Source organism: Rhinopithecus roxellana, chromosome 22 (genome assembly GCF_007565055.1).
Source record: "Rhinopithecus roxellana isolate Shanxi Qingling chromosome 22, ASM756505v1, whole genome shotgun sequence".
NCBI lineage: Eukaryota > Metazoa > Chordata > Mammalia > Primates > Cercopithecidae > Rhinopithecus > Rhinopithecus roxellana.
In genome coordinates, this window is record NC_044570.1 from 12,284,139 (window position 1) to 12,415,968 (window position 131,830).

A 131,830-nucleotide genomic window follows, 5' to 3' on the forward strand; every position below is an offset into this window, starting at 1 on the left:
CTGCAGGTCCTCAGCCCACATGGATTTTCTATCACTTCCTGCTTCAATCAGTCATTAGCTAAGAATAGGCCTCTCTACCTGCTAGCAGCCCAGCACTTAACCAGCTGTGGGAGGCTGGCTGCAGGTTCCTGCATTGGGCTTAGGCCTCACTGCCCAACCGGAGAGGAGGAGTCTTTGACTTTGCCTTTGGGTACATTGTGTAATTAAACTATGTTCAGGACAAGTTGCACCAAATGTACCCATGCTGAGAGGATAAAGAGGACACTACGGAAAAGTCGGTCATTACTTAGGCAGAGAAAGTGAACCTTCTGAAACAGAGGAGTAAGTGATGTGCGATCTGTGATGGCACTTTCTGTTTCCCTCAGCAGAGATTTTGAGTGCATGTTAACACTCTTGCTGAAATGAAGGAGACAAGGATATCAATGGGAAAAATCCATAGCTCATACATATTTAAGCAGGACCTGTATCATCACTAGGCAAGAGATAAGTCAGTTTACATTAGATCTAAACAACAGTGCTGGCAGCAGATAAATAACTCAGGCATCCTTGAGGTAGTGAAACTATTATTGCTTTTGTGCCATGATTCCATAGCATATAGGAACAGGGGAAGAATGACTATTGGGACAAAAGGAATCCAACTTTAGTATCACGAAGCTAAATAGAACTAAGAGGAACCGGACAGAATCCTCAGCTTTTACCTCTGCCTATGAGCAGAAGGGTAGACAAGTAACCTCAGTAAGACGTAGACCCAGGAAGGAGCATAATGGCTTCACCAGGGAATAATTTTTCCAGCCAGTGAGAGGAGTACACAGTAGTTCATTGGACACAGGTTTAGTCACATCCATATTTCATCTATCTGAGTGAAGTGTTTTAGAGTGGTAGAAACACTAGTTCAGGGTCACAGAACAAACCAGGCAAGAACCTAGATCTCACTACTTCAGGAAACAGAGTCAGAAAACAAAAGCAATTTCCAGTTAGGGAGAGATCCAAGATACTCATGATTACCCAAGAGACTTGACATTTCAGTCACTTGGCAAGGATCTACTAAGTATTTACTGTGTACAAAGCAACATGCTGGGAATATGGGGGCCACAGTGGTGTAAACCCTCAAAACATCAAGCAGAGAAACAGTCTTTTTTGTGCCTAGCAAGGAAAGCTATGAAATACAGTGAGCCTATAGAAAGAGAAAACAAAATCAATGATTTCTAAGGTCCCACTTTTAAATGCACCCTACAGTGGAGTTTACAGAAGGTCACCAAATCACTCTCCTGTATCCAACCTGAAATAAACATATCAGATTGTTCTCCTGTCAATAGGAGTGGAGGTGGGAGAGGCATCCTTTCACCATCCTTGAAGGGTTAGACCTCATTTTCTAACATAGGCTGGGAAAATTATTTTAATACAAATTAAGGAATAACATAATATCTTAAGTCTGAGAAAAAAACCTGGACAAAGTTGTCTTAGATGTTTTGTATATACAAAGTGCTTATTGGTGGATATCTTAAAAACTTGCAGGAAACAGAGTACTGGGAAATAAAGAAGTCTGTTTAAAGATGTACTTTTCTCTATGCTACAAAATATTGCATCTAATTTTAGGCTTTAGTGACCATAATGTCTGACCTTGACATTGCAGTGTTTCTACTATATAATTTAACTGATACATACTGTTGGAACAATACCAAAGTCAAAGATTCTGACAGCTCTCTGAAGACATATAAGTCCCCTTAAAATTTCCGTCCATGCAGTGACTCGCAGATAAGGTTAACAGAAACCCTTATTATAACGTACAGAAACTTAGAGGCATGGAGGTGACATTAGATGACACTGTACAAGCTACTTGCTGGCATTTTTGTTATCACAGTTTTGATATTTTCCAACCATAGGGATGCAGTCTTGGAGAAGAATAACTCATATCTCCTCAGGGACAATATTTGGACATTTCCTGTTCTTGTATTTTTCTCCACAAGTCTTCTCTATTATCTTTGCTGTGCTGCTTCCGAACTTATTGAATTGTACACAGAAACAAAATTAGATAACAGATGTTGAAATAATGAGAAAAAAGGACTATGTAATGTATTTATCCCATGCATAATTATTTAACAACCACTATGTGCCTACCAAGATGTTGAGCATTTATAGCAGGAAATAAACATTATTTCAGGCACAGTGAAACTCTTGGGAAGAGAACAAGTATACATATATTAAAATATATGATATTCTAGTTCATGATGAATACTCTAAAAAATTAAGATGATAAAGGGGACAGAGTGAGAGGATGTTAGTTTAAATGATAAATTATTCATTACAAATCTTGCATTGACAGAATAATATGCTTAAGTCGTGAATCAGTTAGCTCTTTCACAATACTGCTATTTTAAAAACTACCTTAAAACTTAGTACTATGTATCAGTAAACATTTATTTCTCAATTGTCTATGACTCACATAACTTTGGGTGAGCTATAGTGCACTAATCTACACTATGCTCAAAACTCAACTGCAACTGAACTCAACTGCAAATGTAGGCTGGAGCCCAGGTCTGCTTCACATGTCTGCTACCTTTGCCGAATGAGTTGAATATGTAGGACATATTATTCTCATGGCAATAGTAAACATTCAAGAGGATATAATGAAAATGCAATGATTCTTAAGAGGTAAACTCAGAAGTGACACATTGCTACTTCTGATGGCATTTTATTTTCCAAGGCAATCCTGTAGCCTGATCTCAAGAGTAGGATGGTATGCTTATAAGATGAACTGCAAATTCTCATGTCAAAGGATGTGGAGACAAGATAGGATGAGCCTAGGGAGATGAGCCATATGCCATACCAATGCTAATACTGAAAAAATTTGTTTGAAAAATGTTTTTCCTACCTGGGCTTGCCAGGAAGTGAAAGACACAGATAGGGAATGTGAGAAAAATCACCAGACACATCGTTTGCTTTGAGTGGCACAAACCTGGAGTATGGTCCATAGCGTATAGCCCAAAGAGTCATCACTTGGTCTCACTGTGCTAACAACTACACCTTTAGTGAATCTGATGAGCTATCTGTCATCTGGTGTGTAAAGACATTGGACTCTGATAAGCAGGTGAGATTTCCAGCTTTTCTTTTGAAATTCATGTTTCTCTACTCCCAGTCCTGTCCCACATTTTTCAGGCCATTTTGTTGTACAAGATGGGAAATACCCCTAAGAATCCTTTCAGAAAATGACGATTTCTGAAATCTGGCTGCCCTTCAGTAAATTCTCCAGAGCTCTTCAGTCAGCCAAGTACCACAACCTGGCTCATACCTGTAGTTAGGAAAGCTGATTTTATATATACATATTTTAAGTTTTAGGGTACAAGTGTATAGCGTGCAGGTTTGTTACATATGTGTATATGTGCCATGTTGGTGTGCTGTACCCATTAACTTGTCATTCACATTAGATATACCTCCTAATCTATCCCTTCCCCCTCCCCCTACCCCACAACAGGAGGTGGTGGTGGTTGTTGTTGCTATTTGTTTGTTTTTGAGATGGAGTCTCGCTTTGTCACCAGGCTGGAGTGCAGTGGTACTATCTCGGCTCACTGCAATCTCCACTTCCTGGGTTCAAGCAATTCTCCTGCCTCAGCCTCCCAAGTAGCTGGGATTACAGGCACATGCCACCATGCCCAGCTAATTTTTGTATTTTTAGTAGAGACAAGGTTTTGCCATGTTGGTAAGGCTGGCCTCAATCTTGTGACCTCGTCATCCACCTGCCTCGGCCTCCCAAAGTGCTGGGATTACAGGCATGAGCCACTGCACCCAGCTGGGAGTGGTATGTTAAACAGTGAGGGTCAATAGGAATTTAAGCCATCTTTACGTAGGAGAATTCTGGTTTATGTCCAAAAAGTATGTGAGGTATCCCAAATTCTGTAAATAACACTAGGGTAGAATTGGAAGTAGGACAAGCTAGATGTAACAATTGTTCTTTTTCTTTTCTTCTTCTTTTTTAATTTACTTTAAGTTCTGGAATGAATATGCAGGTTTATTACATAGGTATACATGTGCCATGGTTGTTTACTGCACTGATTAATCCATCTCCTAGGTTTTAATCACCTCAAACGTTGGGCATTTGTCCCAGTGCTCTCCCTTCCTTTTCCCCGGTCCTCTGACAGGCCCCAGTGTATGATGTTTCCCTCCCTGCATTCATGTGTTCTCAGTGTTCAACTACCACTTATGAGTGAGAACATGTGGTTTTGGTTTTCTGTTCCTGTGTTAGTTTGCTAAGAATGATGGCTTCCAGCTTCATCCATGTCCCTGCAAAGGAGTTTAACTCATTCTTTTTCATAGCTGCATAGTATTCCATGGTGAAAATGTGCCACATTTTCTATATCCAGTCTATTACAGATGGGCATTTGGATTGGTTCCAAGGCTTTGCTATTGTAAATGGTGCTGCAATAAACAAAAGTGTGCATATTTCTTTACAGTAGGATCATTTATGATCCTTTGGGTATGCACCCAGTAATGGGATTGCTAGGTCAAATGGTATTTCCGCTTCTAGATCCTTGAGAAATTGCAATACTCTCTTCCACAATGGTTGAACTAATTTATACTTCCACCAACAGTGTAAAAGCATTTCTTTTTCCCCACAACCTCACCAGCATCTGTTGTTTCCTCTCTTTTTAATAATCGCCATTCTAACTGGTGTGAGATGGTATCTCATTGTGGTTTTCATTTTCCTTTCTCTAATAACCAGTGATGATGAGCTTTTTTCCATGTATTTTTGGCTGCATAAATGTCTTCTTTTGAGAAATGGCTGTTCATATCACTTGCCCACTTTTTGATGGGGTTGTCTGCATTTTTACTTGTAAATTTGTTTAAGTTTCTTGTGGCTTCTAGATATTAGACCTTTGTCAGATGGGTAGCTTGTAAAAATTTTCTCCCACTCTGTAGGTTGCCTGTTCACTCTAATGATAGTTTCTTTCACTGTGCAGAAGGCCTTTAGTTCAATTAGATTCCATTTGACAATTTTGGCTTTTGTTGCCGTTGCTTTTGGTGTTTTAGTCATGAAGTCTTTGCCCATGCCTGTGTCCTGAATGATATTGCCTGGGTTTTCTCCTAGAGTTTTTATGGTTTTGGGTTTTACATTAAATCTTTAATTAAATCTTTAATCCATCTTGAGTTAATTTTTGCATAAAGTGTAAGGAAAAAGTTCAGTTTCTGTTTTCTGCATATGGTTAGCCAGTTCTTCCATCACCATTTATTAAATACGGAATCCTTTCTCCCTTGCTTCTATTTGTCAGATTTGTCAAAGATCAGATGGTTGTAGATGTGTGGTGTTATTTCTGAGGTTTCTGTTCTGTTCCATTGGTCTATACATCTGTTTTGGTACCAGTACAATGCTGCTTCAGTTACCATAGCCTTGTAGTGTATTTTGAAGTCAGGTAGCATGATCCCTCCAGCTTTGTTCTTCTTTTTGCTTAGTTGTCTTGGCTATAAGGGCTCTTTTTTGGTTCCATATGAAATTAAAATAGTTTTTTTTTTTTTCCAATTCTTCAAAGAAAGTCCATAGTGGCTTCATGGTAATAACATTGAATCTATTAATTACTTTGGACAGTATGGCCATTTTCACGATATTGATTCTTTCTATCCATGAGCATGGAATGTTTTTCCATTTGTTTGTGTACTCTCTAACTTCCTTCAGCTGTGGCTTGTAGTTTTCCTTGAAGAGGTCCTTCATGTCTCTTGTAAATTGTATTTCTGGTTATTTTATTCTCTTTGTAGTAATTGTGAATGGGAGTTCACTCATCATTTGGCTCTCGGATTGCCTATTTTTTGGTGTATAGGAATGCTCATGATGTTTTCACATTGGTTTGTATCCTGAGCCTTTGTTGAAGTCACCTATCAGCTTAAGGAGTTTTGGGACTAAGACAATGTGTTTGCTAAATATACAATCATGTCATCTGCAAAGAGAGACAATTTGACTTCCTCTCTTCATATTTGAATACCTTTATTTCTTCATCTTGCCTGATTGCCCTGGCCAGAACTTCCAATATTATGTTGAATAGGAGTGGTGAGAGAGTGCATTCTTGTTTTGTGCCAGTTTTCAAGGGAATCCCTCCAGCTTTTGCCCATTCAGTGTGATATTGGCTATGGGTGTGTCACAAATAGCCTTTATCATTTTGAGATATGTTCCATCAATATTTAATTTATTGAGAGGTTTTAGCATGAAGAAATATTAAATTTTATAGAAGCCCTTTTCTGTTTCTATGAGATAATCATGTGCTTTTTGTCATTGGTTCTGTTTGTGTGATGGATTATGTTTATTAATTTGCATATGTTGAACCAGCATTCCATCCCAGGTATGAAACAAACTTGATTGTGGTGGATAAGCATTTTGATATGTTGCTGGATTCAGTTTACCAGTATTTTATTGAGGATTTTTGCATCGATGTTCATCAGGGATATTGGGCTGAAATTTTCTTTTTTTGTATGTGTCTCTGCCAGGTTTTGGTATCAGGATGAGGCTACCTCATAAGATGAGTTAGAGAGGAATCTCACTCTTTTTCTATTGCTTGGAATAGTTTCAGAAAGAGTCATACCAGCTTCTCTTTGTGCCTCTGGTAGAATTTGGCTATGAATCTATCTGATCTTGGATGTTTTTGGTTGGTAGGCTATTAATTACTGCCTCAATTTCAGAACTTGTTATGGGTCTATTCAGGGATTTGTCTTCCTTATGGTTTAGTCTTTGGAGGGTGTATGTGTCTAGGAATTTATCAATTTCTTCCACATTTTCTAGTTTATTTGCATAGAGGTGTTTGTAGTATTCTCTGATGGTAGTTTGTATTTCTCTGGGATCAGTTGGGATATCCCCTTCCCATTTTCATTGTGTCTATTTAATTCTTCTCTCTTCTTCATTTATCTAGTTACTGATTCATCAGTTTTGTTAAACATTTCCACAAACTAGCTCCTGGATTCACTGATTTTTTGGAGGGCTTTTGTGTCTCTATCTACTTCAGTTCTGTTCTGATCTTAGTTATTTATTGTATTCCAGTAGCTTTTGAATTTGTTTGTGTTTGCTTCTCTAGTTGTTTTAATTGTGATGTTAAGGAGTCAGTTTTAGATCTTTCCAGTTTTCTATTATAGGCATTTAGTGGTATAAATTTCCTACTTAACACTGCTTTAGCTGTATTCCAGTGATCTTGATATGATGACTCTTCATTCTCATTGGTTTCAAAGAAATTCTTTATTTCTGCCTTAATTTTGTTATTTATCCAATCAGGAGCAGCAGGTTCTTCAATTTCCATGTACTTATTCAGTTTTGAATGAGTTTCTTAATCTTGAGTTCTAATTTCAATTCACTGACTCTGATTGATTTTATTTCTTTTGTATTTGCTGAGGGAGTGTTTTACTTCTAATTATGTGGTCAATTTTAGAAGACATGTCATGTGGCACTGAGAAAAATGTATATTCTCTTGATGTCAGATGGTGAGTTCTGTAGATGTCTATTAGGTCTTCTCGGTCTAGAGCTAAGTTCAAGTCCTGAATATCCTTGTTAATTTTCTGTCTTGTTGATCTAATATTGACAGTGGGATGTTAAAGTCTCTCACTATTATTGTGTGGGAGTCTAAGCCTCAGTAGTTCATTAAGAACTTGTTTATGAATCTAGGTGTTCCTGTATTGGGTGCATATATATTTAGGATAGTTAACTCTTCTTGTTGCACTGACATCTTTAACATTATGTAATGCCCTTCTTTGTCTTTTTGATCTTTGTTTAACATCTGTTTTATCAGAGACTAGGACTGGAAAGCTTGGTTTTTTGTTTGTTTTTTGCTTTCCATTTGCGTGGTAAATATTCTTCCATGCCTTAATTTTGGCCTATGTGTGTCTTTGCATGTGAGATGGGTCTCCTGAATACAACACACTGATGGGTCTTGATTCTTTATCCAATTTTCCAGTCTGTGTGTTTTAACTGGAGCATTTAACCCATTTACATTTACCATTAGTATTGTTATGTGTGCATTTGATCCTGTCATCATAATGCTAGGTGGTAATTTTGCACATTAGTTGATGCAGTTTCTTCAGGGTCATTAGTTTTTATATTTTGCTGTGTTTTTTTCAGTGGCTGGTACCAGGTTTTCCTTTCCTTATTTAGTGCTTCCTTCAGGAGCTCTTGTAAGGCAGGCCTGGTGGTGACAAAATAATTCAGCATTTGCTTGTCTGGAAAGGATTTTATTTGTCTTTTCCTTATGAAGCTTAGTTTGGCTGGATATGAAATTCTGGGTTGAAAATTCTTCTCTTTAAGAATGTTGAATATTGGCCCCCACTCTCTCCTGGCTTGTAGGTTTCTGCAGAGAGATACAGTTATTCTGATGGGCAGTTATCTTTGTAGGTAAGGTGACCTTTCTCTCTGGATGCCCTTAAAATTTTTTTCTTCTTTTTAACCTTGAAGAATCTGATGATTTTGTTTCTTGAGGTTGCTCTTCTTGAAGAGTATTTTAGACACGTTCTCTGTATTTCCTGAATTTGCATGTTGGCCTATCTTGCTAGGTTGGGGAATTTTTTCTGGGTAATATCTTGAAATGTGTTTTCCAACTTGGTTTCATTCTCCCTGTCACTTTCAGTTACACCAATCAGTCTTAGGTTTGGTGTTTGCACATTGTCCCATATTAATGGGAGGCTTTGTTCATTACTTTTCTCTTTTTTTTTTTCCCCTCTAATCTTATTTTCACATCTTATTTCAGTAAGTTAATCTTCAATCTTTGATATTCTTTATTCTGCTTGATCAGTTTGACTATTGCTACTTGCATATGCTTCACAAAGTTCTTGGGTTTTTCAGGTCCATCAAGTCATCTATGTTCCTCTCTAAATGGATTATTCTGGCTAGCAGTTCCTGTAACCATTTATCAACACTCTTAGCTTGCTTGCATTGGGTTAGAACATGCTCCTTTGGCTCAGAGGTCTTTGTTATATCCCACCTTCTGAAGCCTACTTCTGTCAATTTGTCAATCTCATTCTCCATCCTGTTTTGTGCCCTTGCTGGAGAGAAGTTGTGAGCATGTGGAGGAGAAGAGGCATTCTGGTTTTTATGTTGATTTTTATGTTGTAGATTTCTGTTTGGTAGTTTTTCTTCTAACAGTCAGGGCCCTCTTATGCAAGTCCGCTGCAGTTTGCTGGAGGTCTACTTCAGACACTTTTCACCTGGGTATTACCAGTGCAGGCTACAGAACAGCAAAGATTGCTGCCTGTTCCTTCCTCTGGAAGCTGTGCCCCAATGGGGCACCAGCCTGATACCAGCCAGAGCTCTCCTGTATGACGTGCCTGTCAACTTCTGTTGGGAGGTTTCTCCCAGTCAGGAGGCACGGGGGTCTGGGACCTCCTTGAGGTGGCAGTCTGTCCCTTTGCAGAGCTGGTGTACTGTGCTGGGAGAAATCCCTCTGTCAGGATCAGCTGCTCTCTTCAGAGCAGGCAGACAGTAATGATTAAATCCACGGAAGCTGCACCAATAGCCACCCTTCCCCCAGGTGCTCTGTCTGAAGGAGATGTGGGTTTTGACTGTAATGCCATGACTGAGGCTGTTTCCTTTCCTTCAGAGATGACCTGCCCAGTGAGGAGGAATCTAGAGAAGCAGTCTGGCCACAGCTGCTTTGCTTTGCCCAGCCGAGACGTCCCAGCCTCCTTAGCATTGTCAGGGGAAAACCACCTACTCAGTAATGGCAGATACCCCTCCCTGAACCAAGCTGGATTGTCCCAGATAGACTTCAGACTGCTGTGCTGGCAGTGAGAATTTCAAGCCAGTAATTCATAGTTTGCTGGATTCTGTAGGAATGGAACCCACTGAGTGAGACCACTTGACTCCACGACTTCAACCCCCTTTCCAGGGGAGTGAATGGTTTTGTCTCACTGGGGTTCCAGGCACAACTGGGGTATTAAAAACAAAAACAAAAACCAAAAAGCTCCTACAGCTAGCTCAGTGTCTGCCCAAACAGTGCCCAGTTTTGTCCTTGTAACCCAGGGCCCTGGTGGTGTAGGCATACAAGGGAATCTCCTGATCTGCAGATTGAAAAATTTGTGGGAAAAGCATAGTAACTCAGATGGGTAGCACAGTCCCTCATGGATTCCCTTGGCTCGAGAGAGAGGTCCTCAGCTGCTTCCACTTCCCAGATGAAGTGAAGCCCCACCCTGCTTCTGCTTGCCCTCCATTGGCTGTGCCCCACTGCTTAAATAGTCCCAATAAGATGAACTGGTTACCTCAGTTGAAATCACCCACCTTCTGCGTTGACTTTGCTTGGAGCTGCAGACCAGAGCTGTTCTTATTTTATCATCTTGGTCCCTCCTGGTATGCTCTTCTAATAGTTATTCTTTAGGCCACCACAATATGGAGGGTGTAGAGCATTCCAGAAACTGCAGCATGGCCTCAGCTTTTATTAGCAACTTTGCCAAAATTCCCATGATTCCTACTCTGGTCTCAGAGACCCTTCCTGAGGCATTCTCTTGTATTGTATTGTATTGTATTGTATTGTATTGTATTGTATTGTATTGTATTGTATTGTATTGTATTGTATTGTATCGTATTGTGCTTTCTCCCCAACTACATTAACTTTTAACACTCTATTGAAGTGAAACATACAGACACACAAGTATACACATAATTAGTTCACAGCTTGCTGAGAAACAACATCCATGTAACCAGAACCCAGTTTAAGGAATAGAAAATCACCACTTCCCTAGAAATTCCTGATTCCCTTGCTGTCACTATCAGAGTGATGATGTTCTATCCCCTAAACTGGATTCTGATTATATGGATGTTGTTTCTTAGCAAGGTATGCACTAATTACGTGTATACTTATATGTCTGTTAACTCTTAACTTTCAACAACATTGATTGGCTTTATATGTTTTGTATTTTACAAAAATGAAGGTTGTTTTGGTTGGCTTGTCTTGCCTAACATTGTATTTGTAGAATTCATTTGTTTTTGTACAGGATTGTAGTTCATTAATGCTCATTGCTGAATATTCTCTTGTGTGACTATACCACAATTAAATGATCTGTTCTACAGTTGATGTACATTTGGTTACTGTTGGTTTTGTCATTAAGAATCATGTTTTCATCTATATTTATGCACATGTGTATATATTTGGAGGCTATACATATTATTTATGTAGACACATAAAACATGTGTGCAAAAATACAGCCTCATGAGTAGCTGGTGCAACAGGTCTGACAAATTTTATCAATTTTTTCACTTCCACTAGGCATGTATGAGAGTTTCCCCTGCCAGCCCTCAGAATTTTCTCACTTTTATGTTTTAGCCATTTTAGTAGATTCTTAAAGTTCCAAAATGACAGAAATAAGTTATTTTTTCCTTTAAAAATTCTTCACAGTATCTCCTATATAAATATCTCAGGGGAAAATGTTAAATAATCTGCTAAGAAAATTCTATTATTTTCTTTTTATTTTCAGTAAAATATAGAGTTCAGTACTTGAACTTTAATAAGAGTAGAATTCAGAAAGGGAAAAAATAAAAATCTGAATTCAGTTTCAAGCCTTTCCCGTTACCCAAGTCTGCTCTATCTCTTTCCTCTACTTCTAAAGCTACATTAAATTATACCCTCTAAACTGTTCCCTTCCCACTGAATACATTTCTTCTTCTATCTGCCCTTGAAGCTTAAGCTCCTGGGCTCTAACTACCTGGTGTAATCCTTTTACTTTGCAGATCTCATTAGACATCCAGCCCCAGGTACAATCTCCTCCACTGAGCCTCATTTAAACTGCTACTTCTTAGCATATTTGGGTATTATTCTTTCCATTCCATTGTGCTTATGGTCACAGCCACTTGTCTTTTGATTGTTCTGAAGTGAATTTACATTTAGTTCCTCATTCTAATGGTTTATTCTTAGAAGGCAGTGACCCCAGAATCTAGGAAGGTATGGCCACACTTGCATTGCTCAAAAAACACTTTTTGGCCTGTTACAATATCATTAGCTTTTGTCTTCTAGTTTTAGGGGTCAAGAAAATAGTGTAGAAGTTAGGGTTCATAAAGTCTAAATATAACCTGATAAACACATACCTGAGTAATTTTCCAATGCTGAAAATATTTCAAAGGAAATCTTGCTGGTCACTTCTAATTAAACCAGAATATACTGACTGAGCAGTGGGATCTACTGGTGGCCTCACAGACTGCCTCTGTGTCACTTGGGGTGCCACTTTAGGGTACAGATTCCTGGTCTCATGCCTTTAAAATCTGACTCTATAGAATTGGAATGGCAATCTCTATCATAACTTTTATACAGTTAACTCTGATGCATAGACTGGCTTGGAAATCAACTGAGTCTGAAAATAAGGTTCTCCGTGGAAATAAATTATCAAGAGAGATGTTGAGAAGGTACTGTGATAAAATGATTTGGATTTAGCATTGAAGTTTAAGTCTTAGCACTAACACTTAGGTATGAAACAATGGGCAAATTATCAACCCTTTTGCACTCTGGATACCTTTCTGTCAAGTAAAAATGACATCAGGGGCCGGGCGCGGTGGCTCAAGCCTGTAATCCCAGCACTTTGGGAGGCCGAGACGGGCGGATCACAAGGTCAGGAGATCGAGACCATCCTGGCGAACACAGTGAAACCCCGTCTCTACTAAAAATACAAAAATCTAGCGGGGCGAGGTGGCGGGCGCCTGTAGTCCCAGCTACTTGGGAGGCTGAGGCAGGAGAATGGCGGGAACCCAGGAGGCGGAGCTTGCAGTGAGCTGAGATCCGGCCACTACACTCCAGCCTGGGAGACAGAGCAAGACTCCGCCTCAAAAAAAAAAAAAAAAAAAAAAAAAAAAATGACATCAGGGATCTGTTTTAGTTACTATATACTGAGTAACATATTACGTAAAACTTCACATACTAAAACACAGTTTATTTTTCTCACAATTCATTGGGTGAGGAATTGTTAGAAGGGCCAAGGTTAGTGATTCTCTTTCACGATAGTAAAGGCAACCTGCATGGGTTGCTGTCAGATATCATCTAGGGTTGTAGTTATCCAGAGGATATCCAAAATGGCACATTCACATGACCACAAGTTGATGCCAGCTGTTGCTAGAGGATTAGGTGAGTTGTCTACGGGGTCACCTACAATGACTTTCATATGGAAATTAGACTTATTTTTTCAATTTTTATTTTTTTTTTAATTTTACATGGTGCATAGTAGAGATAGATGTTTATGGAATATATAGTCTATTTTGATGCAGGCATACAAAGTATAATAATCACACCTGGGCAAATGAGGTATCAATTGGCTCAAGCATTTATCCCTTATGTTACAAAGAATCCATTTGTACACTTATAGTTATTTTTACATGTATAATTAAATTATTATTAATTACAGTCATCCCATTGTGCTATCAAATAGTAGGTCTTCACTCTTTTTTATTCCATTAACTAGCTCCACTTCTTCCTCCAATGCACTACTACACTTCCCAGGTTCTCATACCCATCCTTCTACTCTCTATCTTTGTAGGTTTAATTGTTTTTATTTTTAGCTCCCACAAGTAAGTGAGAACATGCTAAGTTTGTCTTTCTGTTCCTGGATTATTGTATTTGACTTAAAGACCTACGGTTCACTCTGATATTGCAAATAACAGGATGTCATTCTTTTTCATGGCTGCATTATACTCCATTGAGTATATTTACATTTTCTTCATGCAGTCCTCTATTGGTTGATACTTAGATTGCTTCCAAATATTGGCTATTGTGTACAGTGTTGCAACAAACATGGGAATGCAGATATCTCTTCCATATACTGATTTGGTTTTTGTTGCGTATATACGTAGCAGCAGGATTGCTGGATCTATTTTCAGCTTTTTATACAAATCTCCAAAATGGCCTCTATAATGATCATCCTATTTTACATTTCCACCAACATTGTTTGAGAGTTCCCTTTTCTCCACATTCTTGCCAGCATTTGTAACTGCCTATTTGGATAAAAGTTATTTTAATGGGGGTGAGATAATATCTCATTGTAGTTTTGATTTTCATTTCTCTAATGATCAATGATGTTGATCACCTTTTCATAAGCCTATAGGTCTTCTTTTGAAAAATGTCTATTCAGATTTTTTTGGCTAATTTATAAGTTGAATTATTAGATTTTAAAAAAATACGGTTGTTGGCTTCCTTGTATATTGTGGTGATTAATTCCTTGTCAGATGGATATTTGGCAAAGTTTTCTCCTGTTCTGCATGTTGTTTCTTCACTCTGTTAATTGCTTTCCTCTATTGTGCAAAAGCTTTTCAGCTTCCTGTGACCTTATTTGTCTAATTTTGCTTTGTTTGCCTGTGCTTGTGGGGTAGTACTCAAGAAATCTTTGCCCAGTCCACTGTCCTGGAGAGTTTCCCCAATAGTTTCTTGCAGTAGTTTCATAGTTTGAAGGCTTAAAATTAAGTGATTGAGCCATTTTGATTTGATTTGTGTATATGCTGGTAAATAGTGTCCAGTTTTATTTTTCTGCATATGTATATCCAGTTTTTGCAACACCGGTTATTGAAAAGACTGTCTTTTTCACCAACTTACGTTCTTGCCACCTTTGTAAAAAATCATTTTACTATATATAGGTCTGCAGATTTGTTCCTGGGATCTATATTCTCTTCCACCGGTCTATATGTGTGTTTTTGTGCCACTACATCCTGCTTTGATTACTATACTTCTTAAGTATAGTTTGAAGACATGTAATGTAATTTGTCCTGTTTTGTTCTGTTTGTTCAGGATAGTTTTAGCTATTCTGGGTCTTTTGTAGTTCCACATAAACTTTAAGATGTTTTTTCCTTTTTCTGCAAAGAATATAATTGATATTTTGACAGATATTGCATTGAATCTGTAGATTACTTTGGACAGTATGGACATTTCACAATAATGATTCTTCCAAACTCTAAACATAGACTACCTTTCCATTTTTTTGTGTCCTCTTCAATTACTTGCACCAATGTTTTACAGCTTTCATTGTAGAAACATTTCAGTTTTTTTACTTAGGAATAAGTTAACCAATAAGTTAATTCGTAGGTGTTCTATTTTATTTGTAGCTATTATAAATAAAATTAATATCTTTATTTTTTCAGATTATTCACTGTTGACATATACAAATGCTACTAATTTTTGTATCTTAATTTTGCATCCTGCAACTTTACTGAATTTGTTTATCAGTTCTAATATTTTTTAGGTCAATGGGTCTTAGGTTTTCCCAAATGTAAGATTATAGCTTCAAAAGAGAATAATTTGACGTTTTCTGTTAATTATGGATGTCCTTCACTTCTTTCTCTTGTCTAATAGCTCTAACTAGGACTTCAACTACTATGTCAAATAACAGTAGTGAAACTGGGCATCCTTGTCATATTCCAAATCTTAAAGGAGAGGCTTTCATTTTCCCCCATTCAGTATAGTATTAGCTAGGGCCTATCATATATGGCTTTTATTATGATTAAATATGTTCCCAGTTGTTTGACAGGGTTTTTATTATGAAAGGATGTTGAATTTTATCAAATGCTGTTATAGTACTAACTTAAATTGTCATGTAGTGTTGACCTTCATTTCGTTGATACGATGTATCACATTGATTGATCTGCATATGATATACTATCCCTGTATTTTTGGAGCATCTCAATTGATCATGGTTGTATTAGTCAGGGATCTTTAGAGGGACAGAACTAATAGGCTATATACATAAAATATCCTATTAGTATATATAGTATGTAATATTATATATATTTTAATAATTTATATATATTCAATAATAGTATTTTGTGGTGGATTTTTGCATTAATGTTCATCAGAGATATTGGCCTGTAGTTTTTGTTATTTGATGTGTCTTTGGCTGGTTTTGGTGTTGGCCTTTTATAATAAATATGGAAGTATTTCCTCTGTCTGTGTTTTTCGGAAAACTTTGAGTAGCACTGACATTAGTTCTTTTTGACATGTTTGGTGAACATCAACTATGAAGCCATCAGGTTCTGGGATTTCCTTTGCTAGAGGACTTTTTGTTACAGCTTTGATTTTATTACTTGTTACTGATGTGTTCAGGTTTTAGATTTCTTCATGGTTCAATATTGATAGGTTGTACATATCTAGTAGTTTTTCTATTGTTTTCAGGTTTTCCAATTTGTTATCATATAGTTGTCATAATAGCTTAATGACCCATTTAATTTCTGCAGAATCAGTTGTTATGACTTCTCTTTGTCTATTATTTTATTCATGTAGTCCTTCTCCCTTTTTTTTCTGGTATAGGTAAAGATTTGTCAGTTTTGTTTATTTTTTCAATCATGAATCCATTCACAATAGATACAAAGATAATAAAATACCTAGGAACAGCCAACAAGGACATGAAGGAACTCTTCAAGGAAAACTACAAACCACTGCTCAAGGAAATCAGAGAGGACACAAACAAGGTGAAAAACATTCTATCCTCACAGACAGGTAGATTCAATATGATTAAAATGGCCATACTGCCCAAAGTAATTTACAAATTTAGTGCTATCCCCATCAAACTACCACTGAAATTCTTCACAGAATTAGAGAAAGCTATTTTAAATTCATATGAAACCAAAAAAGAGCTTGTATACAGAAGATAATCCTAAGCAACAAGAACAAAATTGGAGACCTCACAATAACAAACTTCAAATTTTACTATAAGGCTACAGTCCACAAAACAGCATGGTGTGGTACAAGAAAAGACACATAGACCAATGGAACAAAGTAGAGGACCCAGAAATCAGACTTCATACCTGCAACTATCTGATCTTCAACAAACCTGACAAAAAATAAGCAATGGGGAAAGGATTCCCTATTCATTAAATGGTGCTAAAATAACTGGTTAGTCAGATGCAGAAGATTGACACTGGACCCCTTTCTTTCACCATACACAAAGATTAATGCAAAATGGATTAAAGGCTTAAATATAAACCCAAAATGATAAAAATCTTGATAACAGCCTAGGCAGTATCACTCTGTCATAGGAATAGGCAAAGATTTAAAGATGAAGATGCCAAAAGCAAATGCAACAAAAGTGAAAAAGGACAAATTGCATCTGATTAAACTAAAGATCTCTGCAAAGCAAAAGAAACTACCAAATGGACAACCCACAGAATGGGAGAAAATTTCTGCAAACTTATGTATCTGACAAAGGTCTAATATCCAGCATATATAAGGAACTTAAATTAACAAGCAAAAATAAACAACTCATTAATAAATGGGCAAAGAACATAGACAGGTTCTTTTCAAAAGAAAACATACATGTGGCCAAGAAGCATATGGAAAAAAAAAGATCAACTTTGGAAACAAATGCATATCAAAACCACAGTGGATACCATTTAACATCTGTCAGAATGGTTATTATTAAAAAGTAAAAAAATAACGTGCTGGTGAGGTTCTGGAGAAAAAGGAATGCTTATATATACAGTTGGTAGGAGTGTAAATTATTTTAGCCATTATGAAGACAGTGTGGTGATTCCTCAAAAACCTAAAGATAAAAATACAATTTTACCCAGCAATCTCATGACTAGGTATGCACCCAGTATTAATCATTTCATCATAAACATGCATGCATATGTATATTCATTGCAGAAATGCCCATGAATGATAGATTGGATTTTTAAAAATATGATACATATACACCATGGAATACAGCCACAAAAAATAGAGATAATATCCTTTGTGGGAACATGGTTGGAGCTGGAGGTAATTATTGTCAGCAAACTAATACAGGAACAGAAAACCAAGTACTGCATATTCTCACTTGTAAGTGGGAGTTAAATGATGAGAACAGAGAGACACATTGAAAGGAACAATACTCACGGGCTTTTCTGAGGGTGGAGGTTAGAAGGAGGGAGAGGATCAGGAAAAATAACCAATGAGTGTTAGATTTAATATCTGGGGGATGAAATAATCTGTGCAATATATCTCCATGACAAAAGTTTACCTATGTAACAAAGCTGCATGTGTACACCTGAACTTAAAAGTTTTTAAGAAGTAAGTGAATAATAGATATTGGCAAGGTTGCAGAGAAAAAGAAACATTCTTACTCACTAATGAGAGTGTAAATTAGTTTAACCAATTGGAAAAAGGTGTGAAAATCCCTCAAAGACCTAAAAGTACAACTACTGTTTTACCCAGCAATCAATTCACTGGGAATATACTTCAAGGACCATAAATTATTCTATTCTAAAAATACAAACACTCATATGTTCTATGCTACACTATTCACAATAGCAAAAACCTTCAATCAACCTAAATGCTCATCATTGTTAGAATGGATAAGGAAAGAGTGGTATATATACACTATGGAATACTGTGCACTCATAAAAAAGAATCAGATCTTTTTTTGCAGGAACATTTTGCTGGAAGTCATTATTCTTAGCACACTGACACAGGAACAGAGAACCAAACACTGTATATGCTCACTTATAAGCAGGAACTAACTGATGAAACAAATGTACACATAGAGTGTAAAAACAGATACAGAGACCTCCTGGAGGGAGGGTATGTGATAGTAGTTTTAAAATTTTTATTCTCTTCCACTTGTATCTTAATACTGGGTGTCTATCATTCCTTTCTTTGTGTACATAGGTACTCAATATTTAACTCCCACTTAAAAGTGAGAACATGTGGTATTTGGTCTGTCCCTGTTTTAATTCATTTAAGATATTGGCCTTCAGCTCCATCCATGTTGTTGCAGAATTCTTTTTTATGACTGTAGGATTCCATGGTGTAAATATATACCATGTTTTCTTTATCCAATCCACTGTTGATGGATATCTAGGTTGATTCTGTGTGTTTGCTATTGTGAACAGTGATGCATAAACATACATGTACATGTGTCTTTATGGCATATGCATAATATATATGCATATATATTCTTTTGGATATATAACCAATAATGGGATTGGTGAGTCTACCAGTAGATTTTAACTTTTTTTGAGAAATTATGAAACTGTTTTCCACAATGACTGAATGAATTTGTCTTCCCACTGGCATTGTATAAACTCTTTATTTCTTCCCCAATGTTGTCAGCTTCTGTTACTTTTGACTTTATAAAAATAGTCACTTTGACTGGTGTAAGATAATATTTCATGATAGTTTTGACTGACATTCTGCTAATGATTACTGATCGCGAGTTTCTTTTCAAATATGCTGTTGGCTTCATGTATTTCTTCTTTTGAGAAGTTTCTGTTCATAGTCTTTGTCCACTTTTTAATAGAGTTGCTCGGCTTTTTCTTATTTAAGTTCTTAGAGATTCTTGATTTACCTTTCAAATGCAGAGTTTGCAAGTATTTTCTCCCATTCTGTGGGTTATTTACTCTATTGATACTTTCTTTTGGTATGCAGAAGCCCTTCAATTAGATCTCACTTGTTAATTTTTGTTTTTGTTACTATTGCTTTTTGTGTCTTCATCATGAAATTTGTGTCGGGAACTACAGGTAAAATGGTATTTCCTGTTTTCTTTCAGTGTTCTCACAATTTTAGATTTCACAACTAAATCTTTAATTCACTGTGAGCTGAATTTTGTTTAATGCTTAAAGAAAGGCATCCAGTTCAATCTTCTGCATATGGCTAGCTAGTAATTCCAGCACCATTTATTAAATAGGGAATTATTTCCCCATTGTTTATTCAGGTTTGTTGAAGATCAGACAGTTGTAAGTGTGTGGTCTCGTTTCTGGGTTTTGTATTCTGTTCCATTGGTCTCTGTGTCTTTTCTTATACCGGTACCATGCTGTTTTGGTTACTGCAGTCTTGTAGCACATTTTGAAGTCCAGATAATGCAATACTTCCAGCTTTTTTTTTTTTTTTTTTTTTTTTTTCCTGCTGAATTGTGGTGATAATTTACCCAGTCTAAGGTATTTCTTTTTTGGCAATGTGAGAATGGACCAGTACAGTTAGGGAGGAATCCCTTCTCCTCAATTTTTTGGAATAGTTTCAGTAGGAATTGTATGATTTGGATATTCAGTTTCTTTTTTTTTTTTTAGTTTTACATAAATTTTAGAATATTTTTCTTGATAATTCTGTGTAGAAGGTCATTGGAAGTTTGATTGGAATCTCTCTGAATCTATGTTTTAGCAGTACGGCTAAATCTTATTAATTTTATCTATGCCTGAGCATGGAATGTTTTTACATTTGTTTGTGTCATCTCTGATTTATTTCAGCAGTGTTTCGTAATTCTTATTGTAGGGATCTTTCACCTCCCTGGTTAGTTGTATTCCTAGGTATTGTTTGTGTGTGTCTGTGTGTGGCTATTATGAACAGGATTGCATTCTTGATTTAGGAATTAGCTTAGAATTTTTTTTTTTTTTTTTTGGTGTATGGAAATGTTAATAAATTTTGTAAATTAATTTTATATCCTGAAATTTTGCTGGTTATTTCTCAGATCTAGGAGCTTTTGGATAGAGATTGGGATCTTCTAGGCATAAAATTACATATGTGCAAAAATAATAAAGAGATTGTTTGACTTCTTCTCTTCCTATTGTGATGTCTGTTATTATTTTCTCTTGCCTGATTGCTTTGGCTTCTACTGTTATGGACTTCCACTATTAACGCTGAATAGTGGTATTGAGAGTGGGCAACCTTTTCTTCCACTTCTCAAGGGTAATGCTCCTAGCTTTTGCCTGTTCGGTATGATGTTGCCTGACAATTTGTCATAGATGGCTCTTATTTTCGGGTATGTTCCTTCACTTCCTAGTTTGTTAAGGGTTTTGAATGAGGGAGAGTGAATTTTGTTAAACGGCTCTGTCTTCATCTGTTGAGATGATTATGTAATTTTTAAAAATTCTGTTTATATGATGAATCACATTCATTGATTTGTGTATGTTGAACTTAGCTTGCAGCACAGGAATAAAGCCTACTTAATCATGGTGGATATGAGGATTTTCCCACCCATGTTCATCCAGGTTATTGTCCTGAAGTTTTTTTTTTTTTTCAATCTTTAATTATTTTTGTCAAGTTTTGGTATTAGAAAAATACTGGCCATATAGAATGAGTTAGTGATATGCTTTGGATCTATGCTGCACTCAAATCTCATGTTGAATTGTAATCTCCAGTGCTGGAGGGGGCCCTGGTGGGAGGTGATTTGATCATGGAGGTGGTTTCTCAATAATGGTTTAGCACCATCCCTCTAATGCTGTTCTCACGAAAAACTCTCAAGAGATCTGGTTGTTTAAAAATGTGGAGAACCTTTCCACTCCCTCTCTTCCCCTGCTCTGGACCTCTAAGATGTATCTGCCTTTCATTTACCTTCCATCATGATCATAAGTTATCTGAGGCCTTGCCAGAAGTAGAGGCTACTATGTTTCCTCCACAGGCTATATAACCATGAGACAATTAAACCTCTTTTCTTTATAAATTCCCCAGTATCAGGTATTTCTTTTTTAGCAATGTGAGAATAAACTAGTATGGTTAGGGAAGAATCCCTTCTCCTCAATTTCTTTTGGAATAGATTCAGAAGGAATTCTATCAGTTCTTCTGTATACATCTGGTAGAATTTGCCTTGAATCTGTTAGGTTTTGGGCTTTTTCTGATTGGAAACCTTTTTATAATTGATTTAATTTTGGAACTCATTATTTTTCTACAGAGGGTTTCGATTTCCTCCTGGTTCTGACTTACGAGGGCTGAATGACCCCAAGAATTTATCCATTCCTTCTAGGCCTTCTAGATTGTATGCGTAGCTGTGTTTGTAATAGTCTCTGCTGTTTTATATTCCTTTCTAATTTTTATTTTTGTATTTCAGTGGGATCAATTTACATGTTTTCTTGTCATTTCAAATGTGTTTATTTGGATCTGTGCTCTCTTTTTTAGTTTGTTAATCCAGCTAGCTGTCTATCCATCTTATTTCTTTCAAAGAACTGACTTCGGTTTTATTAATCTTTTATATGGTTTTCCCATCCTTCATTCAGTTCAGCAGATTTTCATTGAATTTTAAAAAATCTTTTGGTGTTGGGTTGCTTCTATTTTTCTAGTTCCTCTAGGTGTGATATGAGGTTGTTAGTTTTAGGTCTTCTTTTTTATGTGGATTTTCAGCACTATAAACTTTCTTCTTCAAAGCTCCTTTAGCTGTGTCCCAAAGACTGGTATGTTGTATCTTTGTTTTCATTAGTTTTAAAGAATGTCTTAATTTTTCCTAAATTTCATTTATTTGCCCAAAAGTTATTCAGGAGCAAGTTGTTTAATTTCTGTGTCATTATATGATTTTTGACAGGTATTGTTAGTATTGATTTCTTTTGTGCTGAGGTCTGAGACTGTGGTTGGTATTATTTTGCTTTTTTAAAATTTGTTAAGAATTACTTTATGGCCAAGCATATGGTTGATTTTAGAGTATGTGTTATGTGCAGATATATATTCTGTTGTTCTTGGGTGGAGTGTTCTGCAGATAAATGTTAATTCCATTTGCTCATGTGTTGAGTTTATGCAGTGAATATCTTTGTTAGTTTTCTGCCTTGATGATCTGTCTGTGGGATATTTATGTATCCCACTATTATTGTGTGATTATCTAAGTGTTCTCTTTGTATATCTCTAGGAAATTGCTTTATATATCTTGGTGCTCCAGTATTGAGTGCATTTATATTTAGGATAGTGAAGTCTTCTTGCTAAACTTTATTATTATGTAATTCCCTTGTGTCTTTTTTTAAAAAATATTGTTACTTAAAGACCTGTTTTGTCTGCAATGAGAATTCAAGCCCTACTTTTCTTTTTTTTTCTTTTTTGTTGTAATTATTTGCAAAATTTTCTACATCCTTTACTCTAGGCCTATGGTTAACATTGCATGTAAGATAGATCTCTTGAAGACAGCATATAGTTTGGTCTTGCTCTTTATCAAACTTGCCACTCTATGTCTTTTAAATGGGGGCAATTAGCCTTTTTACATTCAAAGTTTACCTAGATATGTGCAGACTTGATCCTGACCTCTCATTGTTTGCTAGTAGTTATGTAGACCTGATTGTGGAGTTGCTTTATAGTGTCAATGATATATGTACTTAAGTCTGTGTTTTTGTGGTGGTTTGTAACAACACTCTCATTTTTATGTTTAGAATTCCCTTAAAGATCTCTTGCAAAGCAGGTATATTTGTTGGTAAGGAATTCTCTTAAAATTTCCTTTTTTTTCTTTTTCATCAGTGAACCTTTACTGTCCTAAAGATGTGTGGATGGAAAACAGAGGATATGATAGGGTCTCAGCCCCTACTCCAGAAATGAAGAGAGATGAAGACAAACTAGATATTTCCAACTGACTACACATTCTGTGAGGGCAGAGGGAAACCTAGATGTGAACATTTATTTCAAAAAAAAAATCTACAACCAAGCAGTCAATTTTATCCCCATTGAAGGGTTTAATATAGGGAACTTAGTCACCACTCCCTTCCCTCCCTCCCCAGCCAGCATCAAAAATCAAGCTTGGCACACATTAAGGGATTACAGAGGGACATTCTCCTGCCTCTGCGTCAGCCCCAATAATGGTCTTAAAAATAAAAGAATAAGCTGACCCAACATACAGTATACATGAGAGGTTTGGAGGCAACTCATGAGAATCAGTAGCTCAAACAACAAGGCCTACCCCATCCTAAACCCCACCCCACTCCTATTTCATTAGCACATAAGGTTCTCCCACATTCATCTCTTGGTATCCGGCTTCATCACTACACTACTGACCTTCTCCAAAGTTCCTCTCAGCTCTTTATCATTTCTACACTACCTCCCACCAGACTCCACTCACGTACAATCATTGTCTATCTGCATTGAGACCCATCTCCAGAGCAGATTGCAGCATGGCCAGCCTGTCCTGGATGGTTTTCATTAAGATTTCCCAGACAGCAGACAGAAATAGAGCAAGCAGTGTCTGGGACAGATGACTTGGGGTGAAAGGGACAACTATCTTCACCTCCATAACAGGCACTCCCAGAGGCTTATAATATGAAGAGTCAGTTAGAAGTAACTCTGAGCTCTACCTTACCCATGCACAGTAAAGATTCCACACTGTCCTTCCCAGTCTCTCTTCTCTAATCCACCACTCCTCCACCCCTGCCCTCAGATACATCTATACCTTCCTCTCTCTCCTTGCCCTCACATACACAGGAGAATTGAGGGAGACATTGATTTGGTTTGACTTCTAAGACCTGACGAAGGAACTATAGTCACCAGATATTCCCTTGTCAGCCAACTACTAATAACAACAAGGTCTGCTCTAAGAAAACTGCAGAGGGATGTGAAAACCAGGGGCTAAGCCAGGAGAAGAAAGAATGTAAAGAAATCAATCAAGCTAATCTTACTCTCAACAACCTGCTATCATGATCTCTGGAAGGAAGAAGAAAAGAAGATAATCTACAAACACATAGCCCTTACTTAGATATTCTAAGAAATGTCTTAGAAACAAAATCTGCTCCCCACTCCCAAAAACAAATCTGCTCCCCACTCCTAAAAACCATAGACAAACACATCTCAGGGCCCCCTAAGGAATTCATCCCCACCCTACCTTCTGCCCCAAGCTGTAGAATCATATTTCAGGGGAATATTATCCGTGATACTAGATCAATCCCTCCACCTTCCTTCCTATCTGTTTCTCCTCAACAATCCCAAACTGTCCTCCTGTAGCCTACTTGGCCCTCTCAAAGCACCACCATGAAGAGGAAGCTGCACAGTTTTACCTTCTGGGACATATTTCCATTTTTTTTGTTTAGCCCTCCTAGTCTTTCGGGATTTGAGGGGATTTTATTTTGTACAGGGAAAGAAAGACAAAAAGGAGAGGTGGGAGACATTTCCTAGTTCAATACAATAAAAAATATATATATATATGTATATATATATTTGAGATGGAGTCTCACTCTGTCACCAGGCTGGAGTGCAGTGGCCCTATGTCAACTCACTGCAACCTCTGCCTCCCAAGTTTGAGCAATTCTCCTGCCTCACCCTCCCACGTAGCTGGTAGTACAGACACACACCACCACGCATGGCTAATTGTTGTATTTGTAGTAGAGACAGGTTTTCACCATATTTGCCAGGATAGTCTCAATCTCTTGACCTTTTGATCCACCCACGATGGCATCCCAAAGAGCTGGGATTACAGGTGTGAACCACTGAGCCTGGCCATATAGTTTTAAAGTCTTGAAATATAAACATAAAGCCACCTTCTTTTAGAGGCAACCAAACAGAAAAAGGTCTTGTTTTTGTTTACTGCAATATATACATATACATATACATATACACAGTCCATGTACTAGCCATTGGAGAGGACATCCTGATGCTGGCACCAGCGCAAAACAGTCCCAGAAACACCACCTGCTTGCCATCACTGCTACCTCCACTGACATCTTTACCATGGCCACCTAGCCTGACTGAAAGAGGAGGATTGCAACTTGACCCAAGTGAAAATAAAGTGCTTTGTCTCCTGTGTGAGGTACCTGTCAAAATTTTGGTCCACGATACAGTGTCAGTTAGGGTTATATTTCTTGCTATATTCCTTCTCTACATAGTCAGCAATGTCCTTCTGTATGTTATTCTGCTTGCTCCCTGGCCTGGGTGGCACAGTCAGTGGCATCCTGTTGTTTGTCCTCATACATGACTGCATTCTTGATCATGTGTCAGACATCCTGGCACTTCATGGAGGCAAGTTCTTATGGGCCCTGAGGAGTAGGGATGGCCTGAGGCAGACATCACAGGGGCTATGTCTCCTGGGTTCCTTTTGCAGCCTGCTGTCTTTCTCTGGCTTCTGCAACTCATCCTTGGAGTTACCTAGCCTCCCTGGCTTCTCCTGGCCTACTCCAGCTCTGTGCTAGCCCTCATAGCTACATTCCACTCTATGGCTGCATTTGCTTGTCTTAAAACGATCTTATTTCTTCTTCACTTATGAAGCTTACTTTGGTCAGATATAAATGTTTTTTTGAATTTCTTTTCTTTAAGAATGCTGAATATAGGAACCCAATTTCTTCTGTCTTGTAGGATTTCTGCTGAAAGGTGTGCTGTTAGTCTAATGGAGTTTTCTTTGTGGCTTTCTTGTTTATTCCACCTAGCTGCCTTTATTTTGGAATTGGGTGAATGCCGAGGGGTTTCACCTTAGAGAACCTGATGACTGTGTATTTTGGGGTGATCATATTCTGTAGTATCTTGCAGGAATTATCTGAATTTCCTGAATTTGAATCTCAACCTCTCTAGTGAAACTGGGGAAATTTTTATGGATAATAGCCTGAAATACGTTTTCTAAGTTGCTTGTCCTCCCTGCCTCTCTTTCAGGCACTCCAATGAGTTATAGGTTAGGCTTCTTTATGTAATTACACATTTCTTGAATATTTGTGAATTTTTTAAAATGCTTTTTTTCTTTGTAGTTGTCTGAGTTGATTTGAAAAACTGGTCTCTGAGCTTTGAGATTCTTTCCTCAGCTTGGTCTATTCTGTTCTTAATACTTTTGATTGCATTACAAACTTATTATATGATTATTTAAGCTCTATGAAATTTGTTTGGTTCTTTCTTAAATAGCTATTTTACCTTTCAACTTATCTTTCATGTTAGTAGATTCCTTACATTGCTTATATTTGTTCTCAGCTTTTCCTGAAAGTCAATGATCTTCATTGTCATTCAAATTCTGAATTCTATGTTTATAATTTTATCTTTATTAAGAACCATTGCTGGAGAGGTAATGTGGAAGTAAAGGGACATTCTGGCTTTCTAAATGGTGAGAGTTCTTGCACCAGTGATTCTTAATCCATGTAGACTGAGGTTTGTTTAATCTCTGAAGATGTTGTATGTTGAACAGGGCTCGTAGTGTTATATTTTTTTATTTACTTGAGGATTTGAGAGTGTTACCAATTGGGTTCAGATGACTGACTTCATTTCTGTATGATTTCAGGGGCAAGACAGTTCATCATTCCTGGGTTGTGTGTTCTCACCCTGGGGCGCTGGGTCTAGGTCTCAACTTTTTTTCTGGGCCCTTGAAGTTAAGCACCTACTGGGTTGGAGAGACTGAGGTATTTCCAGTTTTCTTGGCAACACTTTAATGAGGGTTCCCACAAGAGCACTTCATGTTGGCAGCACAGTGTAATCTTTGATTTTTAAAAATACAAATGCTCTGTTTTACATGTGCATATGCTTTTCACAAACTAAAATTATTACATCCTAAAAACAGCAAATATTGTGTTGACAACAGGCTGTGTGTGAACTCTGTGACTCAGCTGGAAAATAAAAGGAAATGAAAAGCTACCTGTCTAAAAGAAATTTTTAATGTAAAATCTTATGGTAAATGGCTATGATTATGATTTTACGTTAATTTTTCAACCATTTTTAATGTTCCTCTAATACACTGAATATCCTTTTTTAAAAAAATTTTCTAAATTATCTCTCTGTTTGCTTTAAGATTTAAATTTACTATCTTACTCGCTCTGCAACTCTGAGGGTTTCTCCAGATCAACTTTATCCTTTTCCACTTATGAAGAGATAGTTTGAAGTCAACTGTGTTTTGTTTTTGTTTTTGTTTTTTTGTAGAGATGAAGTCTCATTCTGTTTCCTAGGCTGGAGTGCAGTGGCAAGATCTTGACTCACTGTAACCTCCACTTCATGGGTTCAAGCAATTCTCCTGCTCAGCCTTCTGAGTAGATGGTACTACAGGTGCATACCACCATGCCTGGCTAATTTCTTTTGTGTTTTAGTAGAGACGGGGTTTCATGGTGTTGTTCAGGCTGGTCTCAAATTCCTGAGATCAGGCAATCCAGTTACCTCAGACTCCCAAAGTGCTAGGATTACAGGGCCAACTTTTCTTTTAAGCCAGGGTGTTTTACTAGTGTCATGGCTAAAATTTAAACATTAAAGTTATAAAGTCCTTGTTTGTGTCCATCTATATCTTTATGTGTATATGCATATAGATTTGTTAGTATGCTGTCTATATAGTATCAAATTGACTTATAAACAAATGAGTACTCATAAATTAAGTAAATAGGCCAGATTATTTTCAAGTTAATGTGACTTGTTGTCTTTAGTAAAGAAAAACAGTTTTTAAGTTGTTTTTTATGTGAAATGTAAACTTGTAGGGGTTTACTTAGACATTGTTTCCTTGGTCTATTTAGACCAGTTTATAGTGTCTCTTCTACATGATTTAAGATCATAAAATTTTGCTTCTAATATATTTCTGATACTTTTTAAATTTGTCTTTAAGCTTATGCCTTTATATCTGACTATTTGGATTGCATACAATAGATCATCACCTGAGGCCTGGGCAAAGCCATGCCTCCTGGTCATGCATCAAAGGGTTGGGTACTTTAGGAAGTCTTTGAAGCTCTGTCCATTGTCCCAGGTTTTGCCTCTGGTACCTGTATAGTTACTTACTTTCTAGGTTTTTCACTGAAAATTAAGTTACTATGAGTTGATAGTTTTATACATATACACACACACACATACACACATATATAAACACATATGCACACACACACATATATATATACACATATATAATTGAACTACTAAATATGGAACAACTAATCTTATATACAGAGCATGTGAGAAAAATAGGATTTTTTTCTTTTAAAAAATGAGTTAGAAAGTCATAAAATGTAATATGTTTAAAGTAATTCTGTCTAGTTTAGTGGTTTTTAAAAATTGTTTTAACATTGAAAAGAGAAATGGTAGATAAAACTAATAAATATAAAAATTGGGCAAAAGATAAAAATGAGAAAAATTATAAACTTTTCAGAAATATTTTGTGTAGTCAGAGGTCACTGAGATTGGATGGATTTCTTTTTCTTTTCTTTTTTTTTCGAAATGGAGTTTCACTCTTATTGCCCAGGCTGGAATGCAATGGTGTGATCTAGGCTCATTGCAATCTCTGCCTCCCAGGTTCAAGCAATTCTTCTGTCTCAGCCTCCTGAGTGGCTAGTGCCCACCACCATGCCCAGCTAATTTTTTGTATTTTTTAGGAGAGACGGGGTTTCACTATGTTGGCCAGACTGGTAATAAACTCCTGACCTCAGGTGATCTACACCTCCTCCCCACTGGCCTACCAAAAATCTGGGATTACAGGCATGAGCCGACACACCTGACCTGGATGGATTTCCTTATAAGATTTTGTTCACATTAGCTTTAGAATTAATAATATACTTATAATAGGATACAGTTTTCTCTTTTGAACAAAGTTAGGTGTAGTATTAATAATAGTAAAATTATTCTTCATCACTTAAGAAAACTACAGAAAAAATTAAGAAGGAAGAAAGAGAGACAGATTTAGGCTACGCCATGCTGTCTTTATTAGGTCTTTCTTTACAAAACTGAGTCTTCTCTTTATCAAAAAGTAAATATTTTTTCTTTTTGCAATCTTTGAATAATCACTTTGGCTAAGTGAATGACTTATTTTACAGTGATCTTTCGTCCTGTTTTGAGCAATTGTTTTAAATATTTGATATTTTGCAAGCTTTCCAAAATCAAATAAAACATTCTAAATTTAGTCTTTTATCTCTAACTAATTTTTTGGATATTAGGATCCCTAGAAGTCCAAGAGAGACATAATGAGCTTATTTGGTATGTTAAAATCATATAAACATCATTTTCAAATAATAAAAGATATTTAAATTTGAGTTATGCTTGTACAAATATGTAATTAACATGTGTTCCAAAATTGCATGAGGTTCCTAAAATTGTGATATGTGTTTGTGTATGTTACCAGTAATATTTATGGTTATGTTACGTATTTGCATGGCATACAAACAACCAAATTTCCTTTTCAATTCTGTCTTTATGGCTTTCAGTTTTTTTTTTTTTTTTTTTTTTTTTTTTTTTTTTTTTTTTTTTTTTTTTTTTTTTTTTTTTTTGAGATGGAGTCTTGCTCTGTCGCCAGGCTGGAGTGTAGTGGCTCCATCTTTGCTCACTGTAGACTCTGCCTTCTGGGTTCAAGTGATTCTCCTGCCTCGGCCTCTCAAGTATGTGGGACTACAGGCACATGGCACCACACCCCACTAATTTTTGTTTTTTTCGTAGAGACGGGGTTTTACCATGTTGGCCAGGATGGTCTCAATCTCTTGATCTCATAATCTGCTCACATTGTCCTCCCAAAGTGCCGCTTGTGAAACCTTTGTCATCTACGTACAGTTCTTATTTTACTTTGAATCTCCTCAAAAAGCAGTTTATATCAGCTACAATCTAGAATTTATTTATCATTCAATGAAAATGTATTGAAAGGACTCTGATAAGTACTTTTAAAAGTAGGTTTCTTATTTCTCTAGAGATGATAGTGTTTGACTCGGTAAAAAATAAATAAAAAGTAAGAAAAATACCAGGACTGTAAAGCTGATATATGCATCATTCATGAGAAGTATGACTTTTTTAAAAAGCATTGCTAATTTTTATGTTTTGTTTTCCAGAGTCAGGAAACTGCTTTTTCTTTCTTTCTTTCTTTCTTTTTTTTTTTTTGTATTCTGTCACCCAGGCTAGACTGAAGTGCAGTGGCAAAATCATGGTTCACTGCAGCATAAACCTCCTGAGCTCAAGTGACCCTCCCATCTCAGCCTCCAAAACAGCTGGGACTACAGGCACATCCTACCATGCCCATATAATTTTTTAAAGGATTTATAGAAATAGGATTTTTCTATGTTGCCTAGGCTGGCCTTGAACTCCTCGGTTCAAGCAATCCTCCTGCCTCAGCCTCCCTAAGTGCTGGGATTACAGGAGTGAGCCACCACATTTGGTATTTTCTTTTTTCTTCTGAGCCATTTACAATTTACAACAAATTGGGTGTGAGCAAAATGTTAAGCACTTATCTTTCTACCTGATTTCTTCAAAATTTGAAAACTATTTGTGAGTATTCTTAATTGATGGAAAAATAGCTATTTGCATAAGTTTATTAGGAATCTATTATATTTTATGACAGGACACAATTGGCAACGCTGTTCATTTTACCAAGGCTTTAACTGGAAGGCTATATTTTGGGGTGTAGTCAGACTGCCTTAAGAAATTGAAATTGACATTATAGAGCTGAGGAAAAATCTCATTGAAGAAACTAGACTGGTACCTTGTCTATGTATTTTTTGTTTTGGTTTTTTAAAATAAGTTTCCTGACCTATGATAAGTGAAGAATATCTCTTTCTGACACACCCAGAAACATTATATTATTTGGGGACCTTGAGAAGAGATAAATATATGCAATTTGTACAGGTATTTATTGCAGGCACAGTCTGATGGCAAATCCTTGGCTTGCTTTCTTAGCCTGAGAACTTCTAAAAGTCTAGTCTTAGATTCACTATGAAAGACTTCCAGGAAAGCCAATTTAGAAAGATCTGATATGGCCAATCACTATTCTTGCTGCACTTTAGGCAAACAATTAAATTAAGCATAATGAAAGTTGTTTTACAAATAAATTGACCCCTCTATACTTTATCCTTGGTAAAAATGAGAAAGTAGAGTAAGAAAGATTATGTTTCAGAAGAAAACTATAGTATATCCATTATTCTAGCCTTGTCTGTCTCTATTATTTGTAAGTTTTTATTATTCGCCTATAATTTGGACTGAATCCTAAATTATTTTCATGCTACAAGTCTCTAAACTACATTTGCAATTATTTCTTCTGTTTTTCTGACTTTGACTCAGTGTTTTTGTTTCTGAGGACCTGGTAGTTAAAACTCATCATTGGTGATATACAATCTTCGGATGAGAAAAATGTGTTGCCACTACCTGCTTCAACTTTAACGGATGCTGACATGGCAGCCTAGTCTTACGCTCTATTTCCTTGACTGGCTGTATTCCCTAAACACAGATCCCCTGCCACTAGGATACTAGATGGACCTAGAAACAGAAGTCACACTACTTGGCTGCAACACTGTAGGGCCTACAAGTTCAAGGAAACACAAGCTATAGTTAGTCAGGAGTGCTATTCCTAGGATAGACTCTCATCAAAAGGGGGAAAGGTAAACTGAGAGAGCAAAACAGACGCTTCTTTCTCAACTAAGATGGACCCAAAAGTGAAACTAAAGTTACTTATGGACTGAACAGGGTTCAGGGATCAGCTGACATGGCAGCTGTCAAAATTCCTATGGCTACAAGAAAAAACACACTATTGTTAAACTTCCTAACCTAAGGAGCTATTCGACAAATTATCCAATTAACAAGCAAATTATCATCAACTCTTTACAATCCAGACAGCCTCAATTTGGATTACACAGAAGACTGGCCTTACATTTTTTCCTGAGAACTAACTGCATACCTTAAGCCAACTTCATCCAGCTGCTAGAGGCTGAGCACAAACTATGTTCATTTCCTATAGTTAATTTGTTGACATAAGAAGCCAAATTCCACCTCACTTTAATGCTAAAATCCCATCCCAAAGTGAACATGAGATGTATGTTATGTATATCTTTACCCATTGGGCAGGGCCTTGACACTTCACCACCCCACCACACTAATAAATATGTATAGCTTTTGTCCCAGATTGCTGAACATGTATCATGCTCTTGTGTGTTACAGGCCCCTTGAAGCACAAAACTCAACCTATCTTTCCCCTCTTCAAAGAGACAGCACTTTCAGTCCATGAAGATAAACTCTCTATAGTTTGCAAATGGATATTATGAATAAAGCTCTCCTTTCTACTACTAAGCCACCATGGTGGTCTTTTTCTCCAGAAACCCTTTAAAAGTCACCTGGTGCTCTTTTGGATGACAAGGAAGAGTAAGGAAGAAATGATGTCCCTAGAGGACAACATCCACAGGCAATCATAAATGCATATTGAAAACCTTGTTTTTCCCTCTTATTTTATTTTTTTAATTTTAGAAACACAGTGTAACACAGAAAAGTGCACAAATCATGAATATCTTGTTTAAGGAATGATCCCAAATTGAATATACTTATGTAACCAGTGCCCAAATCAAGAAACAGACTACAACCCTTTCCAAGACATCTCTTTGTGTTCCTTTCCAGGCAATCTCTATCCCTAAGATTAACTTGACATTTAACATCATAGATTAATTTTACCTCTTTTGTGTCTGGTGAATTTTACCCAAGTTTTGAGAGATTTATTCATGTTAGCACAGGTACATGCCATTTTTAAAATAAGAGCTTTCAAACAAACCTCTGGCTTAAAAAATAATTAGGACCAAGTCACAAGGACCCTTCCCACCCTTTTTCCTGCTTTTGACCAACAGGGCACCTTGCAGACAACTTTAAGCAACTCCAATTTTGGCAATAAAATGTCACTGGAAGGCCGGGCGCGGTGGCTCAAGCCTGTAATCCCAGCACTTTGGGAGGCCGAGACGGGCGGATCACGAGGTCAGGAGATCGAGACCATCCTGGCTAACACGGTGAAACCCCGTCTCTACTAAAAATACAAAAACTAGCTGGGCGAAATGGCGGGCGCCTGTAGTCCCAGCTACTCGGGAGGCTGAGGCAGGAGAATGGCGTAAACCCGGGAGGCGGAGCTTGCAGTGAGCTGAGATCCAGCCACTGCACTCCAGTCCCGGTGACAGAGTGAGACTCTGCCTCAAAATAAATAAATAAATAAATAAATAAATAAATAAATAAATAAATAAATAAAATAAAATAAAATAAAATAAAATAAAATAAAATAAAATGTCACTGGAAAATCCTCAGTAGGAGAAGGGGAAAAACAATGTCAAAGGCAAATGATATAGTAAGCTTGTGTTGAGTGCTGTGAGAATATAAAAGTACAGTATATAGTTATAGGAGGAGTGAATGGGCATAAGACTAGACTGAGAGAATGATACCAAGTGATAAAAGTGTTTTGAGCTCTAGGAAAAATAAAATAGTTTACATCTTAGAGAAGATAGAAGCCTCATGCCCAATGGCAGTACTGATTCCTACCCATGTGACACAATCCTGTCTATGTCAGAGATAACTGAGGGAGAGGCTTACCAGAAACATGTGAGAATTCTGAAATAAAGGATTAGGTAGGGTAAATGACTTGCCCAAGGTCACACACTGCGGAATCCAGCATTAGAAAGTAGATCCTTTGTCCTTTGTTAAATTTAATATTTTTATTTTTATTTTTTGAGATAGGGTCTTACTCTGTTGCTCAGCCTAGAGTCCAGTGGTGCAATTACAACTCTCTACTTAAGAAACCCTCCCAACTCAGCCTTGTAAGTAGCTGGGACTACAGGCATGTATGACCACATGCAGCTAATTTAAAAAAAAATTTTATAGAGAGTAGGTTTCACTATGTTACCCAGGATGGCCTGGAACTCCTGAACTCAAGTAATTCTACCACCTCAGCCCTTGAAAGTGTTGTGATTACATGCATGAGCCACCATACTTGGCCATGTCCTCTTCTTGATTCCTTTCTATTGCTGTGCTTTACAAAGAGTTTAGTGTTGTAACCAAGAGAGGTGAAATGACTCATTTTTGAAAGGCATTTATAATGCCTTTATAGTACCTTTCAAAAGGTCAGTTTTATTATGTGGAATGAAGCAAAGGTGTAAACAGGTAGGACATTAGAATGCATATTGTACTTATTACTTAATTTTATTGGGTTTTGTATATCTTTGGAAGCGTACTTAAGTCATTGTTGGGATAAAGTAAGGAGAAAAATACAGTTATTGGCCTTATGCTGAATGAACAGCATGCTTTGTCAGAAAGCAGAGCAGAGATGATCACCTTCTGTCTTGAATCATCCCATAGCTTCTACCTGTTCTGAATGAACCACACTTTACAGCTAAAAAGGGAAAAGGGCTCTCACAGGGACATGCAAGATGAATTCATGGTGTCATGTTTTAAAAATATATCATTTGCACGCCAGGATACAGTGAAAGTCATTCACTTCAGATCCAAATAAGGCACCCAATTATGCATGGAATTGTCATAGTAATGAAGCTGACGATGGATCCCTGGAAAGTCAAAATTGAGTTCCCAGTGTTGTACTAAGATGGCAGGGACAGTGTGACTGCATGGATAAAAGCTTGGAGTTTGGGAGTTAGGTCTAAATTCAAATCCTGGCTTCTCCCCCTAGTTGCTATGAATATCTAAAGAAGTAAATTATCCTCTATGCCTTAGTATACTCATTTACAAACTGGGGATAATAATAGTACCTTTATTGTAAAATTGGTTTCCATATTAGATTATTAATATATTTAAGATGTTCAGAACTGTTCTAGGCAGATATAAAGCCCTTAATAATTTATAGCTATTGTTTTTCTAAGAGCTAGAAAAAAAAAACTAATGACCCTCCTCATTGAAATTTCAAGAACTTTACAGCTTCAGAAGGGCCGTATGGTGGGTTCTTCCTATATATTCTCTCTCTTTTTTTTTTTTTTTTTTATTATACTTTAAGTTCTAGGGTACATGTGCATAACGTGCAGGTTGGTTACATATGTATACTTATGCCATGTTGGTGTGCTGCACCCATCAACTCGTCAGCACCCATCAATTCATCATTTATATCATGTATAACTCCCCAATGCAATCCCTCCCTCCTCCCCCCTCCCCCCTCCCCATGATAGGCCCCAGTGCGTGATGTTCCCCTTCCCGAGTCCAAGTGATCTCATTGTTCAGTTCCCACCTATGAGTGAGAACATGCGGTGTTTGGTTTTCTCTTCTTGTGATAGTTTGCTAAGAATGATGGTTTCCAGCTGCATCCATGTCCCTACAAAGGACGCAAACTCATCCTTTTTGATGGCTGCATAGTATTCCATGGTGTATATGTGCCACGTTTTCTTAATCCAGTCTGTCACAGATGGACATTTGGGTTGATTCCAAGTCTTTGCTATTGTGAATAGTGCCGCAATAAACATACGTGTACATGTGTCTTTGTAGTAGACTAATTTATAATCCTTCGGGTATATACCCAGTAGTGGGATGGCTGGGTCATATGGTACATCTAGTTCTAGATCCTTGAGGAATTGCCATACTGTTTTCCATAATGATTGAACTAGTTTACAATCCCACCAACAGTGTAAAAGTGTTCCTATTTATCCACATCCTCTCCAACACCTGTTGCTTCCTGACTTCTTAATGATTGCCATTCCAACTGGTGTGAGATGGTATCTCATGGTGGTTTTGATTTGCATTTCTCTGATGGCGAGTGATGATGAGCATTTTTTCATGTGTCTGTTGGCTGTATGAATATCTTCTTTTGAGAAATGTCTGTTCATATCCTTTCCCCACTTTTTGATGGGGTTGTTTGTTTTTTTCTTGTATATTTGTTTGAGTTCTTTGTAGATTCTGGATATTAGCCCTTTGTCAGATGAGTAGGTTGCAAAAATTTTCTCCCATTCTGTAGGTTGCCTGTTCACTCTGATGGTAGTTTCTTTTGCTGTGCAAAAGCTCTTTAGTTTAATTAGATCCCATTTGTCAATTTTTGCTTTTGCTGCCGTTGCTTTTGGTGTTTTAGACATGAAGTCCTTGCCCATGCCTATGTCCTGAATGTTACTACCTAGATTTTCTTCTAGGGTTTTTATGGTATTAAGTCTAACATTTAAGTCTCTAATCCATCTTGAATTAATCTTCGTATAAGGGGTAAGGAAAGGATCCAGTTTCAGCTTTCTACTTATGGCTAGCCAATTTTCCCAGCACCATTTATTAAATAGGGAATCCTTTCCCCATTTCTTGTTTCTCTCAGTTTTGTCAAAGATCAGATGGCTGTAGATGTGCGGTATTATTTCTGAGGACTCTGTTCTGTTCCATTGGTCTATATCTCTGTTTTGGTACCAGTACCATGCTGTTTTGGTGACTGTAGCCTTGTAGTATAGTTTGAAGTCAGGTAGCGTGACGCCTCCAGCTTTGTCCTTTTGACTTAGGATTGTCTTGGCAATGCGGGCCCTTTTTTGGTTCCATATGAACTTTAAAGCAGTTTTTTCCAATTCTGTGAAGAAAGTCATTGGTAGCTTGATGGGGATGGCATTGAATCTATAAATAACCTTGGGGAGTATGGCCATTTTCACGATATTGATTCTTCCTATCCATGAGCATGGTATGTTCTTCCATTTGTTTGTGTCCTCTTTGATTTCACTGAGCAGTGGTTTGTAGTTCTCCTTGAAGAGGTCCTTTACATCCCTTGTAAGTTGGATTCCTAGGTATTTTATTCTCTTTGAAGCAATTGTGAATGGAAGTTCATTCCTGATTTGGCTCTCTGCTTGTCTGTTACTGGTGTATAAGAATGCTTGTGATTTTTGCACATTAATTTTGTATCCTGAGACTTTGCTGAAGTTGCTTATCAGCTTAAGGAGATTTTGGGCTGAGACGATGGGGTTTTCTAAATATACAATCATGTCATCTGCAAACAGGGACAATTTGACTTCTTCTTTTCCTAACTGGATACCCTTGATTTCTTTCTCTTGCCTGACTGCCCTAGCCAGAACTTCCAACACTATGTTGAATAGGAGTGGTGAGAGAGGGCATCCCTGTCTTGTGCCAGTTTTCAAAGGGAATTTTTCCAGTTTTTGCCCATTCAGTATGATATTAGCTGTGGGTTTGTCATAAATAGCTCTTATTATTTTGAGGTACGTTCCATCAATACCAAATTTATTGAGCGTTTTTAGCATGAAGGGCTGTTGAATTTTGTCAAAAGCCTTTTCTGCATCTATTGAGACAATCATGTGGTTCTTGTCTTTGGTTCTGTTTATATGCTGGATTACGTTTATTGATTTGCGAATGTTGAACCAGCCTTGCATCCGGGGGATGAAGCCCACTTGATCATGGTGGATAAGCTTTTTGATGTGCTGCTGAATCCGGTTGGCCAGTATTTTATTGAGAATTTTTGCATCAATGTTCATCAGGGATATTGGTCTAAAATTCTCTTTTTTTGTTGTGTCTCTGCCAGGCTTTGGTATCAGGATGATGTTGGCCTCATAAAATGAGTTAGGGAGGATTCCCTCTTTTTCTATTGATTGGAATAGTTTCAGAAGGAATGGTACCAGCTCCTCCTTGTACCTCTGGTAGAATTCAGCTGTGAATCCATCTGGTCCTGGACTTTTTTTGGTGGGTAGGCTATTAATTGTTGCCTCAATTTCAGAGCCTGCTATTGGTCTATTCAGGGATTCAACTTCTTCCTGGTTTAGCCTTGGGAGAGTGTAAGTGTCCAGGAATTTATCCATTTCTTCTAGATTTTCTAGTTGATATGCGTAGAGGCGTTTATAGTATTCTCTGATGATAGTTTGTATTTCTGTGGGGTCAGTGGTGATATCCCCTTTATCATTTTTTATTTCATCTATTTGATTCCTCTCTCTTTTCTTCTTTATTAGCCTTGCTAGCGGTTTGTCAATTTTGTTGATCTTTTCAAAAAACCAACTCCTGGATTCATTGATTTTGTGGAGGGTTTTATGTGTCTCTATCTCCTTCAGTTCGGCTCTGATCTTAGTTATTTCTTGCCTTCTGCTAGCTTTTGAATGTGTTTGCTCTTGCCTCTCTAGTTCTTTTAATTGTGATGTTAGAGTGTCAATTTTAGATCTTTCCTGCTTTCTCTTGTGGGCATTTAGTGCTATAAATTTCCCTCTACACACTGCTTTAAATGTGTCCCAGAGATTCTGGTATGTTGTATCTTTGTTCTCATTGGTTTCAAAGAACATCTTTATTTCCGCTTTCATTTCGTTATGTACCCAGTAGTCATTCAGGAGCAGGTTGTTCAGTTTCCATGTAGTTGAGTGGTTTTGATTGAGTTTCTTAGTCCTGAGTTCTAGTTTGATTGCGCTGTGGTCTGAGAGACAGGTTGTTATAATTTCTGTTCTTTTACATTTGCTGAGGAGTGCTTTACTTCCAATTATGTGGTCAATTTTGGAATAAGTGGGATGTGGTGCTGAGAAGAATGTATATTTTGTTGATTTGGGGTGGAGAGTTCTATAGATGTCTATCAGGTCCGCTTGGTGCAGAGATGAGTTCAATTCCTGGATATCCTTGTTAACTTTCTGTCTCGTTGATCTGTCTAATGTTGACAGCAGAGTGTTGAAGTCTCCCATTATTATTGTATGGGAGTCTAAGTCTCTTTGTAAGTCTCTAAGGACTTGCTTTATGAATCTGGGTGCTCCTGTATTGGGTGCATATATATTTAGGAGAGTTAGCTCTTCCTGTTGAATTGATCCCTTTACCATTATGTAATGGCCTTCTTTGTCTCTTTTGATCTTTGATGGTTTAAAGTCTGTTTTATCAGAGACAAGGATTGCAACCCCTGCTTTTTTTTGTTCTCCATTTGCTTGGTAGATCCTCCTCCATCCCTTTATTTTGAGCCTATGTATGTCTCTGCATGTGAGATGGGTCTCCTGAATACAGCAGACTGATGGGTCTTGACTCTTTATCCAGTTTGCCAGTCTGTGTCTTTTAATTGGAGCATTTAGTCCGTTAACATTTAAGGTTAATATTGTTATGTGTGAACTTGATGCTGCCATTATGATATTAACTGGTTATTTTGCTCGTTAGTTGATGCAGTTTCTTCCTAGCCTCGATGGTCTTTACATTTTGGCATGTTTTTGCGATGGCTGGTACCGGTTGTTCCTTTCCATGTTTAGGGCTTCCTTCAGGGTCTCTTGTAAGGCAGGCCTGGTGGTGACAAAATCTCTAAGCATTTCCTTATCTGTAAAGGATTTTATTTCTCCTTCACTTATGAAACTTAGTTTGGCTGGATATGAAATTCTGGGTTTAAAAATCTTTTCTTTAAGAACGTTGAACATTGGCGCCCACTCTCTTCTGGCTTGTAGAGTTTCTGCTGAGAGATCTGCTGTTAGTCTGATGGGCTTCCCTTTGTGGGTAACCCAACCTTTCTCTCTGGCTGCCCTTAAGATTTTTTCCTTCATTTCAACTTTGGTGAATCTGGCAATTATGTGTCTTGGAGTTGCTCTTCTGGAGGAGTATCTTTGTGGCGTTCTCTGTATTTCCTGAATTTGAATGTTGGCCTGCCCTACTAGGTTGGGGAAGTTCTCCTGGATGATTTCCTGAAGAGTGTTTTCCAACTTGGTTCCATTTTCCCCCTCACTTTCAGGCACCCCAATCAGACGTAGATTTGGTCTTTTTACGTAATCCCATACTTCTTGCAGGCTTTGCTCATTTCTTTTTCTTCTTTTTTCTTTTGGTTTCTCTTCTCGCTTCATTTCATTCATTTGATCCTCAATCGCTGATACTCTTTCTTCCAGTTGATCGAGTCGGTTACTGAAGCTTGTGCATTTGTCACGTATTTCTCGTGTCATGGTTTTCATCTCTGTCATTTCGTTTATGATCTTCTCTGCATTAATTAGTCTAGCTGTCAATTCTTCCACTCTTTTTTCAAGATTTTTAGTTTCTTTGCGCTGGGTACGTAATTCCTCCTGTAGCTCTGATAAGTTTGATGGACTGAAGCCTTCTTCTCTCCTCTCATCCAAGTCATTCTCTGACCAGCTTTGATCCGTTGCTGGCGATGGGCTGCGCTCCTTTGCAGGGGGAGATGCGCTCTTATTTTTTGAATTTCCAGCTTTTCTGCCCTGCTTCTTCCCCATCTTTGTGGTTTTATCTGTCTCTGGTCTTTGATGGTGGTGACATACTGATGGGGTTTTGGTATAGGTGTCCTTCCTGTTTGATAGTTTTCCTTCTGACAGTCAGAAGGACTGTCTGTTGGTCTGTTGGAGATTGCTTGAGGTCCACTCCAGACCCTGTTTGCCTGGGTATCAACAGCAGAGGTTGCCGAAGATAGAATATTGCTGAACAGCGAGTGTACCTGTCTGATTCTTCCTTTGGAAGTTTCCTCTCAGGGGTGTACTCCACCCTGTGAGGTGTGGGGTGTCAGACTGCCCCTAGTGGGGGATTTCTCCCAGCTAGGCTACTCAGGGGTCAGGGACACACCTGAGCAGACAGGCTGTCCATTCTCAGATCTCAACCTCCACGTTGGGAGATCCACGGCTCTCCCCAAAGCTGTCAGACAGAGTCGTTTGCGTCTGCACCGGCTCCCGCTACTTCCCCTGTTGGTCTTCAGCTGTACGCTGTCCCCAGAGGTGGAGACTACAGAGACAGGCAGGCTTCCTTGAGCTGCTGTGAGCTCCACCCAGTTCGAGCTTCCCAGTGGCTTTGTTTACCTACTTAAGCCTCAGCAATGGCGGGCGCCCCTCCCCCAGCCTCGCTGCTGCCTTGCGGATAGATCGCGGCAGACTGCTGTGTTAGCAGTGAGGGAGGCTTCGTGGGCGTGGGACCCTCCCGGCCAGGTGTGGGATATGTTTTCCTGGTGTGCCTGTATGCTTACAGCGCAGTATTGGGGTGGGAGTTACCCGATTTTCCAGGTGTTGTGTGTCTCAGTTCCCCTGACTAGGAAAACGGATCCCCTTCCCCCTTGCGCTTCGAGGTGAGGCGATGCCTCGCCCTCCTTCAGCTCTCGCTGGTCAGGCTGCAGCAGCTGACCAGCACCGATTGTCCGGCACTCCCTAGTGAGATGACCCCAGTACCTCAGTTGAAAATGCAGAAATCACCTGTCTTCTGTGTCGCTCGCGCTGGGAGTTGGAGACTGGAGCTGTTCCTATTCGGCCATCTTGCTCCGCCGCCTGCTGTTGTACTCCCTTCCTATATATTCTCTACTCAGCACTAGTTCTTCCCATAAAAAGAGCATGAGAAATCTTCATCAAAGTTGAAAACCGAGAAAAAGTATTGCCTAGAATTATATTAAAAAATGTGTTTTATAATCTTCTTGACACTGAGCCATAATGTAGTATTAGTAGAGGGACACACAGAAACCTTCTAAACAGGGACAGACAATTTACTTGTTCTGAAAAGAAAGCCCTTGCCTTGAACTTTTTGGCTCCATACTTCTCAAGGCTTACCTGAGAGGAAGACAACTCTTTATATGAATAATACTTTCTTGTGTTCCCATCACGAACATAACGGACCATCTGAGAACTACTAATATGAGATCAAAATAAACTCCCTCTATAATATTTACTGAAGTAGCAATTTTCCAGGATGACTCAGAAGGACACAATTGGAGAACCTACATAGGATCTGATCCCAGATATAGTTTAAAGTTTGGAGGAACTGTGCATATGCATGGGGTGAAAACAATACATACTATTGAAAAAGTCTTTATTTGGAGTTAGGTAGAATCTCTGCTACATTAGCTATATGTGTTTTGCGTAACTGTAAGAGCTCATTTTTCTCTAATACAAAATGTGAATACTAAGACTTATTCTATAGGATTATGCAGTATAACTGAGTGACTTAAAACAACAAAGACTCTCAATAAACAATAGGTATTTTTATTATATGAGAATTATGCAAAATTAAGAAGACTTTTCTTGTTTCTTTTTTTTTTGATACCAAAAGCACTATAGATGTAGAGTTGTTGTTAGTGGTCAAAAGGTATGATGTCTTAGTTAAGAGGACTCCAGTTGTCCAAAGGTCATCTGTGGCCAGAACCCTCTCTTTTGGTCTCTGAGAGTCTCAACGAAAAAGATAGTCTCAGTCTTTTTGCCAGCAAATAACAAACAAGTGGTTGGCCATGAGCAAGCATTATTGGCTTTTTTCCTCTCTCTCTTGTCTGAGGTATCTCTCTCACATCTGTTGGGGATGATATTCTCTGACAGTTTGCAAAAATAGAACTTCCAAGTCCTCCTGAACAGCGTGCACACACACCAGTGTCACATGGTAACTCTGGCAATAGAAAGATCCATATACATACACACTGTGCTCTTATGCATCTCTTTTGGGCTTTCCCAGCAGATAATGGGAACTTTGACTGTATACTTTGCTTTCTTCTTTCTTTCATTTCATTAGAACTACAGATGCTCTGCCTGGAAGTCCAAGAACTCTCATTTTCCTTTAATACATACCACAACTAACTTGTGTTCTGAAATGCAGCTTCTCTGAACATGAATCAACAGCAGTAGGCACTGTTTAAAGACATGAGTCTTAGTGAGATGATGGTTGGGTGAAGGAAAGGATCAAGGCCCAAGTTAATGTGTTGAGTATAGAGGTGATTAGGGAAGAGAAATGTTAAGAACCCTGGGGAATCAGAATCTAAGACTATCCTATTTGCACATTTTCAACCAATGTTCCTACTTGGATGACTCCTACTTTCCATTTTACCTCACATACCTTAGACAGATTCACCATCTTCTTTCCTAGATTATTTTCTCCCATCATTATTCTAGTTGATCTCTGCTTTATCCTCCTCTACTGTATCATCCACATCACATCTAGAAAAAAGGCTTCTAAAATCATCAGTCATCATTGTCCTGCCAATTCCCACCTCATTTAGAACCTAACCAAAAATCCTTAGCAAATCTTACAATCCCTGCCACTGCTTTGCCTGCCATGGTGTACCTCACAATCTGAGGGACAGCCACAGATCTGTTATTTCCTTACTAGGCTCTGAGACTTCCTTCGTGGCCAATCATCTCTTCAAGATAGTATGCATTCCTCTGTAGGGACAGGACTGGTGCATGCTGAAGCCAAGACAATCAAGGGATTTAACTAGGAAGTGGTTATACATGTGGCATGCTTCTGAAAAGCCAAACAAGGAAATAACTGGGAAAAGCTCATTATTCCTGGAAACAAAAAAGTAATTAGTGGTGTTGGCGCTTTCTGCAGAATGAGAAAGGACAGCATAGTGACTTAAAGATCTCTCCTATAAAATTATGTGACCAAGCCTGGTGCAGTGGCTCACACCTGTAATCCCAGCACTTTGGGAGGCTGAGGCAAGCAGAATATGAGGTCAGGAGATCCAGACCATCCTGGCTAACATGGTGAAACCCCGTCCCTACTAAAAATACAAAAATTAGCTGGGCCTGGTGGCTGGCGCCTGTAGTCCCAGCTACTCAGGAGACTGAGGCGGAAGAATGGCGTGAATCTGGGAGGCGGAGCTTGCAGTGAACCAAGATAGCACCGCTGCACTCCAGCCTGGGCAACGTGGGCAGGAGCGTTGGAAAAGCCCGCGCTGGAGCGGAAAAGGGAGTAGCTGCCTGGGTGCCGAAGGCCGCGGCGCTCCCACGCGGACCCCGAAACCCGCAACCCGGGGATGGGCCCGCGGCTGCGAGGGGATCTTCTCTGGATCAAGAAATGGTGGTGAAAAATGTTTCGCAAAGGCAAAAAACGACACAGTAGTAGCAGTTCCCAAAGTAGCGAAATCAGTACTAAGAGCAAGTCTGTAGATTCTAGCCTTGGGGATCTCTCACGGTCCAGCACGGTGGCCAGCCTCGACACAGATTCCACAAAAGCTCAGGACAAAGCAACAATAATTCAGATACCTGTGCAGAATTTCGAATAAAATATGTTGGTGCCATTGAGAAACTGAAACTCTCTGAGGGAAAAGGCCTTGAAGGGCCATTAGATCTGATAAATTATATAGACGTTGCCCAGACGGAAAGTTGCCTTTTGTTCCTCCAGAGGAAGAATTTATTATGGGAGTTTTCAAGTATGGCATAAAAGTATCAACATCAGATCAATATGATGTTTTGCACAGGCATGCTCTCTACTTAATAATCCGGATGGTGTGTTATGATGATGGTCTCCGGGCGGGAAAAAGCTTACTGGCTCTGAAGACCACAGATGCAAGCAATGAAGATTACAGCCTGTGGGTTTATCAGTGCAACAGCCTGGAACAAGCACAAGCCATTTGCAAGGTTTTATCCACTGCTTTTGACTCTGTATTAACATCTGAGAAACCTTGAATCCTGCAATCAAGAAGTCAACTTCGTCTGAAAGTTCAGCTGTTTTCAATCTGCAGTGCTGAAGTGTTATGCAAATAATGAAATGATCCCTTGCTCTAGGTTTTCTGAAGAAAATGGATTGTGTAAAATGCTGATCATTTGTTTATTAAAATGTGTCCTATTACAGTGAGAAAAAAAAATTCTATGAACATTCTCTGAGCCTTGGTAAGGATAAATTTCACAGAGGAGATACAAAACAGCAAGCACAATGGGTTCCTATTTATCAAAAATAGAAGGGGGGGATGGAGGTGAGAAGGGAAAGGAGACATGTGTTTATGCTTGTTTCTGCACTACATATTTAGTGAAGGCCACAAAGAAACCATTGCTGGACCTCCCTTTCTCTGTTTTCTCAACTTTTTGCTTATCCTGACTTTTATACAAATTGTTCTGTCTCTGTATTTTGTTTCATTATCAACAGATCTTGGGATCATTCCCAAAGAATCAGTTTGCAGAGTAGATAATCATTTTTTAAGAAGTAGCTTCAGAATAATTGCATTGTATGAAAACTTCAAGGTCATTGCTGGACACTTAGGTTACTTATGATCTCATGCTACAACAAACAGGTGCTCGGAATAACATTATATGACCTCTTAGAATAATTTAAAACTTGTATGAATTTTAGAGTAAATTTGAGATAGGGAAGCAGACTATCCAAAGAAATGCAAACAATCAGGCTACTGAGGTGGTTCGTTAATATTCAAGCCAGCCCTGAGGGTGCACCGTAACTTAATGAGCCTGGCTGGAAAGATCCAAGGAGTTATCAGGGACTTCTGGAAAGAATGAAGAGATCTTGGTGGGACTGCCTCCCCTCTCTTCATGAATGCTTTCACTGGCACGTTTAAGGCTCCCAATACATCTGGGTGCTGCTCCCTTCGCAGGCCAGTTAATGATTGATTTACTGGCTCCCTATGGCTAGTGCTCTTCCACTTATTTATCCAAGCTGAGGAGTTCCTGGCAAGCAGTGCAGAGGCAGAGGAGAGCAGCAGTAGCTGGGGAAGGAAAGCTACACTTTGGACAGAAAGGAGTGGCCACTTGATTTGCCCCCATAAGGCACTTCCAGCTGAGTGCAGAGCAAGCCTGCAGAGAGTCCAGTCCAGCAGAAGGCAGCATTGGGAAGCGTCACTTGTAAATGTGTTGAGAGCTGCTGATTAGACCTCTTTGTTTTATGTGCAGATATGGATGCTCTGGTGGTCTCTGATCACCAAAGGATTTGCCTAGAATTTGGTCTTATTTATCTCAAATGGCAACACAAACACGGTAAATCAAATAGCCCCGATAACCAAAGGTACTTCAATAAGGATTCTGAGGCATTCCAATGCACTGAAACACACATTCTATTTTTATTCATATGCCACCACATACAGATCCTGCAGATCCTTAAGAAAGGCAGAAAGGGATGGTGCCGCCCCACCCAAGGGACAATGAGGAGGACAGGATGCTTAGTCTGCATTTGAGAGCCAGCAGGGTCCCCAAGGCAGCTGAGTTCAGTGGGTTAACCTTAGCAGGTTGACTAGACCACCTGCCCTGTGCCTGGAGGTTTCCTGTCAGCATCTCCAAAACTATTCTGTCTCCAGGGTGCCTGCAGAGGCAGATGAGAAAAGAAGAAAACTGAACATGTGATTAGTCACAGAGCCTGGGATCAGAGCACCAAGGCCATGTGTAACTGACAGGATAGCCACTGGCTGAGAAAACAGCAGGCCTTGTTTAATGCAGCCTTTAAAATTTGCCACCTTAGCAGCTCTAGTGCTAATGGCTCTGGGAGTGCATGAAGGGTTAACATTCCACAGTAAGGGTACTATGCCCCTACCTGCAGAAAAGAAGTTTGGTATCTTTTGAATGAGAAGCCTGACACTCACCTCTTCTACAATGTAGGGTGGCCCTAATTTGGAGACCAAATGTGCTGAAAAGGCTGGTAGGGTAGGATCCAGTCTGCAGGTCTAGCTTTCTGATCTTTTCTCTGGGAGTCCACATTCTCTGCTCTTGCCATAATAAAGGAAGCAGTCTCCTGTGTAATAGGTTGAGGGACACCAAGAAACCCTTAAAACCACATACCTAAAACACTTTCTTTTTCTTCCCTGTTATTAGATGCAACACCCAAGTGGCCAGGGATCAAGAATAACCAAACCAGTCTTGAAAAGGAATAAGGTTGGAGGTTTCTTCATTCCTAATTTCAAAACTTTCTACAAAACTATAACAAACAAAACAATGTGGTACTGTCATGAAGATAGAGATATGGACTAATGGAATAGAATAGAGTTCACAAATGAGCCAGTGTCAAATGATTAGTGTACCAACACTATTAAACTGGGAAAGAACAGTCTATTAAACAAATGGTGATAGGTCTTGATGCCTCATCAGGGCCATCTATGAAATCCCTTCAGGAGGTTCTTGTGCAAAAAACAATAGGATCTTTATAAAGCTTTCTGACAGTTGAGTTCTTCCGGGAGTTCTCTGTTCCTGGTGATTTGATGCTTTTTCTATTGCCTAGGACATGAAAATGACTTCAGGTTATTTCTTCTGTTGTAAAGCCAATTCGTGCTGATGTAGTTATGAGTTCCAAATGCAAGGGTGAAACACAAACACCCATCTATAATCACAAAAAGTTAAACTTGTCTCCAAACTTGAGGTTGGTTGGAGTATAAATTATCACCTGGTTTCATTCAGCCTAAGTAAACAATGTCCCCCAAAATGAAAAGACTAAATTCTTGAAGTTTGAGGCAAATTCCCTAATAATTTCCATTCCTCCCTGCCTTTCCACTCTTTCAGCTCTTGAGGTATCAGGAGAGTGAAGGTACAAAGGGATAAAAGAAGAGGAAAGAATTGTACTCAGCTACAAAGTCTTCAGGTTTTGAGGCCTCCATAGGGTATCTTAGCTTCAAATCCTTAATGACGGTAGAATGTTTGGGAATGGTGAAGAGGCTAGTCTTCTTCTCTAGCTTTGTGAGTCATTTCTCCCAAACGATATCATCAAATCTGTTTCAGGGCTCGGAGGTGTAAGTAAAAATTTTAAATGTCAGAGATGGGTGAAAAAAGTCTCATATTTTAATTTTCAGCAAGTCACATTCAATCCACAATTTAGAGTTTCTCTTAAAATAATATTTCAAAAATCCCATAGAGTTGGAAAATATATTCCTGAGAGATCAAAGAGAAACTCTTTTAATTTTACTAGTCTATAAAACGTATGGTAGATGCAAGTGTAGTTTTTAAAAGAAAGGATAATCTAAAGAACTAATATCAACAGTGAATTTACTGGCTTATTTTTCTCCAGCACCACTTTTTCCCCATAGTCAGCCCTCTGTGTACAGCAACATTCTCCTCATTTATTTTAATTCTAGAATTTTAAAGTTAGATGTGCAGACTCCTTTATCTGTGGCTTTAGAAGCCTGCAGACTTACAAAAGCTACAGGTTTCAAGGTCTACTGGGACCTCAATTTCTCTGTGGCTCTAGGAAAAGCTTATGGTTGAAAGAAGAATTGAGGAAGACAGGAAGTGGCCCAGCACCAAGATAATGCCTCCACGGTATAGGCCTAGCATTAGCTGGGAGGCCCTGGCATGTTCTGTGCTAACACGGGCCAATCAGTGATCCCCTGTAGCCCATAGGAGCATGGAGTCTTCTCATCTGGGTCCACATTCATGGAATTTCCTCACAAATACCTTACTTCAGTCATCTTAATTATTTAAGAATTGTTTGGAATACAAGGATTCACTTAAAAATTGAATGTCACCATATCACACAACTGAGTCCGTTCTCTAGTTGTGCCTGTATTCATTCAAATAACTTTTAGTGTCTGGCCCTAAAACATCTTAAAAAAAAAATAGCTTTGCAGCATAATAATCCAGGTGTCTTTTTGCTTGTTAACAGAGACTGACAAATACATACATTATCCTTGAGAGCCACTCCTGAATGACAAGAAAGAAAAATGTCTGCATTCCAATCTGCCTCCTGGCTAGAAGTATGTACAACCGCCTGCACTGGCAGCACAACCCAGCTGTGCATTGCTCTGGAGGCACTTACCTACCTACCTATCATTTGCATAAGTTGTTATAAGCAGTTCTGGAGAATAAAGATTTAGTTGTGCTTTAAATTTAGGATTTTAAAGAGTAAAGATGTGTCAGCCTGAAAGGAAGGAACGTAGGCAAGTTAATGTAGAGTTTATTTGGGCCAGGCTTGAGGATTGCATCCTGACAGCACAGATTCAAGTTCTCCTGAATATATATGTGTTACAAGGGGGTGTATAAAGGCAAAAACAAGGACAGGGCATAGTGTGATACAAAGCCATTTGTCATGGTTTATAGAAACATTGATTCATGATTGGATAGATATTGTAAGCTCTAGTGTATGGATTTTGGTTTCTAGTGCATCATTGTTAGGTTAATTCATAGTTGTGTTTCAAAAGCAAGCAGTTTCAAGAGATGAATTCATAGCTCAAGTGGGGAATAGAATGTGATTTTGGTGTTATTTTTATCTCTCTGGGCCAGGTAATTTAAAAGGGTTTGGATTCCTCAGATAAAGGCTCCTTTTTCTCCCCCTCAGAAGTTTCACTTTTGCTCTGAAGAACTGTTCTTGCAGTTATGTTGAAAAGCAAACACAAAAAATACAACCCTACCTGATATCAGTCCTGCAGTCAGTAGTCAGTACAATTTTTTTTCTTTCTCTTTCCCTCCCTTCCTTCCTTCCTTCCTTCCTTCCTTCCTTCCTTCCTTCCTTCCTTCCTTCCTTCCTTCCTTCCTTCCTTCCTCCCTCCCTCCCTCCCTCCCTCCCTCCCTCCCTCCCTCCCTCTCTCTTTCTTTCTTTCTTTTTTTTTTTTGAGAGAGAGTATCACTCTGTGGCCCAGGCTGGAGTGCAGTGGTAGGATCTTGGCTTCCTGCAAGCTCCGCCTCCCGGGTTCACGTCATTCTCCTGCCACAGCCTCCTGAGTAGCTGGGACTACAGGCGCCTGCCACCAAGCCCGGCTAATTTTTTGTACTTTTAGTAGATACGGGATTTCACGGTGTTAGCCGGCATGGTCTCGATCTCCTGACCTCGTGATCCACCCGCCTTGGCCTCCCAAAGTGCGTAAGTATAATTTTTTAGGGAGAAAAATGTGTGCTAACTTGAACTGGCTTTGGTCTTAATATTGACTTAGTAGTAACCAAGACGGGTTGCTGTTTATTATTATTGGACTGGGGACACTACCAGATAATTTTTTTGTTTGTTTTTCACTTGGATTTACATCCTACTCCCATTTTGCACTGATCTTATGTTGGAGCCTGCATATCTTGTTCTGAGACACAAAGAAACTTCCCCTATCCCCTGGCATAAAAAAGATCTTAGCTAGCAGCCAAGCGTGAACACTTCTGGTTAGAAGTCCCCAACCATTTTGGTACCAGGGACCAGTTTATCGGAAATCAATTTTTCCGCAGACAAGCGGTGGGTAGGGGTAGAAGGCGGTGAGGTGGACACGTTCGGGAAGGGGCGGGGCGGCAGGGCCCCAAGGGGCACAGGGTGGAGGGGGGCTTCTGGTTGGAGCAGTGTGACGGCGGCAAGGGTGAGGCAGCGGCTCTGCGAGAGGGACAGGGAGGGGCAGCAGGGGGATAAGGGAGGATAGTTTCCGAATGAAACTGTTCTATCTCAGGTCACACTCTGGCATTACATTCTCATAAGGAGAGCGTCACCTAGATCTGTTGCATGGGCGGTTCACAATAGGGCTCCTGCTACTTTGAGTTCCAATGCCTCGGCTCTTTCAACAGGAGGCGGGGCTCAGGCGGAGCGAGCGGTTCACTTACCTGTTCTGCAGCCGGGTTCCTAACACGCCACAGACAGGTACCAATTGTAGACTAGGGTTTGGTGATCTCTGATTTGTACACACTCTGGGTCTGCAGTCTGGGGATCCCTGATTTTGCACATTTTCTGGGTCTGTAACCTGTGTATGCTTAAGATAGAACAGTCATTTCCACTCCCTTCTAGGCCATCTTGGCTCCTTCCCTAGACTTTAAGCTCCAGGAAGGCCTGAGCCTCCTTTCTTCCCTTCCTCCGCTATAGGTCGCCAGTCCCTGTTTCCCCCACTTCCTACCTGCTAAAGTACCCGGTTCCCAAGGTAATTCAGAGTCCACTGGAGAAGTTAAAGAAACTGCTGTGGCTTAGTCTGTACTCTGCTACCCTCATGTACCAATTAACACCGTACAGAGTGAGAATTTTTGGATCCAACAGTGTAGACCAGAAGTCCCCCTGGCAAGTAAAACAAAACGCGAGAATTAATCTCCTGACATCAGGGTATACTCTCCAATTACCTGAGATGCAGACGAAGAAATATTACAAATCAGTAGTAAGTAAGGCGGATTTCCGTTCCTTTATTTACTATCTTCCCCTCTTGTGTCCCATGAGATGACCCCATTCTAATCGCAATATTTTCTCTAATCCCTGTACGATTGAAATGTCTGGGAGATTCGGACAGAACGACCACTATCGCCTGTAGTGAAGTGCACATCAAGTACATACCGCCTCTTGAAGGCGAGATGCAAAAGGGCTACTCCCAGAGGACGGAGCCACCAAGGGTCAAGGTGGTTGCGGTCGTGCAGTTTGCATCCTCTGGTTCATCCCAGAGGGGACTCGAAGTCAGCAGAGCGAAGCTCCACTGGTAACAGGCCTCAGACACTGGCGTCTGACAGCTTTGGCTGAGCTTGGTGAGAAGCAACTGCACTTTAAGGTCACGGAAGTCCTCTATCCATCTTGTAGATATCGAGGGAAGTCTCCGTGCGCGGCTGCAAAAGCTGCCCACTTGCCTTGGGATCCGGCTCTTCGGGTAGCCCTTGCTGCCGCCTCTGAGTCAATGCCTTGTTCACCCCTGACATGTGCCTGGGGCGGCTGTCGCAGCCACCTAGGTCGGATCGGATGAGGAAAGCCATCGGACGCGGGGGGGCGCCATTGGAAACACGCCCAACAGGTAATTGATGGTTGCCAGGAAATTCGGGCCAACTTTTTGCCAGGGAGTCACCCCTGCCGAAAACCGAACACTGAAACGTTGCTGCAGAGGGTGAGCGGACACTGGGGAAGTTCAAACCTGGAAGAGCTGGCGAAGGCGGTTGGTGAGAGACTGCTTACCAAGCGCAGCGCTTGCAGGTGGATGGGAGGTGGCTACTGGGTAGGAGGAAGGAGGGAGGCGAGTCAGGGAGGAGAAGAGGGAGTGGCGGGAACAAGAGAAGAAGATATCCTGTCAGGGTCTTAGCGTTCCGCAACCAGCTGACTGAACTAGGTGCCAGGCGGGAAGGGTTCCCTAACAGTAAGGTAGGTCAGCTTCGCCGAAGCAGGTCGAATTAGACCCGCATTAGCTTAATCCGCAACATAGAGCACTAGCGGGGTAGCCGTTTGAGAGAAAGTGACTGAGCCTGCGTGAGCCATCCACTGTGACGATGGCGCGGGGATATTTCCACCATCCTAAAGGCGTGAAGTCCGCTGCATCCGGATAGGGCTCAGCGCGTGCACCTTGATGGGGCTTATTCACCGAGCAGCTGGTTGACAAGAAACAGGCGAAAGACGACTCTGCGGTAGCTGCGGTTGGAGAAGTTAAAGTACTGACCCACTTTGCGCTTTCTCAGCAGGACTCTTCCGCCCTCTAACATCTCTATTCCCATCTACCCTTTCCCCAACAACTCAAGGCGCTGCTCCGCTTCCTGTGCTTCTTGTGGCCTTGAGTCAGCTCTAGGAGAATACATAAAAATAGTGGTTCGTAGATTCTTTGTGGACTCCCCTGTCGGGTCCGGAATTTCACATTAGGACTGAAACAACTTTATACCGCTACAGGAAGGCCCGCTTGTGCCCCGGAGGTGCAATTTAGTCCCTTTCCTTTCGGTCCACGGTGGCCAGCTCACGACTCCTTTATCCGACTATGCTCGTATATTGCACGAAAAATTAGTTTTCGCACATTCCTGTGGCTTCTATATTACTTTTTTTTTTTTTTTTTTTTTTTTTTGAGGCAGACTCTTGCTCTGTTCCCCAGGCTGGAGTGCAGTGGCCTGATCTCGGCTCGCTGCAAGCTCCGCCTCCCAGGTTCACAGCTTTCTTCTGCCACAGCCTCCCAAGTAGCTGGGACTACAGGTGCCCACCACCACACACGGCTAATTTCTTTTTGTATTTTTAGTAGAGAAGAGGTTTCACCGTGTTTGCCAGGATGGTCTCGATCTCCTGACCTCGTGATCCGCCGGCCTCAGCCTCCCAAAGTGCTGGGATTACAGTCATGGGCCACTGCTCCCGGCCCTATGTTACTTTTTGTCTTTATTTCATTAGAAGTGGGGGGATCCTAAGCAGCCGCATGATCATCAGGAAGGAAAGTGTGAGGAAAAGGGCCTGCGGCTTCTAGGGCGGCTGGGTCTCCTAGAGTCATCCACCCTAGGGGATACTGGCTGGAAGCTGAGACACTCTGGTTAGGGTTCGCTAGCCAGCAGAAAGGGGACAGCGACGGGTTTCCGTCTGCTTTTTGGAATGAGGAGAACTAAAAACCTGCGGCTGCCGCTGCAGTCGTCTCTCTTGGCGATCCAGCTCGGATACTTCTTCCAAATTGCAGCTACCACCCGTGTATACGCTGTGCGTTGTCAGGAGTCAGGAAACAGAAGAGGTTAACCTGCAGTGGCTACCATGAACAGAATTTTTCTCGGTTTGCCCCGAAGTGTGAATCTCATAGAATAGAGACTCCCACTACCAAGAAATGAGATCGTAAGAGGTTCTAACTGGATTGGACTACCATCGATTTAGATGCCTTAAGTAAACATGAGAGTTCAATCCTCACCACCTTTTCCCTCTTTATTCTCCTCTCACACCCGCCGCATTGCTGGTTGTGTTTTACTCTGGACACTCCCTGGACTGGTCACAGAATACGCGTTTGCCGAGGAAGAATGGAGAACGCGGGCTTGCAACGTGGGGCATCAGGATTTGGCTTCGGAGGGTATATTTTGTTCCTCATGGCTTTCCGAAGCTCCTACGTTATAGATTGTGTACTATAGCAGGTTCTGATTACTACCCTTTCCTCCGCCAGTTTATATGCGGAGGCTGTAGAAAACTTAATTTACTGTTAACATTTTTTTTTTTTTATTATACTTTAAGTTCTAGGGTACATGTGCATAACGTGCAGGTTTGTTACATATGTATACTTATGCCATGTTGGTGTGCTGCACCCATCAACTCGTCAGCACCCATCAATTCATCATTTATATCATGTATAACTCCCCAATGCAATCCCTCCCTCCTCCCCCCTCCCCCCTCCCCATGATAGACCCCAGTGTGTGATGTTCCCCTTCCCGAGTCCAAGTGATCTCATTGTTCAGTTCCCACCTATGAGTGAGAACATGCGGTGTTTGGTTTTCTGTTCTTGTGATAGTTTGCTAAGAATGATGGTTTCCAGCTGCATCCATGTCCCTACAAAGGACGCAAACTCATCCTTTTTTATGGCTGCATAGTATTCCATGGTGTATATGTGCCACATTTTCTTAATCCAGTCTGTCACAGATGGACATTTGGGTTGATTCCAAGTCTTTGCTATTGTGAATAGTGCCGCAATAAACATACGTGTACATGTGTCTTTGTAGTAGACTAATTTATAATCCTTTGGGTATATACCCAGTAGTGGGATGGCTGGGTCATATGGTACATCTAGTTCTAGATCCTTGAGGAACTGCCATACTGTTTTCCATAATGGTTGAACTAGTTTACAATCCCACCAACAGTGTAAAAGTGTTCCTATTTCTCCACATCCTCTCCAACACCTGTTGTTTCCTGACTTCTTAATGATTGCCATTCTAACTGGTGTGAGATGGTATCTCATTGTGGTTTTGATTTGCATTTCTCTGATGGCCAGTGATGATGAGCATTTTTTCATGTGTCTGTTGGCTGTATGAATATCTTCTTTTGAGAAATGTCTGTTCATATCCTTTCCCCACTTTTTGATGGGGTTGTTTGTTTTTTTCTCGTATATTTGTTTGAGTTCTTTGTAGATTCTGGATATTAGCCCTTTGTCAGATGAGTAGGTTGCAAAAATTTTCTCCCATTCTGTAGGTTGCCTGTTCACTCTGATGGTAGTTTCTTTTGCTGTGCAAGAGCTCTTTAGTTTAATTAGATCCCATTTGTCAATTTTTGCTTTTGCTGCCGTTGCTTTTGGTGTTTTAGACATGAAGTCCTTGCCCATGCCTATGTCCTGAATGGTACTACCTAGATTTTCTTCTAGGGTTTTTATGGTATTAGGTCTAACATTTAAGTCTCTAATCCATCTTGAATTAATCTTCGTATAAGGGGTAAGGAAAGGATCCAGTTTCAGCTTTCTACTTATGGCTAGCCAATTTTCCCAGCACCATTTATTAAATAGGGAATCCTTTCCCCATTTCTTGTTTCTCTCAGGTTTGTCAAAGATCAGATGGCTGTAGATGTGCGGTATTATTTCTGAGGACTCTGTTCTGTTCCATTGGTCTATATCTCTGTTTTGGTACCAGTACCATGCTGTTTTGGTGACTGTAGCCTTGTAGTATAGTTTGAAGTCAGGTAGCGTGACGCCTCCAGCTTTGTCCTTTTGACTTAGGATTGTCTTGGCAATGCGGGCCCTTTTTTGGTTCCATATGAACTTTAAAGCAGTTTTTTCCAATTCTGTGAAGAAACTCATTGGTAGCTTGATGGGGATGGCATTGAATCTATAAATAACCTTGGGGAGTATGGCCATTTTCACGATATTGATTCTTCCTATCCATGAGCATGGTATGTTCTTCCATTTGTTTGTGTCCTCTTTGATTTCACTGAGCAGTGGTTTCTAGTTCTCCTTGAAGAGGTCCTTTACATCCCTTGTAAGCTGGATTCCTAGGTATTTTATTCTCTTTGAAGCAATTGTGAATGGAAGTTCATTCCTGATTTGGCTCTCTGCTTGTCTGTTGCTGGTGTATAAGAATGCTTGTGATTTTTGCACATTAATTTTGTATCCTGAGACTTTGCTGAAGTTGCTTATCAGCTTAAGGAGATTTTGGGCTGAGACGATGGGGTTTTCTAAATATACAATCATGTCATCTGCAAACAGGGACAATTTGACTTCTTCTTTTCCTAACTGGATACCCTTGATTTCTTTCTCTTGCCTGATTGCCCTAGCCAGAACTTCCAACACTATGTTGAATAGGAGTGGTGAGAGAGGGCATCCCTGTCTTGTGCCAGTTTTTAAAGGGAATTTTTCCAGTTTTTGCCCATTCAGTATGATATTAGCTGTGGGTTTGTCATAAATAGCTCTTATTATTTTGAGCTACGTTCCATCAATACCGAATTTATTGAGCGTTTTTAGCATGAAGGGCTGTTGAATTTTGTCAAAAGCCTTTTCTGCATCTATTGAGACAATCATGTGGTTCTTGTCTTTGGTTCTGTTTATATGCTGGATTACGTTTATTGATTTGCAAATGTTGAACCAGCCTTGCATCCCAGGGATGAAGCCCACTTGATCATGGTGGATAAGCTTTTTGATGTGCTGCTGAATCCGGTTTGCCAGTATTTTATTGAGGATTTTTGCATCAATGTTCATCAGGGATATTGGTCTAAAATTCTCTTTTTTTGTTGTGTCTCTGCCAGGCTTTGGTATCAGGATGATGTTGGCCTCATAAAATGAGTTAGGGAGGATTCCCTCTTTTTCTATTGATTGGAATAGTTTCAGAAGGAATGGTACCAGCTCCTCCTTGTACCTCTGGTAGAATTCAGCTGTGAATCCATCTGGTCCTGGACTTTTTTTGGTGGGTAGGCTATTAATCGTTGCCTCAATTTCAGAGCCTGCTATTGGTCAATTCAGGGATTCAACTTCTTCCTGGTTTAGCCTTGGGAGAGTGTAAGTGTCCAGGAAATTATCCATTTCTTCTAGATTTTCTAGTTGATTTGCGTAGAGGCGTTTATAGTATTCTCTGATGGTAGTTTATATTTCTGTGGGGTCAGTGGTGATATCCCCTTTATCATTTTTTATTTCATCTATTTGATTCCTCTCTCTTTTTTTCTTTATTAGCCTTGCTAGTGGTCTGTCAATTTTGTTGATCTTTTCAAAAAACCAACTCCTGGATTCATTGATTTTTTGGAGGGTTTTTTTGTGTCTCTATCTCCTTCAGTTCTGCTCTGATCTTAGTTATTTCTTGCCTCCTGCTAGCTTTTGAATGTGATTGCTCTTGCCTCTCTAGTTCTTTTAATTGTGATGTTAGAGTGTCAATTTTAGATCTTTCCTGTTTTCTCTTGTCGGCATTTAGTGCTATAAATTTCCCTCTACACACTGCTTTAAATGTGTCCCAGAGATTCTGGTATGTTGTATCTTTGTTCTCATTGGTTTCAAAGAACATCTTTATTTCCACTTTCATTTCGTTATGTACCCAGTAGTCATTCAGGAGCAGGTTGTTCAGTTTCCATGTAGTTGAGCGGTTTTGATTGAGTTTCTTAGTCCTGAGTTCTAGTTTGATTGCACTGTGGTCTGAGAGACAGTTTGTTATAATTTCTGTTCTTTTACATTTGCTGAGGAGTACTTTACTTCCAATTATGTGGTCAATTTTGGAATAAGTGCGATGTGGTGCTGAGAAGAATGTATATTCTGTTGATTTGGGGTGGAGAGTTCTATAGATGTCTATTAGGTCCGCTTGGTGCAGAGATGAGTTCAATTCCTGGATATCCTTGTTAACTTTCTGTCTCGTTGATCTGTCTAATGTTGACAGCGGAGTGTTGAAGTCTCCCATTATTATTGTATGGGAGTCTAAGTCTCTTTGTAAGTCTCTAAGGACTTGCTTTATGAATCTGGGTGCTCCTGTATTGGGTGCATATATATTTAGGAGAGTTAGCTCTTCCTGTTGAATTGATCCCTTTACCATTATGTAATGGCCTTCTTTGTCTCTTTTGATCTTTGATGGTTTAAAGTCTGTTTTATCAGAGACTAGGATTGCAACCCCTGCTTTTTTTTTGTTCTCCATTTGCTCGGTAGATCTTCCTCCATCCCTTTATTTTGAGCCTATGTATGTCTCTGCATGTGAGATGGGTCTCCTGAATACAGCAGACTGATGGGTCTTGACTCTTTATCCAGTTTGCCAGTCTGTGTCTTTTAATTGGAGCATTTAGTCCATTAACATTTAAGGTTAATATTGTTATGTGTGAACTTGATCCTGCCATTATGATATTAACTGGTTATTTTGCTCGTTAGTTGATGCAGTTTCTTCCTAGCCTCGATGGTCTTTACATTTTGGCATGTTTTTGCGATGGCTGGTACCGGTTTTTCCTTTCCATGTTTAGGGCTTCCTTCAGGGTCTCTTGTAAGGCAGGCCTGGTGGTGACAAAATCTCTAAGCATTTGCTTATCTGTAAAGGATTTTATTTCTCCTTCACTGATGAAACTTAGTTTGGCTGGATATGAAATTCTGGGTTTAAAATTCTTTTCTTTAAGAACGTTGAATATTGGCCCCCACTCTCTTCTGGCTTGTAGAGTTTCTACCGAGAGATCTGCTGTTAGTCTGATGGGCTTCCCTTTGTGGGTGACCCGACCTTTCTCTCTGGCTGCCCTTAAGATTTTTTCCTTCATTTCAACTTTGGTGAATCTGGCAATTATGTGTCTTGGAGTTGCTCTTCTGGAGGAGTATCTTTGTGGCGTTCTCTGTATTTCCTGAATTTGAATGTTGGCCTGCCCTACTAGGTTGGGGAAGTTCTCCTGGATGATATCCTGAAGAGTGTTTTCCAACTTGGTTCCATTTTCCCCCTCACTTTCAGCCACCCCAATCAGACGTAGATTTGGTCTTTTTACGTAATCCCATACTTCTTGCAGGCTTTGCTCATTTCTTTTTCTTCTTTTTACTTTTGGTTTCTCTTCTCCCTTCATTTCATTCATTTGATCTTCAATCGCTGATACTCTTTCTTCCAGTTGATCGAGTCGGTTATTGAAGCTTGTGCATTTGTCACGTATTTCTCGTGTCATGGTTTTCATCTCTGTCATTTCGTTTATGATCTTCTCTGCATTAATGAGTCTAGCTGTCAATTCTTCCACTCTTTTTTCAAGATTTTTAGTTTCTTTGCGCTGGGTACGTAATTCCTCCTGTAGCTCTGATAAGTTTGATGGATTGAAGCCTTCTTCTCTCCTCTCGTCCAAGTCATTCTCTGACCAGCTTTGATCCGTTGCTGGTGATGGGCTGCACTCCTTTGCAGGGGGAGATGCGCTCTTATTTTTTGAATTTCCAGCTTTTCTGCCCTGCTTCTTCCCCATCTTTGTGGTTTTATCTGTCTCTGGTCTTTGATGGTGGTGACGAACTGATGGGGTTTTGGTATAGGTGTCCTTCCTGTTTGATAGTTTTCCTTCTGACAGTCAGAAGGACTCTCTGTTGGTCTGTTGGAGATTGCTTGAGGTCCACTCCAGACCCTGTTTGCCTGGGTATCAGCAGCAGAGGTTGCCGAAGATAGAATATTGCTGAACAGCGAGTGTACCTGTCTGATTCTTCCTTTGGAAGTGTCCTCTCAGGGGTGTACTCCACCCTGTGAGGTGTGGGGTGTCAGACTGCCCCTAGTGGGGGATTTCTCCCAGCTAGGCTACTCAGGGGTCAGGGACACACCTGAGCAGACAGTCTGTCCGTTCTCAGATCTCAACTTCCACGTTGGGAGATCCGCGGCTCTCCCCAAAGCTGTCAGACAGAGTCGTTCGCGTCTGCACCGGCTCCTGCTACTTCCCCTGTTGGTCTTCAGCTGTGCGCTGTCCCCAGAGGTGGAGACTACAGAGACAGGCAGGCTTCCTTGAGCTGCTGTGAGCTCCACCCAGTTCGAGCTTCCCAGCGGCTTTGTTTACCTACTTAAGCCTCAGCAATGGCAGGCGCCCCTCCCCCAGCCTCGCTGCTGCCTTGCGGATAGATCGCGGCAGACTGCTGTGTTAGCAGTGAGGGAGGCTTCGTGGGCGTGGGACCCTCCCGGCCAGGTGTGGGATATATTCTCCTGGAATGCCTGTATGCTTACAGCGCAGTATTGGGGTGGGAGTTACCCGATTTTCCAGGTGTTGTGTGTCTCAGTTCCCCTGGCTAGGAAAACGGATCCCTTTCCCCCTTGCGCTTCCAGGTGAGGCGATGCCTCGCCCTGCTTCAGCTCTCGCTGGTCAGGCTGCAGCAGCTGACCAGCACCGATTGTCCGGCACTCCCTAGTGAGATGACCCCAGTACCTCAGTTGAAAATGCAGAAATCACCGGTCTTCTGTGTCGCTCGCGCTGGGAGTTGGAGACTGGAGCTGTTCCTATTCGGCCATCTTGCTCCGCACCCCCCAACATTTTTTTTTTAATTCTAGAAAGTTCTCTGCCGTTTGCTAGACTTTGTGAGCTCCACTGCGCGCTGCAGAGGGTGGCGCTTGGGGAATGGCTGAGGTGGTAGAAAGGAGAAAGATAATTATCTAAAAGTCTGTATGTATTTGAATACAGGGAGTAGTTTATTAAAAAAAAAAAGAAGAAGAAGAAAGAAAGAAACTTTAAAAAAACGCTCTTCAAATAGGTAATTCTGTAGACCACTGAAGTGAGCAGCCTTGTTGCTTCCAGACTACACAGCTCTAGAGTTCAGCGGACTTTTTTCCTGAGAGAACTTTGAGGGAGGAGTGGTGTTATTTGATTCTACCTTTTTGGCTTGGGAGTAGAAGTAAGAAATGGACATTAGAGACTGCAGTAAATCTTTACAAAATGTTGGATTTGGGTTGCCGACAGAATTTGTGTATAAAGGTCATTTAAATGACCGGTCACAAAATAGTTTAGATTTCTGCATGTAAATATCCTGCTTTACTCCTGACCTGTTCTCTTGCCAGGGCTCTGCAGGGTTGGTTCTCGTGAAATGTTGGGCACAGTTTTACCGGAAGCAAAAGTAGAGATAGCGATTTTTATACTGTTCTCGTTTATTTTAAGCCAGGTCTTCAGTGTGCTAGTTTACGTTGCCACAAGGCAGGTTTTGTCTAGCTGTTGGGAAGGAGATCCTCCCTGCTACGGGTGCTCTGCTAGCAGGTCGTTCCTTCCCAGCATTGTCTTTCCAAGTACTATCACCAGTAGGTGACACAGCCACTTAAGAAGTCTTTTCTGGTTCAGAGGGTAGTACGGCTTATTGGCAATTACCTGCAGCGCTTTTCAGTACCAGTAGCATCTTTTCTTCCCTTGCATGTGATGCTGCCTCCCGCCTAGCTGCGGATGGCGCATCTGGGAAGTGGAGAAGGCCAGTTCCCACTCGGCAGGGTAGCGCAACACGTAAGGCACAGCCGGGTCCTCCTTTCTGTTTATGGCCGCGTTAATTGTGCATTCGTCTCGCACCACATTGAGTTGCTATCTGGCTCCTGTTTCTCGCTTTGCTCTTCTGTCACCTGTTCTCTAAATACGACACTATTACTTTCCGCCCAGTCAGCGATTCAACTAGATTTATAAATTGAAAAACAAAACAAAATAAAAACAAGAAACAACAACAAAAACAACAAACAAAGCTAAACAGCTCTGCTCGGGAGCTCTGACTGCCTCAGAATCTTCACAAGCCGTGCTGGCCAGAGCTCCAGAAACCGGGAATGGTGAGGACAACTCAAGATTTTCTGTTCTTGCTCTTGAGTGGATGAATATGAGTCCTTTGGTCTCCCACCATACAGGCGCCTTCACCCTGCCCAGGTTCCGTCCGCTATGTACCACGCGGGCCGGAAGACCTGGGTAGGGTCTCTCTGATGTCTCCGGTGTTACTAGTCTTCCTGTGACAAATCCTTTTAAAGGCTTTCTTTTGGTAGAAGTAAGGTGGTGGGGGGCTGAGGGCGGGGCAGGAAGGGAGTAGGGGGAGGAGCAGGGAGGGAGTGTGGAGCTGGGGATTGGAGTTTGGAAGCCAGAGTGCTGGTGGGATGCAGAGGAAGGTGGAGAAATAGGAGAAAGCTTATGCAGGTCAGCAGATATTGCGCCAGCTAGTTTGCGGTTTCCGATAGAATAAATTGGAGGGAAGAATACAGAGGTTTTTTTTTTTTTTTTCTTTTCAAATATTTGAACATAGTTCAAATTGTACCAACGGCGGGGGAAGAGAACAAAGCCTAGAGGGCACAGGAATGTGGGTTTAGGATTTTCTGTTCTCTGTGCACTTCATAGTCTACACGTGCTTGGTAATTTGGCAAACCTAAAGGAGATGCCACATGGGCTTGTTTGAGCTTATCAGTCTTACTGGGGGAGCTGTGAACAAACATAAGGGGCTCACTTAAGGAATTAATTTTGGGAGATGTAGATGGAAACCTGTTTTCCGAGAGGCTTCATGCTAGTGCTAGAGTAGAGGAGGGTCTGCTCAGCCTTAACACGTGTACAGGCCCTAAGCAAGACAGATGCACACTGAGAACATGTGCCTAAAGTGCCATGCCAATGTCTGCAGTTAGGCATTGGAGAGAGCAAACGGGACATAAATAGACACCTTTTGAACTTGTGAGGAGTCAGAATCAGAAAAATGGAGGGGAAAAGCCTTCATTCAGCAGCAAGAGACTGAAGTGTGGATGATTTGGGGTGCCAATAATGGATTGGTCTAAAAACTTAATGACCACGCAGACATTATTAGTACAGTTCTTTGCGGAGCTGCTCATTCATGGATGGATTACAGATCAGACATTGGTGCCCTATAAATGTTACTAATTCGCAAAATTGTTTTCCTTTTTTTTCTATAAAAAAAAAAGAAACATGTTCTAGATTATCATGTTATTGGTAGTAGGCAGAACAAGACAATTTGAATAGTTAGGGAGCTGTATGTATCAAGAATGTTCAGTTTAATATGTATGTCAGGCTAACATGCACAAAGACAAATCAAGACACTTGGCACTCAGTTGTCCATAAAGAACTAGAAATGTAAACATTGAATACAAAGACAAAAAGTGTAACTATATTTGAGAAAAAATACAGGATTTTGCTTAATTTAATACTGGGCAGAAATTTTATAAGATATTGCTAGGGACAAAAGCCTATTTAAAGGTGTGAAGATGGTTACTCGGAAACACAAAAAGTTCCATGAACGTCTATCTATCCATGCTTAGGGACACAGGGTGAATGAGAAAATCTCTTCAATATGTGATGAAGACTTCCCTGATGAGAGAGAACAACACTGTGAAGGAAGCATGGGTTACACAACCACACTCATATTCATAATGTTTTTGTTCACAGGGAAATAGTGCATCTTTGTGGGATACAGAAACAGGAAACAGAGGGCAAAGCTACATACCTGAATGTGGATGGCCCTCAATTCTTAAAATTTATTCTGGTTATTGTTTCTTCCATTCTGAGGCAGAAAAGAGGGTATGTGTTCATCGTGAAGCAAGATTTCTAAGATATTTTGAGTTATTGACTTTGAGTGGATGGATGACGGTAGATTAAGGGAGGAATATTTTTCTACTTTCTGATCCTGGGTAGTGGATATTACATATTTTGTGGTTCTGTTATCTTAAGTGATGCAAGGTCTTGTGGCCTGGGAAAGACAAAGCCAAAAGAATGCTTTCATTTTTGTATATTTCCCTCCCCCATCCCACCCCTCTGGTGAACCATCAGGAAGGCCTGTGTAGGATAGATTAGTATGAGCCCCCACCAACCCAGACGTGCATGTAAATTCTGCCCTGCTTCAAGGATTTTTCACCACCCTAGCATAGCAGGATTTAAGCTGGCAAGACTGCTCTTGGGTGGAGCCCATATTAGCTGCTGGCTGGGCCTGAATGCCACCAGAATCCCAGGGTCACCAGGACTTCCCCCAGAAGCTCCAGGCAGCCCTGGGAATGCCATCCTGGAGGTTTTGAAAAACATGGGAGGGGCAAGAGGTTTTGTGGGTTTCTGCCTGAGGCATGGTGTCTCATACAACAGCCTGTTCTCCACCCCTCTTCCCTACCTCCTACCAGCCCCAGGGCTAAAGGGGCTCAAAAGTCCCTTTCTATTGTTGGTGTTTGAGATGGAGTCTCATTCTGTTGCCCAAGCTGGAGTGCAGTGACCCAATCTCGACTCACTGCATCCTCCACTACATGGATTTGAGTGATTCTCCTATCTCAGTCTCCGAAGTAGCTGGGATCGCAGGCACCCGACATGGTGCCCAGCTAATATTTGTAGCTTTAGTAGAGATGGGGATTTTGCCATGTTGGCCAGGCTGGTCTTGAACTCCTGACTTCAGGTGGTTTCCCCCAACTTCGGCCTCCCAAAGTGCTGGGATTACAGGCTTAAGTCCAAAAGGTCCTTTATTAGGCCTTAGAATTACACATGTAATTCTCATGTGTGCATGAGTGTGTTGAGGTCTCCACATGGGGCAGGTGAGTTCTTTTCTCTGCTGGAGAGGACCCTCTTGCATCAGGACTTCTTGTGCCTCCTGTTATGTCTCAGCCCTGCTAGAGACATAGTCAGAATGGTAGGAGGACAAATTTGGCTACCACTCATACTGGCTTTTTTTTCCAGTGTTTTTGGCCAGAATTCCCTATTTCCTCTGCAAATTCTGTTCTTTGCTGAGGCACAGGTATCTGAGCCAGAAGAAGACGTTCTGGTCAGAGTGACTGACCTCTTTTGTCAGTCCGTGTGGTGGCCAAATTGCCTTGGTCTACAGCTATCTGGACTGCCTTCGGCAGTTGTCCCTAGTATATTCCTGCCAAGGGATTGTCTGAATATTTGTCGAGTGAGAGTCATTGTGGGTTTTAGCAACTGAGCTGTTCTCCCTTGGTAGCGCCCTGTTACCTCAACCAGCATTGCCACTCTGCACTTAATTTGCTCACTCCTGGCGATTAGATTCCGTGGGAAGTCTGTTCGAAGATCTTTAATCCAGCAGAAAATATAACTTGTGATCTCAAAGACGATAGGCGAATGATTAATTGACATCGACACAGGGCAGATAGAACTTTTAGATTATACTTGTCATATTGACTTCATGGATACAGAGTTACGCTAAGGTTGAAAACCTGAAGTTAAACCATAAATTTCTTTTATATGCATCTAGAGGAACTGCTGGGTAAAGTGTTTCAGATCAGGGTTCCAGGTTAGGGTGCTAGGAGCAGGGCATGTGAGATAACCAAGAGATTTGGAGGTCTCCACATTTGTTTGTTTGTTTGTTTGTTTGTTTGTTTATTTTGAGACAGAGTCTGGTCAGACTGGAGTGCAGTGGTGCCATCTTGGCTCACTTCAACCTCCGCCTCCCTGGTGCAAGTGATTTTCCTGCCTCAGCCTCCCCAGTAGCTGGGACTACAGGCTCCCAATACCACACCCAGCTAATTTTCCTATTTTTAGTAGAGACGGGGTTTCACCCTGTTGGTCAGGATGATCTCGATTTCGTGACCTCGTGATCCACCTGCCTCGGCTTCCCAAAGTGTTGGAATGACAGGCGTGAGCCACGGTGTCCGCCCCGGGGTTACAACTTTCCAAGTGATGTTTGTCCTTGTGATTTCAGAATGTGGGGAGGAGTACCATTTTAGGTGGGGGAAGATTATGAAAAGGCAGTATTGCATAGAAGAAAGGAGGATCTTTTAATGCTAATAGTAACTGCCTAGGGGTAGATTTATAGGGCCAGTAGGAGTCGCTCCCTACCATGTCTGGCACCTTCCTCCAACACCAATTTCTGTTCTTCGGAGTTCTAGTTATCATGACCGGAATACAAAAGACTTTTATTGCAAAAGTTTTTTTTTTTTTTTTTTTTTTTTTTTTTTTTTCTTCCAAGACAGCCCCCTTCCGCCTTGCTCCCTCCCTGTCCCCCCTCCGGAAGCTATAGACACTTCCGATAGTGCGCGAACTTGCGGTGCACGTTGCACGCCTGCCTCAGACAGGACTGGACAGTTGGATTTGTAGGCAGTTTCTGACACCGAGCTCCCGGCCTCGGTTGGTAGGCGATCGCTTTGGGAATCCTCCAGCCCCACGAGGACCAAGTAAGCCTGGTTGGGTTAGGGGAAGTCAGCAACTTGAGTTCTGTCTCTCAGTGCCTGGGCGGGACGTCGCCTGTCCGGAAGTGTTGGGATGCTACCAGAGGGATTGAGGAGGGCCCTTTCCACCCCACCCAGAGCTCTGTAGGGGGTGAGGTCGCAACTTTGCCGGATTATCGAGGCTGGAAAGTCTTAAAAAGTCACTTGCGGAGGACTGCCCCGCAGACCAGGGATGGCGAACCATCGCGGCGTGCTTGGCCGGCAAAACAAGTTGCCATCACCCGGCTGTCCCTCCTGCCGCTAACTACTGGGTCACACCGCGGAGCCATTTCGCACGTCTGGAGTTTTGGGGTCGGGAGAAGCAAGCGGTCCAAGACTGGGAAATCCGTAGGGGTGGCCGATGATCTGGTGCCCCCCCTGCGCGTCCCCACGGAGCTGAGCTGGTGGTAACCCTGGGCATTGGAGCCGATGTTTGCCACCCCTAAGTTTCAGTGGTTTTTTATTTCTAGGGCGAACTTTTGCGGAGAGGAAAGGATACACTAATTTGCTTCGTTAATTGGCTTTTTGTGGCAGCGCGAGCATTGTAGGGCACAGTACTTGGCTTGCAAGCCACTCCTATTAGTTTCTTCATTCACCTGTTTCCCTTCCTCCTCTCTGCTAGTTTTGTTTCAGCTCTGTGACCAGTGTGAAAATACTTTTTGAAGACATTAGCCCGAGGCAAATAGATTTGTTCACTACGTGGCAAAACTAGAGCAAATGAGTTGGAGACCTGAGAGTAGCCAACCTACCTTTTTGTTTGTTTGTTTGTTTGTTTGTTTGTTTCCTTCCTATTCTGGGTTCCTGGAAGAAGGGAAAGTGGGGTCTTCTGGGGACTAATGACCTTACACTAAGGCAGCCAATTTCATAGTAGAGAGTGGGATATAGGAAAAAAGTATGAAAGTTTAAAACGTGCTAAAAGTTTACTGCAGGTAAGAGAAACTGGGTTCAAGGTTCCTGGTGAACTTAGTTTCTAGGACTGAAATGGTATCCTTTTACTGTTATTTAGGAAGGAATATTAAGGAAGTCTTCCAAACTTACTCAGGAATATGGCGTGAGAAAATAATGATTTCAAGTGGAAAAATTAGACCAGCAATTGCCTTCTCTGGGCACTTCCAGGTTTGAGCTTGAGTGGCTCATTTTAGTTTTGTCCTTAGGGATAAGTTATTTAGGGCCCTCAAGCCTCAGTAAGTTTTTCATTTGTTAAGATTGAACAGTCATTCATCTTAAGGACCAAAGAAAAACACTAGGGACATAATTGTCTGAAGGATAAATCATTGCCTTAGCTAGCCAGTCACATTTTGTGGATTGCACCTTCATTTCTTGCTGTTGCTATTCCCTCTGACAGTGATATGCCAGTGTCCTGGGACTGACCAGTTAATACTCCCCACTGAGGTTATTTCTGTGGGTTTCCCTCTTTCCCTTTATGTCAGTTTTTTTGTGTTTTAAAGGAGTCCATATGAAAGGACTGAATCTTTCTTTTTCCCACTAAATAGGATCATTTTATGGTTTAGACATTGGTTCCAAAACTCTTATCACTATGCCCTTTGGCACGTTTTTTTTGTTTTTGTTTTTTTTTTTTTTTTTTTTTTTTTTTTTTTTTTTTTGAGACAAGAGTCTTGCTCTGTCACCAAGGTTGGAGTGTTGTGGCATGATCTTGGCTCACTGTAACCTCCACCTCCCAGGTTCAAGCAATTCTCTTGCCCCAGCCGCCTGAGGAGCTTGGATTAAAGGTGCCCACCACCATGCCCAGCTAATTTTTGTAGTTTTAGTAGAGACAGGGTTTCACCACGTTGGCCAAACTGGTCTCAACTTCTGACCATAGGTGATCTGCCTGCTTCCGCCTCCAAAAGTGCTGGGTTACAGGCATGAGCCACCATGCCTGGCTGGTAAGTTTTTCATAATTATTTTGGGGAAGGGAACAGGAGCTGCTAAAGGAAGGAGACCTGATTGGAACAGGTGAGACAGAAGTGGCCTGCTGCAGAAGCAGAAGTGTGGGATACATTTGATAAGGATTAAATCTGGATGTTATAAGGGCTCAGTGTGCTGTTCAGTAAAGTCGCCCAGGGATTGCTGATTTATGTTTTGTGTTTTTAATAAAGTTTCTAGCATGCGTAGAAAATCAGATCTGCGTACCTGACAACTGAGGGCAGAGTGTCATGAAAAAAACTGGTTTATGTTTGGAATGGAAGCTGTAACCAGATGCTTTACATCTGCACAGCTTTTCTCCTTTGAGCCACTAGACAAGTGAGAGTGGCTTTTTTTCCTCCAAAAAAATACTGTCGTTTTCTTTTTTGCCAGTAGAAATACTCCTAAATGCTATTTATCCTTATCCACCTGAAGACATATCTCTAGCATGACGGTCTTCTGTAGACTACTCTTCCTACCCTTACTGGTTTTCTACCCACCCCCCCCCCCTTTTTTTTTTTTTTTTTGAGACGGAGTCTCACTCTGTCGCCCAGGCTGGAGTGCAGTGGCCTGATCTCAGCTCACTGCAAGCTCCGCCTCCTGGGTTTATGCCATTCTCCTGCCTCAGCCTCTCAAGTAGCTGGGACTACAGGCGCCCACCACCATGCCCGGCTAGTTTTTTGTATTTTTTTAGTTGAGACGGGGTTTCACCATGTTAGCCAGGATGGTCTCGATCTCCTGACCTCGTGATCCTCCCGCCTCGGCCTCCCAAAGCGCTGGGATTACAGGCTTGAGCCACCGGTTTTCTACCCTTTATTTTGCTCAGTGTCACAGTGAAACACAATCAGGCTGTGCTTACTAAATGCTATATAAAATGCTGTCAATAGAAAAACACATTACAAAGGTTGAAAGATGTAGATTCATGGGTTTTTGAGAGGAAATGCCTTGGCACTTGTCATGTGATAATATGACACTTGTCTAGGATTTGCATTGTTTGGACATTACATTTCTTTCTTTCTTTTTTTTTTTTTAAGATGTAGTAGGCCTAGAGCTATTCAAGTTTGCATTTGTACAGAACTGCTAAATGGGAGATTCAAAGCATTTAACAAGGCATTTAACAAGGTTTCTAGACAATAAACCAAGTTTTAATCAGACCAAAAGCTAGAACACACATTTTGACTTGCCCAGTTCCACCACTGCCTCTGTTGTTGAAGAAAACAAAAAGGCTTGAAAATAATTTCCTGTCCTTCCACTCCCCACCTTCACCCCTTCTCTGAGTACACTCAGTTAAAGCTATGTTTTGATATAAGCAAGGCCCAAGCTATATACTTTGAAAATAATTGTAGTTGGGTAAATACTGTTTATAAAACAAGGTGAGCATGGTGGCTTATGCCTATAATCCCAGCACTTTAGGAGGCCAAAATGGGTGGATCACTTGAGGTCAAGAGTTTGAGACCAGCCTGGCCAACCTGGTGAAACCCCATCTGTACTAAAAATGCAAAAATTGGTTGGGCATGGTGGCACACAACTGTAATCCCAGCTACTTGGGAGGCTGAGACAGGAGAATCTCTTGAACCTGGGAGGCAGAGGTTTCAGTGAGCTGAGATCACACCATTGCACTCCATCCTGGGTGACAACAGTGGAGCTCCATCTCATAAAGAAAGAAACAAAAAACAAAAACCAAACCTAAACAACAACAAAAACCAAATCAAAACAACAAACAAAACAAAACAAACAAACAAAAAACAAGGAGCTAAGATGGGAGGTAAACTGACCTGGTAAATTTAATTGTTCAGTACAATGTCAATTATATATAAAAAATATTCTTTAGAGAGAGACCAAGATTTGTGTCTAGGGCAGTTGTATTTCTAGTGAAAGTTTATGATACAAGGTAATGCCTTTGGTAAACCATATAATGTGCCTCATGTAAGTATTTAGTTGAAGTATATTTAAGGACTGACTAGTCTTGTAATTTGGTCTAATAATGATACTATGGAAATGAAGTTAACCAAATATCATAAAGGAGACATTGAGGTGGGCAATTTACAAAACAAATGCTGTGGGCTATAGGACAGATTAGGCCTTTGTGACATGCACAGATACCTGTAGGACTTACTTCCAAAACATCAGCATGTCCAGGATAGATCAGCTCCTGCTTTTGCTGAGTGTAGCAATCAGTCCTAGAGATTTGAACAACCTTTATTTCTAGCTGAGGAAATGGGCTGTAGGAATCATGCTTTCTTTTTACCACAAGGAGAAAATTCTGGGAGAGGGCTGATAAACCACACAGAAATCTATAAGAAATGGCAGAGTTCTTTTGCTTATGATGTCTCTGGTGAAGCTGACCAGTATGGGACTTGTTTTGAACTGCCATTAAGGTTTGATCTGTAGCTGTATCACTAGTCTTGGTTTGACTTTGATAAGGGGAATATGAAGGCTGTTTACATCAATCATGAATTTGTAAATAGTGTAAAAGCTATTGGCAAGGATTACCACAGTGTCTCTAGTCTTCTTTCCTCAGCACTTATAAAGCCCACAGTATGAAAACCCACAGAGGAAGTGCAGAGGTGGCTGCTAGTTTCTGGCCAGAATGTCTTCTGCTGAGAAAGCTAAGCTGAACTTCCTTACTTAACACACATCTTTCTGACTTCCTAGAATTGGGATGAGGTGCAAGATGGTTTGTATTTTGTGGTTTAGTGAACTTGTTAGGCGGAGGTGATGGCAGAAGGCTTACAGGGTCATGAGTGTTTCTGCGTGGAGGAGTTTGGCCAGGTTCTGTACACCTGGCTTCTCAGCTGCTTGAAACAGAATTTTTAAGATTTGAGAAAATAACTTTTAAGTTGTAAGTAATAAGCCTGCTATAAGAATTATTAAGCTAAATAATTATTTAATAATACCTTAGCTATGTAATAATAATCCTGGAAATTGCAGAATACTCTGAAAGTCCCTGTTTCCTTCTGAAACGGCCTTGTTATTTCAGACAAGTTAGAAATAAGAGTGTGCTCTATTCCTTACACTTGGCACTGTTTACCAGATTGGAAATGCAACATTGTACGGTCCCGGGACTCAAAGAGGGTATATTTAGGAAGAAAGAATGCCAACTGGCTTTTGACAATCTATATCCCTTATAAGCCTTCCCCTTTCAGAAGTATTTTTGCCTTCAATTGTACGATGCAAAAGTGTAGTCTTCAGGTCAGCCTACTGTATCATCCACTCTGTGACTTATTAAACTAGATGTTCATAGTCATAGGCCATTTCCAAGTTCCTGGCACCTCTCCAGGTACTTCAGAGAGGCATCATGTTGGGAAACAGATCAATTTGCAGTGCTGACTATTCAATGAATCCTTCAACTACCCAAGTCACCAAAGCAGGCAAAGTGAAGATGATCAGAAATGTAGGTCTGCCTTTTGGCTGGGTTGGAGCAAACTTAGTGTAAAATTTACCCTTTAGGAACTCTGAAGTTGATAGCTTTTAACCATAGAACCTGGGGTTCAGAGAGTCATTTAGGGCTGACTTAATCTGTATCCTGCTCTTCTACATTACTTTGAATCTTTGGTGAATACCTGCAGGATGCTTGCATTTCTTTGTTACCACTTCCATTCCCCCTCCCTCCAGTCTCCCTAAGTTTTAACGTGGGCTTCTACATATACTTAGGATTCCTAATGGGGAGCACAGAAATGCTTCTGGAGTGATACCTAAACTTCTTGCCAGTTCTATATATTGGTCTCTTCTTATGACTTATGCCATCTTCTGGAGGACTGTTGCTTCCATTTTACCTGCTTGAGTTTCTTCTGGAGGAAAGGCTTACAGATAAACAAGCCTGTAGTGTGAAAACATTAGAGGCCTTTTCCTGTTTACAGTTGGGCTTGTACTTTCAGGATTTAATCTGCTTTTGAGGAGGGACTTCGGTTGGCATTTTTCTGAAGTAAATGCAAATTATAGAAAAAATATTTTTAATTGTATGCAATGTATTAGTCATTTTCTACTGTGCTCCAAGGTAGGCCTCATTTGTACCAGCATGCTTACATCTGCTTGATGCTCTTTGGAGGTAATTCAATGTGTTATAGTGTGTGTAGTCCCATGGAGCAAGGAGGAGTGGCTGAACTCTGATCAACCAGAAAAGTAACCGTGGGCGGTTGATACACTGAAGTTTTTCTAAGGCTTTCTTTTGCGTTTTTAGACTTCTAAGATTAAGCAGCACCCATGGGGTTCCCTTTGTTCCTTGTAAAGAAAATGGATTCCCATTTTGTGCTCTGGCCCTCATCCTGCTTTCCATGGACTCCCAGACTTTGGATTAAGAGCAAAGAATCTCAGAACTCCTGAGTAAAGTTTCTTTATATTCCCTGTGTATACTCATAAATGCTGCCATTAGCTTTATGGTAGAGTTTGTTCTATTTTGTTGGATAGAGGGGATTACTAAGTACATTATTATTATTATTATTATTATTATTATTATTAGAGACAAGGTTTTGTTTTATCACCCATGCTTGAGTCCCTTAGTATGCTCCTAGCTGACTACAGCTTCTAACACTTGGACAAATGATCCTCCCACCTCAGCCCCTAGAAGAGCTGGGACTATAGGTGCATACCACCCACTTGGCTAAATGTTTTATTTTAAGTTTTTGTAGATGTAAGTCTTGCTTTGTTGTGCAGGCTGGTCTCAAACTCCTGGGCTAGAGTGATTCTCCTGTCTTGGCCTCCTACAGTGCTGGGATTACAGGCATGACTTAAAATACCTAGCTCAAGTGCGTTTTTTTCCTATGATACTCTAATGGAGGCAAGTGCTTTGACAGGCACTCAGGGTTTAAATAAATAGTTATTGTAGATCTGCCTATTTTGGATCCGTCCCTCCCTAAACAAACCCCTCTCACCCATCACTGTGAGTGGCAACAAGCTCTGTTGGGACCAGATCAAGAAAGTGCTTGTGGGAAAAGAAGTAATGCTAATTCACCATGTTTGATACAGATTTCTTCTTTTGGGACCTCTCCTATTGAGGGACCCCAACATTCAAGTGCTTCTGCTGTCACATAGGCAAATAATTCCCTAATGGTTCAGCATGTGGCATAATGTGTAAAAAATGAGAGGAACTAAAAAGCAGATGTAGTAGCTTGAGAGATTAATGGAGAAAGGAGTCCCTCAGCAACAGTTGATCTGGGAGAGGCACCTGTCCTAAGATACTTTTGCAAGAGGGGTTCTGTGGCGAAGCCTGGATTTTTCCTATACTCTCCTTGCTGATTTACTGGCTAGTTCCTTTTCCCCAGTACTTCCCAGGGCCTGCCCTGCCCTGCTCTGCTTTATCCCCAATGGTTGCCTATACCTCACTTGTATCTTTGTAGGGGAGGAAGGGCCAACAATGGGAAGCAAAGCTTCATTCAGCTTGGAAGGTTTCCTGAATGACTGTAAAAGTGGAGATGGGGGTGGGTTAAGGTAGAGGGATGGTATCTTCGTGTCCATTTCCTAGTAAGCTCAGCAGTATTATCAATGAGGCTTTTGCTGTACTAGAGCCTCCCTGTGGCATGTGAAGCTGCACCATTGACCATGTAGTTTCTTTTCATCAAGATTCCGGTGGGGACAGAAAGTACAGGCATGGAAAAAATTAGTTGGATTGCCAAGGCCAATTGGTGTGTAGTAAGTGTTACAGAACTTTGGTCTACGAAGAGGAAAGGATATTTCTCCTTCTCTCTATATTGCTGCTGACGGGAGTCAAGTACTTGGTCACTGAACTTTCTACTCTGAATTTCCAGTTCTCTCCTCTGCTTTCCTTCGCTAAGACTCATTTTGTTGTAACCGCAGAACTTGGGAGCATGGGTGTGTGTAGATAGGCAGGAGGGCGATAGCAGCAGATAGCAACAGTGGGTAGTATTTCCCTCTGCAATGCTTCTTACATGATCCTGCTGGCAACCTTGAGGGCATTATTGGAGGCTTCTACCTGATACAGATTAATTTTATGCCAAATGATTTACATGAAAATGATTTTTGTTCTTAGCCTCTCCTTTTCTAGGGACAGGCCCTTTTGTGCTTGCATAAAGAAATGAGAGGCATTGATTTGTGTTATATTGGGTGGTTTCTAAGATGCCTTCCATTTTGTCTGTGCTACCTGAGAAGTGTAATGTGTGGACTTTAATAAATCTCAATATTCAGTCTATATAGAGAAGACAGAGACAGTGGAAGACACCCTGGTGCTAATCGTGTCCTCAGTCCAACTTCCTATTTCTTTGTTCCTTTGAGGAAATTTCAGGCTCTTTTCCATTGGGGCTGCAACATTCTTACCAATAGTTGAGTATTTTCTTTTTTCTTTTTCTTTTTTGGATTTTTTTTCTTTGATGTGCTTTAGATTTATTATGGTTATATATACAATATAATATAAAATTTATTATTTTAAGTATAGGTTCTGTGGCATTAGGTACATCTAAATTGTTGTTCTATCATCACTACTCTGCATCCTCAGAATTTCTTTATTTTCCCTAACTGAAACTTTAAATCCATTAAAAGCTCTTTCCCCACTCAGCTATATCAACCATATCAACCACAATTCCAATTTGTGTCTACAAATTCCACTATTCTGGGTAATCCATGTAAGTTAAATACAGTATATGTTGTTTTGCAAATGGTTTCGTTCACTTGCATAGTATCTTAAAGGTTCATTCATGCCATATATATGTGTGTGTATATACATATACATATATATATATACACACACATTTTATTTATTCATTTATCCATCACCGGACATTTTTTCACTATTTAGATATTGCAGATAATGCTGCTATGAACACCGGTATACAAAGCACTATTCAGGTTCTTGCTTTCAATTCTTCTGTGTTATACCAAAAAGTGGAATTGCTGGACCAGAATGGTAATTATATGTTGAATTTTTGGAAGAAGCACAGTATGGTTTTGCAAACTGATTGTATGATTTTACCTTCCTACCAGCAATTAAAAAGGGTCCCAGTTTTTCCACATCCTCCCCATACTTGTTACACTGTTTCATTTTATTGTTTTGTTTTTGGTAGTAACCATCCTAATGGGGTAAACCTTAATAGCCATCTTAATGATATCTCATTGTGGTTTTGGTTTACATTTTTCCAAAGATTCACGATGTTAAGCACCTTTTTATGTGCTTATTGGTCATTTTTATACCTTTGTTGGATGCCTGTTTATGTCCTTTACCCATTTTTTTAGTTGGGTTGTTTTGGTGGTCGTATTGGGCTGTTATACTTTATATGTTGAGAATTTTAATCCTTCATCAGATATATGATTTGCTAAAATTTTCTCCCATTTCATCAATTGCTTTTTAATTTTCCTGCTAGTGTCCTTTTAACAATTTTTTGGGGGTTTTAAGCTGTGGTGAAAACCCCATTTATTTACTATCTTAACGACTTTAAGTGTACAGTTCAGTAGAATTACCTACATTCATGTTGTGCAACCAATCTCCAAAATTTATTGTCCAAATCAGAGACACTGTGCTTACTGAAGACCACCACCCATTTCTTCCTGCAGTGCCTGACAGCCACTTCCTTTTTGTGTCTGAGTGTTCCTGCTTTAGATGTCTTATATATGTGGAATCATGTAGTATTCATGACTAGTTTGTTTCCCTCAGCAAAATGTCCTCCAAATTCGTTGACGTTGTAGCATATGATATCATGTCCTTCTTTTGGTACAGAACTTACACTTAAAAATGGTAAATTTTATATTATATATATTTTGCCACAGTAAAACCAAGGCACATCAAGGCAATGTAGATTTTCATAATAATATTTATGTTTGTAATTTTCATAATAATATTTCATTGTGCATATAGTCCACATTTTCTTTACTCATCATCCATTGGTGGACCCTTCGTTTGATTCTATGTCTTGGTTATTATGAATAATGCTGTAGTGAACATGAGAGAAGAGATGTCTGTTCAACATACTGATTTCAATTTCTTTGGAGACTTACTGTGAAGCAGATTTTCTGGATCATATGGTAGTTCTATATTTAAGTTTTTGAGGAAACTTTATACTATTTTCTATTCTAGATATACTAATTTGTATTCTCACTGACAGTGTAAAAGGGTTTCCTTTTCTCTGCACCTTTGTCAATATATTTTTTATCTTTTTGGTAATAGCCACTGCAACAGGTGTGAGATGATATCTCATTGTGGTACTGCATTGCATTTCCTGATGATTAGTGAGGTTGGACATTGTTCCTATACCTATTGGTCATTTGTATGTCTTCTTTTGAGAAATGTATTTTCAGTTATTTGCCATTTTAAAAGTCCTGTTTTCAATTTTTTCCTATTGACTGGAAATCCTTATATATTTGGGTATTAATGCAAATTAAAAGCCTTTTGGTTTGCAAAAGGGTCCATTGCCAAAGGACTGGGGACCCCACCATAGAGGTAAAAAGGAATGTAAGAGAAAACTGTGAAATTTGTACACCAAAAAAACTAAATAATCTAGAAGAAACAGTCTCCCAGTCTATAAGATCCCTTTAGTCTGCCGATTGTTTACTGTGCAGAAGCGTTTTAGTTTGATGCAATTCCATTTTTCTGTTTTTGATTTTGTGGTCATACCCAAGAAATAACTGCCAAATTAAGTGTCATGAACCTTTCTGTTTATGATTTTTTTCTGTCTTTCAAAATTTTAGTACTTACATGAGGTCTTTAACCAATGTTGATTTAATTTTTGTGTATGGTATAAGGGTCAAGTTTATTCTTTTGCATGTGAGTATCTAGGTTTATTAAACACCATTTGCTGAATGGGCTCTTCTTTCCCCCCGGGTGGTCTTGTCACTTTTATTCTTTTGACCATATGGTTTAGGGTTTATTTCTGGGTTCTCTCTTTGTTTTAGCACCACACTCTTTTGGTTTCTGTAACTTTGTCATATGCTTTGGTGTCATGGAGTTTGAGATCACCAATTTGGTTTTCTTTTTCAAGATCGATTTCATGACTTGGTGTTTCCCAAGATTCCATATTTATTTTGGGATATGTTTTTGTGCTTCTGCAAAACAATCCGTTAACATTCTGAGAGATCATGTTGTATTTCATGTCAATATAGTATTGACATGTTAACAATGTTAGGTCTTCCAGCCTATGAACATAGGATGTCTTTCTCTTTATTTGTATATTTAATTTTTTTCAGCAATGATTTGTTGTTTCAATAAAGTTACTGTTTGTAAAATTTTCTTATGCATGGAATTTTTGTCAGCCATTTTGGTATGTTTTAGCTTACAGAAACACAACTTGATTGCTCTATGTTCTGTAACTTTGCTGAATTCATTTATTAGTTTTAACAGGTTTTTTTTATTTGTTTGTTTTCCACCAGTGGAATCTTTCAGATTTTCTATATATAAAATCGTATCATCTGAAAGGACAGATATTTTTACTTTTTCTTTTCCAGTTTGGATGCTTTTTATTTTATTACTATTTTTTTTGCTTATTTGCTTTGGCTAAGACTTGTAGTATCATGTTGAATATAAGAATCTGGAGCAAGCACCCTTGTCTTGTAGTTGGTCTTACAGGAAAAGTGTTTTATCATTTACTGTTGGGTATGATAATAGTTCTAGATTTTCCATATGTGACATTTGTTTTTTAAGGTAGTTTTCTTATATTTCAAGTCTCCTGAGTATTTTTCTATATCACAAAATGGGGTTAATTTTTGGAAATGTATTTTCTGTATAAATGGAGTTGATATTTTATGTTCCCCCTTCATTCTCTTAGTGAGAATGTATTTTATTGATTGATTTTCAGGTGTTGAACTCTTCTTGCATTCCTTGCATTTCTTCATGTTCTGGCATACCCTTGTATTTATGTAGGCATAAACCCTACATAATTTGGTCATGGTGTATAATGCTTTCAATGTTCTGTTGAATTATTGCTAGTGTTTTGTTGAGGATTTTCACATAACCTATAGTTTCTTCTTAAGCCTTTTTGTTAGTGTTACTATCTGGGCAATATGGAATGAATGAATGTATAGATCTTCACACAATGAATGTGGAACTCTTTCCTCTCTTTACTTTTTTTTGCAAGAGTTTTAGGTTTTAATTCCTTGTTAAGTAGAATTCTCCAGTGAATGGTTCTGATCCTGAGCTTTTCTTTTTTGAAGGTTTTTGATTTCTGATTCAGTCTTTTTACTGTAAGATTTTTCAAATTTTCTCATTCTTTATATTTGATTTTTATTAAGTTGTATGTTTATAGTAATTTACTTATTTTTTCTAGATTATCTAGCTTTTTAGTGTGGAATTTTCAGTTTTCTCTTACATTCCTTTTTACCTCTATTGCAGGGTTCCCCAATCCCTTGGCAATGGACCCTTTTCAATCCATAGCCTGTTAGGAACTAGGCTGCAGAGGAGGAGGTGAGAGGTTGGTGAGTGAGGGTTACTGTCTAAGCTCCACTTCCTGTCAGATCAGCAGTGGCACTGGAGTCTCATAAGAGTGCAAACTTTCTTGTGAACAGTGCATGCAATGGATCTAGACTGTGTGCTCCTTATGAGAGTCTAATGCCTGATGATCTAAGATATAACAATTTCATCCAGAAACCGTACCATCCCCCTCCTCTCTCTGTGGAAAAATTGTCTTCCACTAAACCTATGTCTGATGCAAAAATGCTAGGAGTTGCTGATCTATGGCATCAGTTGTAATGTCCCCTTTTCATCTGATATTAGTTATTTGAATCTATTAGTTATTTGAATCTGACACTAGTTACTTGAATCTATTTCCTTTTCAAAAACATCTAGCTAAAGTTTTGTCAGTTTTCTTGATCTGTTCAAATCAATTACCACCTGTTAGTTTGGTGTATTTTTTGTATTGTTTTTCTATTTTCTGTTTCCTTTATTTCTGTTCTAATTTTCATTTATTCGTCTCTCTACTAGTGTCAGGCTGACTTTGGTATTCCTCTTGTGCTTGTGCTGTGAAATGAAGTTGTTGATTCGAGATGCCTTCTTTTTTATTGTAAGTGTTTACAGCTATAACTTTCCCTGATAGCACAACTTTTGCTGCATTCCGTAAGTTTGCAATATACTCATTCTACTAGTATAACCACCCTTGCTCTCTTTTGGTTACCATTTGAATGTAGTATCTTTTTCCACTCGTTCACATTTAGCATCATGCCCTAAAGAGTCTAAATCAGTCCCTTTGTGGAGCCCGTGTTTTATGCATTTAGTCCATTTTTTTTTTTTAATTAAGAAACTTAATTCATTAACTGAAATACTTACTGGTAGAGAAGGACCTACATATTGCTGCCATTTTGTTTATTGTTTTTATGTGTATTGAGTTTTTGTTCCTTTATCTTCACTCTTAATGTCTTCCTTTGTGTTTTGATTTTTTGCTAGTGACATGCTTTGATTCTCTTCTCATTCCTTTTCCTTTTTTTTTTTTTTTTTTTTTTTGAAACACAGCTTCACTCCTGTTGCCCAGGCTGGAGTGCAATGGCCCAATGTCAGCTCAGCACAATCTTGGCTCACTGCAACCTCCACCTCCTATGTTCAAGAGATTCTCCTGTCTCAGCCTCCTGAGCAGCTGGGATTACAGGCATCCACCATAATGTTCAGCTATTTTTCTTTTTTTTGGTAGTTTTAGTAGAGACAGGGTTTCACCATATTCACCAGGCTAGTCTTGAACTCCCTACCTCAAGTAATCCGCCCGCCTCGGCCTCCTAAAGTGCTGGACTGCTGGTATGAACCACTGTGCCTGACCTTTTGCCTCTATTTTGTAGAGATTTCTTTATAGTTAACATGGGGATTACATAGGACATTTTACACTTGGAATAAGCTATTATAAATTGGTATTGAATTCAACTACAAATGAAAACCACACGTTTACAGCTTTGTTTCTCTCCAACTTTCTGTTATTGATATTGCAAATAACGTCTTTTATTAAAAAAGATTTGGGATCCTGTATGTTGCCTTGGCTATATGTGAATGCCTAACCTCAAGCAATCTTTCTGTTTCAGCCTCTCAACTAGTTAGGACTACAGGCACATGCTACTGCACCCACCTTAAATCTTTATATGGCATGTATACAGATGTATGGATGTAAAATTTTTTAAGGCATTTGTCTTTTAATGCTTTTAAAAGTATTATTCGTCATCAATCTTTCAATAATATAGGACTCTATATTTGACCATATATTTACCTTATCAGAGAACTTTATGTCTTATAAGGCTTCCTATTGCAGTTTAGCATCCTTCTTTGAAGTATTCTCTTTAGCATTTCTTGTGAGGGAGGTCTGGTGGGAATAAATGCCTTCAACTTCTGTTTCTCTGGGAAAGTCTTCATTTCTACTTCACTTTTTAAGGAATGTTTGCCATATATTTGTATGTGTATATATGCAATCTTAATTGACAGGATTTCTTTTCACCAAATTTCTCACTGCCTTCTGGCCTTCAAGGTTTCTGCTTAGAAATTCACTGGTAATTTTTTAGAAGCTTCCTGATATGTGGCAAGATTTTCTCCTTTTCTTTAAAAATCAACAGTTTGATTGGGTGTGCACTGTGGCACACACCTGTAATCCCAGCACTTTGGGAGGCCGAGGCAGATGGATCACTTTAGCCCAGAAATTTAAGAACAGCCTGGATCACATGGCAAATTCCCATCTCTACTAAAAATATAAAAAATTAGCTTGATATGGTGGCAGGTGCCTATTATCCCAGCTATTCAGGAGGCTGAGATAGGAGAATTACATGAACTTCAGAGGTAGAGGTTGCGGTGAGCTTAGATTGCACCACTGCCCTCCAAACTGGGGAACAAAAAACCCCCACACACAAAACAACAATTTATTATAGTGTATCTCTGTATGGGTGTTTTTAAATTCTTAGTAGAATTCGTTAAGTTTTCGAATTTGATATGGTTTCAGATTTGTATGTCTTTTTGTCTTTGAATTTGGAAAGATTTTGGTCATATTATTCCAATAATGTTTTCTGCCTCTCTCTTACTCTTCCTTTTATGTGACTTTCATAATATGTATATTGATGTTCTCCTCAGTTTATTCTTTTGTTTTATCTTTTAAATCCATAATTTCAAATAATTTATCTTAAAGTTTACTGATTCTTTCCCACACCTGATCAAGTCTGCTGGTGAGTTTTTAATTTCAGTACTTTGTTTTTCAGCTGTAAAATTTTTTTTTTTTGAAAATCGTTTCCATCTCTCTTGATAGTCTCATTTTAGTTCTTGTACTATTTTTCTTACATTTGGTCGCTTATGTTTGTTTTGTTTTCTCAGTGAACAGCTAAGACAGTTATTTTAAACCCTTGTGTGGAAATTCTGTGATCTCAGTTTCTTTAGGTTCAGTTTCCAGTGATGTACTGTTTTTTGATTTGGCCATTAGGCCATGTTTCCATGTTACTTGCATGTCTTGTAATCTTTCTTGAGATTTTGGCATGTGAGAAACAGCCACTCTTCCATTTTATGTACTGGCTTCGCTGAGGGAAAGCTCTTTTCTAGTCACCCCAGATAGAGGTTCTGGGACTTCTCAGTACCTTTGCTGGGATGCCTCTCGCCTGTACGTGCTTTTATTTTAACACATATAGCTGATTTAACTGTCTTAATTTCCATTAGAGGATTGTCCATGCTATTTCTCAGGTGATTTGATTTTGGTTTCAATCTGGTCTTAGTATTCATTTGCCAACAATTTCTTACTTCCTCTGGTTCCTGCCTGTGAAATTGCAGACTCATTGTTGCCTGATATGCCCATGTTTTCAGCATACTGCATCCTGGTATACAAATGATGCTACAGTTTCTTTCAGTACTTCAGATTCAAGTAAGATAGAAACCAGTTTCTCAGGCATCCTGAAGACAGGACAGAACAATGTTGGCAGCAGGGAGGGGTTGCTCTATCCTGAGGGACGAGCTGGGAATTGGAAGGTTTACTCCTATCATTCCTCACTACATCAGATAGAGGAAGGGCTAAAGATGAGCAAAATATCATGGACTTGGCTACTGTTTTGGGTTGCAGTATTTCTTGACAGTGCATTTTACTGGGTGCTGCAGCTTCTTAAAGAGTCTACAGAGTAAAATTTGGTTCCTTTATCGTTATTGAATTGATGTCTCCGTGGGAGTATGAAAGACTATAGACCTATCAACTATTTGAATGTATTCTTTTTTTTGTTGTTGTTGTTTTTTTGTTTTTTGTTTTTTTTTTTTTGTTTGTTTTTGAGACGGAGTCTCGCTCTGTCGCCCGGACTGGAGTGCAGTGGCCGGATCTCAGCTCACTGCAAGCTCCGCCTCCCGGGTTTACGCCATTCTCCTGCCTCAGCCTCCCAAGTAGCTGGGAGTACAGACGCTCACCACCTCGCCCGGCTAGTTTTTTGTATTTTTTAGTAGAGACGGGGTTTCGCCATGTTAGCCAGGATGGTCTCGATCTCCTGACCTCGTGATCCGCCCGTCTCGGCCTCCCAAAGTGCTGGGATTACAGGCTTGAGCCACCGCGGCTGGCCTGAATGTATTCTTTTAATAGCTAACTATTCAGATTATTTGCCCACTTTCACATTGTTTTATTCTTACCTAGTTGAGTTACTTGAAAATTTTGGAAATTAATGCCTTGTAAGATATACAGTTTGCAAATATGTTTTCTTACTGTATGGGGCATTTCTTCCCTTTTTCCCTTTGCTACACAGAAGCTTTGTAGTCTAATGCGATTTAATTTCATTATTTTTACTTTTGTTGCCTGTGCTTTTGGGGTGATATCAAAAAAGTTGTTACCTAGTTTGATATTGTTGAGATTTCTAGTAGTTTTTCAGCTTCAGATTATATATTTGCTTCTTTCATTTATTTTGAGTTGATTTTGTATATTGTGTAACAAATATAATAGTCAATTTCGTTCATCTGCATGTGGATATTGAGTTTTCCCAGCACCGTTGTTTGAAGAACCTGTCCTTTTTCCATCCTCCCCTCCTTGCACTTTTGAAAACAAGATAACATAAATGTTGAGTAATTTGTGGATTTTCTATTATTCTTAACTGGTCGAATGTCAGTTTTTTTTTGCTAGTACCATGTGCTCCTGTTAGATTTTCTTTGTAATATGTTTAGTAATCTAGTAATACACTGCCTCTAACTTTGTTCTTTATGTTTTAGATTGTTTTGGTCATTCAGTGTCTTTTGTGTAGAATGGATGTTTTCACAGTATTAATTCTTTGATTTTAGGGACAAATCTTTCTGTTTGTGTTTAAGTTTATTGGATCTTTTTTTGTAGCTTTCAGTATACATGTCTTTTATATCCTTGATTAAATTTATACCCAAGTTTTAAATTTGTTTGCTGTTGCTTTTATAAGTGAGACTGTCTTAATTTTCCTTTTTAGTAGTTTGTTGGTATGCAGAAATGATAATGATTTTTACATATTGATTTTTTTGTCCTGTAACTTTATAGAATTTATTTATCAGTTCCAGCAGTTTTCTTTTGGTGCAGCCTTGGGGTTTTCTGAACATAAGATCATGTCATCTGCAAGTAGAGACTAATTCACTTCTTTCTTTCTCGTTAGGGTACCTTTCATTATTATCTGCTGTCTAATTATTCTGGCAAAGACTTCCACTACTATGACGAAAATAAGTGGTAAAGAGTAGTCTTGTCCCTATTCTTAGGGCAAAATTTTCACCTTTCACCATTGAATCTGATGGTAGCTATGCATCTGTCATATGTAGCCTGTAAACTTCCTCTCTTCTTAACTTGAGAGTTACCATGAAAGGGTATCAAATTTTGTCAAATGCTTTTGCAGTTGATAATACAATGATCATGTACTTTTCATTTTTTCTTTTTTTCAATGTGATGTATTACATTTATTGGATTTGCATATGTTAAACTATGCTTCTCAGGGATGAATACCATTTGATCATGGTTAATTATTCTTTTAATGTGTTCTTATATTAAATTCGCTAGTACTTTTTGATAATTTATTTATGTGTTCATCAGGAATACTAGCCTGTAACTTTCTTTTCTCATAGGGTCTTCTCTGTCTAAGCAGTAAATAATTAAAGATTCTCTTCAGGGAAATGCCCCAATTTTTTTCTGTTGCGTATTGGTGATTGTGTCCTGGGGATTTGAAAGATGGCACCAAATATTTACTTACTTTTGAAAACAAGCCCCAAGACAGACACAGCAGCCTGGCACATGTGTGCAGCTCCTGTTGAGACTGTAGCAGCTGATGGTTATGTTATAAAATTGTGTGTCCCTATAATCTTTAAATATTTTTTTTTTTGAGACAGGGTCTCACTGTATTGCCCAGGTGGAGTTTTTGTTGTCCACTGAGGGTTGTTTATTCTGTTAAAAATGCCTTCCTACACTCAGGAAAAATTAAGTGAATATTCATCTTATCTAAACTTTAACAGGCCTTCTGAGGGTTAGTGTGAGTTCTTTACCCAGTGAGGGTGGTGCTGAGAGTTTTGGAGTTGGTAGCTTCTAAGTTGCGGGAAATAGTTTTTGCTGAGAAGGCAAAACTTCCAGAGTGAACAGGCAACTTAATATCCCTTAAATCTGAAAGGATCACTGTGTTATGCTTTTAGAATTACAGTTCAACAGAGGTGTAAAGAAAGCAGGCAGTGCAGTGCCCTAAGAAGGAGTCTGCATAAGGGAAAAAAGCAGTTCACACAGATACTATCTTTCTTACTTTATCTTTAACCCCTTCTGCTCAGATGTTAGGGTGATGTCATATTGAACTACTTGGCAGTTTATCTTAGGGACTGGTACTGCTGTTTTGCAGGAGTGTCCCAGGTCTCATCTGTGTTGTTGCTCTGCCAATGTGGATGCAAATCGGCTTATCAGATTGACATCCTGGAAGCACTGATCATAGACCACACAGGCCTGAAACAGGAAGGGCTTCAGTTACCCAGAAACACTGTCTTTCTAGTTTGAGCAGAATGGACTCCAAACAAGATCATGAGGTTGCCATGAACACTGTAGGTGGCCTTGAGTTTTCTTCAGAAATAAATCCAGAGATGCAGTTCAAACTAAGTATACCTGAGATAGTGGAAGATTTTTCTGTCTCTGAAAAACCCCTAGATTGCTTACCTGCTGTATGTAAAACACCACATGGAATACAAAAGAATGCTTTCAGCACAGCAGAAGCAGTTGCCTTGGACAGGCCTGCCAGCCACAATTAGAGACCTCTCAGTATCTTTGATATTCATTACCTGCAACTACCCTGGGTCAATCCTTACATGGAGAGTGCCACACCAGCCATCCATCCTTCCCTTGATTTGCCAAATATGTATTCATAGAACATGTTCTTGCTACCTCAGCAGTTCTAAAACTTGGCCCAACCACTATATTCTCCAGGAAACAGAAATAGGGAGCAATTTTCCTACCTACCACCACCTCACTATTTCAGTCCCCACATCCCGTTGTCCTTGTCATCACCCATGAGGCTTTCTGTGCCTTTGGCCATCTCAGCCATTCTGCCTCTCTTCCACTGTGCAGACAAAAGCCTACTGTGGAGGATGGCCATCAGTCTCCGGAACCCCCCACACCTATCCTCATGTTCGGAATAGTAAACAACCTAGAATGCCGTCTGCCAAGGCAGTTCCTAGTGGCTTTCCAGGGGATACAACTCTCGTGTTCCCTGCCTCCCCTCAGCCCTCACCCTAGATCCACCTTCCCACACAGGCTGTTGCTGACACGTTCTCTGAGTTCCGTGAGGATTATACCAGGATCTCCACCCCTCCTTCAGTCATGCTGTCAAGGCTATACATGATAGGTAGTGAGCTCCCCACAGCCAGGCTCTCCAATAGCAAATATCCTGAGACCCAGGAAGTGGGTGAAAGTGCTCAGCCAGTCCCCATGTACACCTGGAAGACAGTGGCTCAAGACAGGAAAGATGGAGGCTCACCTCCTGTGTTAGAGAAGCAGAGTATTACCAAAAGCATCTCAAATAAGCCAGTAGAGTTGTCTTCTAAAGTGGTGGAGGTAGATGCTTCCAAAGCTGACCATATGAAAAAGATGGCTTCCATGGGCCTGGTTCACAGCAGGGCTGGAAGTGGCTTAGTGCTCTCCAGAAGTGAGATTCCAAAAGAAACATCTTCTCCAAGAAATGACTGTGCTATCTAAAGATCTGAAATCATTCACACTGATCCTTCATCCTGGGTAGTACCCAGGCCAAGACCTAATGAAGAGAACAATGGTGAAAGCATGCTGGAAAACCAGATAATAGACTGGATGATAATGAAACAGCAGAGTCTTCATATCTTTGCATGTGTGGTAAAGACAATATAATGCCTAATGTTTTGGGGTCAGTGTCCTGTGCAGGCCACCCCACCTCTGTATTACCTGCATGTTACCAATCTCCAACCCCAGATGGGACAGATGGCACTAGGACCAACAGGAGCTCTGTGGATACCACACTATCCGTCATTCAGGAAGTGGGCCAGCCTCCAACCATGCCTGTCAAACAAAGCAGCAACACCAGCAGCAAGGATGCCAAAGCTAGCAACCCAAAACTGAGTTTCAAAGCAAATGAGAATGGCCTTCAACCAAGCCCCATATTTCTGTCTCCACATAAGGCTTTCAGGCTCCCATCAATTTCCTATCCCAGAAGTTATTTTCCTTACCCAGTATCTAAAGCCACTGCTATAAGACCCTTCTCCTTATGTGACAAAGGACCTTCTCCTTACATGACAAAGCAGCAGATCCGATTTTGTTGCTCAACAACAGTCTCTTTCCTGGGCACCTTGCCCCAAAGTCTACACTGCCTTATGTGGTGCCCATGGGCCATCTAGAGTTTCTGATCTACCAAGATGCCCTCGGATTTGGCATGGTACAACCCATGTTGATACCACACAGGCCTATGGAGATCACTAAAGAGGAGAAACCAGAGAGGAGGTCACGTTCCCAAGAAAGAGCCTGCCACAAAGACCCAACTCTCCAGAATCAGCTTTCTGAGATGTTGGAAACTAGCAGTACAGCATTTCATCCAGAAGTCCCCACTGACATTCTAAAACTGAATGCCAGCTGGAATCAGGTGAAGATTGTTATCAGAAGTGATAAGGTTGTTTATGTAGACCATCTTCAAGAAAAACCGGATGTTAAAACTGATGCAAACATATCTAAACCCAGCTCCACAGTGAAAAATGTCCAGAATGCTGAACCTGCCAGTCCCCCAATTGTCAAGCCATCCCTGCAGCAGCATGGCTATTTCATCACCCTAAGAAGAAACTGTGGCACACTGGTGACTTTCATGAACCTTGTACTATCAAACAGACTCCAGCCAACAAAGAGAAAAAGAAGAGAAACCAGATAGGAGGTCCCATTCCCGTGAAACAGCCTGCCACAAAGACCCAACTCTCAGGAATCAGTTTTCTGAGATGTTGGAAGCTAGCAGTACAGAGTTTCATCCAGGAGTCCATACCGACAATCTAAAACTAAACTTCAGCTGGAATCAAGGGAGCACTGTTAGCAGAAATGACAAGATTATTTATGTAGACCTTCTCAGAAGAACCAGATGCCAAAACTGATGCAAACATGTCCAAACTCAGCTTTACAGCAAAAAATGTTGGTCAGAATGCTGAGACTGCCAAGCTGCCAGTTGTCAAGCCATCCCTGCAGCAGCATGATGATTTTATCATGCTAAGAGAGGAGTTGGGGCACATTGGTGACTTGCCTGAGGCTTATACTCTCAAACAGACTCCAGCCAACAAAGAGAACCTAGGGATGCCAGTTTCAACACCATTCCTGGAGCTAGCTCTAGTGAGTGATGGTCATGCTGTAACTTTTAGTAAAATCCAAGAGAATCCCAAACCATATTGCCTTGGCAGTGCCCCAATGAGTATGGACATAATCTCTACTTACACCAAAGATGGAGCCAATGAGGCCAAATCAAATGATGGCAAACTTCTGAAACCAAAGTCATCTAAGCTGGTAAAGAGAATCGCTACCTCAGCAGGTTACATGGGTGACAGATTCAAGGGTGTCACTACTGAACTGTATGCAGATTCTAGTCAGCTCAGGTGGGAGCAATGGGCATTGCAGGTGAGCCTCTCCACCCAAATTTTCACAACTTTACTGGTTGTTACAGTTTAAATCTGTAAAGAGGACTGGGTGACTATGATAGGAAATGGCACTAGGCAGATTCGACTAATGAAGCTTATGGTAATTTGAATGTATATATTATGTCCAGTAAGGGAATATGAATAGTAGTACTTAGGATGTACATGTGTCTGGATACTTTAAGTTGTGCTATAAGTTATGAGAGAACATGATCACCTGAATGCAGTTACAGGTTGAGCATCTATAATCCAAAAATTCAAAATCTGATTTGCTACAGAATCTGAAACATTTTGAATGTCAACATCATGCCCCAAGTGGAAAAACCCACACACAAGTACTTAACGCAAACTTTTTTACATATGTAAAATTATTAAAAATACTGAATAAAATTACTTTTAGGCTATGTGTATAAAGTGTATGTGAAACATAAATGAATTTTTTGTTTAGACTTTGTTCTCATCCTCAAGATACCTTATTATGTATATGCACATATTCTAAAATCTGATAAAAAATTAAAATACTTGTCCCAAGTATTTACGATAAAGAGATGCTCAGCCTGTAACAGAAGTTTTAATTATTGTGAATAATTTCTGAAAAATGCATGGCATTTACCTAGCAATTGATTTTATTTTTCTGTTGATAAATAACCAATATATCTAGAAGTGCTGCTCAGAATACCTTACTTGATATTTGCTTGAGAAGATGTGTAGCAGCTGCGGGTCTGCAGGATCATTCAACTTACACACACACACACACACACACAGACACACACACTCACTCCCCTACCTCTTTCAGAATGGGATATAGCATATATTAACTTGGTAGTTAATTATGATACATATTGTATAGGAATTTTCTAAGATTTTTACTTTCATGTCAAAGATTAATAGGCCACATTTTTTTGAATGTTAAGAAGAATTTATCTTTACAAAAAGGAATGAAGTTATTTAAATGACCCCCTTGAATGCCCATTTTAATTACATGACTAGAAGAATTACAAAAGGACAATATTTTATGTCTGCCTAGTGCTTACTGTGAGGTCAGTTCTTCAAATTTCTGTTTTTCATATTATTGTTATTACAATATTATATAAGCCTTTAAAGTTAAATTTTATTTCCAAATATTCAAAAACTAGTTTATAGCCTATATTTCTTGTGAGATTTTTTCCTGCTGTTTCTGTTTTGTTTTGATCGTGTGTTGTGTTCTTATTCCAAAAGAGAATGTGCACAAAAATGTGTTCACTGATATACATGCTTATAGCTTATGTATCTAGATACATTAAACTCTTTGAAAACAGTGTGGTTAAAGAGTTTATCTCTGTGATTAGTTTTGGGCAAACATTTGTTTGGAAATATTTTTCTTTAATGTAAGACAAATGAAATAACTTTTACGATAAGGTGTTGATTGTTTTCATCCCTCTGTTTTCTTTTTTTTCTAGCTTGCAATGATGCGCTTCTCAGAGTTGGAGGTGAATGAGAAAAAAGGTGGCCATTCAGAAACCAAAGACTCCAAGGCATACAAATTCAGCACAGCTGACTCAGAGAGGTGGAAAGGAAATTGGGACAATAAGTCAAAATGTCTTCTGGAGGGGGATATTGCCAGCCAGAATAACCGTGAGAGATGTAAGTACAGCTGAGCCACCTGCTTGTGTGGCTCATTTACCACATTGGTGGCAACAGGGTGATACTGCCCCCAGGGCCCAAGGAGGTGAGATAAATCAGTTCACATACAAGATTCTGACTTCTGTAAGGTGTCTTCTTAGAATAATGGGCTGTTTTTGCCATCTGTGGAGTAAAGGACTGATTGTCTTTTTAATCATTGTGGCAATCAGGAATGAATTATCTGTGAAAGATTATTTCCTTTTAATAATCTGTGAAAGATTATTTTCCTTTAGAAAAGGGACACATCTCCTTTTCTAAAGGAGGCCAGGCCCTATAGTTAGAAACAGTACACTTTTCAGTTTTTTAAATTATTGATTTATTTTTGTTGATGCATACTAGGTGTACATATTAGCCCTTCTTTCTTGAATGTGGGTTTCCTTTTCTTCTGCCAGCCACTCCACTGAAGCAGACCTAGAGTGTGTTCGGTCGCAATGCCTGGGCAGGAGTTATTGGCTCCGAAACTTCTCTTCCAGGAGAATATGCCTGAATGCTTTGTAGACTACCTTGAATTAGGAGCAGAGAAAGTTGATGCCTACGGTGGAGAGGGCATAAGTTATAACAAGGTTAGCCTCAGCTGTGGTGATACAGTTGCTTGCATGGAAATGGACCATGGGAAACCCTCAAAAGTCTCAGTCCTCTCCCATCCTGTTAGGGCTCAGCATCTGTGGCACCAACAGTGGCAAAATTTATTTTTGAGGTGGAGACTTGTAAATGTTGCCATGGAAATAATTCTATGAGGTTCTACTTTGACACAACTGTGACAAATTATAGAATGTATGTGTTGTGTCTTATAAGACCATGTTGCAGGGAGCAGGTGGTAGACCTCAAATAACAGAGTCACATTCTTATCTATCAAGGGCACATGGTTTTCTGCTTTTTAGAAGGGCTGAAAATAGCAGGAGTGGTAGAGTCTAATGGTTAGGACCCCTGAATCTCTTAATTTATATCCTTTGCCCTGTGATTAATGCTGTGGGTGATGATTGAAATAGTCTAATTTAAGAACATCCAGATTGAGATGTGCAGCAAAGGAACATAGAGCCTCTCATCTCTATAGCTGATAGCCTGTGTTTCTTAGGCTGTCATTGTGGGCGGGATTATTACTGGCCTTTGTAAGGTCATGTAATATCTTGTGAAGGGAGTGGCAGGAGCTTATTTAAAGGAATGAGAATCTTTGATCTAAGAGATAATAGTGAAAATAACTCAATTCTTTGAAGTTATTGTCACTTTTTGTAATGACTTGGAGAATTTGGTAAAGGGTGAATGGAACCAGTTTTGGAGAAAAATCCCTTTAAGAAGTAAGGAAACTCTGTGTGCATGTGATTGCAGTGAACCCCAAATTTAGCAATGGAGGGGTTTTGATAATAGTTCAGGGTGAGGTCATGGTCCCCTGGGTTTCCTGGTATTATGTGGGGAGTTTGGAGAATGCCCATGAGATGAGTTACAATCTTCCAAGGCACAATTGTGTAGCAGGCTGGCCATCCTTTCCTGGCTGGTCTCCTCATGAAGGGGGGAGCAAGAGGTTGTATGTGAAGGGGTGAGCTCCCTACCCTCACTGGGTAGCTTTTACCAGATGGGAAATTTTGGAGTAGACAGAGTTGGCCAGGGCTGTCTTATAGAGGTAGTGTCATTCATTGAGCGGAGAGATGAAGTTACCAGTCAGTCATTGCCCACTGACTTCACCTTGTGAAATACTCATCACAACTCTTCTAGTAAAATATGCTGTTAGTTTGGACAAAAGGTCAGGTGGGTGAGAGATAATTTTGCAGTGGGGATAAAACTTAATTGGAAAACCATTTCCTCAAGAAAGACGCCTTAGACAAAGTTGAGAGTGTTAGAGATACAGATGACTGTATGCAACCTGTAGTTCAGATATAAGGGACAAAAGTAGAATCTAAAACACTCAGATTAAGAACTTCTTAGTTAGTCTGATATTTGATGTGGGAAAGGAAGTTCATTCTGGGTTGGGTCCCACACTAGCTAAGCCACTGCCTGATTGTGACTCTCAAAGACATTGTGACACCGTGCAATCACTTTTTTCAAACCATGTTTTCTATCTTAAAGGAGTTAGGGAGAGGAGACAGTACACTTTAAAAGTTTAAAAGTATACTTTTCCATTTGCACATGGCATTTCGCAAGGCAATACTTACATTTTTACTCCGCATCCTTAGTCCCTCTCTCTCTTTCAGGGGAGACTAATTGGATCAAAGAAGTTGAATGGTCTAACTGGAAGAATTCATGTCTTAGTATGTTTTCTACTGGTATAAACAGGGTAATTTATAGTTAACAGAAATGTATTTGCTCATAGTTCTGGAGGCCAAGAATTATGAAGGCCTTCTCTGGTGAGCTCCATCTTCCAGTTGCATCCCATGATGGAAGGCAGATCGGCAAGAGAGCAGAAGGGAAAGAGAAGAAGGGGACTAAACTCATTTATTTTAATTATGAACGCAATTCCACAATAATGAAATCACTCCCACAGTAATAACATTAATTAATGTCCATGGTCATGACCTAATTACCTCTTACACATCCCAGTTCTCAACATTGTTGCACTGGGGACTAGGTTTCGAACACTTGACCATTGGGAAACATTCAAACCATAGCATTCCACCTGTAGTCTCCAAAATTCATGTCCTTCTCATATGCCGAATGTATTCATTCCATCCCAATAGCCCCACAATCTTAACTCATTCCAGCATCAACTCAAAAGTCCAAAATCTAGAGTCTCTTCTTAATCAGATATGAATGGGACCTAAGACATAATTTACTATAAGGCAAATTTCTCTTCTACTGTGAGCCTGTGAAGTTATGTGCTTCTAAAATGCCATGGTGGAACAGGCATAGGAAAGACATTCCCATTTAAAAATGGAGAATAGGCAAGAAGAGAGGAGTAACTGGTTCCAAATAAACCCAAAATACAAAAGGGGGAGAAAAACAACAACAATGAGTTTTTTGTTTGTTGGTTGGTTTGTTTTCTTTCTTTCTTTCTTTTCTTTCCTTTCCTTTCTTTCTTTTTTTTTTTTTTCTTTGAGATAGAGTCTTTTCTGTTGCCAGGATGGAGTGCAGTGGCGCCATCTCAGCTCACTGCAGCCTCCGCCTCCCTGGTTCAGGTGATTCTACTGCTTCAGCCTCCCTAATTGCTGGGACTACAGGCATATGCCACCACATTCAGCTAATTTTTTGTATTTTTAGTAGAGCTGGGGTTTCACCATGTTGGCCAAAGTGGTCTTGATCTCTTGACCTCGTGATCCATCTGCCTCAGCCTCCCAAAGTGGTGGGATTATAGGCATGAGCCAGCCCTCCCAGCCAACACTGAGTTATAAAGCTGGACAATCATATCTTTTGATTTCATGTCTTACATATATGCACACTGTGGTAAGAGTTCAGCCCTCAAGGCCTAGGCATTCCTGCCTGGATGGTTTTGCTGGGCTTTAGTCCACCCAGAAACTCTCATGGTTTGGATTTACATTCCTATAGCTCTCCCAGGCTGAAGGTGCACTCTGGTAGTTCTACAGTTCTGGGCTCTCGGAATTGGCTTCAGACTCACAGCTCCACAAAGCCTTACTGTAGTGGGAATCTGGCTATCCCCCTGTGACATGACTCTGCCTGAAGCCCCAGGCTATCCAAAACATCCTTTATAATGCAGGTGAATGTGGCCCTGGCTCAGGGATTATATGTACCTGTAGAATCAGAACCATATGGATATCATTGTAGATTAAGACTTATCCCCTCTGGCTGTGTGACTTGAGGCACACCTGGGCTAGCTTGAGCCATCACTGGGGCAGCCAAAGATCACTGCAACAAAATGCAGGGAATAGATACTTGAGGTGGTGTACTTGCCTGCAAGGCAGTATCTTTCCTCCAAGATCTCTCAAATGCCTTCAGGCTCATTCTCCCATAGTCTTGATGAATAGCACCTGTTTTCCTTATATCTGAACTATCTCTTTAGCAAATGATAGCTTTGCTATATGTTGTTTTTATTCTCTTGAAACCACTTTTTTTCTTTACATGACTATACAGAGTTTGCCAAATATGTTCATTATGCTTTCTTTTTAATTACAAATTTTGTCTTTAAATCATTTCTCTTTTCTCTCATTTTGCTGGTAAGTTGCCAAGGAAGCCATACAGTACCATGAATGTTTTAAGACTTAGTATTATTCTAGTATCCTAGTTCATTGCTCTTAAGCCCTGCCTTTCACAACATCCTTGGACATGAAGGCAATTCTGCCAAGTTCCTTGAACTTGTTTTAGGAAGGGTATCCTTTCATCCAGTTTCCGGTGACATATTCTTCATTTTCATCCAAAACCTTATGCTGTCCATAGTTCTACAAACATTTGATTAGTTCCAGCTGGTGTGACCAGTGTCCTCATTGTGGTCCTCCTATGTTGAACAGGAAATGGAAGCTCCTTGGTTCCAGTGAAAAGCTTTTCCCTCCACATGTGTGCAACCAGCAGACTGAGTTTTTTGAAATTGTCTCTGAAGTTGTGCATGTGCTGTCAAATTTTGTCTTTGGCTTTTCCCAGACCCCTCTTCGCCACACCTTGGGTCTGCCCAGGTTCTCAACCTTCCTCTGGCAGCTGCTTCCCTCTGCTGATTTTGCAGGCAGCTGCCATGTCCTGGACCATGGGCCCTACGGGAGAGATGATTACTTCTGCCCAATAAGGCTCTAGGTTTATTTTGACATGCTGTCTCCTTCCCTCCTTCTTCATGATCTCTGCTGTTGGCCCAAGTGAATATTGGTGTTACCCTTTCAGTAGATGACATTTTGGGCATATTTTTTGTCTTAATCTCATCAGCCTTTTATTTCAAAATAATGACCTCAGCAAATATTACTGTAGCGATATCTATGCCAGTCCTGGCTTGATTGGATCCTGCTGCTGAAAGAAAGGACTGTATTTTTTTTTTTTTCAAGATAACATTGATGTTTCATCTTCTTTCTTATTTGTCTCATTCCTCTAATATACAAAGGTGAAAGGAGAGAATTATGAGTGTGGTATATGCCTAACTTTCTGCTTTGCTTGCTGCTCATCTTCAGTGTACCCTTCCTTTGGAGAAGTCTATTTATGAGATTTTGATATTAACAACGTGAGAAGTCCAGTTTCTAAAGAAGCATCTGTCAATAGCAGATTACCTTGGCATGGTCCCAGCTATTCCCTGAATCCTGCCATCTCATAGTGATTTTTGAGTGCATTTATGTATTCTGGTTTTCTCTCATGCTAGGCAAGTATAGTCCTGGAAACAAACAGTGCAATCCCTTTAAAGCCCTAAAGGATGAAGATCTTCCTGTAGAGAAGTATTTAATGGAAAGGCAGCCTGTGGGTGAATCAACTACAGACCAGGTAGCTATGGGTGTGCTGCACAGCCCCATCCTCCAGCTGGAAAAGAAATGCAAAGTCTCAAGTGACAGCAGCCAGACTGAGACTACTGCAGAGAAGTTGCCAGAGGACTCTTTCCTAAAAAAGAAGCAAAAACAGGTTTATATAGGTGAGTTTTGTCACCTTTAGCTGCCTGCTCTGTGGGCCTGTGCATACAGCCACAGTGGATAGGCATGGCATATGGATGTGTGGCATGTAGCACCCACAAACAGAATCAGTGAAGAGTTTTTATTCCCACTCCTCCTCCATAAGATTTCCACTCTGGAGCCCCACAAACTCCGCTCATAACTTCCCTGCTTCACAGCCAGATGCAAGCACTCAAGCCCAGAGAGGGTCAAAAACAATTTGGTTCTCTCCCAGAAGCAGAGATGGTAACCACGCTCCTTTCCCTTCTCCCCTCATACTACTAGTGATGCATAAAGTCATTTGTTCCTTTCAAGGCAGCATTTTTATTAATTTGTAGTTATTTATTCATTAGATAACTGGCCCTAGAGGGAAGTGACAAATTCCTCTATCCACTTAGAAGACCCACATTATAGTGAGCTGACCAGCCTGAAGGTGTATATTACATTTACAGGGTTTCATCCTAAGAAACATCACTTGATGCACCTTAGAGAACAGTGGGAGCAGCAGGTTTTGGCAGCAGAGAGCAAACCTGGTCTGCAAGGCAGGAGGGAAGTGACCCAGACAGTTCAGCCTGAGGTCACTGCCTGGGATTATGATATCATGAAAGAGAAACTCTGCAGGAAAAGGGCAGAGGCCAAAGGCAATAGAAGCTGGTTGGAAGAATCTCTCAAACCCAGTGACAATGAAGAAGGTATGTACAGGCCACTTCTTGACTACCCTGCCCACTTCCTTGTGGAATGTACAGAGAGAGTTGGCTTTCTGTTCTCTTCTCTGAGCACTTTGAAGAAACTTGCTACTTGCAGTTTGATGTGTTAACCTATTTTCCATTTGAATGAGGGATAATTATGTCTGAAAACTTAATTTTAAAACTGAAGTTGCTCCAAGGTAAGAGTTAACAGTGGTATTTTCTTTCTGCATGGGCTACAACTAAGTAATGGCTCCTTTTTTGCCCTTTTCCCATGTCTCTTGCCTGCTAGCTACTCTGCCACCATGCTGCACCCTCTATATTTAGCCTTGCCTATGTTCTCAGGCCGTCCACCAAAGAAGAAGCTTTTATCCAACAATGCAAGCCGCCAAAAGCTGTCTCACTCACGCTGCATACCATCGGTGAGGCTGCCTGATAAGCAGCAGAAAGTTAGAGAGAGCGTTAAGACAGATATGCTGTGCACAAACAAGGAAGAGGATTGCCCTGCTACCTCCCTACTGGAGAAATACAGCAACAACAGTGAGAAGCCGTCTGGGAAGAGACAGTGCAAAACTAAGCACTTGATACCTCAGGACCTGAGGCAGGGGTTCCTGCTAACAGGGGGCTGCTACATTGAGAATGCTGATGGCAAGGTACCTCTTAGCACTTGTTTTCTCCTTAGGCATATGTAGGGGTAATTTCCCCTCACCCCAACATTCCCCACCTGCCTGCTTTTCTCAAGGATGTAAAGCCTTTCTTTTATTGTACTCCTAACTTCCCTGTCTTGGAGGTGTAGTCTTCCTTGGTGGTGATAAAATTGGAAACTATTAAAATTTAAATCCATACCCCAGTCCTTTGATATTCCACCTCGCAGGAAGGAAAGGAAACTGCCTTCCCCATGCAGATTTGTCTTACAGGAAGGAGGAGGGGAAGCAATGGATGTGGAAAGGATGTAGTCTTAATCTTAACTGTGTATACTAACTCGTTTGGTCATAGTCAGCTGTCCCAAGATTCAGAAAGCAGCTTGAACCCAGTTCCAACTATGATCTGACATTATCCAAGCAGGAGCTGAAGCCCTTCAACTGCTTGCAAGAGTTGCTACCAGCTTCCCAGGACATGACGTTGCCACACTCATGTTCCCCTCAAGAAACCAACCAATCTTGCCTAGTGCTGCTGAGAGCAAAGAGAATTATTGTTGATAGGCATGCTGGTGAGACTCTCCTGCAGCAGGCAGCATGGCTTGGCTATGAGGTGAGTGTCCTGGTGAGCACTCCTAGAGCAGCTGCTGCTTCCAGCTAGAGGGCAGGTCATGCTGGCTAGGATGGAATAGTGGGAGGTACTTGGACAGCAGAGCTCAGCCCCTTCACATCAAGGGATTGGGCTGGTGTTACAGTAGCATGTTTCTGTTAGCCCCAGTCTCCCTTCTGTCTTGGTGGCTTGTGCAGTCACAGTGTGCAAACAGGCATGCAGTCAGGCAGGCTGCTTCAGCATCCTCCAGTCTGGCTTATTTCTGCTATAAAATTTGACAAAATTCAGGGCTTGATGACTTGGGGAAATTTAATGAGTCGTTTTGGATTCTGATTAGCAAGAGGAAGAGATGTTATTAGCTCTATCTGGTGTTGCTTGTGCTATAGTGGCCCTGTGTGGAGAGCAGGCAGGAAGTGGCAATGCACGTCATGCACAGGTGTTCAGATATGAGGGTGTGGAGCAGACCTGAGTGGTGGTCTCTTTCTGAGAGAGGGTAAGGTGGCCCTAGGGCTGAGCACTGGTGGAAGGATTCAGATTCAGGGTTTCTCCTCAAGTCATTACTCTTTCTCACCCTCACTCCTGACCCCTACACCCATACTCCTCCAAGGATGGGTGATGACAGTGTTGGCTAATGTCAGCTCAGCACTGGGCTGTGTGCTCTTTCTAAGCTCACATGATCTGGACTAACTCATTTTACTCTTTCATCATCTTTGCCAACTAGTATCACTGTTTTCATGTGAGGAAACTAACTCCCAGAAGTGTTAAAATGACTTGGATAGGTAATAACCTAGGAATAGTTTCAGTTTTAGTTGTTTTTATAGAACTGATGGGTGTGAGGCCTGTACCAATGAACAGCTTCAACGAATTCCACATCTATACATCTCTAGGTCACAAAGCTTTTGATGGCACATTTGGTTTTGAGATTGTTTTTGTTTATGTAAGGACGGCTGACTTTGTTGCTTTAGATTTCTGGTATTTGGATAACTAAAATTTCTAGACTGCCACTTGGATGGTTAGAAAAATAGTAACTTTTTCAGATATTCAGTGAATTTGCAACAAGTAAATTAAATAGATCACAAGTTTTTAGTTAAAACACCTTTTTTTTTTTTTTTCCTCAGGCAGGGTCTTGCTGTGTTACCCAGACTAGAGTACAGTGGTGTGATCTCAGTTTACTACAACCCCTGCCTCCTGGGCTCAAGTGATCCTTCCACCTCATATTCCTGAGTAGCTGGGACTACAGGCATGCACCACTACACCCAGCTAATTTTTGTTTTTTGTAGATACAGGGTCTTGCCATGTTGCCCAGGCTGCTATCAAACTCATGAGTTCAAGTTACCTGCCTACCTCAGCCTTCCAAAGTGTTGGGATTACAAGCACGAGCCACCGTTCCCTGCCTATAGGTGGTATTTTGATACATCCATACAACTTGTAATGATCCAGTCAGGCTATTTAGTATATTCATTACATCAGACATTTACTATTTCTTTGTTTTGGGAATATTTCAAACCTTCTCTTCTAGATATTTTGAAATATACAATACTCTTGTTAATTGTAGCCCACTTCTCTGCTATTAAACATTAGAACTTATTCCTTTGACATACCTGTATATTTGTACCCTAAATTAACCAACTCCTATTTATCTTGCCCACACCTACACTGGCTTCCGAGCTTCTGGAGACTATCATCTTATACTCTACCTTCATGATGTCAACTTTTCCAGCTCCTACATATGAGTGAGAATATGTGATATTTATTTTGCTATGCTTGACTTATTTTTTTTTCTTATTTTTATTTTTTATTATACTTTAAGTTCTAGGGTACATGTGCATAACGTGCAGGTTTGTTACATATGTATACTTATGCCATGTTGGTGTGCTGCACCCATCAACTCGTCAGCACCCATCAATTCATCATTTATATCATGTATAACTCCCCAATGCAATCCCTCCCTCCACCCCCCTCCCCCCTCCCCATGATAGGCCCCAGTGCGTGATGTTCCCCTTCCCGAGTCCAAGTGATCTCATTGTTCAGTTCCCACCTATGAGTGAGAACATGCGGTGTTTGGTTTTCTGTTCTTGTGATAGTTTGCTAAGAATGATGGTTTCCAGCTGCATCCATGTCCCTACAAAGGACGCAAACTCATCCTTTTTGATGGCTGCGTAGTATTCCATGGTGTATATGTGCCACATTTTCTTAATCCAGTCTGTCACAGATGGACATTTGGGTTGATTCCAAGTCTTTGCTATTGTGAATAGTGCCGCAATAAACATACGTGTGCATGTGTCTTTGTAGTAGAATAATTTATAATCCTTTGGGTATATACCCAGTAGTGGGATGGCTGGGTCATATGGTACATCTAGTTCTAGATCCTTGAGGAATTGCCATACTGTTTTCCATAATGGTTGAACTAGTTTACAATCCCACCAACAGTGTAAAAGTGTTCCTATTTCTCCACATCCTCTCCAACACCTGTTGTTTCCTGACTTCTTAATGATTACCATTCTAACTGGTGTGAGATGGTATCTCACACAGTTAGGTTTTGATTAGCATTTCTCTGATGGCGAGTGACGATGAGCATTTTTTCATGTGTCTGTTGGCTGTATGAATATCTTCTTTTGAGAAATGTCTGTTCATATCCTTTCCCCACTTTTTGATGGGGTTGTTTGTTTTTTTCTCGTTTATTTGTTTGAATTCTTTGTAGATTCTGGATATTAGCCCTTTGTCAGATGAGTAGGTTGCAAAAATTTTCTCCCATTCTGTAGGTTGCCTGTTCACTCTGATGGTAGTTTCTTTTGCTGTGCAAAAGCTCTTTAGTTTAATGAGATCCCATTTGTCAATTTTTGCTTTTGCTGCCGTTGCTTTTGGTGTTTTAGACATGAAGTCCTTGCCCATGCCTATGTCCTGAATGGTACTACCTAGATTTTCTTCTAGGGTTTTTATGGTATTAGGTCTAACATTTAAGTCTCTAATCCATCTTGAATTAATCTTCGTATAAGGGGTAAGGAAAGGATCCAGTTTCAGCTTTCTACTTATGGCTAGCCAATTTTCCCAGCACCATTTATTAAATAGGGAATCCTTTCCCCATTTCTTGTTTCTCTCAGGTTTGTCAAAGATCAGATGGCTGTAGATGTGCGGTATTATTTCTGAGGACTCTGTTCTGTTCCATTGGTCTATATCTCTGTTTTGGTACCAGTACCATGCTGTTTTGGTGACTGTAGCCTTGTAGTATAGTTTGAAGTCAGGTAGCGTGACGCCTCCAGCTTTGTCCTTTTGACTTAGGATTGTCTTGGCAATGCGGGCTCTTTTTTGGTTCCATATGAACTTTAAAGCAGTTTTTTCCAATTCTGTGAAGAAAGTCATTGGTAGCTTGATGGGGATGGCATTGAATCTATAATAACCTTGGGGAGTATGGCCATTTTCACGATATTGATTCTTCCTATCCATGAGCATGGTATGTTCTTCCATTTGTTTGTGTCCTCTTTGATTTCACTGAGCAGTGGTTTGTAGTTCTCCTTGAAGAGGTCCTTTACATCCCTTGTAAGCTGGATTCCTAGGTATTTTATTCTCTTTGAAGCAATTGTGAATGGAAGTTCATTCCTGATTTGGCTCTCTGCTTGTCTGTTACTGGTGTATAAGAATGATTGTGATTTTTGCACATTAATTTTGTATCCTGAGACTTTGCTGAAGTTGCTTATCAGCTTAAGGAGATTTTGGGCTGAGACAATGGGGTTTTCTAAATATACAATCATGTCATCTGCAAACAGGGACAATTTGACTTCTTCATTTCCTAACTGGATACCCTTGATTTCTTTCTCTTGCCTGATTGCCCTAGCCAGAACTTCCAACACTATGTTGAATAGGAGTGGTGAGAGAGGGCATCCCTGTCTTGTGCCAGTTTTCAAAGGGAATTTTTCCAGTTTTTTCCCATTCAGTATGATATTAGCTGTGGGTTTGTCATAAATAGCTCTTATTATTTTGAGATACGTTCCATCAATACCAAATTTATTGAGCGTTTTAAGCATGAAGGGCTGTTGAATTCTGTCAAAAGCCTTTTCTGCATCTATTGAGACAATCATGTGGTTCTTGTCTTTGGTTCTGTTTATATGCTGGATTACGTTTATTGATTTGCGAATGTTGAACCAGCCTTGCATCCCAGGGATGAAGCCCACTTGATCATGGTGGATAAGCTTTTTGATATGCTGCTGAATCCGGTTTGCCAGTATTTTGTTGAGAATTTTTGCATCAATGTTCATCAGGGATATTCGTCTAAAATTCTCTTTTTTTGTTGTGTCTCTGCCAGGCTTTGGTATCAGGATGATGTTGGCCTCATAAAATGAGTTAGGGAGGATTCCCTCTTTTTCTATGGATTGGAATAGTTTCAGAAGGAATGGTACCAGCTCCTCCTTGTACCTCTGGTAGAATTCAGCTGTGAATCCATCTGGTCCTGGACTTTTTTTGGTGGGTAGGCTATTAATTGTTGCCTCAATTTCAGAGCCTGCTATTGGTCTATTCAGGGATTCAACTTCTTCCTGGTTTAGCCTTGGGAGAGTGTAAGTGTCCAGGAAATTATCCATTTCTTCTAGATTTTCTAGTTGATTTGCGTAGAGGCGTTTATAGTATTCTCTGATGGTAGTTTGTATTTCTGTGGGGTCAGTGGTGATATCCCCTTTATCATTTTTTATTGCATCTATTTGATTCCTCTCTCTTTTCTTCTTTATTAGCCTTGCTAGCGGTCTGTCAATTTTGTTGATCTTTTCAAAAAACCAACTCCTGGATTCATTGATTTTTTGGAGGGTTTTTTGTGTCTCTATCTCCTTCAGTTCGGCTCTGATCTTAGTTATTTCTTGCCTTCTGCTAGCTTTTGAATGTGTTTGCTCTTGCCTCTCTAGTTCTTTTAATTGTGATGTTAGAGTGTCAATTTTAGATCTTTCCTGCTTTCTCTTGTGGGCATTTAGTGCTATAAATTTCCCTCTACACACTGCTTTAAATGTGTCCCAGAGATTCTGGTATGTTGTATCTTTGTTCTCATTGGTTTCAAAGAACATCTTTATTTCCGCTTTCATTTCGTTATGTACCCAGTAGTCATTCAGGAGCAGGTTGTTCAGTTTCCATGTAGTTGAGCGGTTTTGATTGAGTTTCTTAGTCCTGAGTTCTAGTTTGATTGCACTGTGATCTGAGAGACAGTTTGTTATAATTTCTGTTCTTTTACATTTGCTGAGGAGTGCTTTACTTCCAATTGTGTGGTCAATTTTGGAATAAGTGCGATGTGGTGCTGAGAAGAATGTATATTCTGTTGATTTGGGGTGGAGAGTTCTATAGATGTCTATTAGGTTCGCTTGGTGCAGAGATGAGTTCAATTCCTGGATATCCTTGTTAACTTTCTGTCTCGTTGATCTGTCTAATGTTGACAGTGGAGTGTTGAAGTCTCCCATTATTATTGTATGGGAGTCTAAGTCTCTTTGTATGTCCCTAAGGACTTGCTTTATGAATCTGGGTGCTCCTGTATTGGGTGCATATATATTTAGGAGAGTTAGCTCTTCCTGTTGAATTGATCCCTTTACCATTATGTAATGGCCTTCTTTGTCTCTTTTGATCTTTGATGGTTTAAAGTCTGTTTTATCAGAGACAAGGATTGCAACCCCTGCTTTTTTGTGTTCTCCATTTGCTTGGTAGATCTTCCTCCATCCCTTTATTTGAGCCTATGTATGTCTCTGCATGTGAGATGGGTCTCCTGAATACAGCAGACTGATGGGTCTTGACTCTTTATCCAGTTTGCCAGTCTGTGTCTTTTAATTGGAGCATTTAGTCCATTAACATTTAAGGTTAATATTGTTATGTGTGAACTTGATCCTGCCATTAGATATTAACTGGGTATTTTGCTCGTTAGTTGATGCAGTTTCTTCCTAGCCTCGATGGTCTTTACATTTTGGCATGTTTTTGCGATGGCTGGTACCGGTTGTTCCTTTCCATGTTTAGGGCTTCCTTCAGGGTCTCTTGTAAGGCAGGCCTGGTGGTGACAAAATCTCTAAGCATTTGCTTATCTGTAAAGGATTTTATTTCTCCTTCACTTATGAAACTTAGTGTGGCTGGATATGAAATTCTGGGTTTAAAATTCTTTTCTTTAAGAACATTGAATATTGGCCCCCACTCTCTTCTGGCTTGTAGAGTTTCTGCCGAGAGATCTGCTGTTAGTCTGATGGGCTTCCCTTTGTGGGTAACCCGACCTTTCTCTCTGGCTGCCCTTAAGATTTTTTCCTTCATTTCAACTTTGGTGAATCTGGCAATTATGTGTCTTGGAGTTGCTCTTCTGGAGGAGTATCTTTGTGGCGTTCTCTGTATTTCCTGAATTTGAATGTTGGCCTGCCCTACTAGGTTGGGGAAGTTCTCCTGGATGATTTCCTGAAGAGTGTTTTCCAACTTGGTTCCATTTTCCCCCTCACTTTCAGGCACCCCAATCAGGCGTAGATTTGGTCTTTTTACGTAATCCCATACTTCTTTCAGGCTTTGCTCATTTCTTTTTCTTCTTTTTTCTTTTGGTTTCTCTTCTCGCTTCATTTCATTCTTTTGATCTTCAATCGCTGATACTCTTTCTTCCAGTTGATCGAGTCGGTTACTGAAGCTTGTGCATTTGTCACGTATTTCTCGTGTCATGGTTTTCATCTCTGTCATTTCGTTTATGATCTTCTCTGCATTAATTAGTCTAGCTGTCAATTCTTCCACTCTTTTTTCAAGATTTTTAGTTTCTTTGCGCTGGGTACGTAATTCCTCCTTTAGCTCTGATAAGTTTGATGGACTGAAGCCTTCTTCTCTCCTCTCGTCCAAGTCATTCTCTGACCAGCTTTGATCCGTTGCTGGCGATGGGCTGTGCTCCTTTGCAGGGGGAGATGCGCTCTTATTTTTTGAGTTTCCAGCTTTTCTGCCCTGCTTCTTCCCCATCTTTGTGGTTTTATCTGTCTCTGGTCTTTGATGGTGGTGACGTACTGATGGGGTTTTGGTATAGGTGTCCTTCCTGTTTGATAGTTTTCCTTCTGACAGTCAGAAGGACTCTCTGTTGGTCTGTTGGAGATTGCTTGAGGTCCACTCCAGACCCTGTTTGCCTGGGTATCAGCAGCAGAAGTTGCTGAAGATAGAATATTGCTGAACAGCAAGTGTATCTGTCTGATTCTTCCTTTGGAAGTGTCCTCTCAGGGGTGTACTCCACCCTGTGAGGTGTGGGGTGTCAGACTGCCCCTAGTGGGGGATTTCTCCCAGCTAGGCTACTCAGGGGTCAGGGACACACCTGAGCAGGCAGTCTGTCCGTTCTCAGATCTCAACCTCCGCGTTGGGAGATCCATGGCTCTCCCCAAAGCTGTCAGACAGAGTCGTTCGCGTCTGCACCGGCTCCCGCTACTTCCCCTGTTGGTCTTCAGCTGTGCGCTGTCCCCAGAGGTGGAGACTACAGAGACAGGCAGGCTTCCTTGAGCTGCTGTGAGCTCCACCCAGTTCGAGCTTCCCAGCGGCTTTGTTTACCTACTTAAGCCTCAGCAATGGCGGGCGCCCCCTCCCCCAGCCTCGCTGCTGCCTTGCGGATAGATCGCGGCAGACTGCTGTGTTAGCAGTGAGGGAGGCTTCGTGGGCGTTGGACCCTCCCGGCCAGGTGTGGGATATATTCTGGTGTGCCTGTATGCTTACAGCGCAGTATTGGGGTGGGAGTTACCCGATTTTCCAGGTGTTGTGTGTCTCAGCTCTCCTGGCTAGGAAAACGGATTCCCTTCCCCCTTGCACTTCCAGGTGAGGCGATGCCTCGCCCTGCTTCAGCTCTCGCTGGTCAGGCTGCAGCAGCTGACCAGCACCAATTGTCCGGCACTCCCTAGTGAGATGACCCCAGTACCTCAGTTGAAAATGCAGAAATCACCGGTCTTCTGTGTCGCTCGCGCTGGGAGTTGGAGACTGGAGCTGTTCCTATTCGGCCATCTTGCTCCGCCCCTCCCCCCCCCCCCCCGCTTGACTTATTTTACTTAAAATAATGACCTTTAATTTCATCCATGTTGTTGCCAATGACAGCATTTCATTTATTTATATGGCTTAAAATATCCTGTTGTGTATGTATACCACATTTTCTTTGTCCTTTCATTCACTGATGGACATTTAGGCTGATTCCATGTTTGCCTATCGGGATTTGCTTTTTTTCTTTTTTGTTAACCTGCCTAGTCAGATTGCTGGATTATATGGTAGCTCTAATTTTAGTTTTTAAAGAAACCTCCATATTGTCTTCCATATTGGTTGTGCTAATTTACATTCCCAAGAGTTTGTAAAACAACCTTTTATCCAAATCCTTGGCAGAATTTTTTTTTTGTCTTTTTAAATAATATCCATTCTGACTAGAGTAATATGGTACCTGATAGTGGTTTTGATTTATATTTCTCTGATGATTAGTGATGTTGAACATATTTACATATATGATGGCCATTTATATGTCTTCCTTTGAGAACTGTTTATTCAGATCTTTTGCCTACTTTGTATTGTCTTTTTTTTTTTTTTTTTGCTGTTGAGCTGAGTTCCCTATATATTAGTCCCTTCTTGGATATGAACAGTTTGCAGATATATTGTCCCATTTTACAGATTGTCTCTTCACTCCTGTTGATTGTTTGTTTGGGAGAGGTTGTAGTTCAATTTCCTCATTTTGTTTGTGTTATCCATGCTTTTAAAGTCTTAAACATAAAGTCTTAGCCTAGAGTAATGTCCTGAAGCATTTCCCCTGTTTTTGTCTATTACATTTGTATTTTGGGTCTTACATTTAAGTCTTTTATTTGAGTTGATATTGTTGTCTGGTGAGATTTTGGGATCTAGTTTCATTCTTTATATGGACATCCAGTTTCCCCAGCACCATTTAGTAAATAGGGTGTCCTTTCCCCAATGTGTGTTATTGGTGTCTTTGTCAGAAATTAGTGGGCTGGTAGGAAAGAAGCAGGCAAAGAAATTTTTGTGTTATATATATACACAGCAAATATTCTTTTTTTTCTTTTGAGGTAGGATCTTGCTGTGTCTCCCAGGCTGGAGTGGAGTGGCATGATCTTGGCTCACTGCAGCCTCCAGCCTCCTGGGCTCAAGTGATCCTCTCACATCTGAATAGTGGGGACTACAGGCGTGCGACATCATTCCCTACTGTTTTTTGTATTTTTGTAGAGATGGGGATTTCTGCATATTCCCCAGGCTGGTCTTGAATTCCTGGCCACAAGTGATCCACCTGCCTCGGCCTCCCAAAGTGCTGGCATTACAGGCATGACCCACTGTGCTAAGCCCAATAAAAGTTGTCTTAAACACAACTTTCTAATAACTTGAAGTTCAAAAAGCCAAATAAAAACTTTCAAAACTCTAATAAAAAAACTAGTAAATTTATGACTACTAATCAAAATCAAAACAAAAATGAATTACATAAAATTAATAACGGAAACATTATAAGCTTTACTTAAAATATTCTAAAATTATTTTTCAAATTGAAAAATGTCTTTTAAAGTGTAACTTATAATTTAATAAAATATACTTCTATAAGTAAAAATAAAATTTGTTTTAATTTCTCCAAAATTTAAAATGCATTTTATTTATAATAAAATACATTTTATTTATAACAAAACATAATTAAAAACATTGATTATGTCACCAAAACTTTAACTGTCAAGTTTTAAAATACTCATAAAATAACTTCAAGGGTTTCTAGCCTTACAATAAATTAATAATGTAAAACTCTCACTTCCTGACAGCTCCCAAACCTTAAGGCCATAAGTAAAATCTAAAGTTGGCCTTATGTTAGATTTCTAGTCTCAGAAATCAATCTTTAAATACAGAATACATAGTTATGCAGTATAATAAAGTTACATTTCCTAAAAAAGGGTATCATACACTTTTTAAAGTATGTTATACATTATTTTGTAAATTCTTTTAGGTCCTTCCAACCCAACTTTTTTCCATAAAATTGTTAAAATAAAATTTCATTTTTTTCCAAAGCTATTAACTAAAACCAAATAAATATTTTTAAATGAATCTTTTTGCTAATATATGAGCCACACAAAAAGTTTGCCAAAATGTCTAATACCATAATCAAAAACATTCAGACTACAAACCAAAGAAAAAAACATTTTCTACATTATAACTAACTTTTACAAGGTATCAAAACAAAACTGCATATCATAATAAAACTTTTACCTCCTTAATGCCTACTTTTTCACTTGAGAAATAATACTGTAATTACAATTTCAAAATCAATAACTGCTATAAATAACTTGACAAAACCTAACTTAAAAATATCCTTGTAGTGTATCTAGTGGTAAACTCTCACAATATCCTTAACACAACTTTTTGTTCAAAATTATACATGTGGTCACTTTTATAGAGTTAATATTCTCTGCTTTAATTCAACCCAGTGATAAAATATCACTTAGTAATGACGGCATGTTTTATACAGTACTCCTAGTTTATTTAGTTGATTAACATAGATTTACAGTGTCAATTCAAAATTATTATACAAACTAAATTTATTATATTATTGTTAATTATTTTCCCCTTGTTTCTATATAGTGTTAGTTATTTTAATTATACTGTTTAAATTTTATTATTATTGCCTGTCTAATCTGTATAAAGCCTGCCCTCTCAACAAAATAATGTTACTTAACACTTCAAAATAATTACTTATATCTGTAAAATGAATAAACTGAGTGTTAAATTTCAAAATATTTTCGAAAAACATTTTTTTCTGACTTGTTTGTTACTGAAACGTGACTCCAGTCTCTGACATTTATCCACATACCTTTCCCTTAACTTTAAACAAAGACAGCCAAAACAAGTCCCTCTAAATACCAAAACACAGCTATGTCTAATTTTAAGATAGTTGCTCCCAGGTAAAGTAAAGCAGTGTTCTCAGAGAAGGATCTTAGATTAAAAAAATTGTGAAAGTTGATCATATGAATTGGGTCATTCTTGCTACACCCCACTAAAACAGTTGAGAGTCTAGAAGGAAAAAATATTTGGATCACATACTATTTCTCCAAAAATGTAACTCTCTGCTATCCTGGCTTCTGAAACTGCCTGCTGTAATCTGAGTCCAGTTTTATTTAATTGCTAGTAAAACAACCTGCTGAAATTTTTACATTAATTCTTCATTACCATCAGTTACCAGTCAGAACTTGAAGCTCCCTAAAACTACTAAGTGCCAATGAACTTTCTTAAAGAGCAATATGTAACATTTCTTTCTACCTTCTATCTCTTTTTTTAAAATGAAATCTTCAAGTTTCTTTTTGTTCCTCAGACATACTGAAGACTCCATGATCTCAGTGTATGTCTTGCATTGCAATTCTTGCTTCTCAAAGGGTTTTAAATTTAGAGATCACTATCTTTATTTTATTTTATTTGAATTTGACACAGGCATTGGGTTAAGGGCTTTTGTATTTGCCTACTTCAATGGTCCGAACAGCCAGTCTGTATAGCCTTTTGTTTTTATTTTTTTTTTATTTTTTTTTTTATTTAAATAATTTTCTTTTTTTTTTTTTTTATTATACTTTAAGTTCTAGGGTACATGTGCATAACGTGCAGGTTTGTTACATATGTATACTTATGCCATGTTGGTGTGCTGCACCCATCAACTCGTCAGCACCCATCAATTCATCATTTATATCATGTATAACTCCCCAATGCAATCCCTCCCTCCACCCCCCTCCCCCCTCCCCATGATAGGCCCCAGTGCGTGATGTTCCCCTTCCCGAGTCCAAGTGATCTCATTGTTCAGTTCCCACCTATGAGTGAGAACATGCGGTGTTTGGTTTTCTGTTCTTGTGATAGTTTGCTAAGAATGATGGTTTCCAGCTGCATCCATGTCCCTACAAAGGACGCAAACTCATCCTTTTGATGGCTGCATAGTATTCCATGGTGTATATGTGCCACATTTTCTTAATCCAGTCTGTCACAGATGGACATTTGGGTTGATTCCAAGTCTTTGCTATTGTGAATAGTGCCGCAATAAACATACGTGTGCATGTGTCTTTGTAGTAGAATAATTTATAATCCTTTGGGTATATACCCAGTAGTGGGATGGCTGGGTCATATGGTACATCTAGTTCTAGATCCTTGAGGAATTGCCATACTGTTTTCCATAATGGTTGAACTAGTTTACAATCCCACCAACAGTGTAAAAGTGTTCCTATTTCTCCACATCCTCTCCAACACCTGTTGTTTCCTGACTTCTTAATGATTGCCATTCTAACTGGTGTGAGATGGTATCTCATTGTGGTTTTGATTTGCATTTCTCTGATGGCGAGTGACGATGAGCATTTTTTCATGTGTCTGTTGGCTGTATGAATATCTTCTTTTGAGAAATGTCTGTTCATATCCTTTCCCCACTTTTTGATGGGGTTGTTTGTTTTTTTCTCGTATATTTGTTTGAGTTCTTTGTAGATTCTGGATATTAGCCCTTTGTCAGATGAGTAGGTTGCAAAAATGTTCTCCCATTCTGTAGGTTGCCTGTTCACTCTGATGGTAGTTTCTTTTGCTGTGCAAAAGCTCTTTAGTTTAATGAGATCCCATTTGTCAATTTTTGCTTTTGCTGCCGTTGCTTTTGGTGTTTTAGACATGAAGTCCTTGCCCATGCCTATGTCCTGAATGGTACTACCTAGATTTTCTTCTAGGGTTTTTATGGTATTAGGTCTAACATTTAAGTCTCTAATCCATCTTGAATTAATCTTCGTATAAGGGGTAAGGAAAGGATCCAGTTTCAGCTTTCTACTTATGGCTTGCCAATTTTCCCAGCACCATTTATTAAATAGGGAATCCTTTCCCCATTTCTTGTTTCTCTCAGGTTTGTCAAAGATCAGATGGCTGTAGATGTGCGGTATTATTTCTGAGGACTCTGTTCTGTTCCATTGGTCTATAGCTCTGTTTTGGTACCAGTACCATGCACAAGACAGGGATGCCCTCTCTCACCACTCCTATTCAACATAGTGTTGGAAGTTCTGGCTAGGGCAATCAGGCAAGAGAAAGAAATCAAGGGTATCCAGTTAGGAAAAGAAGAAGTCAAATTGTCCCTGTTTGCAGATGACATGATTGTATATTTAGAAAACCCCATCGTCTCAGCCCAAAATCTCCTTAAGCTGATAAGCAACTTCAGCAAAGTCTCAGGATACAAAATTAATGTGCAAAAATCACAAGCATTCTTATACACCAGTAACAGACAAGCAGAGAGCCAAATCAGGAATGAACTTCCATTCACAATTGCTTCAAAGAGAATAAAATACCTAGGAATCCAGCTTACAAGGGATGTAAAGGACCTCTTCAAGGAGAACTACAAACCACTGCTCAGTGAAATCAAAGAGGACACAAACAAATGTAAGAACATACCATGCTCATGGATAGGAAGAATCAATATCGTGAAAATGGCCATACTGCCCAAGGTTATTTATAGATTCAATGCCATCCCCATCAAGCTACCAATGAGTTTCTTCACAGAATTGGAAAAAACTGCTTTAAAGTTCATATGGAACCAAAAAAGAGCCCGCATTGCCAAGACAATCCTAAGTCAAAAGGACAAAGCTGGAGGCGTCACGCTACCTGACTTCAAACTATACTACAAGGCTACAGTAGCCTTTTGTTTTTAAAGAGGAGGATATGGAGAGTTGGAGAAGATGAAGTCTGACTTACTGAGAGCCAGACAACTGGGTAGCAGAGCCAGGTTTCACAGCATCACCAACCTGCAGAGGCATAGACTACAGTGTCTATATCACAAGCCCTTCACACATGTGTTGGTCTTTTACCAAGGTCTCCATGTACTAGGTGAGCTACAGTGGGTTCTTGGGCATAAGAGTATGTATTTTTTAAAGTGAACACTACCAAGCTAGAACAGCCCCACTACAAAATTCATTGTGCAGTGACATGTTTTCTTCCCTACAGGATTTGGTCTTGTACTGCCTGGAGAACAAGCATTGTGATGTGAATCATCAAGACAACGCAGGTTATTGTTCTCTACATGAAGCTTGTGCACGTGGATGGCTCCATATTGTGCAGCACCTTCTTAGATATGGTGCTGATGTTAACTGCAGTGCCCAGGATGGAACCAGGTTAGTGGTATATTTTGCTCTTAACCTTGTGGCTCAATTTAGGGGACAGACAATATTTTTCAGGGTACGCAGGAATTCCTGGAGAAAAGATGAGTGAGGAGCACATGAATGGTAGAATCATCTAGAACTAAATCAGGCAATTCTGCCAAAGTAAATATAACATTGAAAGTTAATGACATGAGAGGAAAATAGGCAGAAAAGCACCAGTAAAGACTTCCTATGTAGACAATTACATTGGCAGAATTTGTATGTTTTAACTATTTTGAAACTCTAAAGTCTGTTCAAATCTTATAACTTCCAGGGAAATTGCAGTTAATTTTACTATGTTAGCTATCTTAGCAGTTCTTAGCTTCCTTAGGGTGCCTTCCCTCCACACCGGACCAATGGTAGGTAACCCTGTACACATTTCTGAAGCCCCTTGCATAAAGTTGCAGAAGCCAGGGTAAAAAAGCACCCTGTCCACGAAATATTGGAGATCTATGTTCTGATCACTGATTGTTGCTTCTCATCATAGACAGGAGATGCAGACACTGAGACAGGCAAGTATTGTTACCAGCTTCTCTTTTGGATGAAATGACTTCTAGTGGATTTACCATTGTCTTTTTTTCCTGCTTTTTATTCATTTTTCTCTTTTGGCAGCTAGACTTATAAAGACTTAAGACATTCAAAACGATCACAAAATAGAAAGACTTATTCAAAGGGCACAACGTTTAACTTATGCAGGATGCATAAGTCTGGAGATCTGATGTACAGTATGGTAACTACAGTGAATAATAATGTATACTCAAAATTTGCCTATTGGGTACATCTTAAATGTTCTTACCATATGTATGTGAAAAATTAACTTTGTGAAGTGATGGAAATATTAATTAGCTTCATTGTAGTAATCATTTGGCAGTATATAGATACAACCAAAACATCACATTGTACACTTTTTGTATGTCAGTTATAATCCAACAAAGTATTGAAGAAATAAAGCACACTGAACAAAAGCAACCACATGTACAAGGGACCTCAGAAAGTCATGGGCTCAGAAGAGACCTGAGAAACCTATACTTCAAATTGATGCTTGGCACAGAGACACTCTGCAATAGTTTAAAAAAATTATTGTAACTATTTTGAAACTCTAAAGTCTGTTAACCACACTGTAAGACTCAAATGTCAGCTGGGTGCAATGACTGATGTCTGTAATCCTAGTGCTTTGGGAGGCTAAGTTGGGAGGCTAAGTTGGGAAGATCACTTGAGGCTAGTAGTTCATGACAAGCCTGGACAACATAGTGAGATTCTGTCTACACAATAGAAAAGAAGTAGAAATAAAATATTTAAATGTCCCTGATTCAACCAAAAGAGAATCACAAAACATAAAAAGGAAACAGAAGTATGTTTCATTCAAGGAAAAATAAATAGAAATTGCCCCAAAGACCAGTTGGTGGACTTACTAGACCAACACTTTAAAATGACTACATTAAAGGAACTCAAACACACAAAGAAAGATGTGAAAGATGTGAAGTCAATAAAATGATGTATTAGTGATGTGGAAATAGCAATAAAGAGATAACATATAAAAAGGAACTGAAAATATCTTGGAGCAGAAAGTAAAACCGAAATGAAAACTTCACTAGAAGAATTCAAAGGAGACTTGGATTGGCAGAAGAATTAGAAAACTTGAAAAATAGGACAATTGAAACTATTGAGTCTTGGGAAAAGAAATAAAAATGATAGATATGAATAGAGCTTATGGGAACTATGACACATCATCAGGCAGACCAACATATGCATGTATGAGTCCCTGATGAAGAAAACATACAGATAGAGGGAGATAAGTTATTTGAATAAATACTAGCAGAAAAATTTTCAGATTTAATGAAATACATGAATGTAAACATCCAAGAAACTTGATAAACTATAAAGAGATAAATTTTGAGAGCAACAAGAAAGACGGAACTCACTTCCTAAAGGGGTTCTTATCAGAAACTTTGGATGTCAGAGGGCAATGAATAGATATATAGAAATTATCTCTTTCTGTCTATCTTTCTCTCTCTCTCTCTCTCTCTCTCTCTCTCTCTCTCTCTCTCTCTCTCTCTCTATCCATCCATCCATCCATCTGTCTCAATGTACATAGAGATATGGAAATCTATACATGTAAAGATATATATATGTGTCCATAGAGCTATCTATATATAGAAATATCTATTGGTCTATATATAGATCTAGAGAGAGAGAGAGAGAGAAAGAGAGAGAGAGAGAAGAGGTATAAAATTCATATGCTGAAACCCATTCACATATTGTTTCTCTCAGTCTAATTGTATCTGGAGATAGGATATTTAGAAGGTAATTAAAGTTAAATGAGGTCATATTGATGGAGGCTTACACTGATAGGATCATGTCCTTATTTATAAGAAGAGAGAGCTATCTCTTTATGTCATGTGAATATGTAATGAAAAGACATCTGACTGCAAGCTACGAAGATGACCTTCATATGAAACTGAATTGGCCAGAGTCTTTATGTCAATTGGCTAGGACCTATGTCTTGGAAATGTAACCTCCAGAATTTTGAGAAATAATTTTTCTGTTTTGTTAGTCCACCTAGTATTCTGTCATGGCAGCCTGAGCTGACCAAGAGACCATCTGAAGGGTACCTTCAGCATTCTAAGTCAGGCAGACAGGAACCAGTCTCTCAGAGATGCTGTGCAGAAAGCTAGATGTTGAATGTACACACTCTTATTCTCTACCTAGGGAGAAACTGGAAGGAGGAGTTTTCTTCCTGTTGCTCTACATTGTGCTAGATGTGGGAGGATAATCATGGGTAAACTTTATCTGTGTCAGTAAAGCTCTTCTTGATGTTGTGCTTGCTTCAGGTACTTGAAATTAACTGGTTTCTCAAGTTGTTGTTAAGACTTTTTCTCCCTGAGACTGTGAGGCCTCCCTTATTGCCATCTTGCTAATGTCACATTTTTCTACAGTCTTAATGCAATTTCTATTATATTTCAACAGTATATATAGCAGAAATAGAAAACTCTATGATGAAATTCATATAAGAAACTCTGAATAGCTAAGACAAACTGATCAAGAAAAACAAGTATATAGAAATTCAAACCTCATGGGTTTAAGATATTCTTCAAAATAACATACTACTGTCCTAAAGACAGATGTAGACCGAAGGAGCAGAATAGAGAGCCTGGAAATAAATCCTCATGCATGTGGTCAAATGTTGTCTAACAAGTGTGCTAAGACTACATCTTGGGGAAAGGGCAGTCTCTCCAACCACAACTGTGAGGAAAACTAGGTATCTACATGTAGAGGAATGTACTTCTTTACAATATATGCAACAATGAATTCAGAATGATTAGAGACCTAAAAGTAGGATGTAAGACTATAAAACTGACAGAAGAAAAGATCAGTGTCATGCTTCATAACATTTGGTTTGGTATTGATTTCTCGACTATGTTATCAAAAGCACAGGCAATAAAAGCAAAAGTAGATAAATAGGACATCAACTTTAAAACTTTCTGTGCATCAAAATATGCAGTCAGCAGAATGAAAAGTAAGCATATGGAATGAGATAAAACTATTGTTAATTGTATATCTGATAATGGTTAATATCTAAAATATATGAACTCCTGTAAGTCAACATCAAGAAAAACCTAAATACCCCAATTAAAAAAATGAGGAAATGACTTTCATAGATACGTCTTCAAAGAAGAAACACAAATGGTCCACAAGGAACTGAGCATCTTTAATTATCAAGGAGATGCAAATTGTAACCACAATAAAATATCAACTCACACCTGTTAGACTAGATGAAGTGTTTTTTAAAAACACAAACAGAAAATAGCAAATGGTGATAATGTGAAGAAACTGGAACTCTTCTACACTGCTGCTAGTAATGTAGAAGAGTGTAGTCATTATAGAAAACAGAATGGAGGTTCCTCAAAAATTAGTAATAGAACCAGCATATGATCTAGCAGTCTCACTTCTGGGTATGTGTATACTGAAAAGAATTGAAAGCAGGCAGCCAGGAAGTAAAAACCACTCAAATGTTAATCATTAGATGAATGGATAAGCAAAATTTGCTACGTTATCTATAAATGACTTCTATTTACTTATTTAGGATGGAGCTGCCCAGGCCAGAGTACAGTGGCACGTTCTCAGCTCACTGCAACCTCTGCCTCCTGGGTTCAAGCAATTCTGCTGCTGCAGCCTCCTGAGTAGCTGGGACTACAGGCACCCAACAATATGCCTGGCTAATTTTTGTATTTTTAGGAGATACGGAGTTTCACCATGTTGATCGGACTGGTTTCGAACCCCTGACCTCGTGATCTACCTACCTCAGCCTCCCAAAGTACTGGGATTATGGGAGTGAGCCACCACACCCATCCCAAATATTATTTATTTTTAAAAGGAAGGAATTTCTGACATATGCCATAACATGGATGAACCTTGAGGAGGTTCATTTATGCTAGGTGAAATATACATATCATAAAATGACAAATACTTTATTATTCCACTCATGCAACATGCTAAGAGAAGTCAAAATCACAGAGACTGAAAGTAGAATGCTGGTTGCCTGGGTTGGTAGGAGAGGTGAATGGGGTTAACATTTAGTGGGTACAGAGCTTGTTGAAAGTTCTGCAGATAAATGATGGTGATGGTTGCACAATAATGTGAAAGACTTAATGGCCATGAACTGAATACTTAAAAATGGTTAAGATGGTAAATATACATTACATGTATTTTTGCCACAAGTAAAAAAATCAGTGCTTCAAATTTAACAAGAGTTAGGATATAACCTTCGTAAATGTTCAGCCTCATTTTAGTTACTCTTCTTCCACCCTGCTACTTTAAAATGTTATCACTATAACCTCTGCGTTGTTAGAATGATAATACTGAAAAAAGAACCACACATGGGGCTTGGCGTGGTGGCTCATGCCTGTAATCCCAGCACTTTGAGAAGCCAAAGCAGCAGGATCACTTGAGCCCAGGAGTTTGAGCCCAGCTTGGATGACATGGTGAAACCCTGTTTCTACAAGACAGAAAAGAAAGAAAGGAAGAAAGAAAGAGAGAGAGAGAGAGAGAGAGAGAGAGAGGGAGAGAGGGAGGAAAGGAGGGAGGAAGAGAAGAAGGGAACAAGGGAATAAGGGATTAACCAGGAATGGTGGCACACACCTGTAATCTCAGCTACTCAGGAGACATGCGAGAGGATCACCCTAGCCCAGTGAGGTTGAGGCTGTAGTGAGGCAGGATTGCACCATTGCATTCCAGCCTGGCAGACAGAGTTGAGACACTGTCTCAAAATAAACAAACAAAAATCTTGTGGTTACCTTGGTAGGATTGATTCTGATTTTTAAGTTATGGTGTGTATATATATTTATACACATGTATGTGTGTGTGTGTGTGTGATGTGTGTGTGTGTGTTTCCCTGCACCAGATAGGGTTTATTTCAGTGTTAGGGTCACATTAGTTTTCTTGTTATGGTTTTATAATAGTGTTGTTTACAAAAAAAACCTAACTATTTTTTCTCTAATTTTCTTTTTAATTTTTTTTTCTTTCCAAACGTCAGTGACCAAGTCATTCTTGTACTCAAAAACAAGAACACAAATAGCATTTGTTTGAGATAGAGTAGTGAGATTATTATTTTGAACATTTTTTCCTTGAATTGGCATAACTTTCCTTCATGGCCCAACAGAACAAGTTTTCTGCTTCATGAGGCCTTGTGCAGCTTCAAAATCCTTTTTCATACCTCATGTATGATCTCCCAGAGAGTCCAAGCTCAAACTCCTCATTGCCTTCAGCCTTCACTTTCAGGGCCTTTCTTGGCCATTGGATGGCATTTGGAGCCTTATTTCTTCCTATTCCTATGTACGTAGGTTTACATCTTTCTCTCAGTTGGTAAGTAGTGAGGGCATGGAGTGTTGGATTGTTCTTTAATGTTCCCAGGGGCAAAAGCCCCTGAAAATGTCAATAATTAGTGGTGAATAATTAGTGAATAATTAGTGGTGTTGCTTTGTAAGACTCTGGACTCTTTATTGTGACTATATTCAAAACGTATATGTGAGTTTTAAATCCTGAGAGTACAGATGTCCCACAGCTGGTTCAGAAGGACCTGTCATCACCATCCACATCCCCAGACCTGGCCTTCATCCTGCTTTTGACCTTAGTTTATTGGTCAGAAACCAAGATTTGTCAGTTGTGGAATCCTCTGGTGGTGTAAATGTGGTGGCTGCCTGAGGACTGGGTATTAGGGTTTGCTAATAGTTAAAAAAAACAAAACTAAAATGTATTTTGGTTTTTCACACATTGCAAACAGCATTCCATCAGAAGGGCACTGTTGGCAGTGTTCCATCTTCCAGGACACATGGGTGAGAGAACTTTGTATTTTTTCAGATCTCATCCTGATCCTAACCACCCTGGTTCTGAGCCACAAGTTTGATCACAGATCTCTGAAAGGTGATAGGGGAGGCTTTTAGGAGAGTCTAAACTCACCATTTGTCTTTGCACACAGGTTCTTTATATAAACAAATAGGCATATTTTTTAATTTTTTAACAGTTGTTGTATTAGCTTTCATAATGCTAAACTTTTTTTATTTAGTTATCTTTTTATATCCTGCCCCTACTTCCTTCAAAACTTTTAAAATATTTATTCTGTCTTCAGTTTTTCAGGCCTTGGATTGAGATAGATTTTCATTTGAGAGTTAGCCCTGAAATAGTCCCTGCATGGGTCCTGTTAAAAGGATTATGTGTTTATTAACAATAATTTGTCATTTGATGATGGGTCAGTAATTATGTCTCAATTTCATTATCTGTACATGGCAGTGACATTTTTCATCAGTTGAATATTGTGTCTATGAGGCTCACATGGTACACATATATCCAATTTTGCCTATTGTTAAGGAAAAGTCAAGAAATGAGCAAGTGTGCATGAGTTTAATCCCACTGCCCATCTCTTACTAGGCCTCTCCATGGTGCAGTTGAAAATGATTGTTTGGAAATTGTCCGCCTCCTCCTTTCCTATGGTGCTGACCCCACTTTGGCCACCTATGCAGGCAGAACCATTATGAAAATGACCCACAGCAAAGTTATGGAAATGTTTCTAACAGGTAGGTCACATTAAGGAACAGGAATAACAAGTTAAAGATATGTTCTTTATTCATACATTAGATGGGGACCAGGTTATTAAGATTTGAGTTTTACTAGGTACAAATTAAAAATCTTGAGACTTTAAAACAGCAGCAATGTGGCCTTTTTTTTGTATTGCATAATACAGTAGTCTAGTGAAGCTAATTATTTCAGTGATTAGCCATTGATTCTATATTTCCTTTGATCTGTTTCTACCACTAACACTGTAAAAGATTTCCCCCAATTATTTGGATTTCCTACCAAGAATTTTTAAACAAATAAAGGTTTTTACATCTTGATTCTGGATAATGGAAACCTCAAACTTCCCACAGAAGAGGTTATTTAGAATAGTCTGTGTAACTCAGTGAAGAACTTATCATGCAAGCCCCAGGCATTACTAGACAACAATTCCATACACAAGTATGGAAATGGATTACTTCCATACACTAGTATGGAAATGTAACTAATTTTTTTGTGTGTTGATTTAGTATCCTGCAAATTTGCTGGAATTACTAATCTTAACATTTCTTAAAAAGCTGATCTTTTTTTTTTCTCTCTCTCTCTCCAGATTACTTAAATGATCTACAGGGTTGCAGTGACAATAAGCTGAATAGCTCTTGGGAGTTCTATGGCAGCTCTGTCTGTGGTGAGCAATATTATTCTTTTTAATTCAGTGAAAAATAGGAAGAGAACATTTTTCTTCGGTGTGGATGAGGGAAGAGTGGTTGTGCATGCTATGAAACAGACTGTGTTGGAAAGGAATCTATTTTTATATTTTTGTTTAGAGTTCTTCATTTCATGACAGCTGAAATTCCACTATTGCTTACTAATACTTTTGTCTCTTTCGTTTCTCTATTAGAACCAGATAATGAAGGGGGATCCAATGTTTTGGCAAACCCCCCAGGACCAGAGGACCAGGATGGTGACAATGACGCTTGCAGTGATGTGTTTGAATTTGAATTTTCAGATAGCCCCCTCTTACCTTGTTATAACATTCAAGTTTCATCTTTGCAGGGGTGAGCATGGCTGCCCTGTCACTGAAAATTGGCTGAGCTGCTTTTGCAGGTGGCAGCAGGACTTAAAGCGCTTTTTAAGTAGATGAGGGTGGGTGAGTGCTAAATGCCCAAGGGTTTTACATGATGTAGCAAATAGGTTTTTTCTTAGAAGATTGATTATAGTCAGCTAATTAATTGGTTTTATAGTATAGTATAAATTATCCTCAAGAGAACACCACCAATGCAAGTAAGGCTCCAGAACCTGAAGCACAGAAGTTTCTTTTACTAAATTCTTTGGGAAGGAGTCCTAGGAATGCTTCAACAGATCATTTCAAGGGCTTCTTGGGAACATAATGTGTACTGTACAAAACCATTAATCTCCCTTCTCATGTAAAATTAGGAAAATCATCTGTGTCACTCAACATCTTTGCATATTGTCCTATTTAGTAAGATATAGTCTTAACACTATTTGTAAGTCACTGTGGTCTGGTGACCAATATCTTGTCAAGAGACCTTTGTTAACATTTTAACCTTGGTGCTTAGTAAACAACATTATTCTCAGGCTCTAGAGTTACGTGTATCCAATTATAAACAGTGACAGTTTTATTTTAGTTTATTTTGTATTAGTATGCAATAGATTCTTGTATTTGAGGGTTCATATATTTGATATATGCATATGGTATGTAAGGATCAATGAGGGCACTTGGGATACCCATCACTTCAAACATGTATTATGTCTTTGTGTTAGAAACATTAAAACTTTCTCTTCTAGAAATAGACAATACATTATAGTTAACTATAATTTTCTTACTATGCTATCACATACTGGATCTTATTCCTTCTCTATAACTGTATTTTACTAGCCATTTAACCATCTTCTCTTAATTCTCTCTACCACCCACACTGCCTAGCCTCTCGTACCCACCCTTCTACTCCATACCTCCATGAGGTTAACATTTTTTTATTTCCTACCTGTAGGTAGAACTTTCTGTGCCTGGTTTATTTCATTTAACAGAATGACCTCCAAGTCTACCCATGTTGCTGCAAATATCAGGAGTCAAGTTATTTTTGGTGGACTAGCACTCCATTATAATATATTCCATTTTAAAATCCACTTGTCTGCTGATTAACACTTAGGTTGATTCCATATCGTGGCTATTGTAAAGAGTGCTGCAGTAGATATGAGAGCTCAGATATCTTACTGACATGCTGATTTGATTTTTGGGGATATATACCTAACCATGAGATTGCTGAATCACATGTTAATTTTATTTTTAGCTTTTGAGAAATTCACTAACAGCATACACACATTCTCTTTTCTCTGTATTCTCACCAACATAATGTTACTTTTGTCTTTTGATGGTAGGCATCCTAACTGAGAGAAGATGATATTGTGGTTTCAATTTGAAGTTTATTAGAAGTAGAAATAGTAAAGTTGTGTTACAGAGTGTGTGAACAGAATGGACTTGGGGAAGAAAAAAGATCAAAGAAGTGTTTATAGTTATTCTTTTGGGTTGGGGTACAGACTCACTTATCTCAGTAAGCCTAGTGAGACATATTAAGAGTCATTACCCAAATTATGGTGAGAGCTGAGTCAACAGGAGTTTTAATTTTTTTTCATCAGCAGTGAGAGCACTGGAGTAGTTGTTATGATGAATCTCACTGAGGTGTTTCCCTTGCTTCGTATAATTCAGTTTGCTCTTCTACAAATGTCTGATAACCAGATGAATCCAGAGTTACCCTGATTAGAAGTAGGTGCTTACCCTTACATTGAAAGAAGAATGTTGGTCTATGAGTGGGCATGGTGAGAAATGGCAGGGGTGTTGAAGTGAAAGTAAGTGGCTCCTGTTATGCCTATAAGGTAGTTTTTTCAAGATGATAATTAATGGTTGGGGGAACTTTTATTTTTGCCAGAAATTGGAACTACTTTTCTTTTTATTTTGCAGACGACAAAACTGGTTATTGCTTTCAGATGTACTTAAGAAACTGAAAATGTCATCCTGCATATTTCGCTGTAATTTTCCACATTTGAAAATTATCCCAATTGCAGAGGCGGAGTTTTACAGACAGGTTTCAGCAAGTATCTTGTTCTCTTCCTCCAAAGACTTGGAAGCCTTCAATCCAAAAAGCAATGAACTACTAGATTTACTAGAATTTACAAATGAACTTCAGATTCTTCTTGGGTCCTCTCTGGAGTGCTTAAATCCCAGGGATGTGGCCTTGGAGAAGGACCACTGAGGAGAAGTCAAGTCCCACTGTATACTCTGTGTTGTAGTGTTCATCCTTGTTTATGTTTCTCAAAGTACAACTATTTCTTTGGAGAAGGGACATTATTACATTTGACAATATTTCAGCTTTATGTAAGATGAACACTCTAGCTAGAAGACCTAGAAAGATGTTGTTTTATTTTAAACTTTTGTTATGAAATTACTGAAATGTTTCTTTAATTTTAAATGTGTGGAAACTGCTTTGAATAAATTTGTTTACATTTGGAACATCTTTTAAAAGGAAAATAGAATGAGGAAAAAGAGCCTTATGTATTCACTTTTTTCCACACAAAGCTCTGATGACAGAGATCATTAACATTTATAAAAAATGTCATCAAAATTGAGAAAGTGTTTGGGATAATAAATTTAGTAAAAGCATTTGATAATGTAACTTTTTTGTTTTGCTTACTGTATATCTTCTCATGCCAGGTATAGGCTATTGGGTATATTTCAACTTAAAATTACATTGAAACACAACTAATTGTATGAAATTTATAACCTAACTTAAAGGTTATAAATTAGTTTCTATGAACCAAACTCAAATATTTTATGATCTTTTAATGAAGAAACTTTGATTTATTTTTCTCCTCCTCCTTTTCCTTCTTCTTCTCCTTTTTTTTGCTTTTCTTTCTTTCTTTCTTTCTTTCTTTCTTTCTTTCTTTCTTTCTTTCTTTCTTTCTTTCTGTCTTCTGTCTTTCTGTCTTTCTGTCTTTCTGTCTTTCTGTCTTTCTGTCTTTCTTTCTTTCTTTTCTTTCTTCTTTCTTTCTTTCTTTCTTTCTTTCTTTCTTTCTTTCTTTCTTTCTTCTTTCTTTCTTTCTTTCTTTCTTTCTTTCTTCTTTCTTTCTTTCTTTCTTTCTTTCTTTCTTTCTTTCTTTCTTTCTTTCTTTCTTTCTTTCTTTCTTTCTTTCTTTCTTTCTTTCTTTCTTTCTTTCTTTCCTTTTTTTTTTTTTTTTTGAGACAATGTCTCACTGTTATCCAGCCTGGAGTGCAGAGACGCTGTCAGAGCTCACTGCAGCCTCTGCATCCCTGGACTCAGTCGTCCTCTCATAATCAGCCTCTGGAGAAGCTAGGACTATAGGCCTATGTCAACATGCCTTGCTAATTAATTAATTTATTTTTATTTTTATTTTTTTGTAGAGACAGTGTTTAGCCATGTTGCCTAGGTTGTTCTAAAACACCTGGGCTCAAGTGATCCGCCTTCCACTACCTCCCAAAAGTGCTGTGATGACAGACATGAGCCACCATACCCAGCCTGTTTTTCTATTCACTATAAAATATTGAAAATTAATGACAGTTGAGCTTGCTTGAAAATGTAAATATTTTAATTCTGTGCTTATAATTTCTTTCAACTGTTAGATTTACGCTTTTGTAACACTTTTACAGAAATTTTCTGAAGATACAATAAAACAGTTGAGGAAATGAAAATATTGAACTGTCCTGTGTCCTATATGATCCTAAAACATGTTGTTACTTTTTTATTAAAGTTGACAATTTTCCTTGGTGGCTTAATTTCAATTATTTAAAACTTTTTATTTCAATAGCTTCTGGGAGTACAAGTGGTTTTTTGTTACATGAGTGAATAATATAGTGACAAATTCTGAGATTTTAGTGCATCTGTTACTCGAATAGTATATATAGTACCTAATGTGTAGTTCTTTCATCCCTAGCCCCACCTCGCTCTTTACCTTCTGCATCTCAAGTTCACTGTATCACTCCGCATGACTTGTGTACTCATAGCTTAACTCCCACATGTAAGTGAGAACATGGTTTTTGGTTTTTCACTCCTGTGTTATTTCACTTAGAATAATGGCCTTTACCTCTAAGTTTCTGTGAAAGACATTATTTTATTCCTTTTTATAGCTGAATAGTATTCCATTGTGTACATACACCACATTTTCTTTATCCAGGTATTAGTCAATAGGTAGCATATACATTGATCCCTGATCTTTGCAAGTGTGAATTATGCTGCTATAAACATACATGTGCAAATGTTGTTTTTATATAACAACTTATTTTTCTTCGGGTACACACCCAGTAGTGGATTGCTGGATCAAATGTTAGTTCTACTTCTAGTTCCTTAAGGAATCTGCACATTGCTTTCCACAGAGGTTGTACTAATTTATATTTCCTCTGACAGAGTATAAGTGTTCCCTTTTCCCCCCATCCATATCAATGTCTATTGTTTGTTGACTTTTCAATAATGTCCATTGTTGCAGGAGTAACGTGGTATCTCATTGTGGCTTTAATTTGCGTTTCTCTGATGATTGGTTATGTTGAGCATTTTTTTGCACATTAATATTTGTTGGCCATTTATGTATCTTCTTCTGAGAAATGCCTGTTCATGTCTTTTGCCCACATTTTTATGGGAGTATTTGATTTTTTCTTACTGATTTGTTTGAGTTCCTTGTTGATTCTGGATACTCTTGCTGTCATATATGTAGTTTGTGAACATTTTCTCCTATAGCATATTTGCTGATTATTTCTTTTGCTGTGCAGAAGATTTATAGTTTAATTAGGACCAATTTGTTTACTTCATTCTTTTTGCATTTAGTTTCGGGATCTTAGTCATAAGTTCTTTGTCTAGGTTAATGTCTAGAAACTTTTCCTACATTGTCTCTAGAATTTTTTTAGTTTCCAGTCTTAGATTTAAGTCTTTGATCTATCTTGTGTTGATTTTCATATTAGTTGGGAGATACAGATCTAGTTTCATTCTTCTACATGTGGCTTGCTAGTTTTCCCATAACTATGTATTTTATAGGGTATTCATTCCCCAAACTATCTTCTTGTATGTTTTGTTGAAGATTAGTTTACAGTACACATTTGGCTTTATTTCTGTGTTTCTCTTGTGTTCCATTAATCTGTGTGCCAATTTTTATACCAGTATTATACTGTTTTGGTAACTATAGTTTGGCAGTGCAAAGGCTCCAGATTTGTTCTTTTCCTTTAGGATTGCTACTGATTCATAAATCAAAACTGTAGAATTCAGCAGTTTCTATTGCTCTTCCTAGGAACTTAGAGAAGCCAATTTCAAGATTGCAAAGGTTTTTAACTGCTTAGGAAAAAAAATTTAGTGCCATCACATGGGCCCCCAAATTCCTGTCTTCCGGATGGTGGAAATTAAAGTGTCCCCACAGAGCCACAAGATTAAACTCTTAAGGAGACAAAACAAGATAGAGAAATTTCATACAATATTGGTTTCAGGGACCCATAGCAAAGTTTGTACCTGATCAGCTTTCTGAACTGGCTTAAAAAGCAGGCTCATAAGGATGCTAAATCCACATTTCATTCCATGATATGCCATCATTCCATGATATGAGAGTCAAAGGATCCACGAGGGTCATTTCTTCTTTTACAATTTTCTTTTTGATCATGTTGACAGTATGCTAGGGTGAAAGGGATGGCCAATTGGACAAGGGCACAAGTGTCACTCCAGTTACTTGCAGAGTGTACAGTAAGGGTCCACCACAATACCACCATGTATCTGCTCCAGGATGAACAAGGGCAGATTGGTAAGCTCTTGGAAGGGCTGTAGTTCACTGGAACCCTTTAGGTTTCCAAGAAATGCCAAATTTTCCCCTTGTTATGAGAAATATGAAATAAAATTGGTGTCAGGAGACAGAGGATGAACGGCTCTTGGGGCCTATCCCTCAGGGTGTTGGACTTTAGGGAGTAGTGGAGAGAACATTTGGCAGGATTTATTGACCCAGGCTGTGGGATCTTGGAAAAGAGCTACATACCTGGTTAGCTGAAAGACCATCCAAGTGGAGAGGGGACGACTTGCACCTTTGGTCTACCATATGCACAAGCATAACAATCGCTTTTGTTTAGAGTTCAAACGGAATATTTAATCCATTCCAACCAATCATTTGCATCTTGATATCCTATTTCGATGGCTACAGTTTGTTTTAAATCCCTAACTTCTATAATAGTCACTTTGGTTTCATCATTGTGTGGAGGAAGAATTGTAGTTTCATAGGGGTATAGTGTAGAAGGAAGCATAGGAGGTGAAGGAGTAATAAAACATATCTTGAAAGATCCAGTAAGATTTGTCCCTAACATTTCAGCTCCCATACCATATAAGTGACTTAAGGTAGGTTTAGGGTTGGGAGAAGTGGGAGCAAGATAGAAATTTGCACTGGATTAGATTGGTTATACTGACAGTTGAGGGTGGGGTGCTTCCTTTAGCAAAGTGAATGTATGGTTTTAAGGACATACAGCCAGATGTTGATGAGGTCCAACCTTGATATTTGGTTGTTCACGTAACGTCATTTTCCCTATTGCAGACTTGTTTTCCTGCATTTGTGAAGGGAAGGTGTCTTTTGTCTTAAAGGGGAAGAGATCCTTCTGTGAGGCTGTTGCCTTTGACTTTGGAGATCTCCACAGGGTATAAGACAAGCATCAAAGATAATAGTTTGGGGTGAGCTTGACCTGCTTACATTAATAAGGAGAGGACTAGCAATAGTAAGGGAAAAGAAAGATTTACAACATAAGATCAAACTTTTAACTTAGTTGGAGTTGACCCTGGAACAACTGTCCATGATTCTGGAGGGCGTGGTGCTCTTTTGATCTGAGTGTGATGAATCCATCCCCTTTTGGCGGCACAGATGGCTATCTTGATTGTTAGAAGCACCAAACAGGGTCCCTCCCAGGTGGGATCGAACTTCCCATCTTTCCAACCTTTGAAGAGAGCATGGTCTCTGGACTGGTGTGGTGAACTAGAAGTTTGAGGGGTGGTATCTGTGCTAAGAGGCCTTTGGTCCTAAGGGAAGAGAAAGTCAGGGATATACCAAATATATAGTTTTTGAGGAACTGATCTTTTGTTTTGAACATTGGGATGCCAGCACTGGAGTGTAGAGAAGGGAATCCACACAGCATTTCATAAGGGGATAAGCCAATACCTGTCTGAGGGACAGTTCAGATTTTTAACATGGTGATGGGGAGGCATTTAGTCCATGGAAACCAAGTCTTTAGGACTGATTTAGTTAGGCAGTTTTTGAAAGTCTAGTTCATTCTTTTTACTCTTCCTGTTGAAGGTGGGTGCCAGGGCATATGCTGGTTCCAGGTTATGTCTAGTAACTGGGCTAGGTTTTTAAGGACATATGCAGTGAAATGAGTCCCATTATCTGAATTGATATTTTCTATTAATCCAAACCTGGGTATAATATTTTAAACTAATGCCTTGACTACATGATTAGCAGTTGCACTTGAAAAGGGAATAGCTTTTATCCAATGAGGAAGGTGGTCTACTGTCATTAATAAATATTTTAAGTGGCCAACTGGGGGCATTTCGATGTATCAACTTGGACACTTTGGAACAGTCTTAATCCTGGATTTCTCCCTCTAGGGGATACTTTTCTGAGGGTTTGCTTATTAGTCTTTTTACATACCAGTCAGCTATTTGTATATTGTCTTGCTAAAGTATAAATTAGTGTACATCCATGAACCCTGAGGGCTGCATCATCCATAGCTTGAGGTCCCCAGTTAGTTCCTTGATGCAAATGAGAAAGAATTTCTCTCATGAGGGGTTTGGATACATTTCTCTTTGGTCTGGTAATACCTGTAAAGGTTGTCTAACAGTGGCTTGAGCTCTCTTTTTAAGTTTGGATGTTCGAGTTGGTTAAAGGAGCATTTATAAAACCAATGCCTCCTCCTCCTATGGGCACTTCTTTTAAGGAGAAGAGAGCTAGAGCTGATTCTCCTGAGGTAGAGGGGAAAGGGAAGTTCTGAATATACATTTTTTACATTGTTCTATCTCATGTTGAAGTCCTTTCAGAGAAGGGTACTTAGGCTGGTAGTGAACAGGCTCTTGGGATGATTCCCAAGAGGCAGGGTTATAAGGAGGGGGGACAATATGAGTAGGAGAAGGGTCTGAGACAACTGCCTCTGCTTGATGGGGAAGTAAATTAAGGTTAGGGGCACTGGATGGGACAAGTTTGTCTAGCAGGGTTCCATGTGTTGGTGGGCTGTCTAGGAATAGGCACTTTATCTTTTTCAGAGGAATTAGTCTCTGACTTTCTCCCTCCAGTCTTTAGAGGGTAAAGGAGGACTGGTCCTTGCTGCCAACATAGGGCATAATTTTTCTCCTCCTGGTAGACAGGGCTTTTGTCATTAAGTTCTATTAAAAACTGACAAATCCAATCCTCATTTGACCCAAACTTTGGCCAGAAAACTGAGGGTTTGCAGATTGGTTCCTGGGTCCAAATGACACAACAAAATTTTATCATCTGTTGCTTTTTCTTGTGTTTAGTCCTTTCATTGTCTTTCCAATATTTTAGCATGAGTTATTGGGGACTATCAGGGGGAAAGTTATTGTTGCTAGTTTTATCCTTTTTACCCTCTACCTTACTTGGGGTATTTCCCATCTTGATGGTTTTTGAGGTGAGGCTCAATCTCCCCTATTGGAAATGTCTTGCCTTCTCTATTTACTAGATGTTTATGTTAGGCTCAATCCCCCTACTGGAGATTTCTCACCTTTCTTATCCTAGAGGCTCAACCCCCACTACTGGAGATTTCTTACACTCTTCTCCTTCTGCTTTATCCTCTCTGGCAACTTCCCCAGGGGGAATTTAGGTTCCTTTTAATATTGGCAGGTCAGTATAAACTCCTGACAGGACCCCAAAGGAGTGCCATAGCCAAACCTCAGATTGCACTCACTCCACACTCAGTGTAATTGAATCTCAATCACACTCTTTCAACCTCCAAGATATCTTGACCACTAACGAAGGACTTTGTTGCTTTTGTGATGCTTGCTACCTTGGTCTGTACACAGAGTTACCTGGTTGCCAAGGTATGTGAGGATCCTTTCTCCCAAGTTGTTGACCCATTTCTTTCCACGTTGCTGGGAGTCCAGGTTTATTTGTCACACTGAGTGGGCCTCAGTCTGTCACCTTGAGGCCATCACAATAAGGCAGTAGGATGTGTCTCCTGATGAGAGGCAGCCAGAGACCCTTTCTCTGGAGGAGAATGGGAATCCCTGATGAGCTCCTAGGTTGTTAGAAAGAAGTACTCAGTGCTGCAAAGAAGAACTAGCACTTATGCAAAAAGTTCTCAGCAAGGAAATTTACTTCTGCAGAAGGGTGCTGCCTGCATCAGTCACAATCACAAGAGCACACCAAACAAAAGAGGAAAAGGGTTGTTATTCCTAATGCAGTCCTCACCCATGTGTCACTCCCCCAGGGTCTGGGGTCAGATCGCACAATCTATGCTGACCCGACTGGCTATTTGTGAATACTTTCCCAAATAAGGAAGGGAAGAGGGATGTGAGTGGCAGAACAAGTGGTTTCGGCAGGAAGAATAGCCACAGAGTGAGTAACCAGGAGAATGGATGTGAGTTATTGATTAGAACTGGCAGGAATGTTGTTTACTATAACTAGGGGCAAGGAGGCCAAAGAATGAGGAAGCTGGGCTTTGAAAATAGAAAACAAAGAACAAGTAAGTTGAACAAGCTGACTCTTTGAAGAGGAACTTACTGTACATAACAACAAGGCAAACAGAAGGCCTTCCAGGTCAGATGATCTCTAACCAAAACCTCCAAGAGTATCCCTTCCAAACTTTGCTCCTATTCTCCATCTGAGAAATCTACTTGAAATATTCCTGACTGAGAAGTCTCCTGAACAAAGACTCTTCCTACTAGTTAGAACGAGTCAGTCAGACCAGCCCCTCACTCAAGTAGCTGAAGAGACACCATGTAATGGGGCCACAGACAAAGACATCCAATAGTGGAGCTACAAACAGACACCCCATAATAAGGCAACAGATACCACACCACAGGGCTAGAGAAACAGGAGAAGGAAGATAGCATTGGCAGCACCTAGGACACTTATAAATCTAGGCACCCCACAATGGGGCTACACAGGGACACCCCGTCATTGTACTTTTGAACCAAACTGTGAGGGATTGAACAACTATTCACCACAGTTCAATAATGAGATGCAGATCAGCTGAGGAAGAAGAGTTTTTATTTCTGTAAACGGTTATAGGAAGAAGGCCTGGAAATTATTACCAGAACAACTCAAAATTAGAAAGTTTTCCAGAGCTTATATATTTTCTGAACTATATGTCTATGTGTAAGTGTACATTCATCTAAAGATATAAGTGATTAGCTTTTCAAAATTTATAACTAAGGTATGAGTCTTGAAGAGCTTCTTCTGGGACCTCAGTAAGTTTACTTAATCTAAATTGGTCTAGGGGCTACGTTGACTGTCCGCATTTTATCTCCTGCTAAATCATGGAGGTTTACGGAGTTCCTTCAACCTCCAATAAATTTGTTTGTGGAGGTCTGGAGAGTTTTCCCAAACCCACAACAAAACCTGTTTAATTCTAAATGGGTCCTGTTTAAAAATCCCTTCATCATTTTGTCATGCTTTCAGGCCCAGGAATGGCCCTAGTCAAAACTCTTGGTGGGCTTTTTTTTTTTTTTTAAAACCTAGCCTTTTTATAAGGTCACTGGCTTTTTTAAAAGCTTTTAATATTTAACTTAATCACTCAGTCAGTACTGAAACAGTTGTTATGGAGACCTGGTCTGTCACATTCTCCACTGTCAATTTGTGCATGGTTTCTATTATGCTTGTATGCAGGGAGATGGGGTATCATAATGTTTTTGGCTACTTCCTGCTGAGATAGGAGCCATCATTATGGGACACCCAACCTAGTGCTGGAGTATAAGAGGGTGATTTGTTTCCAGTAGCACTCTCTGTTTCAGGGGGTTAGAGGAAGCACCTGCTGAAACATCTAGTCGTCAGTGGACAGAGCTTTAAGAGGGCACAGAACAGGTTTTAGTGATTTCTAATTAGGACAAAATGGGGAAAAAGAAAAAGGAAAAAAGTTGACAATATTATTTTGGAATTTAAACTGCAGAAAGTAATACAAATTTAAAAACACCAGGCAAGATTAGAATTTAACAACAGATAAACTACAGTTTTGGAAACATTTTTCTCTCCCCAGTTTCCTATTTTTATTAAAGACAAATCATGATAGTACCTATTTTGCTTTATTATACTTGGCCAGATTATTTTAATAAAATGCAGCAAGAATAGTTGTTTTTTACATAGGCCTTTTAAATTGCCATTGATGGAACTTTGTTCCATAGAAGGAATCTGAGATAAGACGTTTTCAAAGCTGAGCCCAGCCATGGATTTCTACCATCAAAGACCTATGAGTTGAGTGAATTCCTCTCCTCTTGAGGTTCCAAGATAATGTGGGGTTCCTGCCTGTAAGAAAGTGACATTCTTTATTTAATACACATCAGAATCCCTGTACAGGGACTGTGTACATGAAACATGAGACCAGTTTTCCGAGGGCTTTATTGGCTCCATAGCGCAAGTTTGATTCTTTTAAAGAGAGCATACCATTCCAATCAAATATTTGGTAAAATAAGCTGTTTCTCCAATTGTGTCCTGTTACAAAACAAAGCAGACTCTTATTACTCTTTTGCAAATAACTTCACTGCCATAAGTTAAGAATACTCACAAATATTTTCCAAATTCTGGAGAATCAGGTAGAGAGAAACAAATATGCTCCAAATTGTGTTTATAGAGGTACATTTTGCCTAATTGTTAAAAGCTGTTAGTAGCTCAACAGAAAAATTTCCTTGATTCTATAAAACAAACCAAAGATTAGCATACTCAATAGGCTCTTGGCATACAGCATGTTTGTTACTGATCTCTATAGTAGTGAAAGAAATGTACAGACTTGTGCATAGAACAGCTCTCTGGAGGGTCCCTATCATCACAACCTGTCAGTCAGTGAATTCAGCATTGTCCTTATCTCCTCTCTGGCATGCCAAACTTGTTCCCAGACCAAAGAGAGGGTTGGACAGCTATTTCTCATGGCCCAATAATGAGATGCAGATAAACTGAGGAGGGGAGAGTTTTTATTTCTGTAACTATTTACAGGGAGAAAGCCTAAAAATTATCACCAGATCAACTCAAAATTACAAAGTTTTACAGAGTTCATATATCTTCTAAGCTGTATATCTATATGTCAATGTGCATTCATCTAAAGATATAAGTGATTAACTTTTTTATTCTGTAACTGAAATCTGAGTCTTGAAGACCTGCTTCTGGAGCCTCAGTAAGTTTACTTAATCTAAATGTGTCTAGGTGCTGGAGTAATTACCCTTGCCTTGCCTCCTGCGGAATCACAGAGGTTTGGGGAATTCCTTCAGACCCCCAGTAGACTTGTTTGTGGAGGCCTAGGGAATGTCTTCAGACCCACAATAAGACTTGTTTAATCCGAAATGGGTCCTGTTAAGAATTCCTTGATTATTATGTTATACTTTCAAGCCCAGGAAAGGCCTAGGCAAAGTTCTTGGTGGGCTTTGGTTACATCAGCCTTTATATAAGGACACTGGTGTTTTTTTAGCTTTTTGTATTTAACTTAAACACTCAGCCAATACTGAAACAGTTGTTATGGAGACCTGGCCTGCCACAGTGGAGCTACAGAACCAGTGGAGAGAAGGAAAGAGTCATTGGCAGCACCTAAGATACTTACCAATCCAAACAATTTACAATGGGACTGCAGACAGAAATCCCACCATAGGGCTACAGAACAAGTCGAGAAAAAGAAAGGAGGGATTGGCAGTGCCTCGGATACTCAGCAATCCAGACACCATGTAATGGAGTTACAAATAGACACCCCACATGGGGCTACAGAAAAACATCCTGTGATAGGGCTACAGTTAAGAGACCTCTCCCCACGACTCTTTCCCATTTCAATTAAATCCATTAACATTGTATCAAGTGAGAGCAGAGAGAGTATCAGAGGCAACCCCCAGCCCAGGAGAACTAGGTAGCCACTTGGGCTAGCTTTTAGATCTATTGCTGGAGGGAGGCCACCAAACCATGGGTAGGTAGCCACAAGTGCTTTTCCTGAACTATGCACCATATTTGTAACTGCACAATGGGGTCACCTTGCCAACTAGACAGAGCTGATTTATCAAGACAGGATAATTGCAATAATAAAAGAGTAATTCATGCAGAGCTGGCTGTGTGGCAAACCAGAGTTTTATAAATACTGAGATCACTTTCCTCAAACATTTGGAGAT

The 131,830-nt window shown here is 39.6% G+C and overlaps 2 protein-coding genes and 2 pseudogenes across 3 annotated transcripts; 3 read left to right on the forward strand and 1 right to left on the reverse strand.

Annotated features, from left to right (window-relative positions):
- Positions 1-25,291: 25,291 nt before the first annotated feature.
- On the reverse strand, positions 25,292-25,543 carry LOC115895656 (annotated as a pseudogene).
- An 18,216-nt stretch (positions 25,544-43,759) lies between these two features.
- LOC104674202 lies at positions 43,760-44,649 on the forward strand (annotated as a pseudogene). The gene has a single exon (XR_004055825.1). The product of XR_004055825.1 is annotated as an integrin beta-1-binding protein 1 pseudogene (transcript).
- A 20,584-nt stretch (positions 44,650-65,233) lies between these two features.
- On the forward strand, positions 65,234-121,169 carry LOC104674201 (BCL-6 corepressor-like). The gene is made up of 11 exons (XM_010378462.1): positions 65,234-65,350; positions 88,734-88,859; positions 94,117-94,380; positions 94,849-95,088; positions 95,410-95,735; positions 96,079-96,333; positions 110,242-110,408; positions 117,360-117,505; positions 118,093-118,170; positions 118,384-118,540; positions 120,466-121,169. The coding sequence occupies exons 3-11, from the start codon at positions 94,197-94,199 to the stop codon at positions 120,755-120,757; spliced, it is 1,845 nt and encodes a 614-aa protein (XP_010376764.1). The 5' UTR covers positions 65,234-65,350; positions 88,734-88,859; positions 94,117-94,196; the 3' UTR covers positions 120,758-121,169.
- On the forward strand, positions 85,467-93,566 carry LOC115895681 (BCL-6 corepressor-like). The gene is given in 6 exon segments (XM_030926336.1): positions 85,467-85,865; positions 85,868-86,304; positions 86,724-87,255; positions 88,676-88,859; positions 89,397-89,461; positions 93,219-93,566. Coding segments are annotated over 6 exon segments (1,965 nt in total).
- Positions 121,170-131,830: the final 10,661 nt, after the last annotated feature.

Coding starts and splice junctions, on each gene's coding strand:
- LOC104674201 (XM_010378462.1), top strand. CDS start 94,197: ATGGAAAGGCAGCCTGTGGGTGAATCAACTACAGACCAGGTAGCTATG. Junction 94,381..94,848: donor GCAAAAACAGGTTTATATAG/GTGAGTTTTGTC, acceptor TTACATTTACAG/GGTTTCATCCTAAGAAACAT. Junction 95,736..96,078: donor TTGAGAATGCTGATGGCAAG/GTACCTCTTAGC, acceptor GTTTGGTCATAG/TCAGCTGTCCCAAGATTCAG.